Source organism: Cynocephalus volans, chromosome 12 (genome assembly GCF_027409185.1).
Source record: "Cynocephalus volans isolate mCynVol1 chromosome 12, mCynVol1.pri, whole genome shotgun sequence".
Classification (NCBI taxonomy): domain Eukaryota; kingdom Metazoa; phylum Chordata; class Mammalia; order Dermoptera; family Cynocephalidae; genus Cynocephalus; species Cynocephalus volans.
The window spans coordinates 27,588,006-27,732,184 of NC_084471.1; the positions used below are offsets into that span (position 1 = coordinate 27,588,006).

General features: G+C 36.4%; 1 protein-coding gene and 1 non-coding gene across 3 annotated transcripts; both read left to right on the forward strand.

Moving 5' to 3' along the window:
• The first annotated feature begins 6,218 nt into the window (after nt 1-6,218).
• LOC134361380 (U6 spliceosomal RNA) lies at nt 6,219-6,325 on the forward strand. Its single transcript, XR_010021410.1, has one exon. It is a non-coding gene; the product is annotated as a U6 spliceosomal RNA (small nuclear RNA).
• A 3,147-nt stretch (nt 6,326-9,472) lies between these two features.
• Nucleotides 9,473-104,071, forward strand: NTN4 (netrin 4). 2 transcript variants are annotated; one of them, XM_063075405.1, is made up of 10 exons: nt 9,473-9,724; nt 12,469-12,998; nt 42,505-42,783; nt 65,853-65,979; nt 68,101-68,289; nt 84,158-84,371; nt 84,736-84,851; nt 94,472-94,540; nt 97,581-97,751; nt 102,648-104,071. In XM_063075405.1, exons 1-10 carry the CDS (start codon nt 9,670-9,672, stop codon nt 102,782-102,784), a joined length of 1,887 nt encoding a protein of 628 aa, XP_062931475.1. In that variant the 5' UTR covers nt 9,473-9,669; the 3' UTR covers nt 102,785-104,071. The 2 variants fall into 2 exon arrangements, with proteins under 2 accessions (XP_062931475.1, XP_062931476.1); XM_063075406.1 differs by having other exon boundaries at nt 84,739-84,851.
• Nucleotides 104,072-144,179: the final 40,108 nt, after the last annotated feature.

The window sequence follows — 144,179 nt, forward strand, 5'->3', positions numbered from 1 at the left end:
CAGAGCAAAATTCCTATAGGGTTATAAGTAGACTGAGAAATTGCCTGTTGCAGGATACTTTTCAATATAAAATTTAATATTATTTAAAAAGTGTTAAATAGCTCTATATCATTTATTACCAAAAACAGTGTTCTGTCTATAATATGTATATCATGCATATTAACAATAATTAATCATTTTTAAAGAAGATTCCTTCTTCCCTGCTGGCAAAAAAACTTGTGTTCATTCCAACATTCCTGAGGGAGAGCAGAAATTAGACCTATAGGTAAAACCAAACTAGAAGCCTATCTAGATTAATTAGCCGCTTTAACACATCAGACTATATCATATATCTTGAAATCCCACGTATAGACAGAGGTTTTTTATCAAGTTTCTGCTTTAGGAGACTGTGGGCTTTTTAAACTTGGTTTTCTAATTTGGGGGCAATAGTACTTCTTTGGATTTAAGCTAAATAGCTAGAAAAATTTAGTAAAACCTTGTGCTCTCAATTGCTTAGATAAGAGTACTAGGCACATAGAAGGCTAAATATGTAATCCCAGCTCAGTTACTAATCCTAACTATCTGTATAAACTTGACTAGTCTGGGGCCTATGGAATAATAAGTTTTAAATGTATAATATCTATAGACCTCAGTTTTCTCATATCAAAAAGGAGGTTGGACTAAATAACTTCCAAGTTCTTTTCCTATGCTAGCACTTTTTATCATGATAATTTAATAATTATTAGATTAAATCATAATACTGATGGTAAATGTTCGTAAAATAGTCTCCTCTCTTGGAGATTTTATTTCTGCTTATTGTTTCAACTGACTTTATGTAAATGATTCCTATCCTGTATCTGGAGACTTGATGGTTCTGCTAAGTTCTAAAGCCAAGTTAATTATCTACTGGACGTGACTGGCCTACCATTCTGTGTAAATCCACCTGTTCAAAATGGAATCAGTCATCTCTTATAGTCCTACCTCCCAAACTAACTAAATTTCCTGATTTTTCTATTCCTGAAAAAAAAAAGACTATCATTTTGTTCAACTAACCAGGTTCAGAGTCACCAAGGTGTTTTTCATTTCTTCCTAGTCTTCTGCCAATCTCATGACCAGTTACAAAGTCCTATCAACTCCTTTGTGGTTTTTTGCTTTTTCTTCAATCCCCCTTTCCCTTTCCATTTTCCCAATCATCATCTTGGTTTAGACCCAGATGCCCTCAAAGAGTAGTCCTTAGTCCTTTTGCCAGGTCCTCTCTTTTCTAATCTACTCTATGCCATTTCTAGATGACAACTGTAATCATGTGACTTCCCAACGGAAAACAGCCTGACTTGCCTTTTACTGTTTGACCTTACTCTGCTTTTTCCTCCTCATTTCCACTGATCTCCATGAATCCTTCTCTCCTAATAGACTATACTCACGCTCCCTGAGGCACTTGGTATATTCACACCTGAGCACTTATGGGACCATCACCAGCAATGCTCACCCCCACCCACCACCATATCCATCCAAACCTATCCAATTGTTAGGACCCAGCTGAAGTCTACATTCTCCACATATCTCTTCTAATCTCCTGAGCCCACAATCTTCCACCTCCTGATAATAGCCTACTTTCTATGCCACTCATCAGGCACTGCTTTATCATATCTTGCCTTAGACTGTTATACTTTATAAAATAAAAATGTAATTATAACAATTATTTGTATTGTTGAAAGTATAGAAGCCAGAGAAAGTCATCTTTAATATTTTGATATATTTCTTCCCATATATTTTATATGTATGTTTCCCATAGTTATAATTAAAGCATATATACAGTTTTGCTTCCTGTCGTTTTTTGGGTTTTTTTTCCACTAAGTATAGAAGAAAAAAAGTTTGAGAACAATGAATTAATGCAGGGGGTGTCATGGGAGGATACAGGGGCAACAAATCCTGTTGGAAGAGGAGAGAGTAAGAAAGAAAAGTGTTGTAGCAGTTGTCATCGGAACTGAATTTCCACAGACCTCCCAGATTCAGCCAGAAGGAGGAGAGAAGAGAAGGGAAAGGACAGGGGTGTGCAGAAACGAGGCATGAAGCAGTGTTGTCCATCTTAGAGACTGCAGGTAGTGCACTGTGGGTAGAAGTTTGAAAACGATACCCTTGTGTATTGATCCAGTAGATAGATAGTTACAACATCCTACCAAGATAGAGAATACAGGAGAAGTAACATGTTAGGGGAGAAAGATGATGAGTTTAGTTTCGGACTTGAGGTAAATTTAGTTTAGTGTTGAATTTCGGTCTATAGGTAGAGCTGTCCACAGACTGCTCTGAAGCTCATGAGTGAGATTTGGGAATGAGCAAGGCAGGTAGTGGTTAAACTCATGGGAATTATGGATTAAACTGTGATTGTTAAGGTAGAAAACATTCTACAAGTATTTTTACCAGTGAGGAAATTGGCAGTCTAGTTGTGGAACCCTTCCTCTTGACAGACTAGCTATCCCACCTCTCTCGAAAGAAAATGGAAAGAATGCTCTGCTTAAAGTCAGACCATACGGGAGTTCAAATCCTAACTTGTCCATTTATTTTGCTGTGTGACCTCGGCTCAGGTATTCAACTTTTCTGAACTTCAGTTTCCTCATCACGAGGGTGACAGCCTAACCTTAGAGAATTGTTGTGAGACTTATATTTAACATTGTACCTGGCAAATTGTAGCCACTCATTCAATGCTAATTCCTTTCTTCCTCCAGCTAGAGAAGTTTTGTTGCTTCATACTTTCATTTCCTGTGGAGTGCCTTTCATTGATGTAAAGCAGCAGTTTAAATCAAGCCAGGGCAACTAGTTAGCATCTGCCTATTGAATATCCATATATGACTTTAAGATGGCATTCTAGGGCAGGTCAAAAAAGATTGTATGGGGCCGACCCCATGGCTCACTCGGGAGAGTGCGGCACTGGGAGCGCAGTAGCGCTCCCGCCGCGGGTTCGGATCCTATATAGGGATGGCCGGTTTGCTCACTGGCTGAGCGCTGTCACAAAAAAGGACAAAAAAAAAAAAAAAAAAGATAGTATGCACACGATACATTTACATTTTACTATTTTATGTATTTAACAAAATTAAATGCTTCCTGTGTGTCTTGCACTTTTTTAAGCATTTTATAAATATTAACTCATTTAATATTCAAAGTAACCTTATGAATTAGGCACTATTATTCCCATATGGTAGATATGGAAATGATGCATAGAGAGATTAAGTAACTTGCCCACAGTCACACAGCCAGTATACTGCAGAGCCAGGATTCAAACCTGGGTAGTCAGACTCCATAGTTCACACTCTTAACCACTACACTACTATATAAAAGATATAAGTAAAAGGAATCACCCCATACTGTTGACTGTTGTTTCATCCTCACAAGCCCTTTGGTAATTGTTTCTTTTATCTATTTCCCCACATTAGAAAAAGTAGTAATATGTCTCCGAACATCTTTTAATCAGTGTCAGAAATAACAATATGTATAGAAAGTGTTACCTAAGAGCCATTTGGAGGAAAAAAATGTTTAAAATGCATGTCAATATAGTGCTGTCAATAACAACAGAAATGTTCTTTTTTTTTTTTTTTTTTAAATTTCTAGGCTCCATATAATTAATTTAAACATGAGAGAGCATGTGTGCATTATTATTTTTTCTTTTTCTTTTTCTTTTTTTTTTTTTTTTTCTTTAAGAAAAGTGCTGGTTACCTTCCTGGAAGAGCACATGTATTTTCAAAGGCTCTCACTCCCTTCCTAGGAATGAGCAGCTGTAGCCAGGAAGCACATGAAATAAGAAACAGTGCCAGTGGCAGGAGGCTTAGATTAAAGCTTAAGGAAATTCCCAAAATGGTGTTTTTAAAGGGCATTTGAGGGGCATAGATCAGGTAGAAAACAAAATATAGGATTATTTCAATAGAAATAATTCTTTATTTTATCTTCTCCCAACAGTCTTCCAGTTCAAAGAGAGATAAGATAGTACAAGTAGTCACGGAAAATTGATAGATAAGCAATAATTTTTTTTTTTTTTTTTTTGATCTGGAAACCCAGATCCTATCTTCAGTGTGTATTTGTTGTATGATATAAGTTTGGCACTTATATCTTTCACATAACTTTCTCTTTGTGTAAATGAGCACAGCTATTCCTGTTCCCTCTCACACACTGATGCTGTGAGGATAAGTGAGATAAACGTTTATAGTTCAATGGAGGAAAGATACTAGATATACTAAAAACATTACTATTTTCAAAGTGCTTTCCTTCCCTTGGAAATGTATAGTAATGCCACAGGTATACAGTGTTGTTGAAGAGTTGAGTTTTTCCATAGAAGTGATTTTTTCAGAAAACATATTTATTACATTAAGAACTAAAAGTCTCTTTTAAAAATTTTAGCCATTTTTCAAATTTAGCAATTTGAATTCATTGATACATTCTTTAAATTAATATTTATTGAAGGCTTACTACGTGCAATGTATTTTAATGGAAATCTTCCTGGTTAAACAAAACATATTTTGCCTTTTACTATGACTCTGTAAGACATCAATATATGAAAATGAATTTTAGTTTACTTCAACCATATCAGCTGACCTCTCAAAGCTGCTACTGCATTTTTAGGCTCTAGAAATAGAAGTGTACCTCAAAAAGTTCGTGGAAAAAATAGAATCAAAAGATAATACAAACTTTCCATGAACTTTTTGAAGACCTGTTATATAAGCCCTAGACCTAAGTTAAGAGAACTATTAGTTCTGTTTTATTCTACATGGATCAAACAAACCTAGCGTCTAGTTCTAGGTGCGTAGTGTAAGACAAACTGGAGTATATTTGAAAAGGGGTGATTAAGATGGTGAAAGGTTTGTAAATCACATCACATAAGCGATTAAACAAACTTGGAGAAGAAGATAGTGTATAAGAGTGATAAAACTTGACTTCACATCTCCGAATACCTATCAGAAGAGAAATTGGAATTACTCTGTATGGTGGCAGACAAACTATGAAGATAGAATTTTAAGAAAAGATATGTCACTGTTAAATAAGACAGTGCCAAAATTGAAAGGGGCTGCTTTTGAGGCTTTTGTTTATTGAGTCCTTTAGAAACTAGATGACTATTGGATAGAGATTTTTATGGAGAGGGTTCCTAATGGGGTGAGAAGTTGGGCTCAAGGGTCCCTTCCGATTCTGAATATCATATGATCTATTAGGAACCTCACTTATTGTACTAAGTATTATAGGATGATGCCTTCATAGTCTTTTAGTGCTTTGCCTCTGCACTAAAAGGCTTCAGAATGCTGTGGGGTTTTGCGGGTTTTTTGTCTCTTTGGCTACTTTTTATAGTTTTTCCATCCTCCTTATTACCAGGTTGCCCCAACTTATTCCTCGTCTGTAACAGCATCCTGCTCCATTCTAATTTGTTACTTCTAATATGCTGTGGTCTAGAAAAAAAATCATAACCAAATGTATTAAAATTGCATGAATAATTTGTGAGGACCTGTTCTCCCATGAGTAAGGTCTTTTGTGCATAGATGTTTTGTCACCTACTTTCATTATAAAGGCCCTTTTAACTTCCTTCCATGTTCTCAGGAATATTTTGTCAGTTATGTGGCTTCTGGAAACTTGTTATTGAAAGTCTACAAGTTTGCTAAGCTTCCTACTAATTCATAAAATTAAAAAAATTTTTTTGAATCCATTACTGAAATTCTCAAAAACACAAATCATAGGCAATGGTATACTTATCACTGAGCAGGATTTTTCTTATATAGGTAAACTTTTTCTGGATAGCTTCTTCAAAATGAAAATGTAATTTGTAACTAAATTAGACTATATAAGCAAATGAAATTGATTAGAATGCTGATTACTTTTCTCTCTTGAGCTGCTCAATATATAAAGTATTGGTGTAGAATGTACAGATTCCTTTAGAATATGAGAAATATTCTGATTTAACTGGTTTTCTTCTTAGTCCCTGTTGTTAGTATATAACAATAGTTTTAACATAACTCAGTTGAAAAACAATGAACATTTACTATATGTCGAGCAGGTGTTCCCAGTTAACAATAATGAAGAATATAAGGAAAACATAATAATGTTTCATATAAACTAAGTATAAAAGACTGTTCTACCATTAAAGAGGTTACTGCCTTGTTAAAGGAAACAAGAACCAGTTATAGAGCAATCAGTGAAGTATATTATCAATGCAGGTTTGGTGCAGATAGTAAATGTTTTTGAAATTGTAATGAAAAATGGAGTAGTCTATGCTTCCTTCAGCAGCACATATACTAAACTTGGAATGATACAGAGAAGATTAGCATGGCCCCCGTGCAGGAATGGCATCCAAATTTGTAAAGCATTTCATATTTTTAACAATATATTGTATTCTTGAAAAATGCTAAGAGAGTGGAAGGGTCTTACCACAAAAATGACAACTATGTTTGATAATGCATATGTTAATTAGCTCGATTTAGTCATTCCATAATGTATACATACTTCTAAACATCATGTTATACATGATAAATACATACAATTTTATGTCAATTAAAAAAAAAAAGAAATGGAGTAGTTCTGCCTAAATATAGTAGACTCAGAAGTTCATAATAAATGTGCACTTTCTTTCTTTCTTTAATTTGTCTTGGCCATTAGGTAAATATTTGTGCTAAGAGCCTTTGGCTATTATAATTTCCTATTATTTATTTGGTAAAAAAAAAAATAATTGGAGAGGTGTTTCATTGACTCCATTAGGAGCATATCTATGAGATATGAAGAAAGACCCAACATTGCCAATGTTTGAAAACTGTTTGTTTTCTAAAGTGGATGTTACATGAATTTCTGTCCAATGCCTTTTGTCACTTCCCAGTGTTGGCCAGACAATTAATTCCAATGTCTCACAAGTGGATTTTGCTGAGTTCACCCCCACTTCCTCCCAGGAGATATAAACTTCTTATATGTTCCCGGCTAGGTCATTAGAAATAATATCTACATGTACTCCACTTCAGGAAATAGGACTGGACACAGACTTCATGAATACGACCCCAAAAGCACGGGCAACCAAAGGAAAAATAAACAAATGGGATTATATCAAACTAAAAAGCTTCTGCACAGCAAAAGAAACAATTAACAGAGTGAAAAGACAACCAACAGAGTGGGAGAAAATATTTGCAAAATATACATCTGACAAAGGATTAATATCCAGAATATATAAGGAATTCAAACAACTTTACAAGAAGAAAACAAGCAACCCAATTAAAAAATGGGCAAAAGAGCTAAGTAGGCATTTTTCTAAGGAAGATATACAAATGGCCAACAGACATATGAAAAAATGCTCAACATCACTCAGCATCCGGGAAATGCAAATCAAAACCACATTGAGATACCATCTAACCCCAGTTAGGATGGCTAAAATCCAAAAGACTCTGAACGATAAATGCTGGCGAGGTTGCGGAGAAAAAGGAACTCTCATACACTGTTGGTGGGACTGCAAAATGGTGCAGCCTCTATGGGAAAATGGTATGGAGGTTCCTCAAACAATTGCAGATAGATCTACCATACGACCCAGCTATCCCACTGTTGGGAATATACCCAGAGGAATGGAAATCATCAAGTTGAAGGTATACCTGTTCCCCAATGTTCATCGCAGCACTCTTTACAATAGCCAAGAGTTGGAACCAGCCCAAATGTCCATCATCAGATGAGTGGATACGGAAAATGTGGTACATCTACACAATGGAATACTACTCAGCTATAAAACCGAATGAAATACTGCCATTTGCATCAACATGGATGGACCTTGAGAGAATTATATTAAGTGAAACAAGCCAGGCACAGAAAGAGAAATACCACATGTTCTCACTTATTGGTGGGAGCTAAAACTTAATATATAAATTCACACACACATACACACACACACACAAAAACAAACCGGTCGGGGGGGGAGAAGGTATAACAACCACAATTACTTGAAGTTGATAGGACAAGCAAACAGAGGGGACATTGGTGGGGGGGAGGGGGAGAGGGAGGAGGGAGGGAGGTTTTGGTGATGGGGAGCAATAATCAGCCACAATGTAGATCGACAAAATAAAATTAAAAATAAAAATAAATAAAAAAAATAAAAAATACATGTACCCCAAAGTTTTGAATTGTCCTTGCCTGTAACACACAACTGAATAATATCTGTAAAGCGGTTAATTTTCTGGAAAATATTCAAAAGCACACAATGAACACAGAAATACAAAATTGCTTTCGACTTAACTTTTGCCAATTTCCCCGGATATGTCTGCAGCATTATATTTTCACAGAACTTGCAAAAGTCCCAGCCTCAACTGCTATTTAATCTCTTTCCATAAGCAGTAGCCCTGAGCAATACTATCTACAATTAGCTGCAAAGTGTGGTTGCTACAAAATTGTTCCCCATAAGTTATTTCATAACATATTGTTTCACAGCAACAACATATTCCATAGAGTGAGAGAGTGCTTGGAAGGACCAAAGAATTCTCTTTGTCATGCCCCTGCCTCTAGGACAAGGGTGTTCTTAAACTGCCCACTAATCCTGTGACCCTTTTCTTTTAGCAACTTGAGTTTGAATTAGGGAACACCTTTTACACCAAAATGGGAACACCCTCCTCGGTAGGCAGTGATTGTTCAACCGAGATTCCCCCCCCCCCCAAAGGCGGCAGAGAAGCAGCGAAAGCCGCTTAGCAGTCAGTGCGCTCTCGGGTGCCAGGACCCCAGGATGGGTTGGAGAGTTTGGTCCGCGGGTCGTGAGACTCCCGGGGAGAGGGTGGCAGGAGGAGGAAGAAGGGCTTGTTTTGCTGGGGGATATGGGAAGTAGGCGCTAGCTAGCCTGTTTCGCGGTTTTTTAAGCCCCTTGGCATGCCATGACCTGATCAAGAGGGAGTCAACTGCTCTCAGGAATGTTCCTGGAGAAGGTGGGAGATTGCTTCCCAGAGGAGGCCTGTGGGTGCTGAAGGACACCAGGGGGGTCAGCAGGGAGATGCAGGGCGCGCGCCGGGAGGGGCTCGAGGCCAGCTGGGGGCCGAGGTGACGGCGGGCGCCGGGCTCAGGCGGGCGGGACGAGCCGGCGGCAAGGCAGCGGGGGCGGCCGGTCTGGGCGCGGGGGACCCCTCCTCGGGCGGCAGCAGCGGCGGGGACCCGGCCGCGCGGACTGCACCGCCCGGGCTGTCAAGCGCGGGGGGCGGGCGGGAGGAAGGGGTGGAGGTGCGAGGGGAGGAGGGCTGGCACCGGAGCGCCGCGGTGTCGGTGTAATAAAAATGCATCCCATGGAACTGCCCATGGAGAAGGACGGGACCGAGACGCCGCGGCCAGAGGAGGTGGTAGAAGCGGAGGAGGACGCCCAGGAGGAGGCGGCGGCGGCCGGGAAGTGAAAGGTCTCGCAAAGTTCAGCGGGAGCTGCGGGCGCCGAGCCCCGGGCTAGCGGCGGAGGCGCCCGCAGGGCCGCTCGGCGGGGCAGCGCGGCCAGGCCGGCTATGGTCCCGGGGCTCCCGCCGCCCCCGAGGTGCCCGGGCCCCGCCAGGCCGGTGCGCTAGGGTCACCCCACCGCCCTGCGCGGCCCCGACTCGCGGCTCCCCGCCGACGGCGCCCCAGGAGGAGGAAGAAACAGAGCCCGGTTCCTCCGAGGACGGCCGGCGCTTCGTCCCACAGCCCAGAGGTCGAGGCTGCCTCCCGCACCCGCCCGGCCCGGCTCCTCCGGCCATGGGGAGCTGCGCGCGGCTGCTGCTGCTCTGGGGCTGCTCCGCGGTGGCCGCAGGTGGGTGGTGACGCGGCCCGGCCCCCACCCCCCTTCCGTCGCTCCTTCTATTCCCTATCTCGGGACTAGGGGCTGCAGAGAATCCCGGGCTGGGAGCGCAGAGCTCGGCTCCCGAGGATGAAATGAGTGGCCATGTTCTGCCTCCTTTCCTCGGGGCTCCGCGGTTTCAAATACTATTGATTTTTTTTTTTTTTTTTTTGCAACTAGACACACATGCCCTGGAATAACCCGATAAACTGGGTGCGCCCGGACGGAGATACTGCGACCAGGGCTTCTTTCTCGGCTTGGCTTGTAAAAATAACTGCCTTTCTACTTTGTGAGGGAACAAAGGACCCAGCTCGCCATCCCCCGGCACTTCATGGCCTGAGGAGTGATGAGGAGGGGTGGCCCTGCGACCCTGGGCGCGCGTGGGCCGGGGTCGGTCTCTCGTTTAGAGCGACCACCAGCGTTCCCGACCTCATGCTGGGTACTAGGGTACCAGGTAGAGACACCTGGGGCGGGGGCGAGTGCCCTCTCCCCAGGGCAGTGGCTGGAAGGCAGTGGGACTTCGGCTGGGACAGTAGATGGTGATCACCTGGGTTGGCACGGAGCGGGCCCGCCGCCCTTGGAGAATTGGTACCTTGGCCGAGGCTGGGCGGGAGGTCTGAGGCGGGTCTGCTCCTGGTCTCCGTAACTGGACAACTGGCAGCGGCGTCGGCAGATGCCCTCTCCTCCCACTCCCATCCTGGCTTTCTTGGGCTGCCCTAGGCCACCTGTTCCTAGTTCGTCGTTTCTAAATTCAGGAGCTCCTTCAGCTCCCTCCCTCCCTCTTGCGGGTCACCTGGTTTGCAGTTAGGTATAAGTGCAGCTCTGTGGGCGTGGGAGAAAGTTAGGGACTCTGCGGCCATCCAGTATCTCACGCGAACTTCGCTTGCTCCAGAAAAGGGAGTGTGGGCTAGAGGGAGGGACTGGTGGCTAGACAGCATTATCCTACACATCTTTCCCCCCAGAGCCGCTAGCACCCAATAAAATGCTAGCTTTAGAATCTGCATCCTAAACCAGTTGGAGTCATAGAAGCATCCTAGCTATACTTGGATATTCACTTCTTTTGGGATCTCCAAGTATTTTGCCCACTTATTATTTACCTGGCTCAAATCTTTTCTGGACTTCTTATTAGTTTAGGGGCACTTAAAATTATTCTTTTCCCAAGGAGCCATTAAAGGTCTAAGATTTTACTTTAATTCTTCCTGCATATGCACCCTTGCGTGCACTTATGTATGCTCCCCCAACCAAAAACTGAACTTTAATAGACCTTTCTCTTTTCAAACCATGTTATGGCCAAAACATGCATGCAATCAGAGGTTGTAAACAAATATTGCAAGTGTTTCAGGTCAAAAATACTTGTACAGGCAGTATATGATTTTCCCCAAAATGCTTTACAGGTGAGTCATAGCACACTGTGTGTGATTCTGGCCACAAGCAACTGTTTCCCCAGATAATCAGAGCAGTGGCAAACACAGTCCAAGAATAATGCACACTTTAATTTGACATTTAAGAAATACTACCTAAAGAAGCCCTAGATTTGGATTACAAGGCTATGTGGGACTGGCAATAGTCAGTGTTGTTTCAGCCCAAGCTGTCATTTGGCTCTCTACAACACTACTGTGGTAACAGTTTGGAGGTGCCTCTCTTAAGAAGCAGAAACGTTCAATTAGCCAGAATCTGGGATTTGATTTCTTTTTCCTTCTTTTCCTCTGTGTTTTAACTTTAAAAATAGGTGATAAGGTATTCATAGTTAAAATGACAAACCCAAATTAAAGTATTATAATATGTAATCAGAATGTTAATAAGTGGATAATGCTTATCATTTTAAGTAATTTTGAAACATTAAAGTCTGTCAGAGCTTTTGGAGGAAGAGTGTATTTCTTTAAGATGTTAGTTCACAGATAATTTTTAAAGGTGCTGTTAGTGGCTGCCAGACTGTAAACATTCTACTGTTAAACAAACAGGTGACTGTTGTATAACCTATACCAGGTAGAAGCACTCAAAAGGCAGAGAGCATGTAAAATAAGTTTTTCTGCCATTTTGCAGCTTAGAGGGTTTTTTTCCTTAGTTATATTTATTTAATATTAGATGGATATTGCACATTTGAGCTCCAGTGGCGTCTAGCTTTGTCTCCCCCTAAGTGAGGTCCCATTGTATATTTATTAAATATCTCACATGGCTTTTCCTAGGGAATTCATCCCATCACTGGCCTAAAAATATAAAGGAAATAGATTTCTCCATTTTCTTCTAAATGCATTCTCATATTAACATGTTAGATAATGCTAAGTACTCAAATTATATTTGAAAATTAGGTGATCTTAAAAGCATGTTTTTTTGGTATTATTTAAGTCATGACTTAAAAACCATTATATTTCAAATACAGAGGATGTTTATAAGGCAAAGTACTTGAAAAGTTTTAGGCCAATAATCTTCACCCTAATGTTACCATTTTTCTTCCTCCTGTTCTTTACCTGAAGTGATTTTTTTCTCTTATGTCAATTTTACATCTGAGCATAAAAACCAAACACACACACACACGTTTGCATACACAAATGCTCTATGAATGCAGAACAGTGTTCATGCTCAAATTTGATAGCATTTCCCTTTTACTGGAAGTCTCAGCCTTTTGCGGATAACTTGACTGTTGTGGATGGACTAGATAGGTGGAAGAGCTTTCCAGATGGGTTTGTCCTGAATAACATATGTTCTCCCTTCTTTAGGACTGGGTGGAGTAGCTGGAGCGAGCTCCCGCTGTGAAAAAGCCTGCAACCCTCGGATGGGAAACTTGGCTTTAGGGAGAAAACTCTGGGCAGACACCACCTGTGGACAGAACGCCACTGAACTGTACTGCTTCTACAGCGAGAATACTGACCTGACATGTCAGCAGCCCAAATGTGACAAATGCAATGCTGCCCATTCTCACCTAGCTCACCTGCCATCTGCCATGGCAGACTCGTCCTTCAGGTTTCCTCGCACATGGTGGCAGTCTGCAGAGGATGTGCATAGAGAAAAGATACAGTTAGACCTGGAAGCTGAATTCTACTTCACTCACCTAATTATGGTGTTCAGATCCCCCAGGCCGGCAGCCATGGTGCTGGACCGGTCCCAGGACTTTGGGAAAACATGGAAGCCTTACAAGTACTTTGCAACTAACTGCTCGGCTACATTTGGCCTGGAAGATGATGTTGTCAAGAAGGGAGCTATTTGCACTTCTAGATACTCCAATCCTTTCCCATGCACTGGAGGAGAGGTAAGGGCACCCGTTCACACTGTAGGTAAGCTAGAAAAATGTTACCAGCCCACATTTTTTTTAAAGCATGAAGCTATACTTGTAGCAACATGAATGAAATTAGAATTTTTCATGAGCTTTATTTGTCATAAATTATTTCTCACCCTTAGAATGGATGTGTAGTCATTTTTGAGCAGATCGTCCACTGGCTGGGTTTAAAATCAGAATTCTAAGATTCTATTTTTTTCATCTTAAGAAAGAGTAGACACACATCATCAGTCTACTTTAGAGGTTTAAAAGGCTAATGGTTTCTTCAGTTAATGGGACTACTTATTGTGCTTCTGAAGGGGGAAGAGTTACTGAGACAGCCTGTTCCTGGAGCCTGCACTGGTATCTTCCTTATACTGTTAACATAAATAGGAAGTAAATAGAAAACAAAGCCAAGGGAGAAAAAAAATCTGTTTGTCAGAAGGATACTTTTGTATGACAGTGGAGTTTTATTGTTAAGATTGCAAGAGTGCATAGCAAACAAATGAAGGTAGTTTCTTTTAAGACACAAGGGTTCCTTTTGGACTTGTAGACACATTAGTTCCAGCTTAGGGACTTGGGTCTATCCTGGGCCCAAGGCCATCTCAAGCTCATTCTGCAAAACAGCCTCCTTAGATACTGGTCCAACTTCTATATGGAATGTCTTTCTTTGTTTAATATTTCCCTTCCCTGAGGGAGAAACAGGTCTTTTTAACTGACATGGAGGTACCTCCCAGCCCCAGATTTATGAAGACATTCAGAGAAAACTGGATGAAAGCAGATTAAGAGAATATAATACATTCAATAAGTATATTGAGAAATAATTGATTCAGAAAAAAAGAAAAGAGAAAGTGTGCTCTTTTCTAATTCTTGTACGTATCATAAAAATACAGACTACATCAGTGATTCTTCTCCACTAGGGGTGATTTTGATGACCCACGCCATCCTTCCAGGGAACACTGGGACTTTGGCAATGTCTGGGTACATTTCTTCTGGGGGGAGAGGCTCCACTGGTATTAGTGGGTGGAGGCCAGGGATGCTGCTAAACCTTGGACAATGCACAAGACAGCATTCCCCATTCCAACCCAACAGAGAATTATCTAGCCCAAAATGTCAATAGTACCAAGGCTGAGAAAGCCTGGACTAGGTGTTAGGCATACATCCAATGCATGTGCAAGTATTACAATGTCTACAGAGACCAAGATAAGCACTCTTATAGTGGTCATGTATATAACTCTTCACAGACTTCCCCGACAGGTGTATTTAATAAACACATTGAGCCCCTGCTATGCGTCAGGTGCTGCACTCAGTGCTACTCATTTTGCCTTTAGGTTGGGGGGTGGAAAGGGCTGTAGTTACCAGGGATCTGATGAAAAGGTTGGTTTGGGAACTTCTCCTTCCCCCCACTCCCATAGACACATAGTGACTTTAGCCATATTATGCAGCTGCTACTTCTGTGTGCACCCTGAAAAGACCACCAAGAAAAGTGCTACTGGCACCAGAATGGAGTAGGATGTGGCACAAGCAGCACACTGACTATTTTCCATTCTTCATGGTCCCTTAATATTGTAAGACCATTTACACCCTCTCGTGATGGACATTTTTAAAGATACCAGGACAGGAAAGAGATTGATAAGTTAGACTCATTTTTTTCTTATGTGGAGAACACTTTGTGTTGAAAACAAATGAATGGCTCGAACTCTCAAATTGCTTTGGAATTGATCCATGGCTCATATCAGCTTCCTACACCGCAGTACTCCTGGGCATGTGTATCTATGAAGTAGCAAAAATACAGGTTTAGTATCCAGCTGGCAGTCATGCTGATTTAGCAAATATCACATTGAATTTATTTCAGTGGTTCAGCAATTTCTTAGGGTTGACCAAAGTAACATTTATCTAACCTACAGTAGAAGCAAAATCTTGTCTTCTTTTAATCTTGTCAGTACTTATCATTAATGCTTACATCAAATTCCAAGCAGATAAGGACTAAAATTTATATTAGTTATTTCAATGTACCTTTTATATCCAGTTTATAAACAATTTTAATTCTAGTTGTTATCTCAGCAGATTTCTGTTTTAGCAGCAAAAAAAAAAAAAAAAAACATCAAGTGTGACCTAGTTCCCTCTAGAGCATTATTTGCAAATGTATATTGAAGTCATTATAGAATTTCTTCCTTTCAGAGGGCAGGTTTGAGAACAATCTTTCCCTCCTAAGTTTGAGAGTAGAAGAGAATCTTACTTCAAGATAAGGACCACAGGAAGCCTCTCTGACATGATTATTACCTACCTTTTCTTTGTCACTTTGGATTATAAATTAGTGCTGAGCTACAAATTAATTTCATGAGTATAGTTCTACATCATCAAGCTCCATATTTGGAAACTGAGGGCTCAGAAAAATAAGTCAATTAATTTAGTTTCAAATAAGACATCTCAAATTTCATTTGTTGCTTATTTATAATGTTATAGAGCTGTATCCTCCCCCATTCTCTATGAGACTTCTTAAAACTTCTCTAGGTATCCTACTACTCACACTAACATAAATATATCCCAGGCTTAATTTGTTTTTGATGTTCACTCAAAAATACTGCTTTTAGAGCTTGTAGGTTCATGTTAAAGGAATCAGATACCTCCATTGACAGAGTTGAAGGGACCAGTCATCTGAAAGGACTTTAAAAATATAGGCCCCAAAATCCACCCAGAAGAACACTTTTTAAATCAAAATTAAACCTGCTACACAGAAACTTCCTACACTGGCCAGCAGTTTCAAAGAATGGGATATAGTTATCCTAAGATGTGTCTCTTTCCCAGGAGCTGATATTGAGGCTCAGAGGCAATTTGCCCAATGTCATACAGTTACTTATTTATGTCTTCTGACCTTAAGTGTAGCGTTTGTTCCGTAAAACTATGTTGTTCTTCTATTATTGGCCCCCAAGAACTGCTGGCAAAGAGAGATGTTTATATCATCCTCTTCCTTCATTCTCTCAAAGCCATTTGCTGCCACTTATTTGAATATGACGTGAAGGTAAAAAAAAATAAGAAAAATTGCCAAACAATTTTCTCCTGAACAGTAATGTCTTCTGAGATGTCAATGGAGTTCTGGGAACAAAAGGTTCCATTGTCAAATTGGGCTAGGAAACCCTGACTGGGTTTAAGAAAGTTAAGCATTTATAAATATATATTCTCATTACACACCCTGTATATAGATATAGATATAGGTTGTGACATTCCCAAACTTATTTGGCTATGGGACCCTCTTCTTGCATAACTTCAGTTACTATCTTCCAGGACTCTAGAGATCCACAGAGCACAATGTGGGAAATTCTGGGGTGGAGGTATTAACTGCTCCCAAAACTCTGCTGAAAGGCACAGACAGATCTGGGGCTCAGCATGGTCTGATATCAAGACTCACTGTCAGCTGGGGGCTTAGTCTCCAATTTAGCTGGAGCAGTAGATAATAGTAACCTTGAAGCTAAAGATGATGGGTTAATTAGGCTTTTTCAGGATGCAAAGAAGCACCATCAGATCACCACTGGGTACAGAAAACACAGGGAAGTGGGGAGATATAGCAAACCATTTTAGTTCCCACATAGTCAAGCCTCATGAAACTGGAATTTTGATTGTCACTGTTTAGTAAACACCATCTGCTCCAGTGACCCAAAAGCAACTCTAAAGTGATGTAGTTACTGTCTCTTTAGAAGTGAGCATCACTTGGTCCCTCCTCTACTAATGCACTGTTACAAGAACTCTACTCAACATTGGGTAAGTAACCAACCAAACCGCACAGATTTTTTTTCTCCAGGGTGCTGTGAATGTATAATATTCAAAGGGAGGTCTGTAAAGTCAGGGCAGCAGTACAGAGAAGCAAAGAAGAGCAGATATAGCTGGGTCTGAAAGCAATCCTTGAATAGACAAGGACTGTTAAAGAGGATAAGACTGTGTCAGTCTTATTTTCCTCTGTATTCCCAGCATTCAGCACATTGCTTAGATCACAGTAGGCAGTCAATAAGTCTGTAACCGAATGAATGAATGAATGATATGACATGCAGGGATCAGGTGGGAGAATAACCTTGAATGACAGAGAGGGAAAAATGAATAATCTGGGGCAGAGGATGAGATTCAGAAATCCTGGTTAATATGGAGAAGTTGAGTTGGTGGTAATATGAGACAATTCATGGTATGGGAAGGGCAGTTAATAGAGGAACTTAAACAATGTTTGTTCACCCATTTATTCAATAACTTTCTCACGGCTATGTGTCAGATTTGATTCCAGATGCCAGGGACATAGCAGTGAACCAAACCCATAAAAATCCCTGTCCCCATGAAACTTAAGATTCTTGTTGGGGGGACAGGAAGATGGAGAACAAATAAGTAAAATATACCTTATGTCAGAGTGTGATAAATACTAAGAAGAGAAGAAAACACAGCAGGGGATGGGGAATGGTGGCAGGTAGAGTTGGCTGTTTTTAAAACAGATTGAAGATTTTGTGTTTGAAGGAATGGACAGTGACAAGGACTTTGAGTTCCTGGCAAGTTTTCTTTCCGTTTTTTTTTTTTTTTTTTCTTTTATCATTACCCAATGTAAACATTTTTTGTGGCCCTTCTGGCAAGTTTTCATGAGTGAACAAAATCTGTAATTAAGAGTCACATTTCTTTCAACCTGTAGATATGGGGAAATGAAGATGGTATAAATATTACACACATTGATAAAATGCCTTTTGCTTGTGTTTCTTAGAATGAGAGATTTGAAAAGGACGCTAAATGTCACTGATGGAAAAGACTTATTACTCATGAATAATCTTAAGCTTAAATGACTTGTCAACAATTACTCAGCTGAAATCTGTATTTCCTGACTTCTAGCCCAGTGCTACTTCCACTATACTAAGTTGAAATTCCTTTGTGCCAAGTCAGGTAGTGTGAAAGATACAAAAACTATATAGATAACTATATAACTACATGAACAGTTGTGTGTGTGTGCATGCGTGTGTGTGTGGAAATAAATGGAAATAGGAAAGCATATGCAAAAAACAATCTCAATAATTTAAGGACCCAACTGTTGTTTAATTAAGCAACAGCATGAGCTGAATAACATTTAGTTACCACAGTCAGAATGGTGGATGCAAATTCTTAAAATGACAAGTGAGGGGAAAGCTGAGAACGGCAACTTTAGGTTTTCAAGAAGAACCAAAATGAGCAGGGAGAAGGGACTATTTCGATAACAAATGATGATAGAAAAGGGAGAGGGAGCAATAGTTAGGATGGTATATTGAAGGAGAAAGAAATCTTTGAAAATACCATGGTGAAAGAGAAATGTTGAGTTTAGGGACCTTCAGATTTTGAGGGCCTTATTATATTACATTTCATTTTGACTCAGCCAACTTTTTATACTTTTTTGGCTCTCAAAATCCCAGCTATAGGAGAAGTTTTTTGGAATGCCCCTGGACCATCACAGTATTGGAAACAAAGTTAAAATATAGCATTATATGCATTTTTCTGCTTAGTGTGTAATGAAATCTGATTTGCAGAATAGGATGGAGAGCATCTACCTAAGGCATGGGAACTAGACAATCTTATTTAATTAAAAGTGTTTACATTTTTACAATTTCAATTTGTGGGAAGAATTTTTTTTTAATCTCATTAATGTTTTAATTAATGTTGAATATATTAATGTTTAATTTTTCTGTTAAGGAGGAGAAGAGAAAACCAACATTTAGAGATTACCATAGAATGTGCCAGTTTCTGCGCTGGCCATTTTGCATATATCTCAGTTTATCTCTAAGAACCAAATTCTCTTCCTGGATGCTTTGTCTTGCTCATGAATAAACAAAAATAAAACAACGCCCTCCTTGCTATGTCACATTTCTCTTCTCTTCCTCACCTTCCTGCAACTGGCAGAGGGGCAGACGTTTTCCCAGGCCTCAGCTATGTTTGCTGATGTTACTTTACACTTCATAAACACAGTTCCTAAAACAAAAAATAATTATGAAAAATATTCAGATGCTTTCTACATGACATCATGTTCATTTGTGCTAACACTGTGTCTTTTGGCTGCTACTGAAAAAGAGTTCTCTGTTTTAAAATGAATTGAAGAGAGAAAGCATGATCACCCTCTTTTACTGTTAAGTCTACATGAAGAATTTTTGTTTTTTTTTATTTCTACCAATCTGACCATTCTGAGGTTTTTGAGGTTTTCTATCAATACCTTTTATAACTGATGCCTATCTTTCTCTCATGCCATATGTCTCAATAAATAACCCTCTAACCCCACTCCCACCTCCAAATGAAAAGTAAAGGTAAATGGGGACACATCAAACCAGTGGTGTATCAGAAGAATCAGGAACCCCACTCTCCAGGAACCCTCCTCCTTGTTGTTTCCCATCCCAACACATGCAAAGGGGTGCAAAACTCACTCTTTTGTAATGAGAGCTCTGTCTCTGATAATTATTAATGTTCAGAAGAAAGTGAGCCCACTGGGGGATCCTTTCTGAGGGAGGGTAGTGTAGTGAGAATGTATAGTTTGCAAAAACAAAAAAACAGGTGATTGTCATCTCCTGCTTCCCAACTCTCTTACTTCCCATGTGCTCTGTTACTTGTTTTTTTACTTCTGGCCATTTTTCTTTCTAATTTTCATTCTTTCCTCAAAGCATCTAGTTTTGTCACATTAGACCACTCATTTTATCTCTCCTCTGGCTCCTATTTGTCTGCAAAAATGGACATGATACTTAGTCTGCCCTCATGGTTTTCTCTCTGGAATCTTATATCAGTTGTCTCAACTCCATTGCCCCATTGTCTTTCCCATCACATCCCAACCTTAGATCAATTCTCCTATTCACCTTCTTGTTCCTTCAGCTAGACAGCTGAACTCTATTCGGGAAAATAATAACACAATTGTACTGAGAGATGCCTGTACAAATTTAAGTTTTCCAGTCTCAATTTGGCCCACAAACTTCCCTGGAAATCCTTTCTTCATCTCTTTTTCATTCCTGCAGAGACTCTTTCAAAGCTTTTCTCTTCTCCCTAGGACTCCTTCTCAAACCCTCTGCTTGCTCTCAAATAAAGAGCTTGCCTCCTACCTCACCCTACCTCACAGAAAATAGAAACTTGTATGAATGGCATCACTGTCTAAACCAGGAAGACCCATCAAGGTGAAAAGCTGAGTCGCTCTCAATTCCTTTCTCTCCTTCAACCCCCATCAGTCATTCACGAAGTCTGTCCCATTCTGCTGCTTCAGTCTCTCTTGAGAATGTAAGCTTCCCTCCACCCCTACAGCTACTATCCTAGTGCAAACCACTATTATTTTTCATCTCTATATGTTACTGCAATATTCTCCTGAATGTCCTCTCTAGTCTGTTTTGCTTACTTCCTAGTCTATTCTCTGTACTACTCTCTGAAGGATCTTTTTAAAATACAAATGTCACCTTCCTGCTTTAAACTCTTCAGTGACTCCCTAGTTCCCTCATAATATCTTCCCCACTCTTTAATGTGGCATGCTGGGCCCTTTCAGCATGCCCCCAGCCCTATCTCTCCTCACTGCCTCCTACACTATAGCCTCCAGCTGCAGCTATGGAACTATCGCATTACTCCAGGTGCCATGCTCTTTCTCACTCTCTGACTCACGCTTCTGTTGCCTGAGAGATTCTTCCCTTCTAATCCCCTCCCCCAAATTCTACCTCTCATTAACTTAACCAAGTTGTCACTCAAATGTTTTTGGATGGATGGTTGATCGATGGATTGGATGGGTTAATGACTAGATGTTTCCTATTCATCCTTAAGCACCTTGCTTAAATTCCTCCTCTTACCAAGATTCTGGGTTAGATGCACTTACATGTGTATCACACATGTGCACCCATAGTATCCTACATTCACATCTATCATAACATTTATCACATTCTTTTGTGAGTTCCTTAAGATAGTCCAGGTCACACTTTGAGAAACACTACCTTCGCATCTAACATGCTGCCTGACATATTAAGTAGATATTGATCAAATAAATGAATTCTTTAGGCATTATTATTGTTAATATGATAGAGGACAAGTTTTTATTGCTTTTTATGGTTTAAAGCACTTTTATGGCAGCGTATCAGGTATGCAACACACTAAACAGAATGTCTGAGAGATGACTTGCTAAGTGTCTCATAAGTTAGCCATGTAGGATGACAGATCCTCAGGCAGATAGTCAATCAGTATAATTTCTCAACAAGGACAATGTCATGGGTTCCATCCCTTTGCAAATCCAAACCACAGGTTCTGTTTCTAATCTGAGAAGGCCTGGCAGAAAGGGTTCCTATTCAGATGGAAAGATACAAATCTAACACTACCTCTTAGAAAACAGTGGAAGATTACGTAAATGTTCACTTGGGAATTTTGTTTAATTTTTCATCAATATCATTGGATATAATTGGAAAGGGTGCCTCATGCTTATACTTCTGCGGTGTTCCCAGCAGGGCAACTTGTCACAATGCCATGTTGGCTGCAAGGATAGTTGTTTTGTGATTCTGAAAAACAACTGCCTCGGGACACTGTCTCTGGACAAGCTCATGCAGCTATTTGGTTCACTTGGATAAACTGCCAACCTTCTTACTCAATTTCCCCAAGAACTGATATTTCACGTAAGCCAAATCCAACTCACCTGCATTTCTAGAGTTAGGAGGAGAAACTAGTTGGGGAAAAGCTTTCTTTGGAGAAAAAGGCTTAAATATTTTCCTTGTCAAAACAAAGAAACTTTTCTATGAAAAATTTCTAAGTTGTGTCTTTTCCCTATTACCTGTACTTCAGTGTAGTATATTCCTGTCTTCAGGGAGTTCACAGTCTGATTGGGACTTTTAAATTGCTATCTCTTAAATGATGAGTAATAACTGAAAGGTGGAGAAGGAAATTCCATGGAAAAGTGCACACGTGTACGGGAAGTCAACCCTCAGAATGGTTGGAGAGTGTGGTGTGGTGACAGTGGGAGGACAGAGGAATGGGGAGAGATAAGGCTGGCCCCAGAGGTTCAAGTCAGATTATACAGGGTCTAGTGTGTCAAGCACTTTGGATTTGATCCTGGGAGTAGTAGAGATCCATCAACATTTCTTCTGGGTAAGGATAACATAAAACTGTTTAAGAAAGAAAATTTGGGGAGTGTGAAAGATTCTTGAGCAAAATTTATGAGATCAAACTTCATAGTGATAAATATAAATTACTCTTTTCAAAAATCAGCTGTATTTCCAACCAGAGATGTATGACTTAGCCGTTCATGTGAAAAAGACCTGAGGGTTTTAGTCAACTGTGATCTCAATGTGAGTCAACAATATATCATGACTGCCAAAAAAGCGAATGCAATCTTAGGCTACATTAGAAGAATAATATTCCAAACAAAGGAGAAGAACAGTCCTCTGTCCTCTTCTCTAGTCCAGGCATAGTTAGAATATTATGCTCAGGCCAAGATACTCCTATTTAGAGAAAGCTGAGCAGAACTAGTGAGATCAATTAGAAACCCTGTTATATAATGATCAATTAACTTGGGATATTTAGCCTATGAGAGAGGATTTATGGATGTTCAGGAATTTCTAGCATTCTTCAGATGTTTGAAGAGGGATTAAATGGGCTCTGATGCTTTCAGAAGGCAAGATTATGACCAAAGAAAGACTTTTTAAAAAACTAGATGTATCCAAAGACAAACTGAACTCCCTTCAGTTTCTCATCCTATGAGATGTTTCATTAAAGGCTGAATGATTCACAGTGAGAAATGTCAGAGAGAGGATTCATATGCAGATTCAGAGGTTTGTCTCAGGACCCTTTAATGTCTCATCCAACTCTGAATATGTGGATTACAACTTAAGAAAATTCCTTACATCCAACTGCTCCAACAGCAGAAGACTTGTGTTAGGCACTGCTTGGCTAGATCAATTATTCTTCTTGCTAGCTAGGCAGGAATCCTCAATTTTGGTGTAACTTTTGTGGGGAGATCTCATTTCTTCGTACTGCAAGGGGAGCTATCCTTCTTAACCATTAAACATAAGGCAGTCACTTAACTGCCAAAGAAAGGGAAGGGGGGTGAGGAGGAAAATGAGTCCTTATTCTAAGTTCCTACTTTGTGTTTATGGATGATATTTTATCCATACTTTATATTACTAGATGCAATATAAGTAATGGAGATGGACTATGAGTGTCCCACATCTAGTCCATCCGCAGATTTTGATGGCTCCGGCTCTTCGGTTGCTTCTCCCCTCCCTCCACGGTTACCACTCTAGTTCCAGCTCCCTCATCTCACACTCAAACCTTGAAAGTAGCCTAAAGGGCTGTCTCTATTTTAGGGGCCTTAGATTCTTCATTTGTAAATTGGATCAGTGTGAGAAAGACTAAGATAAAGCATGTATAGATGTGTTTTATAAACGGCTATGTACTATATAAGTGCTAATTATTAATAATAATATAATTATATTATATTATTAGTGAAGTGGACTTTTGGGGCTAGTCATTCAGTCATTCAGCAAATCTTGGGGTATCCACTATGTGTCTAGCACTATTCCGAGCTCTAGGGATACAGTAGTAAACAAAGTAGACATAAAATAAATGCATGCTAAAGTCTAGGTAACCAACCTACAAATACATTTTTAGAACAAAAACCAAGCGTTCTAAACAAGTTAGGGACTTCTTGTACTAATTTTGGTCAACTGTCAATATTTCTAAGAGCATCAAGGGTCTACATTTTTGCTTAGTGCTTTCAGACAAACATTAAGTTAGAGAATAATATCAGCGTTGGTCATTTAGAAGTGTATAAAGTGAACATAAAGAATTGTGTACTTTTTATTAAAGTAGTAGCCCAATCATCTTCCTAGACAGGCAATAATGGACTCGGAGGAGTTAGACTTAGAGAAAAATGAGTAAATCAGTTGTACAAAGAACAATTCATGTATCTTCATTCCATATTTAGTTCTACATATCTATTGTGACTTTACAAAATCTTTTAAAACTGTATTATGAATCAAGTACAAGATAAGGAACTAAATTTTTAAAGATGTTTTTAGATTGCAATGTTATGGTAAGATACAAGTATGAGCTTAAAGTAAAATGTCTTATCAAAACTGAAAGAAATGTATACACCTACATCTTGCTGGTATTTCAGACTCATAAAGGAATTTCCAAGTGATTCTATTAAGAGATTGCTGTGTAGTGAACTTAGAGTGAGCGAGCAGAGTTAGGTTCCTGGCCTTCCTCTGGGTTCCCTATTTGGGCTTGCCTTTATTCTTTTATTAAGGATAGATACTCTTTGTGATTTTATATGACAGGTTTCTTGTTAAGATTAATGGACTTTTAAAATAAGGTGCTTTTAAAAATCTCTCTAAAGGTCCTGTTCAAGTTAATCAGGGAGTTATAGCATGTTTAAAAGATTATCAATTTGAAATACTATAAGCAGAACTCACACATACCTGTTTTCCAAGAACTTTATAAAACATGCACCAGGCACATGTAGAAATTCACAGCCAGAAGTTCAGTTATATATTATTTCTGCTTCTTTTTAGCTCTCCTTCTTTAAAAGCCCACTTGATAAAGCATTTAGATACATCTAGATGGCCTAGCAGGTGCTGTGAGTGTAGCCAGGAGGCTCTGTTATCTATGGAGCTGGTCCCTAGTGCTGTCATCCTCAAAAGCCATTTTAATCTTCTGGTCAGTTTCCAGCCAGTGACCTTCATCATTTCAACTGTTTAGAAGACAGGGGAAACTGATTCTGTTTCAAACTGAATATTTACACTGCTGTGGCCTCTCCACACGACCACCCCTTTGTTACCCCAAAAAGCCTGCCAGTCTGCCTGTCAGTTTAGTTAGCATGTAACCAGAAATATTACTTTTTCATGAACTAAATAATACAGTGACAGACGTTATGGAAAAATACAGATATCTTAACACTCTATTTAAGATGTTAGAAGTGACTCTTTTCTTCCTTTCTCCATCTCCCAAACTAATGACATTGGAACTTCAATCTTGCATCCCTGTTTTACCATGACTGGAGGTGAGTGCTCAAGAAGCTACATACACAATATGTCTAATAAAGAACACATTTTCCCCTCTAATGCCATTGCCTCCACTTGATCGACTCCATTTCCCTGAATATTGCTTAGATTTTGGAAAAACCTTTGAAATCTATTTGGATTCTTAAAAATTGGAAAAAGGAATGTTCAGAAATAGATGTTAACATTTGCTTGACATCATAGAAAAATGTCTAGAAAACATTGTCACCAGTAACATATGTATATAAATAAAACAGAGATCATTTGCTACTCAGCCAGAGTTGTAAATGGTCTAGAAACTGTGTGATATGGTATTTTACCTGGAGAATAAAAGTTAAGTTGATGGCTACCCTTAAATATTTGAAGGACTTCTATATTGAAGATAAAGTAGACTTATTTTGTATAGCTTAAGGCCATTATTAGAAGTTACAGGGGCAGATCCTAGCTTAACACAGAACTCTTTGATAATTAGAGCCATCCAAAAATGAAACATGCTGCCTGATAAGAGTGTAGGATCTAGTAGAGAACAGATAGGTATCAGCTATTATAGAAGAACTTCCTGCATTGAGAAATTTGGGTTAGGTGTACTTATGTTCCCTTCTGATTCTTAAAATTATTTGAGCTGTTTTCTAACATCTCTTTTGATAGAGCTATATTTTTAAAAATTAGGAGACGATTGAGATCTTACGCATTATTAATTTTCTTGATCATTTCTGTATCCAGAGTACCATTTTGTATCCACAGTGCCTGATACAAAGTATTTCCTCAATAAGTAATGGTTTAATTAATTAACAAATTATTTCTTTATTAAAAAGCTTAATGCCACATAGACCTAGGATTTTTATCTTATTTATTCATGGCTCTGCCATTATTTAGAAACAAAAAATGACACTGATGATAGGAGACACAATAAGAATTTATATTAGCCAAGCTTGCAATCTATCCAGGTTAGAAATGTCTTTTTGTTATCTAAATGTATAAGAAAGAAACATTTATTGAAGCTGAAATGACATTTAATTTGTTTGCCAATTTCTCCTTTGGGCCCAGAGTATCCACTGAGAGTTTTCTTGCTCTGTAAGCCCAGTGGCTTAAATATCCTGAAAAATTCTGTACTTCCAATTCTCCTATATAAATCTCTATTCTGTGAGCAGAAGGAAACAGACTAATCTTATAGTATTTACTGTTTTCTATATTTATGAATCATATGAATTAGACCTGTTTTTCAGTTGAACTGATTGTACTTCAGTACATATAGGGCAAAGCAGAGAAAATAATATCAGCTTTTTTACTTTTAAAACCAATTGCTGGTCTTTATTTCTGGGTCTTTCCTTCTCATTCAGGTTTCAGGTCTCTTCCTTAATTCAATTCTTGCAACTAATCCTCATACTTCAGACTGGAACTTAATGGGAAAAAGATAATGTCAGATTCATCTCTATTGGGAAAATTTTTCATGGTGGTAATTAATACTTCTCCTCAAGGTCTCCTACAAGTGAAGGAGAAAGTGGCCCTATCCTACCTAGTACTAAAGTAACAGCAAATATTTGTCTGTGGCTTAGGGCAAGTTGGGAGGTTCCTTTGAAGTCTATTTGTTTGGTAGCCAGGATCTCCCCAGCAGAGTAACAATGTTTAAAGCTTAATTTTACTTTAAACCTTAATCAGGACTTTTTGGTTGTTCCTGATAAAGTCTCTTGGGTGAAAAATTGAAAACATGTTCTAATGTAAGTTTGCATTATGGAAATCTTCCCCAAAAGGCACACATATGTTCAACAAGAAAGCTAGTTTTAACATCAAACTACTTGCCAACTGTGGTTTTCTGTGGCACCCAATCAGGAAAAGTTTTTATTTTAAATATATATATAAATGCATATGTACACACACACACACACATAAATGCATATATATATATATATGCATTTTTATAATAAAGAGTAATTGAGGGGATAAACAGAAGGGAATAAAACTATTTTAATGCCTTTAACATGAAAACATGGCTCAAAACTTTGGCAACAATGGATAAGTTCACTGGCATTTGGTCTTGTTGGGGTTTAAGACTTGTCTTACTCTCAAAGAGAGGGATAAAAGAACAGAACTATGTGTTTATAGAATGTAGATATAATTAGGTAGACTTTTATAGAGTTTTTCTGGATTTTAACAACTGAGCATTCATGGTTTATCTTTTTTCTAGCATGACTAGGTTTCAAAGGTAAATTGGAGAACCAAGGATAACTCTTTTAATGCACTTTATTTAAAAGAATATCTCTACTGTCCTGCCTTAAGAAAATTCACTATCATTACACACATAATTTTACATTCTGCATTGAAGTACCTCAACATTACAATTAAGTGACTGAAACATAGGAGACTATAAATAGTTTTATTCTGATCATGTCAAATGATGACAGGGCCATAGTGAAAGTGTAAGGACTTTTAGCTCAAGAAGTGAAATATCTACACAGAGCTATTATAATTGTCATCTACATCAGGGGTGGGGAGAAGGATGTCTGCAAAAGTATAGTTTTTGCTATTTAGATACTGCATATGCCTCCTAGTACAACAAATTATGTAGAAAGCAATCCCTGCAACTTTCATTTGCTCAAAGGAAAAATCTCAAGTAAAATTCTCTACCTTTTAGGGAGGAAGGAGAGGTGGAATAGGGAAGGAATAAGAAAGAAAGAATAATTACTTTTAAATATTCAAACTGATCTCCTTAAAATTAGATAGGTTTTTCTTTTTGTCTCATTCTTGACACTCCAAAAGTTGCAACACCTTAAAAATTATCAATTTGAAATGGGATTTCTGCTACAGGATTAACTGCTACAGGAATTGCCCTCCCACAGTTTGAAACTACAAAACCAGACAAACTATACAATGTTTTCAGACACTGGACAACAGGCAGCACAAGTCTGAGATCTGAAAAAGGAGAAACAAATATACCAAGCCCTACTTACATTGCCCCAGCTTACCGATGGGACATTTCCAAGCCACAGCATAAGAAGGCAAGCCCAGAGTCCAGTGGTCCCACTGAGTTAAAGAGACAGAGATGAGAGTTCAAGGAGGCCAAGGCAGCTAGAATTTGTGGAGCAGAACACCAAACAAGGAGGGAGCTGCATAAAGAGAAAATTCCAGAGATCTGTACAAAGTTCTCCTCATATCTTTGAATACTGAGCTGCATATGTGTGAGCTAAAACTCTATAAGAGTGGAGGAAGACCCCCCCAGAATGTAGTAGCTGAACAATTCCTAGTATTGCCACATGGCTGGGAACAATTCATTTTCCCACCGTTCAGACTTGAAAGATCTCATAATTCACAGGCATCAGGTAGAGTCGTCAGAAAGACATAGGAGTGTGGTGAAATTAGCCCTAGAATAAAGACTACAAAAATAAAAAAACAATCCTCAAAAAGATCAAACTCATCCCAAGTAAATCAACTGCATGCCAGAACAAAGTCTAACCCTTCTTAGAGAAATACATCAAAATCCAGCAAGCAACAACATAAATTCACAATGTCTAATGTCTAATCAAAAATAACCAGGCCTGGGCCGACCCCATGGCACACTCGGGAGAGTGCGGCGCTGGGAGCACAGCAGTGCTCCCGCCGCAGGTTCGGATCCTACATAAGGATGGCCGGTGCGCTCACTGGCTGAGCGCGGTACAGCCAGTCACAAAAAGACCAAAAAAAAAAAAAAAAAATTACCAGGCCTGAAAATATGACTCCTCACCAGAAGAAAAGTCAATTAATGGAAACATACCCAAAAAAGGCAAAGCCAGTAGAATTAGCAGGCAAGGGTAGGAGAGCAGCTATTATATATATACATATATTCCCTACGTTCAAGAAAACATGAATACGTTGGGCAGAGAAATGGAAGATATAAAAAAAGATCCAAATGGAACTTCTGAAGAGAAAAAATGCTTTATCTAAAATGAAAAATATAATACTAAGGATTCATAGCATATTAGACAGTGCAGAAGAAAAGTTTGGTGAATTCAAAGGGATAGCAATAGAAACTATAAATTAACAAATCACAGAGAGAAGAGGATGGGGAGAAAAGAGCATCGGTGAACTATGGGATGATATTAAATGGTCTAACAATCATGTAATTGGAGTCTAAAAGAAGAAGCAGAGGACCAAAAAATATTTGAAGGCATAATGGGAAAATTTTTTCCAAACTTAATGAAAACTATACATCCACAGATCTAAGAAGTTCAATAAAACTCAAGCAAAAGAAACATACAGGTCACCAAACAAAGTTGCCAAGTTGATTCAATGAAGAAAGGATAGTCTTTTTAGCAAATGGTGCTAGAATAATCAGACATTCAGTATTTGGGAAAAAAAGAGAACCTCAATACTTAGTTCACACAACGTACAAAAATTCACTAGAAATGGACTATAGACCTAAATGTAAGAGCTAAAAACTATAAAACTTCTAGAATGGAACATAGGAGAAAATATTTATGACCTCAAACTAGGCAGCATTTCTTAGATGAGACACAAAAAGTTCAAACCATGAAAGGAAAATATTGATAAATTGAACTTCATAAAAATTTAAAACTTTTGCTATTGAGACACTGTTAAGAAAATAAAAAGGCAAACCACAGACTGGGAGAAAATAATTGCAAACCATATATCTGAATATATATTTTTATGTCAATTCATGAAGAACTGTTATAATTTCATAAGAAGAAAAACAAGAATAAAAAAATGGGCAACAGATATGAATAGATACTTCACCAAAGTAGATGTATGCAAACATAAAAAGATGCTTAACACCATTAGTCAACAAGGAAATGCAAATTAAAACCATAATGAGATACTGCTCCCATTCACTAGGAAGGGTAAAATTAAGACTGATAGAGCTGGCCAGTTAGCTCAGCAGGCTGGTTGAGCACAGCCTTAAAAAAAGAAAAAGAAAAAGACTGATAATACTAGTGTTGGTTAGGGTCTATAGCAATTAAAACTTTCATTATACATTGCTAGAGGAAATGCAAAAAGAGTACAACCACTTCAGAAAACAGATTAGCAGTTGCTTATAAACATGCACTTACCATACCATCTAGCAGCTCCTCTCCTAAATTCCCATGAAAAATGATAACGAATGTTCTCATAATGACTTATATGTGAATGGTCACAGCACTTTTATTCAAGCTAGCCGAAAGCTAACAACCCAAATGTCTATCAACTAATGAATGAATAAACAAACTGCCAAAACACTTCAATCACTTCTTTCTTGCTTCCATTTTCTTGTCCCTTATTCTTTCCTGAAACCTTTACAAACTGTCCCTTATTCCATTCCATTTAACCTCTCAAAAGTCTTCTCTTATCCAGCCAAACCCACTAAGGTTTTCACAGTCTTGTTTCTTATCTTCTGAATTGCATTTACCATTGTTAATTACATTTTCTTAATTTGCATTCTCACTTCCTTGGGCTTCTATGATAATGAATTTTCATTATTTTCCTACATTGCTCACTGATCCTTTTTTATATTATTTCTGTCTCTTCTTTCTGACATCTAACCATGGGTGGCCCCCAAAGCTTAACCTTTAGTTCTTAGTTTTTTGTTCTGGCATTCCTATCTTTGCCTCTCACATGTGGCTGTTTTCTACCTATCCCTGCCCCGCCCACCTCTCCTACTCCCCCGACTGCCTCTGCTGTGATTCAGACTCTTCTCTTTTCCATGTTAATTCTCCCAAAGAAAAGCTCTGATCATTTCGCTCCCCTGATCACCTGCTCAATACCTTAAAGTATTCTATAACCAAACTAAGTCAGCTGTGATGTAATGGTAATAAGACTGAATTTAGACACCAACAAACTAGGTTCAGATACTAGCTCTGCCACTTATTAGGTAGGTGACCTTGGACAAGTTAATTTATATCTTCTCAGAGTTTCTGAATCTGAAAAATGGGACTGAATAATACCATACTTTTACTGTATGGTTTAATGTAAGGGTGAAATGAGATAATAAAAATGAAAGCAGCTTGTAAAATGTAAATCATTATTAAGCATGATTATGAGTTTTCAACAAATATGTGTTAACTCTTTTATGTTCCAAGCATTGGCCTTACACTGGTGGGCAAACACACCAGTTCCCTTGCACTCACAGAGCTCACAGTCTAGAGAGGAATACAAGCTATTAAATAAATTAAAAAACAGGCATGGTAAATTCTAAGTCTGGAAGAAATAACAGGTGCTTGAAGTAGCACATAGGACCTGCAGTGGAGAGGGATGGTGCAGAAAGCTTCCTGAATAGAGTGACATCTAAGATGACACCTAAAAGATAGGTATGAGTTGGTCAAGTCAGGGGGTGGGGCAATAGGTGGGATGGACAGAGGTGTGAACAGGGTTTCAGGCAGGGGGAATGGTGTGGGCAACAGCTGGGAAGGGAGTAAATGAATGCATGGAGTTTTGGGAATAAAAAGGGGTTCAGTATGGCTGGAGTGTAAAGTTGGGTACAAAGAGAGGGAACAAGAGTTGGGAGGGATGGGCAGGGAAAGCAGGAAGATTACACATGCAATTTCTAGCATAGGTCAGGCAAACAGAAGTTATCAATGCTCCAAGATGAAGTATCAGGGTATTCCTAACTGTGGGCCAAGACGGTGACAGGAAACAGAGATGATCAGTATTACATAGTTACCCAAGTAGACAGACGATCAGTATCCAAGAGGCCTGTCAATGAATCCTAGCCACTGAGCTTCATTCACTGATAGGGCTCAGTCTCAAAGAAGGGAGATTGGTAAAAACAAGGCAGGAAGTAAAAGGCTACAAACCAATCAATTTTATTTACAAAGAGCAGTGATTTTCCAAGGCATTTCTACATCTGGTACCTTCACTGCATCCCTGTAAGCCAAGCAGGAGCAGGTATCATTACTTTTATCAAGGGTACAGTTAGTCACATCCATTAATAGAATAAAAGTGGCACAGTTAGTCACATCTATTATTAGGATGACAAGTGAAGGTGGGATAGATCATATATACTGTTTTCTTTAATCCCCTATTTTAAATTTAACTTTAATCCAGGGATGGCTAATTGCAAAACAAGTATAAAGTGGGATGTAGTGGAAAAAACCATTAGTTTGGAAGTTAGGAAATTGGGCTGTAGTCTTAAATCCATTATCAACTTATTGGTTGACCTTTGGCAAATCATGGTAAGCACTCTGAGCCTGTTTCCTCTAGTTGGACTAGGCCATTGATTGCAAAAAAAACTTTTGAGACTCAAATCCTTTGACTCCAAGTACCAAGGGCAAAGGAAAAGCTAGGATTCCACAAGTACTGAAGAATTTTAAAAGTTTATTTGTAGCCCCAATCATTATTTTTATTTTGATCTCCTGTCTTGATCCTCGTTCTTCCTTGCAGTTCTGTCATTTCCCTTCCTCATGAAGATATTTAAGAAGTTGCCTTTTCATCACTTTAAAGCTGTAAATATGCCCTTGAAACATGCAAAGAGGCTTTTGTGTACTACAAATCGAGGTTATTATCGTACAAGTAAGTCACTTGAGTGCACTGCATTCCTCAGCTTGCTCCATTGAGAGCTTTATTAGGTTATATTGTCCTATCTCGGAAGATAAGACTCTCCCACTTTAAAAGGTGGGCTATCTGATGAAACAGGGTGCCTAATGCTCCAGAGTATAAGCAAAAGGATTTTGGTGCTGCCCAAAAGACAGACACACTTCTCTAAGACAAGTAGGTGCTTCAGTTAAAGTGGCACAGTCAAGGACAAATGTTCTAAAATTAAACCAACCAGTTGCTCCACTGCAGACACCCACATGTCAATTACGCTATCTTCTCCTTGTGCAGCCTTCTCTCTCCATGAAACCAGAACTCCCACTCATTGCAACCCTTTAAAAGCCTGAAACTTCTGATACTTTCCAAAAGGCTACCTATTCATGAGAGCAGCAAACCTAATTTAGAACATAGTAGGACACACGTACTTATCTCACAGAATGTATGCTCTCTGAGTTTTTCAACTCAGATACCTAAAACTTCAGCTTCAGTGGTGTCAGCAACTGGCTGAGTCAATTAAGTATAACCTCCCTTTGTTAAATGAGGTAACAATACAAAAACTAGAATGTGTGAATCATACATTTTAAGAACCTAAAAAGTATGAGAGGTTTAAGTTTTTAGGTAGATTGATAAACAGTAGAAATGGAGACAAATATATCAGTTTCTATGTTTAGTTTTTAGGTGTGTTGGTCAACCTAACAATAATCAGAATAGTTGTCAATGTGCAGTAAAAAGATTCATCTGAGTTAACCAGGTGCTATTTGTAACTAACTACTAAACAACCACATGAAACAAATAATACTTTTGGAAATGTTTATAATGTATTTATTTAAATGTTTTATAATATATTTACATTTGGACATGTTTCTCAATATAGATGCTATTCTAACCAGGCTCAAATAGAGAAAATGTGTGAGTGTTTTTCTTACATAGAAATAGTTTTTACTATGGAGATGATTTGTCTGTTTATTAAATCATATTAGGCAATAGTTCCAGGGATTCCTCTCTAAATGTTTTGTAGTCATTCTTGCAGTTGGTATAAACTTTTTACTGAAAATACGTTATTCAAATATGGCATTCAAAAAGTAGCGATTAATATTAAATCCATTTTTCTATCAAGTTTTACTAGCCATGTTGGAGGGGGTATAAGATTAGCAAACAATTAAGATATTTTGTAAAATGATAAAGCTAATTATGAGGTAGTATATACCTAGTATTTTCTCTTATGAATAAAATGTATATTATAAAAATAAAATTTATTTTATAAAATAGCATAAATATAATAAGTTATATTTATTAAAATTAAAAGAAACCTGTATGAACATAATTCTATATTGACTCATTTGATAAGTATTATTGAGAATTTATAAGACACTGTACTAGATGTTGGGGATATAAAGATGTATCAAAACAGCATAAAAAATGTGTAAAGCAGAAGATTATAATAGGTATTATAAATTATTTAAAAAGTTATAATGAGGGTTTGCTTGTCTATTAAGATACAAATTACTAAAACATAGAATTATTGAGTAAACTTACAAAATTTTTTTTACATTTCTTAGTTCAGTATGCCCAATAAGAAAACCCATTTGTTTTCATGCCTTTTTATCTACTAAGTATAACCACACTCCTAGCTTTAAGATAAAACTTTCAATATGTCATTTCTATATATTTGTGTATAAAAATAAGGTCTTAGTCCATGTTCAGTTTTATTAATTATGTTTTATAAAAGTTAAGCTACCTTGGGTTTTTAGACTTCACCTTTCTGCCAGGGTGAAGTAACAAAGCCCAGTTTTATTCTCCTGCCTGAAACAACTAAAAAACTGAACAAAATATATGAAACAACAGTTTTCAGGTATTGGACATTGGGCAATACAGGACAGTGACCCCTGAGAGAGGGCAAGCCAATGAGGTGTAACCTACAATTGCCCCAGCTTACTGCCTAGAGAGAGTGTCCAGGCTGCAGTGCAGGCAGGAGGAATGAAGATAGAGCCTGGTAGATTTCCTGAATTAAGGACCAGAGAGTCTGGGAAGGCCAAGGCAGCTAGAGTTTGCAGGGCAGAGTTCCAGAGAGGAGAGTGCTGTACTGGGAGAAACTTCCAGAGATCTGCAGGGCCTCCAGCTGAGTAGTGATCAGCACATGTGTGTAAGAAAACTACCTGAGGCCAGACAAGGAGCCACCCTAAAAAACAGAGGGAACAATCACCAGAGGTCACATGGGACCAAGAATGGTCAGCCAGCATGGAAAAACCTTGTAAATCATTATTAAAGGAATTAGAAGGGTATTGCCTCAGTAGAGGAGCAGAATTAGTATATTAAGGGAGGCATTGGTCCCACCTAAAAAACTTAAAAGCAAGCATCAAAAGGATCTAGCTATTTCCAAGTAACTTAACTGCATCCAAGGAAAAGCTCAAGAATACAACAAGGCAAACACCCATCAATAGGTAAATAAAATTCACAATGTCTGATAGCCAATCAAGGCTTGCAAAGAAACAGGAAAATAAAATCCATAATGAGGAGAAAAATAAATCAATAGAAACAGACCCAGAAATGACACAAATGGTAGAATTCATAGCTAAGGTCTTTAAAATGGTTATTATAACTGTATTCCTTATGTTCAAAAGGTAGAGAAAAGATTGACCATGTTAAGCAGAGGCATGCGAAAAACTGTTGTCCATTGTTGAAATATTTCTGTCTGAAATTTAAAAGTATACTGAACAGGATTAGTAGATTAGACACTGTAGAAGAAAAGATTAGTGAAGCTTAACACAGCAGTAGAAATGATCCAATATGAAACATGGAGAAAAAAGCCAGAAATAGAAATAAATACAGCATCAGTGAGTAGTGGGACAACTTCAAACAATATAATATATGTGGAGTTGGAGTCCTCAAAAGAGAGAAAAGAGAGGGGGACAGAAAAAATTTTAAGAAATAATGGCTAAAATTTTCTAAATTTGATTATACCTATAACCCCACAGGTCCCAGAAGTGCAACTAACTTTAAACACAAGAAATGAGAAGAAAATTACCCCAAGATATATCATAATCAAATTGTTTAAAAAACAATGGTAAAGAGAAAAGCTTAAAAGCAGCCAGAGAAAAAAATAACACATTATGTACAGAAGAATAAATATAAGAATGGAAAGGCTTCTTGTCAGAAACAATGCAAACCAGGAGACAGTGGGGGAAAAAACCTTAAAGTATTGAAAGAAAAAAAATTGTCATATGGAATTCTATACCCCAGCACAAATATCTTTTGAAAATGGAGATAAAATAATGCCTTTTCCAGACATAGAAAAACCAGGGGAAAAAGTTATCACCATTAGACCTACATTATAGAAATGTTAAAGGAAGTCCTTCAGACAGAAGAAAAATGATACCAGATGGATATCTGGATCTACAAAAAGGAAGGAAGATCATCAAAAAGGGAAAATGTGGACACATGTAAAATACTTTTTCCTTATTTTAAAAAATCTCTTTAAATATAATTGACTTTTTAAAGAAAAATTATTAACAATGTGTTATGGAGTTTATAATATACATAGAACTAAAATTCATGACAACAACAGCATAAGGGGCAAGGGGGGAAAATAGGAATATACTTTTGTAAGTTTTTTATACTATATGTGAACTGGTAAACGCTACCTAAAAGTAGATTGTGTTTAGTTTAAGATGAATACTATAAACCCTAAAGCAACCACTATAAAAAAAGAGTTTTAACAAAAAAGAAGACAAATGAGACCCTAAAATATTCTGTCCAAAAGAAGACAAAAAAAGAAAGGGAACATAATATAAAACAAATAACAAGATAGTAGATTTAAACACAACCATATCAACAATCACATTAAATATAAAGGATGTAAACACTTTAATCGAAGGCATACATTATCAGATTGGATAAAATTTTTTAAAAGATCAACTATGCTGCCTACAAGAAACTCACTTTAAATATAAAGACATAACTAAGTTAAAAGTAAAAGTATGGAAAAAGATATGCCATGCTCACACTTCAAAGGAAAGTGTGAGTGGCTATATTACTATCAAACAAAGTAGATTTCAGATCAAAGAATATTACAAGAGATAATGAGGAACATTTCACAGTGATAAAGGAGTCAATTCAGCAAGAGGATATAACAGTCCTAAATGTTTATACACCCAATAACAGGACTTTAAAATGCATTAAGCAAAAGCTGCAAGGAGAAATAGATAAGTTGATCTTCATAGTCAGAGATACCTACACCTTTTCAAGGGCACAGGAGCATTTATCAAGATAGATCATATACTGGGCCATAAAATAAGTATCAATAAATGAAAGAGGATTCATAGCATATAAGGTTTGTTTTCTGTCCACAATGAAATTAAATTAGAAATAAATAATGGGAAGGTATCTGGGAAATTCACAAATATTTGGAAATTAAATAACATACTTTTGAATTACCCGTAGGTCAAAGAAGAAAGCAAAAGGAAAACTGGGAAGTATATTGAACTGAATAAAAATGAAAACACAACATATCAAAATTTGTGGGTTGCAACTAAAGAAGTACTTAGGGAAAAAGAAAGCTCTCAAATCACTGACCTAAGTTTTCACTGTAAGAAACTAGTAAAAAAAACCCAAAAAAACCCCAGCAAGTTAAATCTAAAATAAGCAGAAGAAAGTAAATGATCAAAGCAAAGCAATTAAATAGAAAACAAAAACAATGGAGAAAATCACTGAAACCAAAGACTGCTTCTTTGAAAATATGAAGCTATCTAAGATTTCAAAAACCATTAGCAAAGAAATGCAGTTATCTTCTTGAAGCTTCCATTTTTGGTAAATAAGACAACTAGACCAGAAACCATGGAAAAGATCTAATATTTGTATTTCTTTGGGTGTTTGCTCATGCCTCCCTGATCCTTTTTCTTAAAATAGACCTTGTGTGTTACTGAAGAGAAGGAATTCATAAAGTCATTTTGTAATGTATTACATACTTTTACATAGGTGTTTATACATACTAGTATGTGGGTATGTTCACATACTTCTCTTCAAGAGTACAGAACTTATGGTAAGAGCATCTTGCTTTCTTTATCCTTCTAAACCCCATTCCCTCTTTGGCTTCTCCTTTTAAAATTATATCTGGTTCATTCATTTATTCATTCAGTGGTAATTATGAAATGTTTCAATGTGCCAGAGACTGTGGGACATGCTGGGGGACACAGCTGTTAACCAGACAAACAAGATCCCAGCCCTTTGACCACCGATTCTAATGTGAGATACAATCCAGTAAATAGGCAATAACAATAGACTAGTGTAAAAGTGCTATCACGGAAAGAACAAGTTCCAAGGGAGTCCACAGGATGTAACTGACTTGGACCTGAAATATTCCTCAACCTAGCAGCTAAAAAAACCCACGTTTTTTAAAAAATGTAATAACTAAGTTTCCTGAATTATTATAATTCGACATAGGCCATAAAATTTTAGGGCGGAGCAATATATAAGGTATGAGTTCAATTCTGAAACAGTTTCTTGACTATTGCATATATACCTAATACTTACTCTTTATAATGTACACACTGTGTTGATACTGTTTAAATTTTCATTTCAGTCAGCATAAATAAGTCACAAAGAATGCTATTTTTACTAATTCTTAGCATTATTGTGTGTGTGTGTGTGTGTGTGTGTGTGTGTGTGTGTGTGTGTATTCTAGAAAAGATGATATATGTGGTTCTAACATGTTCAGGACTTTCTGAGGATTTCTTTGTCACACTGGGACATAAGAAATGGCAGAACCTGAGCTAAGTATCCAGATCCTCAGGCAAAGCTTGAGGGATCCCAGGCTTAGAAAAGTCAGACAAGACCAGAAAAATATGAAAATTCGAAAGATTAGGTAGAAAAGCATCCACAATTCATTCAGAAGTTTAGATACTTTTAAAATTATTCATTTCCTTTGACCCATTGATTTTACATTTGGAAATGTATCTTTAGGAAATTATTATAAATATCTATGTTTTAACTACAACACAAAATTGTTTGTCATAGGTGGTTACACTGAAAAGTTGGAAACAACCTAGTTGCCTAACAACAGCAGCCTAGCTAAATAAATTACATCATTTCCATACAATGTAATTCTAAGCAGTTTTTAAATGATGTAGCAGTGTTTCTCAAACTTTTTGTGCATCAGCGGAGGGCTCGTTGAAACACAGATTGCTGGGCCCTGCCTGCAGAGTTTCTAATTTAATTGATCTAGGAAAGGGCCCAAGAATTTGCCTTTCTAAGAAGTTTCCTAGGGATCCCATTGATCTAGGGGCCACACTTTGAGAACAACTGATGTAGAGGTATATTTATTGACTTGGAAGAATATTGAGAAGGTATACAAAGCTGTTTACATTATATTTTATATGTAAAGAAGTTTAGATGAAAAGCTATCATGGTGGTATCACTGATTGTCTTTGGAGTGGATCGTATTGTAGGTACTAATTGTCTTCTTAATTTTGAGTGACAGATTTTTCTGTAAGGAGCATAATATTAACCACTAAATCATATTAAGATCTCTTAATTTTTAAAAAAAATGAGATCATGAAGTACTGGGAATAGCACTAACAAACCATAAACATCAAAGTATTCTTGATCCTAGTCAAAAAGCTTGATCCCTGGCTTTTTAAATATATCTTGTTGGGAGTGTATATTCAGAAGCAATCACAGACCAAGGAACAGTGATGGCCTCATAGATACATCCTGTTCTTGATAGAGACAAAAAGCAGAAAAGGCTGATAGTATATGGAGGGCCTCTACACTTTTTCTTACTTCATTTTAGTAGTGCCACACAGGCTTCTTCTGGGGAATTTTGAAGAAAAACTGGGTGGGACCCAAAGGGCAACCTGCCAGAAGTTTGAAGCATCTGGATTGGCGCACTCTTTGTTTCCTGATGCAGGGTAGATCCATTTCCCAGGGTATCAGATTAAGGCGTCTCCTTTCTGGAAAAAAGATTTCATGGTTTAAATTCCCGTTCACTTTTGTGTCTGTGGCACTCTGCTGTCTCCTTTCCAGCATGCAGCCTCAGGGGTCATGATGTCCCTTCCCTACTGATATCAGCCTGCCAACTGTGGTGTCATGCACACCAAGCACAGAGCTGCCATTCAGCTTCCACAGTCTGGGTTCAGGAAGCAAAAGAGCTTCAAAGTTCCTACAAACCTTGACAGATCTTCCTCTAGCTTTGCATGTGTTGAGCAATTCCCAGGATGAGGGGGGAATGGAGTGTGGAGGGAGGGAGAACTGGGGTAAATGTCAAGGGTAAATGCGTGATAGGAACAGAGAGAGCAAACAGTTGTCACCAATGTTCAGGAAAAGGAAGGGTGGACAGACAACATAGAGATGTGCACCATAGATTTTTCAGTGGAATACTTATTTGGTTATAACTGGGCTATCCTCTTCCATATGGTTGATAAAATAGGAGGTAGCCACATCATTTATATTATTTACAGCAAGAGTTCTTCATGAATAGCCAACAGAAATGTTTGTGTTTTAGATATCATAGTGAAAATAAGTCCCACACAAAGCCCACAATAGATTGAATGTGTGTGTGTGTGTGTATGTGTTTTAATGTCTCAAAATATAAAATAAATGTTCTGATTTAGGATGTTGTTTTAAAAAAAGACATTACTTCTATATTGACTCTCAGATATGTAGGATAGTATTTGTTTGAAATTTTTATTCCCTAATATGCTGCTTTCCACCACTTTACGTGTGGATAAATGGGACAGAATATAGTTTCAGTTTAAAATACAACTTTTCCTAAGCTTTGCAAGTTCAAAAATAGCTAGAAATAGAAATGCTGGTTAACTATTCAGTTGTTTATTACTATTGTTATAACACAAGTTCTTACCTCCTGCCTTCTGGTGCTATAACATGAAATTCAGTGTGTGAATCTGTTTGGTACCCTACATAAAGAAAGTTATTTGGAATTCACTTATAACAGGAATGCCAGGAACGATGTGATAATTCGTTCATTCATTTACCAAAAATTTTTGACTACCTACGATGTGCCATGCACTGTCCTAGAACACATCAGTGACTGCCCACATGAAGTTTACATTCTAATATGGGAAGACAGTAAATCAATAAACAACTACAAATATAATGTGTCAGGTGGTGATAAATTGTAAGAACAAAGATCAGGCAGGACCATTATAAGGACTTTGTATTTTATTCTGAGAGAAATGGGAGGTCTTTGAGTGGGCATGGGTTTAAGCAAGGGAGTCATGCGATCTAACTTCTGTTTATGTGGCTACTGGATAAAGAATAGGTATAGGAGGCCAAGTGTCTACTGAATTATCCCCTCACCACAGTCTTATTTCATTGAAGACAGTTCTATACCAGTAGCCCTGGAGATGTGATCCTACACAGTTGATTCTTGCCTTTTCATACTTTTGGTGTAAAATCAATTTCTAAAATGAAATTTTTATATCCAAAATATTCCTTAAAGACGTCTTTTTCTGGAAAGTTACATTTAGATACATTTCCCTAAATGGAAGTTTTACTAAAATGTATGTTTTGATAATTACTTTATTTTCATACTACATGATTATCAAAATATTTCTGGGTTTTTGTTGATAGAGTTTTAACATATTCTTAAAAGTGAAAATATACTTAAGAATTTTTCAGTGGAACACTGTGTCTCTTCCTTTATAAATTCATGAGATTGCTTGAGGTTTTGTCTTTTTAACACTAAAGATTTATGCGATCTGAAGAGAAACCAGAGCATTGGTTTTATCTTTTTAAAAACTTGCATAATAAAGTATAACTTAGTGTGAGCCCTCCTTGAAATACTGTTTCATGTTACAATACATTTTAGAATTTCTTTTTTACATTCCTTGGTTTCTACTGGCAGTGCTTTCTTCTTCTACCAACATTGCTCCCCCAAGGAATAGGTCCATTAGGGAACACCATCCCACCTCAGGGCCTCTCTTATTAACCCCTCATAATGTATGTACAGACTCACACAGATGCCCATAGGCCTCCCAGTAGCCAAAGTCCATCCCTTATGAACCTTCCCCTCTCTGGTTTCCTCCTCAGAACTAGAGTTTTAAGTTGCCTTTAGTCTACCCTATAACCTACACAATAAAAAGTCTCATTACTTAATTCCACCTTGCATTTAACCAAAAGTGCTGTTAACTAACTTGACCAGTACTTTACTCACTATGTTTGGTTTTAAGTGACTTTTGACTAATTTCAGAAATCAAATCCGACCCTCAAGGGGATGTATATTTACTACCAGTAAGGATATTCCGAAAATATGCCAAGTGTGAAAGACAGTTCCAGAACACGAGAACCAAAAAATTCTTGTAGCAATAGTGACCTCATTTGATAACTGATCAATCCTTGAAAGAGTCAAACCTCATTTAGAAATATAAGTTCCTGGATCTTGATTTTGCAATTGCTTCCTAACTGGTCTTCCCGTTCCTGTTCTTTACTCTTTATAACCCATTCTCCTCACAGATGTAAAGAGTTTTCTTTTTTAGGGATACACATCACATCATATCACTTCTCTGACTACAACTTCCCAGTGGCTTCCACTACAGTTAGAATAACTCTACTATGGCTTTTAAAGGGCTTTATTCATGTCTACCTTGCACCTGCTCTCTGCACCTCTCCAGCCACTCTCCCACTGTTCACTGGTCCCCAGTCACACTGACCTTGTTGTTCTTCCTTGAACAAGCCAAGCTTGACTCTGCTTCAAGGCCTTAAACTTGATGTTCCTTCTGCACAGAATGCTCTTCCCCCAAGATCTTTGCATGGCAGGCTTCATCTCAAGAGTCAGTTCTCTGCTGGTTACTCAGTGTGTACTTCTATATCCAAACAGGTAGCCAACCTGTTCCTTTGGATAACAGGGCAGCTCTTGCCAATGTGTGATCAAAGTCTAAAAACTTCTTGTTATCTTATCACTCACAGATGACAAAAGGGATAAATCAAACCAGGATTACATTAGGCAAACAATGCTGGGTTTGCACACAGACCTATATACACATGGTATTTTCTCTTTACAGGTTATTTTCAAAGCTTTGTCACCACCATACGATGCGGAGAACCCTTATAGTGCCAAAGTTCAGGAGCAGCTGAAAATCACTAACCTCCGTGTGCAGCTACTAAAACGACAGTCTTGTCCCTGTCAGAGAAATGACCTGAATGCAAAGCCTCAACATTTTACACACTATGCAATCTATGATTTTATCGTCAAAGGGAGCTGCTTCTGCAATGGCCATGCTGATCAATGCGTACCTGTTGATGGCTTCAGACCTGTCAAGGCCCCAGGAGCATTCCACATGGTAGGTAAAACAACTCCTCTCCTAAAAAACAAAAAAACAAATCATAAGTTAACCTTCAACTTTGGGCATTGTTAGTCTTAAGTTTCCTGAGATAATGCTGATGTAATGCTCTTGTTTCTTCCTCTGCTGAGCCACTCCTCCACTCCATACCTATTAACTTATTTTTTAATCTTCAATTTTAGAATTATAGTCAAGCATGATAGCCAGATTCCTTGGAAAACACCCATGCCAGTTTTTACTACTATGACCTTCAGATATAAAGTGTAAAGTGAGCAGTAGAGAGAGGTTGGCATAATCATATTAGTGGCATTATCACACAGAAGCCAGCTTTGACAGTAAATGGAGACCATTGTTTAGTAGTTTTTAAAGTGGGAAAAACAAGAACCTCAGTTTAATGCCTGGTATCTTTGCTGTCCACACAGTAGAATGAATAATAATCCTCTTTGAAGAGTGGCCTGACCCCCTCTTCACCCTAAGGTGGAGTTAAACTTTGTGTTCTCAAGGGTCACACATCAACTTGTGCTTTCCTCTAAACGTTTACATGTCTACATCCACCAGGAGACCTGAACTCCCTGAGGACAGGGAATGTATGATTTTTGTACCCTCAGGATGGAGTGGGTTACCTGATCTAGAAGTAGGTGCTCAGCACATATTTGATTGAATGATAGCAACATAGGAATAGGGAGGTGATGAAAAATTAGTGTCATTGTTCGCTTGTCCTCACCATCTTCCAAAAAAGATACAGAGTGGCTCAGACAGCAAGCACCTTGTTGGGATGCATCCAGAGCTATGGATGGGGATTAGGCAAGGAGAAGCTAAGTAGGAGAGCACTCCCATTCTTTAATTTTATATTTTGCTCTGATACTGCTGAGCAAAGCCAAGCAAGTAAATAAAATTTTAAAGGCCTCAGAGTATCCTTACTGCATAACCTAAAAGGAGACTGCCACATTCTTCTCTCTCCCAGCTCTGATATAGGAAAAGGCCCCCAGGGGCCATGAACCAGCAGGACAGTTTGTGCTGACTGGGCTGAGTCGCTGGGTGCAGGGCAGCATTGGGGTAACTAAAATGACAGTACAGCAGCCAGAGAGAAACAAGAATAGAAACAGTGCTGTTACTTCTAGAAGTAAATCTAGGGCTTCCAAAGTTGAAGAAAATGCAGAAAATGTGTACAAGTTTACAGATACTATGGGATCTTTGACATGATATTGTTTCAAATAAAGAGTAGAATAATTTGGTGTATTTCAATTAATTGGGTTCAGATATGATTCAAATAGAAAATAACCCAAATATTCTAGAGACATTTAAACCTACTAGACTGTAAACTAGAGAGTTTATGTGAGGTAGAGTGCTGATAAATTTCTGCCATTATATTTTAGTGAATTAGTGAAAGGAGTGCAAGTAGACCTTTTGTTTCCTCAACTGTCTCTTATAATCTAAGCCTTGTAGGACCACTTCAGAGTAGAGTCCTGAGCAAAAGGACAGACACAAGCCTAGAGACCCCCATAACATGGCACAGAGTAGGCCCTCAATCTGAATGGATTTGATCAACCAAAATAAACTGTCAGAGTTCTCAAGAGCCTTATAAAATATTCATGAGTAAGCATTGAGAAACAATAGTTGGTTTTTTTGTTTGTTTGTTAAGTAAGTCCTCTGAATGTAAACTTTCGAAGTTAGCAACACTTACTGAGGCTGAAGAGAAAAATTCTAAAAGTTTCTCTTCGTTCTGCTAAATTTAACAAGAGATGATTACTCAAAGGTAAAAAAAACTTTTTTGCAGAAGTCTTAAAATACAACTATTCTATACAATATACTACCAGCAACAAAATTATCAACCTATAAAGAGAATCTGGATAATCAAGTAAAGGGGATTATATAGTAAGTGTTTTTCCATTTCAAAAGGATGTTAAAATGAGAAGTCTCCATCCTAAACAACATATGGAATGGAAACCTCATTTCCTTACTGATCTTAGGCTGCTTTGAAATTGGAAGCAATTCTCTCCTAAAATAATAGTTTTCTGACATCCTTCTAGCCAGTTTTCATACTGATTTCAACTTGTGCAGCACTGGTGGAGCTCCCTAGGGCTGTAACAAGCATGTGCCTAACCCAGGCCCGGCCAAGCCAAACCTAGAGCTAGGGCTAGATAAGGGGTAAAAAACAGGCTAGGTGGCCAAGACTATTTTGGCTTCCAGGGCTCCAGTTCCATGAGAATCCTTGACGTCTCCACTCTCTTTAAAAAACAAACAAACAAACAAACAAAAAAACCATAAGCAATTGGACCAGCAGAGGCTATGGTTGGAAATGTGAATAGTTTTGGTTTCAGATTTTTTCCACACCTAAACTGAGGTGCATTTTATTTTTATCTGTATTTTTTTCTGGATTGTAAAGAGCTGGTATTAAATTCAGAAATGGGTGCCTTTTTCAAAAGTGATATTCTTATTCCTATCATTGCTTAGCTGAGCAAATTGCACTTTAAAAGCATAATCTTTTGCCACATTAAGAATATAGCCATAAGGTCAACTGTCCTCCCACATTTGCATGTCTGTGAACACCGTTCATTATGTGTATATGGCTATAAATAATTGTTTTCATAAATTGTGTTGGCAAAATGGAAGGTATCCTCTTGAGAAATGCTATTCTTTTACAGGTCAGCTTGTTGTAGGTACGTGCATACAAATCTGACTTTCTTTATAGCAGTGACTCTCATAGTGTGGTCCCTGAGCCAGTAGCATCAGCATTCATTACCTGGTAACTTGTGAGAAATGCAAATACTCAGACCCTTCCCCAAACCTACTGAATCAGAAACTCTGGAGGTGGAGCCCCTGATCTGTATTTAACAAGCCCATCAGGTGATTCCGATGCTTGTTAAAGTTTGAGACCCACTGCTTTATAGACTATGCGAATTCATCTGCAGCTAATATTGTTGCTAGAATGAGTAATTAATTACTGAAAGCTGATCTTATGGACTAGAATTCTTGGTAGCTGATGATAGCGAATTAGGAAAATTATGGAAATGATACTTAGTCTATTTCTTAAGCTATATAAGATTTTAGCATCATTTCTTTTCTTTGGGAGAAGGGAATAAGAAGAGGGATACAAATTGGCACCCCTCCTTTACCTTAAAACATACCTCCTGTGTCTTTAACACCACCTTCTCCTGCTTCCTCTTCTTCCCAGATCCATTCTATTTATCCACTAGTTGAATTTTTCTGCATCTGTTCATTTTGCTGGAAGGCAGAACAGTGCAGTGATTCAGACCCTAACTTTGGAGTCAAACAGACCTGAATTTGACTCACCACAGTATACAAAATTACTCACTCTCACAGAACCTCAGTTTCCTAATAAAATGAGAATAATATCTACCTTCTATAGTTATTGTGAGGATTAAAAAGTATGATGGCCAGTGCTTGGGATATGGTAGACACTACTTATATTACTGTTATTATTATATTGTATATATTATCTCAGCCACCTCTACTACTTCTCCCACATACACTTCTTATCTGATAATGACAAAAATAAATTACAGCTTTTGTACTGTTTGACATGTTTACAAGACTAGGGGTTTTGTGATAAGGAAAATTGTACTTTGATCCCAGAAATTATGTGAAGAGATCTAAAGCTTTTTTCTCTTTGCAGCTTTAAAAGACTGATTTAGTTCTCTTTTTCCTAGCAGCTGGTGATTTTACAGCTGTTGGATGATAGGTGGTAATAAGAAGGAACATGGAACATTTCATTGTTTTACTAAAATATCATCCACTGGAAAAAACACAGGCCTTAGAATACTGTGGAGAATTATTTAAATACCTTGAGCTACACTTGTTAAGGTGGATTTTTCTTTTGAAATCAGAAACTCATCATAAAAGAGTGTCAATATTTTGACTGATGTGTTCTAAATATGAGTAAACACTGAGAACTGTGGGACTACATAGTGTGGGGTTTGAAGAAAATGTTCCTAGTTGTCTAAAGTAGGTTTTAGAATCATTCATATAGTCCTATTCTGAAAGTTTTTCCCAGCTAATTCTGAATACATTTATTTATGTATTTATATTTGCGTATCTTCTGTCATGTTTTATATATTCAGAACAGATTTAAGACAATAGTTTTCGTCTTCTTTTTAAAATTTCCTTACTAGGGCTGGCTGATTAGCTCTGTTGGTTAGAGCACGGTGTTGATAATACCACAGTCCAGAGTTTGATCCCTGTACCAGCCAGCTGCCAAATATAAAAATAAATAAATAAAATTTCTTTACTGTACGGTGTACAAGCAAAAAGTATAATTAGAAAGCTCTTGAATCTTTAAAATATTAAGGAAAAGAACAGAAGGTTTTAAAACAGTAAAGTTATTAAATGAGACTATTAAATCAAGATTTTAAAATATTTTTATGTAGTAAAACATGCATTCATGTTTGGAAATGAACATCTGTAAATTAGTTTTAGGTCTAAGCATAGAAAAAGTAACTATCATGGATTGTAAACCCCAATAATAACAGTTATCACTTATTGAATACTGTGTGCCAGGTCTTGTGCTGTCATGCTACAAACATGACTGAATTTAATCTTCACAATAACTGTATGATGTATCATCATCATTTTCTTTCACAGATGAGGAACTGAGGCTTGGAAATGTTAACTGACTTCCTGAAAGCTAATAAAGGGTAGAGCCACACTTTGAATTCCCCCATCAGACACCAAAGCCCATTCTCTTTTTGTTGTTATTGTCCTGAAGAAAACTTGGATCTAACCAGGGTTGACATTATGCCAAGAACAGCGAAAAGAGAGGGGAAATGAGAGTGAGTTCAAGGGATTGCTTATCATGATGGACCCACGGAATCTAAACTGAGCAAGGAGGGACGTGAGGACACAAGAAAGCAAAGACATCTCTCACTTCCAAAGGTTATGCGTTATTTCTCTCACTCCTTACTACAACTCTGGAAGGTACATATTTTCATTTCTATTCTGCTGATAAAGGTACAGAGAGATTAGTTTACTCTCTTGAAGTCGCAGTAATAGAACAATTACCCCACACTCAGCTTACTACCTTCATTCCCAAAAGACTACCAAGAAAAAACTCTTCTTACAGGGATTGATAATCTATCCAACACATTTACATTTTAAAATGGAACCAAAATTTAGCATTGACTCTGTCTTCTCTTTAACTCAGCAACTATTGAAACAGCCCAAAGGGGAGAGAAAGAGAAAGAATAAAAGCAATAACTTTGAGTAATCTACAAAGTAAGTAATTTAGAAATGACTATCTTTTGCGGGGTATGGGTATCTGGTTTCATTAGCAAGAGGGATTTCTGGATCTACCATCCTTTACTTCTATCTCTAGCCCTAAATCATTTTTGCTGCTGCTGAAAGTCAGCAGCAACTCCAATCATTTCATTTGTCACATTTGGATCTGGAGGCACATTGTATTCCTCATATTAACAAAATACAAAGCCTGCCAATTTGATACAGTTAGTGTGGAACTATTCTCAATCTGTCTCAAGGTCTTAACCTTCTTATTTTAATTCTCCTATATTAGTATGGTATTGCTTTGTTGGTAGTCCCTTAGCAATGAGTAACTATATATGTTATAGAAGGTAGACAGAATGTTGATTAGACTTCATTTACTGTCTTGTGTAAACGAAGGCAATGCCCCTTCTATGAAGGCAATCCAGTAGAATATTTACAGTACTGGAAATTCATGTTTATGGCTAGAAGTTCTTAGTGTTTTGACTGTATTTTCTCTTTAGACAGCAAGGCACATTTTCTTTTAATGGCAGAAATTGCCCAAGATTGCTCTTTTTATGTGACGATTAGGAAACCAGAGACATCAGAACCAGAAACCTTATAAAGTAACCTTTGCACTCATGAAAGGACTATCTGTGGGTTTCCTTTCCAGGGCGACCTGCAGAACATTTAAATATTTATTGGCCTTTATTTCACAGACAGGTGAAAGGATAAAAATACCCGAAAGCTAAAATGGTGATGTCAGAACTGACATCTCTAAAAGTAAAATATAAGCCCATGGGAAAGTAAGGTTGATTCTCCAAAATATAATATTCATTTGATCTTTCAGGAACATGCTTTGCAGAAAGAGAAGCACATGTATATTCGGGTCAACATTGGGACATTGTCGGGGCGAGCCCGTGGCGCACTCGGGAGAGTGCGGCGCTGGGAGCGCAGCGACGCTCCCGCCGCGGGTTCGGATCCTATATAGGAATGGCCAGTGCACTCACTGGCTGAGTGCCGGTCACGAAAAAGACAAAAAAAAAAAAAAAAAAAATTGGGACATTGTAAAGGTACAAAAATGAATCTTTTCAACGTTTTTTAACTATTAGTTCTATAAATTTGGGGAGGGACAGCTTAATTTTTTTTCTTACTGTAAAGTGCCCTCAGATATTCAAGGCATATCTCACTTTGCAAATTTTCTCATGAATATTTCCTTTTTAGTATAACATTTTGGGGTCCATACTGTTGATAGTTGGGAGCCTGGAGTCAAATCTCTGTGACTGGAAGGCCTGGCTTCCCAATTTCACTGATCACATAATGGGGGTAGGGAGGGAGAAGTTACATGAAAAGAGAAAAGCTGAGATTACAGATAGATATCTGACTTATGGTTCACAGCCTGTATTTCTATGGTATTTCATTTCTGTCTCACCAATTTTGTAAGAGCTGGAAATGTTCTTAAATTTGTCCTAAAACAATTACATTCAGTAGAATATAAACTGTAATTTAAGTTCTTAATCCCTCTTACAAGGAGAATTTAGTGACTAGACACATAAGGTTAAAATGCACACACACACAAACACATACACGCTTTATAATCATTCCAGAAGATAGAGAAAATTCATAGACATTTCAAATAGTAAGGAAAACAAGGTCTGTTAATTTTGGCATTCAAAACCTTAAAAATATAATTGGGACTATAGTTGCATTATATCTTAGCAATGGAAATATTTTAATAGTACATATGAGGAGTATATGTGAGGAGATTTAGAAGCATTAACATTTGTTGCCTCATAATAGATGTTTTTAGTAATTTGGAATTAGCTCTTCTCTCTAGCTTTTTAGATAGAAAGAAAAAAGGGAAAATTATGGTTTCATAAAACAAAACCTAAATATGTTTTTAGCCTTCAGAGAGCTCATATATTAGAAATGGAAAAATGATTACATATGTTCCATTATTAAATATTTTTATATAATAAAAACAATTATGAAATTCATAAGAGTAAACACTGATCAAGTATTTTTTGCCTTTTATTTTTGCATCTCTAAGGGCACCACTACCAGGCATGTAACTTAGCTGGCTCGGACAGCTCCCAGAATTCCTGAAGGGCAGTGGTTTCATTGTTTCCCAGATAAGGCCTTAGTAGGCATTAAAATTAAAGAGAACGTGGGATCATAGTATTTCCATGTACTAAACAGAGGCAAAAAATCATAATTGTATTTATCTTTTAATTTTTGTTTGTAATTTAATTCAATTCCCATATGTAATAAAAAGAGAACTTAACTGGGGGATTACACAGGGGTGGAAGAAGTGGAGATGGCTGTGCTCCAAACTTTGCAACCTAATTTCACTGACATGCAAAGCAAGGAATTACAGCCTATTTTGTCAAATAATTAGGTAATTAGTGGCTTTTTCACAAAACCCCAATCATTCCTGAGGCCTCCCAGAGTCCCCTGTACTTCTCTTGATTAAAACATTTACCTCACTGTATTATAATTATTTGCTTACATGACCAACTTCCCCTATCTACTAAACTATCTGCTTCTTTAATGTGAAGTACTGGGACATTCAGAATGTTTAACATATAATAGGTTAAAAAATTCCTGAGTCAATACATATATGGATTAATCAATGATATTTTAAAAGTAAGAGATTTATTTCAGATAATGTTAATAATATTAATAATAATGACTATTCTTGATAGGTCACACATTTGCACACATTTTCTCTTTTAATCCTCAAACAAATACATGGAGCCAGTATTTTCATCTTAACTTTATAGATAGGAAACTATGTTTTGTTATTAAGGAAGTTGTCCAAGATTATTGAGAGCAGCGATTAGGAACCCCATATATCTAGTTCCAAAATTTTTTCTCTTTACGTCACATTCCCCTATTTAATACTAAGAAAAGAACCTCAGAACTCCTAAGTAGAGTTTCATGTAGATTAAGGTGGTTATCGTTTTCACTGTGACGATTTATTGTGGTCTTATGAAAACAGAAAGATGAAGACCAATAATATATTGTAATATCACCTAGAGGAAAGGATATCCTCTCAAGAATGCTTTGTGAATAACTGTAATCATACAAATATTAGGAATGTCAGGCTGATTATTCCACCTTTGATACAGAGTCACATTTCTTTAGAGAATAACTAGATTATTCTCAGTATTTCTTTTCAATTATCTTATTTCTGAAAAGTGATGCAAAAGAAGAATACACCGTGAGATCATTTTTAATGTTGCCATTGTTTTCCTTAAAGTATTTTTCAGGATATTTTTTGGGACATTTTTAATGTGATTGTCTAGGTTGAACAGAAAAAATCTATATTGAATTTTAATTTTAAAATGTCATTGTAGGGCCGAGCCCGTGGCGCACTCGGGAGAGTGCAGCGCTGGGAGCGCGGTAGTGACGCTCCCGCCGCGGGTTCGGATCCTGTATAGGAATGGTCGGTACACTCACTGGCTGAGTGCCGATCACGAAAAAGACAAAAAAAAAAAAAAAAAAAAGTCATTGTACCCTCAATTTACTTCTTTTTTCCATAATATAAAAAAACTTTATAATACAATCATAAAACATTTGGTTTACAGTTACAATAGCAAAGAAAACATTTATAAAGTGATTAATATATGCCACTAAGTTAATTTTGTGCTGCATGTTACATTTTGTTGCTAAAGGACATGATGTCACAAGAGATCTGTGAATCCGCGCCACATTATTTCCACAGGTTCATCAGATTACAGTGGGATTGAGCTGGCTTTGCCAGGGAATTAAACTGTTATCATGCAATGCATATCTAGAAAAGCAAGATTCTGCTCTTTGTGTTTTAGATATTAAATAATGGGTAATTACGAAGCTTAAAATATTCAATTTTTAGGAATAATTATTCTAATCAAACATGCTTGAATGGAATGCTCAGAAACCAAAGATCTACTATAGCACAAAGTGTCTTATAACAGTTTGTCATATTTCAAGTCTAGTACAGCCATTTTGCATAAATTGTAGTACTTGAAAAAACAGAATAATAAAATTTATGAATGTTAACAGATAAACTGCCTTAAATACATCAGCTATCCTTCAATATAATAGATTTTCAATAAGATTTTTTTTAAAAAACCTCCAACACCTTTACACTTTGAAATTTTAATTTTGCCTTTTTAGTAAAGATAAAACCTTAAAATATTTTTGTCTAGACATTGCTAACCCAGCCATGACTATTTTTTAAACTATTGGAAGGAGCAGTTATAGTGCCCTAATAAGGAAAGAGGAAAGTATTATATTCTTGGCTATAAAATTTTATTTCAGTAGAAATCTAGATGACTATATATTTTAAAATTCAAAGTTGGTTTGTCAGAAAATCAAACAATATAATACATCATAATAATAAAATAAAGGGCAAAAACCACATGATCATCTCAATAGATGCCAAAAAAGCATTTGACAAAATCCAACATCCTTTCATGAGTGGGAAAAAAAGCACTCAATAAACTAGGAATAGAAGGGAACTTCCTCAACATAATAAAGGTCATCTACAAAAAAAACACCTTTAACATCATGCTTAATGGTGAGTGACCAAATACTTTCCCCTTAAGATCAGATACAAGTGTGTCTGCTCTCACCACTTCTATTCAATTTTACCGAAAGTTCTAATCAAGGCAGTTAGGCAAGAAAAATAAATAAAAGGTATCCAGATTGGAAAGGAAGAAGTAAAACTATCTTTATTCACAGATGGCATGATCTTATATAGAGAAAGTCTTTAAGAAGCCACCAAAAAAAAAAACCCCAACTGTTGGAGCTGATAAGCCAGTTCAGCAAAGTTGCAGGATGCAAGATCAACATGCAAAAATCAGTTGTATTTCTATGTAGTAGCAATAAACAATCCAAAAATGAAATTAAGAAAACAATTGCTCTTACAATAGCATCAAAGAAGAATAAAATACACAGGAATAAATTTAACCAAGTGAAAGACCTATACACTGAAAACTCTGAAATATTGCTAAAAGAAATTAAAGAAGGGAAAATTTAATTTAAGGGAACACTATCCAGTGTTCATGCATTAGAAGGCTTAATACTGTTAAAATGGTAATACTCTCCAAATTGACCCACAGATTCAATGAGATCCCTATCAAACTTCTAACTACCTTCTTTTTGCAGAAGTGGACCAGCTGAGCCTAAAATTCACATGGAAAAGCAAGAGAAATCAAATAGCCAAAACAATCTTGAAGAACAACAAAGTTGTAGGACTCACTTCCCAATTTCAAAACAAGCCTATAGTAATCAAAACAGTGTGGTACTGGCTTAAGGACATACATATAGATCAATGGAATATAGAGTTCAAAAATAAGCCCATACATCTATGGTCAATTCATCTTCAACAAGGACATAAAGATTTATCAATGGAGAAAGAATAGTCTTTTCAAAAAATGGTGCTGGGACAATTAGATAGCCACAAACAAAAGAATTATTTGGACCTCTACCTCACACCATATACAGAAATTATCTCAAAATGGATTAAAGTCCTACCTATAGAGCTAAAATTATAAAACTCTTAGAAGAAATAAAGGTATAAATCTTAGTGACCTTGGATTAGGCATTGGTTTCTTAAATATGATAACCAAAGCACAAGCAACAAAAGAAAAAATAAATCTATTGAACTTCATCAAAATTAAAAACTTTTGTGCATCAAAGGACATTATCACAAAAGTGAAAAGACAATCCACAGAATGGGAGAAAATATTCCTAAATCATACATCTGATAAGGTTCTAGCATCCAGAACATATAAAGAACTCTTTAAAACTCAACCACAAAAAGACAAACCAATTTTAAAATGGGCAAAGGTTAGAATAGACATTCCTGCAGAGAACATATGCACATGGCCAATGAGCATATAGAAAGATGTTCAACATCATTAGTCATTAGGGAAATGAAAATCAAAACCACAATGAGATGGCACTTCACATTCACTAGGATGGCTATAATCAAAAAGACAGTAACAAATGTTGTTGAAAACGTGGAGAAGTTGAAACCCTCCTGCATCGCTGGTGGGAATGTAAAATGCTACTGCTGCAGGGAAAAGCAGTCTGGCACTTCCTCAAACAGTTTAATGTAGAGTTACCGTATGACTCAGCAATTCTACTCCTCAGTATATACCCTAGTGAATTGAAAACTTATTTCTACACAAAACCTTGAAAATTAATGTTCATAGCAGTATTATTCATAGTAGTCAAAAAGTAGAAACAACCCAAACGTCCTTTAGTTGATGAATGGATAAACAAAATATGGTATATACATACAGTGGAATATTATCCAACCATAATAAGGAATGTAGTACCTACCAATACATGCTACAATGTGGATAAACCTTGAAAATAGTATGCTAAGTGAAAGAAGCCAGACACAAAAGCCCACAAATATTATTCCTTTTATATGGAATTTTCAGAATAGGCAAATCCGTAAAGACAAAATAGGTTTGTGGTTGCCAGGTTCTGGTACTCAGGAGGAAATGGTGAGTGACTGTTAAATGGGCATGAGGTTTATTTTTCAAGTGATGAAAATGCTGTGGAATTAGACAGTGGTAATGATTGTACAACATTTTGAATATAATGAAAACCACTGAATCTCACAGTACATAGTTAAAATGATGAATTTTATGTTATGTGAATGTTATCTCAAGGAAAAAATCAATTGCTTAAAAAAAAGGCTGGTTATATAGGAATTTTACAGAATGAAAATATTTCTTTTCATGTTCCAGTTATTAAACTGTTTTAAAAAGCATTAGCTTTCTGATGGATGGCTATTGAAGAAAATCAATTCTTTAAATACTGTGGGTGTTGTTTCTGGCCATATACAGATGATCATAGATTTCTTGATGGCTCTGTATTATAGTAGAGTTGCCAAACAAGCATAACTTTTTAATAAATCAGTATTTCCACCTTAATCTTTCATATGAGCATACTCAGTAACGAATACTGTTTTACAAGATACTCAATACTATGTTTGACAAGATTCAGCTAGAAACAAGCAATTTTTTGATCTGAAAAGAAGCATCTGAATGAATTAATTCAATTACAAAATCTATGGAAGAAAACAAGCCCTAGCAATTGGCTTCTTGTACTACAACCAGGAGCTAATTTTTCTTAAACAAGTCAACTTTTGTAACACCCTATGCACTGTATAGAATACTAAGTGACAAACAGAGCTGTCAAGAAAGAAGGAAAACAGTGGGAAATGTGGACTAGAATGAATTTAAGAAAAAAAAAAAAACTTTGTAAGAGAATGCAAAGTAGTCTGACAAGGAATTTTTCTTTAAAATAAACAGAGGCTATGTGAACCCATTGAGTAAGTGAATGTCAGTGGGGTGAAAAGTACTTAATAATTGCCATAGCATTTCTAATAGAATTTACCTGGTCCCCAACTAATTATAAAAAAGACTGAACAAAACCCTACAAAACCTTCCTTCGTTCTCATGTCAAACACTGCTTGACAGATAAGTTGCTTACAAAATGAGTTCTTGTTTTTGCCTTCACTCAGTTTCCCAGGTTCTTGCCTAATAGTTGTCTCAAGAGTTTTAACAACATATTAGAAGTTATATATTGTTAATTCCACTTTTGCTTTTTCTTTCTAAAATTATTTAAATCAAATAAGTACTAGGAACTTGAAATTGGAATGATCCCCTTTTCCCTCATAGAGATTGTACTATAAGAAGTTATTTTAGGTGTTTGTGGGAGGGGAAAAAATCCTCCTAACGACATCACTGTTCTAAAATGGAGCTTCTAATATTTTAGGAGTCTCTTGGGAGGTCTGTTCCCTGTTCTGCCATTGATTTGCTTTGTGACCTTAGAAAAGTTTAAGAATAAAAAGACAAGTACAAAGTAAAATTATGAGAATAAGACTTAATTGAGATCAAATGAAAAGCAGAGATGGGGTGGGTCAAATGGCTGTGTAGCAATTGTCTTAGTGACTGAACATAGTGAACAGATAGCAATCTGGCTTAAAAGAAATTTCAAATTATTTAGCTGTGTACTGAGACAGTTTCATTACAGTGTTATAGGAAATTCTCAAAATCTACCTACGGACAAGAACTGCAGTAAAAATCCAGTGATATTTGTCGGTCCTCTTTTGCTCTGTATTTGCAGCTGAAGAAACTATGGCTGTTCTAGAAGAGAAAAGGAGCCAATTTGATATTCTAAAGCAATGAAGTCTTAGATATGCTGAAATAAATGTCTGAAAATCATAATGCCTTACTTTATTGTCATTACATACATGCAGATCTGAAACCAAATTATGCACATAAACACTAGCTCAATTCACTTATAGGATCTAGTCAAATAAATATATCTTTTGGACAGATCATTTTTAATAGCCCAGTAGTCAGAAATAATTTTTAAAACCCAATGGAAACAAAGAACAAATAAGAAATAGTTCTATGCAATGAAGTAATGGTAGGAAAAAAAATCTCGTAAGTTGGTAATAGTCTGATCTTATCTAAATGTAATCTTCATAAGCCTCCTGGGCATTACAATTTTTAGTCCAATGTTATTTGCATTTTAATGGCAGCAATATTTATTACAGTCCCCAGAGGGAAGATAAAGTGCCTGATGATACTGAAAAGAGGAAGCTAGTAGAATTAATCTTGTGAAAATATAAGACATTCAAAACCCACTTAAAACATGTTGATATTTCATTTTTAGAAATAAATCCTCAAATATACTTGATTAAAAAAAAAAAAACTTTATGTAATGTACAGGGGAAGAAATGGCAGTACTAAAGGAAAAATTTTTAAAAGGGAAAGTCCTGAACATATGTCGAAGATGTATTTAACTCATTAATTAATGAGGGACGAGTAGAACATTACAACCAATTCAAAGGAAAATTCAAAGAACCACACATGTATAAGCAAATAAAGAATGCTGAAATGTATTTACAAAGAGATGAAAAATAGGTTGATATGAAGGGCAATGATCAATTGAATTCTACCAGACACAACTTATTTGAATTTCTGTGGACAAGAATTATTTGCATTATTATTAATTTTCTACAACTTACAGAGTTGTAAAATAGCTTAATGATAATAAAAGGCAGAGATAACTTAGAAGGATGTGCTAGACAGGACTCTTAGTAATTTTTTGGGGGGGGGGGATTTCAGAGTCTTTTCACAATTTTTCCCAATAGCAGAAATATGATTTGTTAATTAGAGAAGTATTAAAAAAAAGGTAATTCTAGTAGTGAGGTTTCCGAAAAGATGCTACATTTGAACCTCTGAAGTTCATAGTTAATAAATAAAAGTAGTCCCTATCTCTGGCCTCATGAAAAGAGAGATTTGTTTTAAGAAATCATTATTCTGAAGAGTAAGAAAGAATCCTACCTAAAATTACTCAAGAATCCCAAATTTAAACTGCATTGCTCACTTGCAAAAAATACTATTGAGCCAATAGTACATTTTAAAACAATGGGAATACTTTAAAACCTTCTTTCACTTGGCTTTTTAAGTGTTATTTTATTAACAATATTTTTAAACTCAAAAATGTTTTGCAATTAATTAAAAGGCCCAAGTTATGCTATTCTCTACCCTGGAGCAGTTTCTGCCTTTCTTTCTGCAGATGGGTAAGTTTGAGGGGTTTGTTTTTGCTTTGTTTTCTTTTGTTTTGTTTTTGGCTAATCATCCAATTTTTACAAAAGGGATCTATGCTGTATGGTGAAAGATAAACCAGAAAACTTGATTTTAGTTCTTAGTTCTAGCTTTAATACTACAAAACGAAGTTCTGCTGAATCACAACTTTAAGCAATCTAGAATCAACACCTACAATTTGGAGTACACAAATGTGGTAGCATTTGGAAATTGCGTGTATGCACACTCATTTCTGAATACCGCTAAAGTTCCTGATTTCTTATGGTAAATAGTATGCACAGTGGCATAGATAAACTTTCACTTAAATTAAAGCTTTGGGGCATACAAAATTTTGTGCATGAAAAAATAGAAATAAGCCAGCAACCTCAACATAAAAATTTACCTGAATCTTTAGGTTATGCACAATGTTCCTACTTATTATTCTTTATAACCTAAACTAAAACTCACAAAAAGTCATCATACTACATGATATTACTATCCCTACCAGATAATATCTAATAGGGATAGTAAATAACATAAAGGAGGTGCTTTCCACTAAGAGCAAATCTTTAATTATAGAGTTCATTTACATTCCTGTTGTCATCTTTGTAAATTCATTCAAAGGAATTTCTGATAAGGACTTGTTAAGGTTTGCAGTGGCCTGGAAATTCCCCCAGGAGGCGTCAGAATTTTTAACATGCAGATACATTGAAACAATGAGGATCTAAAAGTATTCTCTACTCCTACTTGCTCTGAACTTATTCATGACAGGAGTGGGAAATTGGGGCCAATCTTTTTGTATTCACCTATTTTCAAAGCTGCTCAACTTCTCAAGAAGAATAGGAGTAATAATCCATTCAAGAACAGAGTACCCATGCAATGGCTCACTGCGAGTCCAAAGCAGCCTTTGCCCTGAAGAGCTCTTAAAGGACAAATTGGTTTGGGACACACCAATTTTATTTAGGTATCATCACCCCGAGGAGACTTGGCCAAAGTTGATCCCTCATAATCCTACTCCCCTGGGTTTTATAATAGCATAGTTAGGAATTAAGATGAGGACTCTGGAGTCAGACTGCTACAGTTCAAATAGATTTACCACTTATTGGCTTTGTGACCTTGGCAAGTTACTTAAACCTTCTGGGCCTTAGTTTCCTCATTTGTGAAACTGGGCAATAATAATTATCTTACAGGGTTTTTGTGTGAATCAAATGAGTTGATATTTATACAATGCCTAGAACAGTGCCTTATATACAGTAAGTGCTACTCAAAGTTAGTTACTATTACTAATGTTGTTCCTATTTATCATCATCTCCATGACTGACCCACATTCTTTGGGCTTACAGTAGATCTCCCAGAGATGATCACTACATGTTAGAACATAGTTACCAACATGCCTTGCCCAAGTATGAGACTATACTTCTCATGGGAAGCACTATAGACAAAGCTGAATGTGACAAACAATTGAAAGTATCTCCTTCCCACTTCAAATGCATAATCAGCACTCTGCTTTCCTGGCAGTTTTTAAAATGGGACTTAGCTCAATAACTTAAGTTCTTAATGTTCCATTTATATATAAAGGCTGAGTGGAAAAAAACACATATTTACTGAAAAACTATTATATGCCAGTTACTGGGGATTCAAAGAAGTTTAAGATACTGTTTCTTCCCTGCAAGGGCTTTCAGTATAGTGGAGAGAGGCAGATAAATATGATTCCCATACGGTGTGTTAAATACAGTTTTCTTATGAACTTTGCATTGGATCCATTCATGCCTTTTTTTTCCCCAGGTCTGGCAGTCAGAGCAGGGTCTTGGCTAATTAGTGAAATTGGCACAGTTTGTCTTTAGTTCCTTCCCTCTCCCCTTAAGACATCCCTTTCACTCCCCCAGGAAGTCCCTTTCTCCTCGAAGCAACTCTGAGTCCAGTTCTAGGATTAAGAACAGATGGTTTTAATCCCTGCTGATATATATTTTTGCTAATAATTTAAGGATTTGCCGCTCCTGAGGGTAAGTGCATTTTTGTAAAGAGCTCCTGAACCTAAAACACCATTCTAGAGCTAAAAGAAACGAATTTATACAGGAAGAATTTCAGACTATAGGCTAGCTGGGAGTACTGGCCAATTTTCATTCTTTAACATAATTGATTTTGTCCCGTACCTATACCTATCTTTATTGTATTGCCCATGCTTTCTTTTAAGAACTGTTTTCTCTAGTGTTCAAGTATAGAGCAAAGAAAAAATGGTAGAGCTTTTCATTTTTGCTTGCATTCTTGCTATATGTATTATTGGGAAAGGATTTGGAACACTCAGCCTTCAACCTATTTTGCCCCATTCTGATAGTATATTTCAAGCCCTCTTTTTCACCAGACTCAATCATTATGCTTCATGTTCACCATAGAACTCTTACTTCTTCTGTTAAATTAAAACATACAAACCTTTAATGGGAAAAAAAGGCATATTTTATTTGTTAATAAAAAGACATGTTTTCATCACAATGCTTTCTATTCAGAGATTGTGTTGTAGCACTATTGTGCATGTGTTTGTCCTGCATAAGAGGAGCAGGTCCTAATAGGCTAGGCTGTTATTAGAATTTATCTCTTTTAATGTATAAAAAGTTCATTCTTTTAGAAGTTAATCCTTTTCTCTAAAAGGGACACACTATCTCTTTAGAAATTAATTGCTCTTAAATTGCTGTACTTTCTAAATCATTTGTCATAGCTAAATAGAGGTCCATGAATTGCTACAGCTGCCTTTAAGTGGACATTTTTCTTTGGTTCATAGAATAAGACCTGCCTGTATCCTCTTTTTACAAACATTTTTTAACGTACCAACGACAATATGAAAGAATATTCATTTTCCATTGGAATTCAAAGTTGCATGGTAATGAATGAAAATAAAATCATGTATATATAAACAGTAATGGCACAACAGCACAAGGAAATTATTCAGTTCATAATTTTCAGGAATTTCTGAACACTTAGCTGTAAAACAACTCTTTTTTTCACTAATTCTCATTATAATTTTTAGTAGGACATGAACGAGAGAGTCAAGTTACAGCTGTTCCCTTCCTTGTTGGAGAGCAATTGGGAAGCAAATTTTATCAGACATTCCTAAAAGAATTGGTTAATGTGAGTCTTCCAAAGCATTATCCAGATTGATTTTCTGCTTTTGTAATTCCATTATGGTGAATGTCTGTGGTAAGCATCACTAGATGATAAAGTATACTTTTATTTGGGAGGAAATGCAGTAGAGAAGAAAGAAAACAGAAGGAGAGAAATGAAAAAGAATAAAATTTATTTTAGCTTAAGTGTAACCAATACAGACTAAGAGAACCCTAAAAGTTATCTAAGCCAATCTTGCACCTAATATTTAAGTATTCTACAACATCTTGAAAAGTGATTGTCCATCTTATATGCTTGACATTGTCAATGACCAAATTCCCACAACATCCTGCCATGTCCAATTTCCTGAACCACCTGATTGCTGACTACTGAAAGCCTTCTGCCCTAAAAGAAACAACAAAAAGCAACTTTTCTAGGCAAGACCTGTATATCCTCCAATGATTATTTACTTTAATTTAACATAAGATATCTTATATTAGATTCTTATATCTATAGCCTCACATATGAAAAAATGGCATTTTCCGTTGCATGTCTATTCAGCTTTAATATATAATATTTGTCACAAAAGTGCACAGCTCTTAATGAACATGATGTTCTACTAATTCCTTGAATTACTGGTTCAAAGTTTGTGTGAGTCCCTTCCTGTAAGATAAATATGTTAAAAATGACTGGCAAGTAGGTTAATATTAATAGCACATAAAATCAATTAGATATGAGTATGAAAACTTTCGACATCAACAGAGAAAAGTATTCTTTGCATAACAGGGGTTTATGAAACTGATAAAATATCCAAAACTCTATATACTTCTTGGGTAATTAGGAGTTGCAGTTTTGTTGTTAATGTAAATTTCTCATTTTCCAAGTAGGCAGTCAGACACCACTCTTCCTCAACTTAACTTTAAGTACGTAATCCCACTTTCCTGCTCTTTATCTAGTTCATGTTTGTGTACCAAACAAGAGCCATATTTAACTTGTTACTAAAGTTTCCTTTTTCTGTTTTTTTTTTTTTCAATGAAGACCTAGTTTTACTTGCACATTTTTCACAAGCATCAAATAGTGGGTGATCTTTCAAGCTTGAACAGAAACAGTTGTATCGCTGAGAAAGGATTTCTTGTTTCAAATTGTTTAGGTAATAATTTACAGATATTTTTGGTAATTCTCAAAAATGACAGCTCCTCGAATTTTTCTGTGTGCAGAAAAATTTGCTGGGATAGCATCTTTCAGACCCTGGGAGGTTCATCCCAAACGTTGGCATGTGGGAACAAGGGAATGCTCTGAAATCCTTACTCTAGAGGGAATTGACTTGTCTAACATTATCTTGTGATACATGTGAATGTTTGATGAGGTTACCCTAAATGTCTGTGGCCTCCTGAGGCCTGGAATTTGTGGGTCAGGACAAACCTATGAGTTGAGTGAAATTACATATAAACCTTGGGTATTCCAAAACCAAACCTGATAAACTGATGACAGTTGAGTTCCTCTAGAGAAAACTAAGAATACTTTGCAGCATCTATCTTTATGCAGTACTTAATAAATGGTTGCTAAAAAGTAGGAAGGATGCAAAAAGGCAGTGATAAAAATTAACAACCTTTTAAAATTCTGAATATTATCAGAAAATATATGTGAGTGCCACTGGCTATCAAAAGGCATAAGCTGGAACAACAACAACAAAAAAAAACATGGAAAAGAAACAGTGAAAGGGGAAGGGGAAGAAAGAACGTAACAGGCAAGATAGAAAGGTGGTAGAAAGAAAATTTAAAAGAAGGTATATATAATATACCTGTCAATCATTTTCTTACTCAGAAATCTTCAATGGATCTGCATTGCCTACAGGATAAATTTCAGGCTCCTTAACTGATGTTTAGGATCTGGATTGAACCTACCTGTCCAATAAATACCTCTGTATTCCAGATTGTTCCTTAAATATTCCTTTGAGGTTCTTATCTTCTTGTCTTTGCTCCTTAAGGAAAATCCTGTGTACCCTTTAAGACACAGCATCTAGGAGTACACTTAGAAGTTTTATACAGGGGCTGGGAAGTTAGCTCACTTGGGAGAGCATGGTGCTGGTGACACGAAGGCCAAGGGTTCAGATCCCCATACCGGCCAGCTGCTCCGCCCCCAAAAAAGTGTTATACAGACAGCACTTACTGATCTTGTTCTCTACCATATTTACTTTATACTTCTTAACATTTTCTGTAATGACCCCTCAGATAGTACTCCATATAATCTCCTTAACAACAGTGATAGAATAGGGATGGTTTATTCTAGAACTCTGACACTAATCCTATCTGATTATTTTTATGTGTTTTTATATGTATGTTTTGCTTGGGTTTTGTTTTTGGTATGTTGTGGGATTTAGACAATTACAAAACAGCTTTTCCTACTTATCCCCATTGTGCAACTTCTGTCAGCAACATAAGTATGCCTTCACTTTGGTAAACTTTTCAACCTTGAAAGATTTTTCCTTCACATTCATTTTTTCCAAAAACTCCATTTTGTTTGAAATTAGCATCTAGTACTGCAAATAAAACAAAGAATCATTAGCTTTTACTGAGAGACTTTATAGAAACTTACTACATATAAGTTGTTTGATTAAAAAGAGTTTCTATTTTTTCATGATGACAGGGAATGCTAAGTAAAATGGATTTAATAAAAGCAGTAGTACTGAAGCATTTCTACTTCATATGCTTTATATATAAGGATGCATAGGAAAAATCAGATATCCAGGAACTAGGATAAAAAGACCTCACTCTTGTACAGCAATAAGAAATTGCCTTCCTACACTTCTCTAAATTTAAGTACAGGTTTGTCTTTAGAGCTTGCCTGAATGTGTGAATAGGAGATATGTAGTGAACCTTTGGAACTTCATGGGACTTCTGTATATAACAGTTCAGTTCATATCAGAGGTAGTCATGAAGGGAAGCCCAAGATGACAGATTATTATAACTCAGCTAGTCTTGGGCATTCCAAGACCAAAACCAATAAATTGAATCTATAATATTAGTTGAGTTTCTATAAAGAAAATTAGCAAAAATTTTTGCAACATCATCTTTATTCCAAGGAGCCAATATCACCCTCATTTTAAAAATCTATATTCTCACTAATTCCTGAGAATTAAAACGACTGCTGTAATTTTCATTAAGCATGAAAACCTTACATTGCAATACACTGAAATGAAATTTAGCAAGATGGCCACCAAAATTGTTATTTATGAAATTTTCCAGATTATAACTCTCAGGCATCATGTGGTTCATTCACAAGCAGCCTACAGCCTTCTAAACTATGTATGTAATTCCCATACTTGAACATTATGTGAGCATAAGGCCCACAGCAATCATAAAACACACTTGGATAATGCTTATGGCATTTCCAGAGTGCCTCCACCAGAGGAACTAGAAATACATAAGCTAGGAAAGTATTAAAAGAAAGGAGGTCATGGGTGAGATGACACAACTCACCCGAGTGTTATCTTACATCAAACGCTAATATATCAGTGCATTGGTGTGGCTCTTTCCAGGCTTGTTGCACTTTACTTTAGGGACTCATTTTGATATGGCCACTCTAAGTACATGTCATCTTTAGTAGTTCCTTATTTGTTGCAATCAAAATATTTTAGATGCATTAAAATAAACTTTGCTCACAGATTCTTCTTACACCTTGGTTCACTGTTTCCTCTTTCTGGCATGTTTCTTCCCTTCTCTCTATTAAAATGCTACCTATCTGTCAAGAGTCAGTTCAAATCCCAGCCCCTCTCATAAAGCCCTCTGCAACTGCCAACCTATGGTGATGTCTGCATATTCTGAATTCCAACATCATTTTGCTTCTTAGGCATTTGTTTGTCTTGTTTATCTGGGGTTTTTTTTTCTATGTAAGTCTTTTTTCTCCAGCTACACTATGCCTTCCTTGAAGATAAAAATTATGTTTTGTAATGCTTTGTATACCAAACATGGCTTAGCATAGTGATTCTCCCTTGTAGAAATTCATTAAATATTTGTTGACTAGTTGGTATACTTTGTTACCTTTATGCTTTGTTACCTTTAACACTGTTTCTCAAGAAAAAAAAAACTCATAGATCCACATTTATGAACCCCATTGTGAGCTACTTTGCAAACCTTTCATTTGTACAATCACATCATGTATCAATAAATGCATCTTGGTACTGGAATTCATGGCAATTCTGTTATTAGGAGATAGTTCAGATGATTCAAAATATTAACTTTTGGAAGATATTAGTGAAATGATACAAAAAATATTAAAATTATCAGAACTCCAAGAATTCTACTGAAGTAGTCCTCTCTGAGAAATACTATTTTAATAAACCCTCAACTACTATGAACTGTGGAGTCAAAAGAAAATGAACAGTCATTATGACAAAATGTATTCAAAGCCTTAACAATATACATATTCTAGAAAACACTTCCAAAGGAAGTAAAGATATTCACAAATACTTACATACAAGGATATTTATTATAGCTTTGCCTATAATATTTAAAAATATTTAAAAGCCTAACTAACAATAAAATACAAGGGTACTTCAAAAAGTTCATGGAAAAGTAGAATTGAAAGATAATATGAATCTTTCCATGAACTTCTTTGAAGTACACTCATAAGTAATTGGTCAAATAAATTGTACATCATACAAGGGAGCCATTAAAATGTGCATTATACAAGAATATTCAATGAAATGGAGAGATGTTCTCAATGTATTGTGTGAAAAATAGTTTTAAATATAATTGTATTTTTAAAGTACTGGAAATATATGTTCCAAATATTGAAATTAATGTCTCTTTGTGATGAGATTACAGAATTCTAAATTTTCTACAATGAAGATGTATTGCTATTGTGTAAAGAATGAAAAAGTTTTAAACTATTAACATTTTACTTAAATGCTTAGCCAGTACCTCAGAATTACTCATTATGGTCATATATACTACAGTCAAGAAAATATATTACTCAATCTTTTTATCTGATTACAAGACCAACTAAAGAAAGGATCTCTCTTCTTGATTGCTAGCTTATTCAGAAAAGTGAATGAACATCTTATGGCTAAAGCCAACCAATGAGACAAGATTGCGGGAAGCATGTTCTTCCCTAGTACCATTTGTGCTCACAGCTTTTACTTGTTTGTAGGTCCACGGAAAGTGTATGTGTAAGCACAACACAGCCGGCCGCCACTGCCAGCACTGTGCACCATTATACAATGACCGGCCCTGGGAGGCAGCTGATGGCAGAACAGGGTCTCCTAAAGAGTGCAGAAGTAAGTAACAAACCCACAATACTCGAAAGCCTTCTTTGTAAACTTACCTGTGGACAGACTCCTTGTCTCTAGAAACAGAATATAAAGTAGTGGATGATAGACACTATAACCTATGCAAACGTAGTCCATGTCACCACCCACTATGACTTCCCACCATCGGAAACAGTTACTGTTTACAAAGTTGCCAATATGACTGTTTTGCCAATAATATGTTGCCTATTTTCTTGGACACTTTGTGGGACCTAAGCACCCTCCTTGAGAATTTAACACAATAAAAACATGAATAGACACAAGAGCAATTGAGGATTATGGTGTACGATTATTCTTACAGCTGAGATATTGACTTATAAACATGAAAATAGTATCTTGAATTCAGTTCTCAAAACAACCCAGTAAAAAAAAAGGTGGTGTTAATTCCATTTTAGAGATCAGGAAACTGAAGCTCAGTAAGATTACGTGACTGCCAAAGCCAGTAAATGATAGAGTCAGAGCTTGATTCCAAGTTTTCAGACTCCAAATTACATTTTTTCCTTAAGGCCAATTAATGCCCTTTTTTTTCACATATGCTACTTGAAATGATGAATCGGATTTGAAATTTAAGCCACTAAATCAAGAATAAGATTGCATTAGCAGGACTAACTTCGGGGTTGAGGTTGGAGATTAGATAGGAGGCTAATAAATAAGGGCACATGAACCATTTTTTCTTTCTAATTTAAATGTTTAGAGAAATGCACATGCCCATAACAATGTTTACGCTAACAAACCTCTATTTTACAGGGATTTAAAGGCAAGTACTGGGGGTAAAGTTGTGAGAAGTCTCTTCTCATACATAATTTGGAATCATAACTGATTTATTTTTGTTTCTAGGAAATGTAAAGGATTTCCTCTAAGCATAAATCTTAAATTATCTTATAATATACTTTTTAAAGATATAAATCTGGACAAAATATCATAACACATCAAGGAAACAACAAAAAACAATAGCACAAACATTTTCAAATACAGTTGACCTCCACAAAAAAGTCTGGATTCTTATTGTGAATCACTCAAGAGAATCTAAAGAATTTCTCCTAAATTCCTAGAGTGCCATTCTGGCCCTTACCACAGAAACCAACTGCATATCTAAATACATATAGAACAGATGTCACTTGATGCTACTGACTGATAATCTTAGAAATGCCCTTGAGAAATTGTTACATAAGAAACACTGCAGGCCTCTTCTATGAGAAAATTGAGACTTCTAAAGGAGACTGCTTTATACTCACCAGTATGACGACAGTTGAGTAATAGTACTTCATGAAAGATAAATAAATATACTTGCTAAGTTACTAAGCACTATGCACCAGAAGTTTCCTTACGGGCTCATTAGTGAGCATGAGTTCAGACCTGTATCTGCAACATGAATTGTCATTTTAAAATAATGCCTAACAATCTCAGCTTTTCTTAGCAAGGTCAGGAGACTCACAGTGATGACCCTTGGGAAGTAGCAGGAATGGAAATGATGAGGTGTTACCATCAAAGAGGAAAAAAAAAAAACTGGTGGTCCTTCCAATAGTCTTTCCAAAATAAAAGTCAACTCCAGCTGGTAAGATAACTATGATATCTCTGCCTACCTAGACCATTCTACACTTTGTTGACTTTCATGCATACCTTAAAACTTTTTTTTTTTTTGACTGGTATGGGGATCACAACCCTCGGCACAGTGTTGTCCGCACCACACTCACCCAGTGAGCACACTGGCCATCCCTATTTAGGATCTGAACCCGCAGCCTCGGCGCTACCAGTGCCTCACTCTCCCGAGGGAGCCATGGGGCTGGCTGAAAACTTATTTTTTTAAATTAACAGTCTATAACAAAAACTTGGAAGGGAACACAAGAAACTAAAAAAAAAAGGTAGTAACCTGTTTAAGGCAAAGGGAAACAGGGCAAATGGGGATGGAGAACCTAAAGTTCTCAACGTATACCTTTTTATATTGTTTTGATTCTTTAACTGTACACTATTTAAAAAACTAAAAATAAAATAAAAATTATTGGCTTATCCTATTTTTAAATACCTCAAAATTAGAGAACCTAACCCTTTATTTTCAATTATTTGAGTTCCTCTCATGATTATTTTTTCCAGCCTGCAAGTGCAATGGGCATGCTGAGACCTGCCACTTCGACTCTACTGTGTGGGAGGCATCAGGGAATCGTAGTGGTGGTGTCTGCAACGACTGTCAGCACAACACGGAAGGTCAGCATTGCCAGAGGTGTAAGCCAGGCTTCTACCGGGACCTCCGGAGACCCTTCTCAGCTCCAGATGCTTGCAAATGTAAGTGAACTCACAGTTCCTAGAAAAGAAGGATGACTTGTACAAAAGAGATGAATATTTCCATCTTCATTTTTTTTTTTTTTTTTTAACCAGTAAGGGGATTGCAACCCTTGGCCTGGTGTTGCCCGCACCACGCTCAGCCAGTGAGCGCACGGCCACCCCCATATAGGATCCAAACCCGCGGCCTCGGCGCCACCAGCGCCGCACTCTCCCAAGTGAGCCATGGGGCCGGCCCTCCATCTTCATTTTACTGGCTCAAGAGAGAAGTTATGAAATTCTTAGATAATACACTCACAGACATCAGTTAATTTCTTCATAAAAGTAATCTCCTTTCTTACACCCCATGAAGGAAAAATATTGTTTCCTGTAGCACCACGTTTTGGGAAACAAAGAGACTAATAAAGGAGAAAAAGAATGATGAAGTTGTCTTAAGACTGCATATATGAGTATACTGTAGACAATAAATGGATTCAAATTGATGAAAGAGAGTGGTTACCCACATCTGGGTCATTGTACCTTTCACCTCTACAGTAGACCTCAACACCTGAAAAACCACAGGTTTTGGTTTCATTATGAATGGACTTTGGTCAACACCATTCTAATGTATCCCCACTATCATAACTAATTTAGAACATAACAATAATTTCATGCTCTTCCCCAAAATACTAAACTCTTATAGAATGGGTTCTGCTGTTTGTTGACATAACTCCCACAAGAGGTTTATTTGAAAAAAGAATAAAATTTTAAAAGACACCCAATTCATGTGGTACTATCTGAATATGAAGGGTGCATGCAGAACTTAAGTAAACATCAAATACAGATAAATAGCTCATCCAACTATATCAGTATTTACATGTCTATCAGCTTGGCTTATCAGACTACAGAAACCACTCAAGACTATTAATCGAGATTGATGGTCATGCCCTTCCTTTTCCCACCAAGGACTCCATGTTCCAGCTCAAAAACAGTGACAGGAAGAAAACAATAAAATGGGAAATAATCATTTAAAACCTTGTGATTTTATGTGTTTTTTTAAAAGGAAAATCTATATTGCTTTTAAAAATGCATGTTTTTAACATCAGGAGAAGATATATACATGAAGTTTGAATGCACTTGCTTATTAACAAGATTTCTCTCTTAAATAGTGAAAGATAAGAGTATGACACAGCCACTTTCAGGATCAAGCCCAAAATTTGAATTTGCCTCACAATATTTCTCTGAGAATTCTATTTTACTCCTGCTCTTTGTTTGTCCTCAGGCTTTCATTTTAATAGATTTCAAACAGGTCTAGATTAGATGCCTTCATTGCCACTTAATGGCTGCATGACCCTGTGCCAGCTATTGAAGCTCTTTGGACTTCAGTTTCTTCACATGTAAAATTTCTCCCTGTGGTGTTGTAATGAGAACTATATAAGATAAAGTGTTTGGCATATTGCCTGTCAGACAGTAAGCCCTCAAGAAATAAAAATTAGTATTTTAATAACTGTTGTCTTTTAAGTCAGAAGGTGGGAAATAATACTATTGGGTTTCTACTCTTTATTAATTAAAAATACCTGTGTCAAAGGTATTTTTATTTATACTCTTTATTAATTAAAAATACCTGTGTCAAAATACCTGTGTCAAATTATTATAATTTCCTTTTACCTATAAAGTTGAGATTTATAGCTAATATCCAAATATCAGAAAACCAAAGGCACCAAAGCCAATTTGATGAAAACTCCATCAAGACCACATTAAGACATTATTTAAAAACAAACCAACCAACCAAAAAAAAAAAAAAAAAATCCCTGAAACATAATAAGGTAATTTGCCTGGATGAGTTCCTCAACCACTTAAGTTCTCATGGGATTCACCTACATCTGGGCACTGAAAGACTTGAAGCTAGAAACTACTACTACTAAGTCATATTGCCAATTACTCTTAGTTAACAAATACTTGCTCATTACTTAAAGCACCAAGTAAGGAAATTATGAAAATAACTGATACCAATTTAGCTCTTTTAGCATAATCTGTAGGTAGTGGATGGGTTAGTAGGGAAGATCTATATTTCCTTCTTTCCTTCTCTTGACAGCCCCTGATACACTGGGTAGGCAATCCAAGGAAGGCATATCTCCATTCACTTTATAACTATTCAAAGATACGTTTGTGGCAAAGATGCCTGTGTCCACTTCCCCAGGTTAGGTTACCTTATGGCACCTTCTTCAGAATATTACTCTGGTTCTTCTCTTTCCTTTTCTGAGCCTGCAGTATATCCCAGCACTTATCAGCACATCCAATTCTTCTATCTACCTAAATATTCTCCATAATATATTGATTGGCAATATATTTGACAACATTTTCACTATTATTTAGTAATGTTTTCATATCATTAACTCTGTCCTTAGCAGATTTATCCCTATGTCACCTCTTCAGTTATTAACTGTTAATAAAGCTATGACAATTAAGTTAATGTACTTAACATTTATTAAGTACCTATAATTTACCAGATTTCATGCTGACAGAATATTGCTATAGCTAGAAGTTTTCTCCCCATTATTTCCCACTTTACTTTTATGAGGAAGGCAGTATTAAGAAAACAAGTCGATATTTTTAAAAATTTAAGCTATCTCAGTGTGTGGTTCCATCAGCAACATGTACAGTGTTATTATATTTATTCTACTGTGCTTACCAAGGCAGAAAAGTAACCTGCTACTCAGTGTGTGGTCCACAGACCAGCCACATTGGCATCATTTGGTTGCTGATTAGAAATGCAGAACCTCTGGTCCCACCCCAGACTTACTGAATCAAATATATACTTTAACAAATTCCCAGGTGATTGAATCATATTAAATGTTGAGAGTGCTGTCTTTACAATAGCCAAGAGTTGGAACCAGCCCAAATGCCCATCATCAGATGAGTGGATACGGAAAATGTGGTACATCTACACAATGGAATACTACTCAGCTATAAAAACGAATGAAATACTGCCATTTGCAACAACATGGATGGACCTTGAGAGAATTATATTAAGTGAAACAAGTCAGGCACAGAAAGAGAAATACCACATGTTCTCACTTATTGGTGGGAGCTAAAAATTAATATATAAATTCACACACACACACACACACACAAACGGGGGGGGGAAGAAGATATAACAACCACAATTATTTGAAGTTGATACGACAAGCAAACAGAAAGGACATTGTTGGGGGGGAGGGGGGGAGGGAGAAGGGAGGGAGGTTTTGGTGATCAGCTACAATGTATATCGACAAAATAAAATTTACAAAAATAAAATAAAATAAAATAAAATAAAATAAAAAAATAAAAATAAAAAACAAAACAAAAAAATTGAAGATTTAAGTAGAAAACTAAAAAGAAAAGTCAAAAAATAAATCATGAATGTAAGTAACACACAAAAAAAAATAATAATAATCTTGCAAAACCAAAAAAAAAAAAAAAATGTTGAGAGTGCTGTAGAATGCTTTTCAACAAGGGTTAAAAGCATGCATGTTTTCACTTATATAGGGGAGCTGGAAAAAAAAGTTGAGTTTATAGAAGTAGAGAGTAGAATTACAGTTACTAGAGGTTGGAAAGGTGGGGGTGAGGGGAAAAAGAGACAGTAGTTAATGGATACAAAATTACAGCTAGATAGGAAAAATAAGTTCTAGTGGTCTACAGTAGTGCTAGGGATCTACAATTTAAAATAATGTATGTTCTAGATTGGCTAGAAGAGAGGAGCTCAAATGCTTTCATTGCAAAGAAATGATAAATTTTTGCAATGATGACTATGTTAATTACCCTTATTTGATCATCACACATTGTATTCATGTGTTGAAATATAACTCTGTACTCCATAAATACATACAATAAATGTGTGTCAAAAATACATAAATTTTTAAAATAAGCTACAAAAAAGGGTTCAAAGCATTTTGCACTTACTCCACAGTTAGATTTTTAAAATTAGCAGAGCATCTACTTAACCAAGCATCCAAATTAACAACGGTTTACATCTCTATTTGTATATGTATAAACTTAGAATCCTTTAAAATAAATTATGTAGAGATTATTGAGAAAAAATGGAAATCTGGATATATGTATGTGTTTCTGTGATACAGCATTTTCCACAGTTTGATCATAGAACACTAATTCCATGAAATGTTAATAGGAATTATGTGAGAGGAAAATTTTTCTATGGCCTTTGAATTTAGGAAATGATGAATTAATTAAAGGTTTCTTTACTTCAGGATTTCTCAGAGCCTAATATGCTAATATTTATTATAAACCTTCTGTAGAGTTTTGAAGCATCTCCAATTTAACCACAGAATGCTTTTCTTACAGAACATCTTTTGGGACAAATGTTCTATGAAACACACTGGAAAATGTTGCTATTGCAGAGTGGCCATATTTCACTTGGGAAGACATAACCTAGAAGATTCCTTTTGTATATTTGTTCCTGATTTTCAAGGGCTAGAGCTTACAACTGTATATCAAGGAAATAATAAACCTTACAGTTCTACCAGTGAAATTATCACAAACAACATTAACTAGGCCTGGACAATCTACAATCTGTTGAACCACCGGTGATGAATATATGACAGCCCTTCTCTCTCCTCTCCCTTCTTTCCTAGTTTTATCTTCTCAGGAGTTGGAACTATTGAAAATCTGAAAAAGCAACCCAGATAAATTTACCAGAAGTATATAAGTTATAGCTCAATTTAGTTCAGAAAACATTTGTCTCTTCTGTGCCAGGCACTGTGGTGAGCACTGGGTCTGTAAAGATAAAAGGTCTTCTGTAAAAGATCTTACATTCTAGATGGGGAGAAATTTACAGTAACAAGTCATTTCAATATATTGTGGTGGTGGTGATGATGATATGATAGTAATAGCTGACATTTATTGACTGTGTACTATTTTCTGTTCACTGTTCAAAGGACTGTATATGTGTTAACAGATTTAATTTTCACAAAAGTGCTTTGATGTCGGTACTATTGTTATCCCTCACTTTATAGGAGGAAAGTACAATGAAAAAGATACACCGAGTGCCTAAGGGAGAGTGTGGGGATGGGGTGAAGCCAATTTAAGGAAGATTTCCTTGAGGAGATCCCACCCATATTTCTTTGATGGCTGTTTTTATTTTTCCCTCTAAAAGTGCTGAAACACAAAGTTTGTCCTACTTTCTAATCCCAATGACTGCCTTGCTGAGTTGGTCTAGTAAACAAAAAGTATAGATGATATTTTTCCTCACAGCATCTACTATACATTTAATAGAATACTTGCCTGGGAACATTAATTCATTCAACAAATATTTATGACATTAATCTTGGAACTCTATTTGCAGTAAGGTACCTAGCTTCTTGCCAAATAAGCCATGGACTTAATGGTCCCATTAATGTTCCAGGCTATTTTTTTTCTCCCACTGTCCTGGTAAGCACCACTTTTAATTAATGGTCATAAATTCAACAAACCTGAATAAATAGGACCCTAAACCAAATCTATCAGCCAATAGATTTATTCCTGTGAGCAATCAAATCATCTCTGTTCTCACTTCCTCTTTATTCCGACCCTAACCAGAGTCACTGTGGGACTCAGACAATCGAATGCACAGTTACATGCCAAGAAATCACTTCTGAGGATTCCAAAGATGTTGTTTGTTTTTTTAAGACTAGTGGAGATCATTGAAACTGAATTTGTTTCTATAACTCAGGGGGAAAAAAGTTTTAAAAAGGACAGTGCATTTAAGGTCTGTAAACATAGGGGAAAATATGAATCTCTCCTGCTGAATCTAGGGCTGAGAACAGAAGTGGAGGGTCAAACTGGCTGGTTGCTAAGGAACAGAAGGAAAGGAAAATATAATTCTCACTGTGTACTGAGGTACTATGAGGAATACTATCTCTGTGTTCTAAAAGAGCATTTTCAGGGTAACTCTCTTGAAACCTCTAAAGTCACTCATGTGGCTTTGGTATCTTATAACCTAAGTAGATTTTTCTATGGAAGGCACATTAAAAATGTGAGAGTAACCTTACCAGACAACGTTGTACTGGCTTGGGGCGAGGGGGAGCACAGAGCTGGCTTGTAGCATTTGCCAATTTTGGTGGCTTAAATATTCTCACCATGGCCAATTTCAAGCTACCAGATCACTTTTCATCAGGAAGTCAGATAAACTCAGATAGACTCTAAGCCAAAAGTGGAATATTTTCTCTTCTTTGGATGAAGTCTTGCCTCCACCTTCACAGTCCTACTTCTTTGATCTCAGGCACTGCTCTCCCTAGTCATTGGTTCTCAAACCCAGATGTGGATCAGAATCACTTACAGAAAATAGGGAATCTCAGAGCCCTGCCCTAGATTTACTGATTCAGAATCTCCAGCAGGGCATGGGGACACATCTGGATTTCTTTAAAAAGCATCATTGGTGATTCTGATTCAGCCTTTTTGTCTCCTTGCCAGCATTTGAGAACCACTGCATATATCAGTTCTGTTTCAAGTGTGAGCTCTGTTCACTTTCCTCCTTGCATGAAAGATTATGAGCTAACAATCATCTATAACTTAATCTATTCACTGAATTAGCCATATCTCTGGCAGAAAATCCTAAAGGATTACTAAAACTCTGGCCTACACGTGTTTTTTTATGACACACTGACAGATACAAATGCTGTTAAGTATTCATGTCAATTATCTTCCTCCATTTAAAAAATGTCTAACATAGAACCTCTGCTTTTCCCCAAAAAAATTTCTGGCAGAAATTCTAAGATGTCTGTTTTCCATGTAACAATTTCAAAATAAATACCTGGTAATTCCAATCAAAGAACTCCCACTTATTCATAGTATATAGATTTATTTACCATAAATACCTCATACTTTAAAGTGAACTATTGTAATGAGACTAGAATTTATAATAAAATTACCTTACCATGATATTGACACTTACTTTCACTTTCATATTTTTATATTTCAGAACATAGCATTAGACTATTAGAAGTATGTTCCTGTGTTGATATTTAAATAATCATTGAATCCAGTTCTTTATGAAGCCCCCTATCCCTACCCCAGCCCCTTTTAACACCAAAGAACATGTTAAATATTAGACGGATGGGAAATTGATTGGGTATGGAATATTGATAGCTATTCCATGACAGCTTTCTATGGAAAATTTCCCTTACTTTAGTAGAACACATTGTTTGGAAATAAATGTTTGAAGAAATGACTTATAGAACAGAATTCTCTCTTTAGGAAACAGCCAGTTAGTCCCTTTATAATAAATGTATTGACTTTTATGTCGATACATATTTTTAGCTATTACATAGTCTCCATATTTAAAGAAAAATCAGCAAATAAAAAAGCAAGCAAAATTCAATCCCTGTCAAAGTAAACAATCTCTTGAAAAACTGATATGTTCTTCCTTCCTCCATGATTGGCCAAAATCAAAATATATGTAGTCAATTGCCTGTTAGCAGAGAGTGAATAAAAATAAACTTGGTCTCTCTACCCGAAAACCCAAACCAAATGCTTACCAAGCTACATTTTGGTTACTTGGATATTGTTACCCTAACTAGCCAGTTATCTTTGTAAAGAAAGGGTTCTATCATCCAGATCTATCTATTTTCTTCTTGCTTTTTTTCTTCTTCTTTTCTTCTTTCTGGCTTAGGTGAAAACTGTTCAACTGATGGAAATGCACGTGCCTTGGTGGAGGCTATGTTTGCTTCAGACTACCTTTCCATCCTTCACAGTCTACTCAAATAGCACCTTCTCTTGATGCCCTTGGGCAGAATCTCATCATTTCTCTGTTTGCTTGTATTTCTATTAAGCAGTTATTTCATTCTACCTCTGTTATAGTGATTCCTTCCTTTCAATTTGTCTTACAGGTAAGATGTTTAAATTAATTAAATCCAGAATACCTTATCACAGTGACACATTAAGTAACCCATCAGCACCTTCCATTTTTCATTCTTGTGCCTGTGTTCCAGTCCATTGTTTCCCAACGGTCATGGAGTTCTCTTCAAATAATAACTTAGTGAGCTTTTTCTTTCAAATTGTAGTTTTAGCAATGCCACATGACTTCATTTTATGTCACATAAACAACACAGCCATCTTTGTTTTATATTGAAAGAAACTGTGAATGATTCCAGCATAGAATCAATATGAATAACTGTTTTTGAAAGGCAACTTTTAGAGAGAACCAGTGATTTGGCAGTAGAGAAACAATAGATACATCATAATGTAATAATCGTACTAAGATAACCCTTTAAAAAGATTAAGTAACATATTAAAATTCACCAAAAAAATGAGAAGCTTTATGAAGTGATGAATAATAAAAGTTAGTCAAGTTTAGGAAGAGAAATGGGAGAGGTCATGAAATTCTCTAAAATGTCTCCCAAACAGTACTTGTAATTCACTGAATAAATAATTTGCATCCTTCATTACATGAATACAAACATTAAATAATCAAGCAAATAACTATAGAATATCAAAATCTTCAGAAAGCCTGGACAAAATTAGAAGGGGCATAAAGAAGAGAAATAGTAAATATTGAATGGCTACCATGGACCAGATACTGTGCTGGGCAATTTACCTAAGTTACCTCATTTAGCAATCTGTATGAGTTAGCTGGTATCCTTTCTATTTTACAAATAAGGACACTAAGGCTTAAATTGATTAAATAATTTATCCAAGTTCACACAACTGGTCAGTCGCAAGGGATTTGAACCCAGGTTTGTCTGACTCTAAAAGACCTTGATCCAATGACCTGCAAAGATCTAAAGATTTCTACCCTACAATGTGACCTAGGTGATGAGAACAAAATTAATAAACAAGGCAGAAATAATTAGACATATATTTTAGAGTCAAAAATAATTTTTCAAGAACCTAGATTCAAGAAAAAAATTATGGCATTTGGTTTTAAGTAAGGCCCTGTTTATTCATAAATAACCATGTAAAGTTTAAATATTAGCACAAGAAAGATGGAGGTGACTGGGGAGTGTTCCAGATATGCCACAAAAACAATGAGAAAAGAGAGACACTAATGAATAGATGTGGAAGAGGATATATATTCTCAGATTAACAGGAAACTTCTCAGGGAGAATACAACAACTTTCTACAGATACTCAAAAGATGTAAGGGGACTTAGAGTGGTGGCAAAAATTAATTTACTTCCCTAGAACAAAAGGGCATAATTAGATATAATTAGATGAAAGAGAGGAAAAGGAATTTCAGATTGATTAATGTGAAAAAAATTTTGCTGCCAGTAAGAGGCATTTATGGGTGGGGAATGTCTCCTAGAGGGTTGGAATAAAGAACTTTCATTATAAAAAATAAAAACTGGATGGAATGAAATATTAAATGCAGGAAATAGTCTTACCCAGGTAGGATTCAGAATAATCTGTTTTGTTTTTAACAATTTCAGTTTTCTATAGATTTGTTGGGGGTTTTTTTGTTTTGTTTTTCTGTTTCTAATATCTTAGTCTTGCCATGCTGTAGTGCTAAGATACTAGAAACCTATAAATGAAGTAGTATGAGCCTTTTAGGAGGTTCAACAAAACATAAAATTATTTCATGGTAGTTGCTTATTGAGAGGCACATTTATTCATTCACTTGACAAAGATTGAGTGAGTCACTAAAATGGGTCAGGCATGGTCCTAGATTTTGGGGATACAGAGGTGAAAAGATGGGGTTCCTACCTTTTAGGCCTTTGTAGTGAACTGTACAGGCAGCAATGAGGCAAAAAAATCATAAAAAGATTATTGGAGGCCAAAAGAACATCACTCATTAAGACATACTTGTTAAGTGATACAATTCATCCATTTAAATATTTCACTTGGTCCAAGGTTCAATTCCTGTACCAGCCAGCCACCAAAAATAAATAAATAAATAAATTTTAAAAGATAAAAACACTCAACCTAGGTTTACTCAGTGCCTACCATGTGGCAGGCCCATTCTAGTCACTGTATATACAACAAAAAAGAGTCCCTACAAAAAATGTTACCCAAGTAAATATGTAATTAAAAGCTGTAATAAATGTCATGAAGAAAAAGGGTACCATGACAGCTTATAGCAGGGTCTAATCACATCTGTTTGAAGGAGAGATCTAAGATAGATGCAGTCAACAGAGCTTTTTCTCCAAAAGAAAAAGGAGTTAGGGATGACCCAATTCTTGGCTATGTGCCTGGGTGGATGGTGCCTGAGTGGATTGGGAATACAAGAGGCTGAGCAGGTGGTGTTTCTTAAAAAAAAAAAAATGGTGTATGATATAACCAAATTCCTCACAGCAAAATACAGTGTCCAAAATTATATCCAAAAGTTTTCCCATAAAAAAATTTCTCTGTACACTCAAAAGTGCTTCCTTCAATTTTAACTGAAGTAGCAGATCAAGAATACAAAACTGCCTAAGATCTCTTATATATACCCAGGAATAAATAGTAACTGGCTCAGTTACAACTAGTAAACAGAAAGGAAATGATACAGAAATCAAATAGAAGGTCTGAGCAGTAAAGCATAGTAAAGCATTAAAAATAAAGGGTATGACTTTTGTATTTATTTGTATTATGCACTTAAAAGTTTATAAAAGACAGGTAGGAAACATAAATACCTTACATTTATTTTTTAATGCATTAAATAGAGGCAGATCTCATGCATAAATGGATCTTTCTCTTTTGTGTGGGATATGCCATAACTCTTTCAGGAGACACTGAATTTCAGTAAATGAAATGAAAATCTTAATTTAGATTATTCTCCTATTAGATTTATTCAAGCAATATTTTATTTGAAATTAAGTACACCTTGAATATTGTGGAACTAGTTATCATTGAATACAATGTATATAACATTTCAAGGATCAATAGAAAAATGTTGCCTAGGATAGTAAAGGAGTAACTATATTGCCATTCACAGAGTAAAGTTCATTTACAAATTTTTCTTTATTTTTATAGCTATTTATCCACTAGCAAAAATAGTTAATATTAGACGGAAATGAGATAACAGTACCAAAAAAAGGTAGAAGATTCATTTTATCTACTATTTAACTTCACACTTAATATAACAGTTCATATTGTCTCCTTTCTGCTTAGCGCTGCATCACAAAGTCATTTCTCTTAAGTCCCATTCCTTCTAAGAACCTCAACAGGCAGCTGGGCAACTTTTTAAATGACTTTGCTATTGAAAATTCCCCATCAGAAATTCTTGTACGGCTTTGGCCTTTGCAGGAGAAAACAATGTTGGGAGCCTGGGAGGCGCTGCTGAGGGAGTGGCCACCGGGTAGTGGTGAAAGGTCTTGACTAGCAGCTTCTTTCCCAGCTAAGGGCCTTGACCTTTGAGTTCTGTTTTTAGAAAAGCTAAATCAGGAGCAAATACTTGCAGGGTATTTTGCTCCCAGCGTAGCTTTTACTAACAGAAGAGCAAAAGTTGGATCCATCAGGTAATACTAAGGACTCCTTGTTTCTACAACAAGCTTGCATCATGGATCAGTCTCTGAGTGAATAACATTTGGACAGACTCCCAGAGTTCTAGTGAAGGTGGGGATAAAAATGAAAAGATAGCAATGGTTTCCTTTGACTCCACCACCTAGGCTTTAGCAATCCCATTAGAATAAAGGGAGCCATAGCGTGTCCATTATATTCCTGGCCATTTCGTCCTTGTATTTGCATACTTACTATGTTCATGTACGTTGACAGCTGTGACTCTTGTCTACATTACATTGCAGGGTACCCCCCTCTAAGCAGCAGGACCGTAGATCACACCCTACTTTTTCTCAACATATGCTGACCCACAAAATGAGAGAATATTGCAGCAGGTAATTTTTTTATACAAGGAAGGGAACATGTAACAGGAGAGTAACTTAATTCCATAGAACCTGAAATAGTCAAAAAGCTGTGCTCCTATTTGCCACCAAATTCCTCCAAGGTGCAAGGCAAGGAGGCTATTTTGAAAGCCAGTGGGATCATTAATTTCCTTAAAAAACAATCCATATCTGCAACGAGGCAGTTGTTGCTCTTCTGTGTTCTCATACAGACTGGACTATCTCAGTTATAACACTTACTGCCCTATAATTATTTACTTGTACATCTCTCTTTCCTAGAGATATGACTATTGTATTCATCCTTGTACCTTCAGCCCCTGGCTTAGTTCATCTTAACACTAAAGTTCAAGAACTCTTTGGGGAAGGTGTGAGTGAATGAATGGATGGTGGGTATTTTAAAACTAATGTTTCATCCAGATAATAGTTATTTTTTGAGCATTTGGTGCCACTAAATTTCTGATACATTGCCAAATATATGCACTATCTCATTTAATCCTCATACAAACAACCCTGTATTGTTGTTCTTACTTCATTAATGAGAAAATTGAGAGTGGAGGAGATTAATTTCTTAAAGTCTTATAAAGAGTAAGATTCAAAACCTGAATCTAGTTCTGGTTAGAATCTAGTCATCTAGTCTGACTCCTATGCTTATGCTCTTACCAACTTTCTTATATTGCCTCTATTTTATTTTCTGTCTTCCTAAGAGATCTTCTAGGCAATATCTAAACAGGTGTATTTATTGTCAGCTTTCGTGGTTGAAACAAATATTAGTTTTAGAACCTTATGGATGCACAAGGTTATTTGAAAATGTTTCCATCCATTGTTCTGTTAACAGTTGTGTTTCTTGGTAGAAGATCCTACAGAGCAGCTTTATGTCCTCTTTTCTGTAAATGCTCTATAGAGAGACAGTGCTTCACATAATAGATGTATTACTGCAAACATATATCTGTAGATAAAACTCATGTCACTTTAGCAATTATCAAAATTTGTCACTTGAAAGGAACCTGTTGTGAAATCTTTTGTAAAGTATTCATTTCCTCTATCTCATCTGTTTTGAAAGTTTTGTATTATTACTTCAGGTTTTCTTCCAATAGGATACCCTGGTAAAGAATGTACTATCCAAAGTAAGTCATGCACATTATTAAAGAACTCTTGTGACAACATCTGGGAATTAAGATTACATTTTAAATAATTTTAATAATTTTGCTTTGCCACTATGGTTGTGGGTGAGAGCAGCCTAGGGCAAATGTTTTGGGAGGGAAATGAAGACTCCAGTAATGAATGATTTACCACCTAGACAGACAACACAGCTTCTAAAGATATCTGGCTACCATTCAAAGCACCATTCATTTTGGCCCTTAAGGACAGTTCACCACAGCTATATACACTGAAAATTACAATGAAAAGAATAATTAAGTTCAGAATGATAGTATATAATGATAGTTCAACTACTGGGTCTTATGGCTAACATGAAGACAAAGCTGAAGTCAAGGACTTAGGTCATTTTGGATCATAACTTTGACATTCAATGTGAAGAAGTAAATGCTTTGGTTGAATTTTAGAATCAATCATCAGTAATAAATGTATGTTGGGGAATCAGAACTGAGCCAGAACCTAAGGAGATTCTTTTTTCCCCCAACCAAGAAGAAAATATATTTGCATTTTAGAAGAAAATTAAAAATGTATGCAAGCATTATGTTCGTCAGATATTGACTGCTATCAAACTTCAGGAGACAGGCATTCAAGGCAAGATTCAGTGTGCAGTCTGAAAAAATATGCCATGAAAGGTGTCAGGGTCTTCTGCCTGGAGCTAGTTCTGCATAGTTTCCAACTGGTATTTTTTATCTTATAATTATATAAAAAGTCACACTGAGAGAAATCCACTAGCACATGTGATAGAATCATGTTCTTCTCTGGCCATTCCTGAAATGTATGTAGGTTTTAAAATATATGGTAGTAGAGGGAGGTCAACTCCTAGAACTGCTCAAATTTTCTATTAGAGGAAAAGGTAATGGTGATGAAATACTATATACTATTATTTCCATTTTTACAAATAAGGAAACTGAGATGAGAGGCTAGATATCTTGCCAAAAGTCATACAGTTTAGTCAGTAGTGGAGATTAGTAGCCAAATTGAGATTTTAGTGACAAAATAATCAATTAATCAATAAAAGAAGTTTCCAAGGGGTAAGAGGAGACAGTGGGATCTGAATATTAGTTGAGAATATATGACAGGAAGAGTTGGCCTATTTGGTGTCAGGCACTGTGCTACAGACTTTGCTAAAGTAGTTTCATTTAAAATAACTTCAACCTCATGAAATCTCAATAAGATGGAGATACCACAGTAAGAAACCAAGGTTCAGGAAAGTTAAATTTCTCGCCCACAATCAGAGCTAATGAGAGGCATAGCCATAAATCAAGATCTCATTTCTCATTTGATTCTTAGAGAAAGGAGTGGAAAGATTAAGACAAAGAGATTTTGAAATGGAGAAAAGATTATCCAGAGGAACTTATCAGTGAATTAGAATCATCAGACTAAGTGGATAAGATGAATTGAAAAGCCTGAGAAAGTTCTAGAACAGCCACTGTGAGGAATTTTTTTCTAAATCCAGGTAACATTGAATAAATAGAGTTGGTGACCATCAGTTAGGGAACCCAACTTAGTTTAGGGTACATGAATTTGTGATGAACCCAATAAACCCTATACACACACACACACACACACACACACACACTCTCTCTCTCTCTCTCTCTCTCTCTCTCTCTCTTTCTCTCTCTCTCTCTCTCTCACATGCACTTTGTTCAGCTATTTTTGCTATCCTGGGAGCAAAGAAAGAGCTGTGGATTGTCATACTGTAAGCAGTAGGCAATGCTGGGAGTAGGGAGAGGACCAAGAAGAAGGAATTTTGATTAATATCAAAAATTTACAGAAATGGCTGATTATAAATTCTAGTCTGAGGAGCTGGACTATTTTATCTTGTAAAATATAAACTTATAACTATAAACTTATGATCACTAACCTCAAATGTGGCCTTAATGCTGCCTAGTGATTAATTATATTTCACTTTCTCTCATTCACTCTCCCACTCCTCAGACTTCCTTTATCTCTCTCCCCTGATGACCTTGCTTCCTATTTCATCCAGAAAATACAAGCAGTCAGAAGAAACATCACCAGCTCCCACTACCGCACTTATCCGCTTATCCACATCTGTGTCCATAGGCTCTGTCTTCCATCCTGTTACCTGATCATGCGTCTACCATAGGCCAACACCTCTTCTATATCAGACTCCATCCTTTCTTTCCTACTCTAGTATACTCAAGTATTCCTCCAGCAATTCTCCCATCTCTCTTTTGGTCATCGATTTTTCCCTTTCTACTGGATCATTTCCACCAACATTAAATGTGCTGTCATTTCTCCCATCTTAAAACAAAACAAACACAAACACAAACCTTCACTTCAGTTCTAACCCCCATCCAGTTTTAGCTACCAACATATTTCTGTGCCCTTATCGAACATCTCCTCAAAAGAGCCATCTCTTCTCATGCTCAAATTCCTCTACTCCCGTTCTCTCCTGAGTCCTCTTCAGTTAGATCCCCCACTCACTAACACATTGATACTGTTCCTATCAAGGACACCAATGGCCTTCATGTGCAATGATCCATTCCCATGTCTCATCTTTGACCTGTCAGCATTTGACACAGTTTTTGCCCTCCTCCTTGAAACTCTCTTTGTTTGGCATCCAGAACATCATACTCTCATGGTTTTTTTTCTCATCGAATGCTCCTTCTCTGTCTTCTTTGCTGGTTCGTCCTCATCACCATAGCCAAAAAGCATTCATATTTAATTTCTTTAATTTTATAATAAATTATGTGGGGGGTTTTTGGCAGCAGACATACCTTTCTGCTAATTATATCTTGCTTATCTGTAATTTAATTAGTTTTCATTTTCTGAACAACTGGTTAAAGTTTACACCAACTAGTTAAAGGAGGAGTCTCAGAAATATGCTGTGTAGTGAAGGGAAGCCATTTGGGGATTGCCAGGCCTAATCTCCACACAGATAATCCACAGTCACTCATCAGTACTTGCGTGTCCTCTCTGTTGTAGTGTGTTCCTGCCATCCAGTTGGATCAGCTGTCCTTCCTTTCAGCTCAGTGACCTTCTGTGACCCCAGTAATGGTGACTGCCCTTGCAAGCCTGGGGTGGCCGGGCCACATTGTGACAGGTGTATGGTGGGATACTGGGGTTTCGGAGACTACGGCTGCAGACCTTGCGATTGTGCGGGGAGCTGCGACCCTCTCACAGGAGACTGCATCAGCAGGTGAATGTGCATGGCTTTTGCTCTCATCTATGTGTATTTCAGATTCTTTTGAAGATCTGGCAATGATTTGGAAAATCTTACATGCCATTAGTGGAGCAAAAATACATTTGCACATCTCTTTAAAGAATTTTTGTCAAATCGCAGAATCAAGTAATTTGTTCTTGCAAGATTCTAGAGATTGTCTAGCTCATTTTGCAAAATAAATTATTCTTCTTCACAATAGTTCCTTAAAACACTATTTCTGGAAAGTGAAAATATGGGGAGGTAGATGATAAGGTTTAAATCTCTATAAGTAGATTTATTTCTATTCAAGTTCTAAAAAATTCCTTAATAATAAGTTCTTCAACATTTTCTATTTTATTAGCAGCACAGACAGAGACTGGTATCATGAAATTCCTGACTTTCATTCTATCCACAATAAGAGTGAACCAACCTGGGAGTGGGAAGATGAGCAAGGATTTTCTGCACTTCGACACTCAGGTGAGACATATAACTGGATATTGTATTTACAGGTCGGGTCTTGAGTAAAAGTGACATGTGACAAACCAGGGAACAGTTTTTGTATCCTGTGAGGGTAACTCTTTATTGCTGAGGTTTAATAGTGACCCCCATAAGTATGAAACTATGAAATATTACTAAGGGATATTTAACAAACTTTTGTTTATTTTTCGATAATTAAAGTAACATATGTAGTTGGTACAGAAAATCTGGAAAATGCAAAACATCACAGTAAAAAAAAAAGTCATCCAAAATCTCATTACCCCACTGTTAATATTTTAGTTTGTTTCTCTCTTTCTAAAACCTACTGGTTTACACATTTAAGAGCTAACTGAATATATCAGGTTTGGAAATGTACAGATCCATTTAAAGGAAAAATATTCTTACAGACCTAGGGTAACTTAATATGTAGAAAGCAAAAGCTAGATGTGAACTCCTTATGTTTAGTTTCTTTACAACGAGAAAACAAAAGCAGCTTTACAAATTAAATATAAGTCAAATAATAAAAGCAATAAAATTCAAATTAACAATATTAATTGAATATGAAAAATGATTTTTACTGAAGCCAAAACACTGTTCACTACATAAATATGGCCATCATAAACACTCTTTGAGTTTACCAGATCCATGCTACTATTTCCTCTGACTCAATTTTCCTGACATCTTTTGAAGAGCATGCTGTGATATTGGTGTAAATACTTAAATTCCGTGTTCATCCTGCTTCTATGCTTTTCTTGCAGAAAATCAAGTGGTTTTGTTGAGCACCAACTTACTCCTTAACACAAATTCAAATGTAGTCGTGAAATCTTATGTCAGTACTTGATTGTGAGGTCATCAAATGATCCAAATTAAACTTAAAATAGGTTAAATATATTTTTATTGTGAAACATTACAAAAAGCAAACATGTTATACAATGAATGCCTGTATACACACCTTCAAAGGGTTATCAAATCTCACTTTCCTGTAATTGTTTCATAATTTCATTTAAGTTATAAAATGTTACAGATATATTTGAAGTCCCTGATGTACCAAGCCACCAGCTCACTAGTCTCCCTGGCTCCACAGTATAACCAAGACTGTGAACTTGGTGTTTATCATCACTTTTGTATTTTTACTATTTTACTACCTATATGCATTTTGAGTATTTTTTAAATTCCATGCACATGACAACTTATTTACCCTTTTAAAATATTTTGACCTGAATATGTAGTTTTTTTGAGACTTATCTACTTTATTACATGAATATACCACTTTTTATTTACCTATTGTTTGTCCTTTAGAATATTTCCAATTTCTAATTTTCCACCATTATAAATAATGCTACCATGAATGTTCTCTTACATGTGACTTTGTGCACTTGAGAAGGAGTTTCTCTAGAGCAGGGGCTGGCAAACTATGGTCCTCAGGCCAAATCTGGCCTGCCACCTATTTTTCCAGTCTGTAGGCTACCTGCTGTAAGAATGGTTTTTACAGTTTTAAATGGTTATACTTTAAATGGTTATGAAAGTAGCAATCATTAATTCCTGGCCATTCGGGTTTCCTTTTCTGTGAATATCCTATTTGTAATTTTCTTACTAATTGTAGAAGTTCTTTATAAATTCATTTATTCATCCAGCAAATACTTATGGAGTACCTACATTATGTGGCAGTGCTGTAAATATAGTAAGTGAACAAAACAGACAAAACTCCCTGCCTCCATGTCCCCTACGTTCTAGTGAAGGAAGACAGCTAATAAACAAACAAGTAATAATATTTAATATAACAGATGTTTAGTATAACAGAAAAATAAAGCAGGGATGGGGGATAAGAAGTGCTTGGGAGGGGAATACTTTTAAATAGGGTGATCAGGGTAAACCCTATGAAAGGTAACATTTGAGGGAAAAAAAACTGAAAGAGATAAAGGAGTGAGCTATACAAGTGACAGAGGGGAAGAAAGTTTAGGCAGAAGATACACAAAGTACAATAGACCTGAGGTGAGAATAGGCCTGCTTATTCAGGAAACAGCCAGGGGGACAGTGTGGCTGGAGCAGAGTAAGCCAGGGGGAGAGTAATAGAGGAGGAGATACAATGGAGGCTGTGTAGGCCACTGTAAAGATGGCTTTTACCTAGAGTAGGATAGAAGCCATTGGAGGGTTTTGAGCAAAGGTGTGACATTTAAAGGAACACCAGTCAGCATGGTTGTATGTTCTCCATAGTCACATTCAGCATCGTGGATGTAGGCATAGGAAAGACGTGGATTTAAGCTGGGATGAGGTTTTTCCAAGCAAGAATGAAGCAAGAGAGGTCAATGGTTGTTTATGGAATTTAAACTGGGTGAGGAAGGATGTGAGAGTGAAGAGGTAGCATCAATAGATTATAGGGTTTGAAAGGATTGCTGGAGCTGGAAGCAAGCTAGAAGGATAGGATGTAGAGGTCAAAGAATGGGATGCTTGAAACTGAGATTGGAAGAGTAACATTTATTGATAATGACAATGTGTAAGATATAGTCATGAGAGTGAGTAGCTGAGGCCATTATTGGTAATGCTACTTTGTCATATACCAAGTTTCTGTATATGTATGGATCTGTACCTTATCTCTCTATCATGTTTCATGAGCCAGTACCATAATGGTTATTAGAGCTTTATAATGAGTCCTGACATCTCATATAGCAAGTCCCTCCATTTTCTTGAAATTATCTTAGTTATTGGTTCTTTGCTCTTTCAGGTGAATTTTAGATTAAGCTTATGTCCCACAAAAAGCTCTGTTGGAATTTTGATTGCATTTGCACTGACTTTATAGACTAATTTGAGAAAATGATAGCTTTATAATATTGAGTAGTCCCAAACATGAACATACTGTCCTATGTATTAAGGTCCTCTTTAAGGCCTTTTAATAATATTTGTTACTCTTCTCTGGGAAGGTTTTACGTGTCTTTTATTAATTCATTCCTAGATATATCATAGATTTTATTGCTATTGGGAAGGTGTCTTTACCAGAATTTTCTAAATGATTATTAAAGATATAAGGGAGTACAATTTATTTTCTATATTTTTATCTTTTATCCACAACCATGCTTAATTTGTTTACTAATTCCAGTTTTGTTTCTTCTTTTTTAGTTTTTATACCTCTTTTTCCCTTCCTCATTTCATTAGGTAGAGCCTCCAGTACAATGTTTTCCTAAATTTGATGGAAATATTTTGAAAATTTTACCAGTATGATATTTGATGTTGATGTTTGATAGGTAGACTGCATAAAGTAAAAGTTATTCTCTTCTATTACTAATTTTATTATTAAGGGGTTATATTTTTAGCTGAATGCTTTTCTTTCATCCTTTGAGAAAATCATATGTTTTTTTCCTATAATCTATTAATGTGTTTGAAAATAAGATTTTTCTGGTATCAAGCTATTCTTTTAGTCCTAGCTAAGCACTGTTGGTCATGATGTATTTTATTCATACATTGCTGAATTTGATCTGCCAGGGTTTTTATTTTTTATTTATTTGTTTGTTTACTCAGGATTTTTTTTATCTATGTTTGTAATTGATATTAGTCTATAATTTATTATACTGTCCATGTTTGAGTAAGTTAGGAGGTTCCCCTCCCCTACTATGTTTTTTGTTTTTTTCTATTCTCTGCAATAATTTATATAAAAATAGAATCATCTCCCACTTGAATGTTAGAACTTATCTATAAAGCAATCTGGATAGAGTATCTGCTAATAGAGGGAAATATCTAATTACTGATCCAATATCTTTAATGAGTTAATTATTTGTTTTATTCTTGAGTTGGTGTTGCTAATTAATGATTTCTAGAAAATTATCGATTTCATTCAATTTTTTAAAAATTTTATTGGCATAAAGTTATTCATAGTACTTACTTATAATTCATTAAATCTCTACTCGATCTATAGTTAGGTCTCCTTTTTGTTCCTTACCTTATTTGTGCCTTTTTTTCTTATAGTCTTAATCTTTCTGATTTTAATTTCCTTTTTCAAAGAATAACTTTTGGTTAAGGTAACCCAATATATTTCATTTTCCTTTATTTCACTAATTTCTAATTTTATCTTTATTATTTCTTTGCTTATATATTTTGTTTGCTTTTTATTCCTTTTCTAGCTTTGTGAGTCCAATGATTAACTCATTTATTTTCCGTTTTTCTTATTTTTAACAAGTACTTTTAAAGTTATAAATTTTTTTATAACATCTCTGCAGCTGGATCCTGTTGGCTTTTATATGCAATATTTTCATTATTATTCAAGTTCCAAATTTTTTGTAATTTTTATTAAGAATTCCTTTTTAGCGCATTGAGTTATCTAGGATACATATTTAACTGTTCAAACATATGGATTTTCAGGCCATCTTGTTATTATCTCTAATCTAATTTCATTGTATTATATCTATTCTTTGAAAACAAGGAGGGCAATTTTGATTAATTTCTAGGCCATTTACAGGACTAGCTACATACAGTAGTCCCCCCTTATCCCTGAGGAATATGTTCCAAGACCCCCCAGTGGATCCCTGAAGCCATAGATATTACCAAACTCTATATATACTATGTTTTTTTCTGTACATACATACCTATGATAGTTTAATTTATAAATCAGGCACAGTGAGAGATTAATAACAATAACTAATAATAAAATAGAACATTGTAACAATATACTGTAAAAAAAAGTTATGCGAATGTGGTATCTTTTTCTCTCTCAAAATATCTTAAATATTTTCAGATCAAGGTTGACCACGAGTAACTGAAACCACAGAAAGCGAAACTGCAGATAAGGGGGGACTACTGTAATTTGCAGGGCCCAGTGCTAGATGAACTTCAGAGCCCCTTGTTCAAAAATGATTGAGAATTTCAAGGTGGCAACACAAAGCATTAAATCAGTCACAAGGCCCTTCTCAGCACAGGGCCCTGTGTGACTGCACAGATCTCACACCTCTGAAGCCAGTCCTGCCCACTTACCTAGACATGCAGTTTGCTAAAAACTACAAACCCAGGCCATGAACAACAGTAGTTTCAGGTTTGGGGTTTTTTTTTCAGTCTCTTTTTATGAACAAGGAGAGCCTTACCCAATCTCTGTCTTTAAGCAGTGAGCCTGTGCAATAGAACACTAGAACTTATTCCTCAACTGAGGAAAAAGTACATGTTGGCCAACTTCTCATTTCCCCCACAGTTAACAATAATATACTGTACATTTCAAAAGAGCTAGAAGAGAGGATTTTGAATGTTCTCACCACAAAAAAAATGATAAACATCTGAAGTAATGGATATGCTAATTACCCTATTTGATTATTACACATTGTATACATGTATCGAAACATCACACACTGTACCCCACAAAGATGTGCAATTTGAGGTGTCAACTAAAGATAAATTTTAAAAATAAAATGAATAAAAAGCGAGTCTGACTGTGGTCCCTTTTTAGTGCCTTAATCCCCTAACATCTGAGCTTCTGACCACCACTGCCTGATTCTGAAACCAAGCCCAAAAGACCTATGATTTCATGTCCTTTCCCCTTTGCTTATTCATTCATTTCTAAACCACAGAGAAATTTATCTGGTTTTTGACATAGACTGTCTTTTTTTGTTTTCTCTTTTATCTAGCATTGCTATGTGTTTGGAGCTGAGGGTGCGTTAAAATATGAATTTACAAAGCTGTGTTGATTGAGATCTTCTAAGATAATTTTTCCAATATTTTATTATGAAAATTTTCAGACATACAGGAAGGTTTAAAGAGTTGCATACCCATATACCTACCACCTAAATTCTATTCATCCATCAATCCATATTTTAGATTAGAAATAAACCACAATTTTTAAAACATTCTCATAGAGAACTATGGACCCTTCAAGAATCAAGAACCCCAATTTCAAAAATACTGGTATTTGCAATTCTGTATCATGGGTTTTTTACTTAACATTTTCCTAATGGTTTCATTTTAATTCACAACAGGAAAGAAGGTAGGAAAGATAAGGTAATATGAAGTTGTCATATTTATCTTTTCAGCATTTGAAAAAGAAAACAATCTTCTCCATTAATTTTGCCTTAATGTACACACTCTGAATTTTATGATTTTAATTTTAGTAGCCACTTTTTTAAATGCTGTTCTATTTTTCTAACACAAGGACTTTTTATAATTCTCCAACTTTGTCAGCGAAACCAAATCTGTAATAATTCGTTTTTTAGGACTACAGGACATTCACTAAGCCAATCATGCATGTTATTGGGGAATTGGCAGCATACCAATCAAGCACATAAAGTGCTGGCACCAGAATGACTCCAAACTCTCATGTCCACAACAGCTGTTAAATCTGTGATGTCCCCAGAGAGTCTCTGAAATTCATCTGGATGAGCTCCAGATAGAGGAAGACTTTGTTCAGTTTCCTGCTACACAACGATATTCCCATTGGGTATAGAGTAGTGATCCTCGGCACCCTTTTTCAACAAAAAGTGATAGCCAGTTTCTTAAGCACTTAAAAAAAAGTTCATCCTCAAATCTAGGTGCCTACATACCTATTTGCGTACCATTAGTTTCCATAAAAACAGCATTCAATTAGGAATATAATGGACTACACCAACAAAACACCCTTAATTTCTACAACTTCTTGTGAGATAGAGCACACCAGATGTAAAATTGCCCTTCCTGAATAACAAAACTGGCTTTAAATAGTGCCAAAGAACTGTAAACAATGCTCTTTTTTTTTTAATATTCTAATAACCTACTGTAACTAAACAGTAGGTTTCCTCCCCTTCCAGATTTCTTTTAAGAGAATATATCTGGGCTGAAGCCTGACCAACAAATTTTAATATTTGAGCTCTAAGCATATGAAAAAGGAGTACTGAAAATCTGCCAAAGAAAGACCTTTAAATAATAGACCTATATATGTTCTTACGGGCTGATGGACTCAAGAGAAGAGCATTATGCTGAGGAATAGTATATTCCACTTGGATTTTCTTTAGGTTTTATAGCATAGTAGTTACCATACTCTCCAGCTTTAGTAGAATTATCAAAAGCCATGGGCTATTTCCTTAGGTTACTACAATTTCTGAATAAGTAGTCTTCTCTGCAATATTTAGATGATAAGCAATATTATTTAACAAATCACAACAGCTGATTTTAAGCACCTTTGATTTCTCTTTTCCACTGTTTAATTATACTGAGAATTTCCACTTGTAAATCTCATTCTCTGATTTCTGTAGCAGCTTTAGCTGGAGCCAGTATACCAATGTTTTCCACATCACTATCTCTACCTACCTGGTCTCACCAGAATTATACTCTTGTTTCTACCTGAATGTTCTGTCAGTATCTCTAATTCATTATGTCCTCCTCTTACTAGATCTCTTTTGTTTTTTGTCAACCAGATCCATTTCTCCTTGTTTCCTACTATTCGTGTGGTAGCTCAACCCAGTTTTTCTGTGGGAAACCACCTTTTCCCCATTTAATACAGTGTTGAAGAGGGAAATCAGATGTTCTCTCGCTGGACTTTAAATCTTGAGCTGAAGTTGACAGAGTCTAAAAATGATTAGAGTTCATGACTCCAATGGCAAAGCCATAAAAGAGACTACCCAATAGTTCCTGCTACCTAGATCTCTGTTTCTCTCCCGATTCTTGTTCTTTCTGAATTCTGATTCGTCAGCTTTTTCTCCTTTCTGTGAGCTAGTCCATACCCTTTCAATAGTTAAGTTAGAAAATTGATTGCTACCACAAAACCTTAAATTATACACCCCTGAAATGCTCTCCTTCTAACTTCCCTATCTGTTAGTGATACACAATCCTCTCTGTCACCTTGGCTGAAACTTCATTTTCATGAAGTTCATTTTTATGCTTCCTTTTCTCTTGCCCTCATCCAATCCATTGACAAGATCCGTACACCCAAATTCTGCAGCATCTCTTGATATTTCTTCCTTTCTAGACCCATAACCATCTCTCGTTCAGACCCACATTACATCTGACATAGAAAAACAGTTCAGGGGGAAGATCAGGGGCTTCAGATTCTCCCAGACCGACACTTGAAATCTGGCTTTTCTATTTGTTAGCTGTGCTGCTTTGGACAAGCTAATTAATTTTTCTGAGCCTTCATTTTTTTCATTTGTTAATAATGCCTACCTCATAACGTTATTATTAATATTAAACAAGACCATGTAGGTAAAGTTCCTTATATAGTTTATGGCTTACAGTTGGCACTCAGATTAGTTACGGCTATTGTTGTTAAAATCAATTTCATTGGCTTCTATTTTGTCCCTGCCTCTATATTCTCCCCATTCCAATACTGTTGATACAGTATTGCCAGATTTATTTTCATGTATTTTTTAATTCATTTAACTTCTCTAAGCTAATAGCTTTGAGAAACAACAAATTAAATTCAGGCCTTAACCGCATATTGGTCAAGGTCCTTCATCATATCTTCTCCTATTCTTCTCAACTCAATCAGTTGCCCAGATAAACAGGACCACTGACTCTCCCGTGAACACACTCTGCCCTTTCTCTCTTACTTGTCTTTGCTCACTCTTTTATCTTTATATTCCTGCCAAATTTCTAGCTGTTAGAATCTTAAATGAGTAAATAAATATAAAATGCTTTAAATAGTGCCTGGTATATAAGAAGTGCTTCTCAGTAAGTGTTAGCTGCTGTTATTACCACTCGATGCCTATGAAATGCAGTGCATGAGAGCAGGAGGGAAAGGGAGAGGGAAGGGGGAAAATTATATCTAATTACTAAGTCAGTAAGAATGAAAATTCTATCCATTCTAGGCTCTAGGAATACAAAGATGAAAAAGGGGTAACCATTGCCCTCAAGAGGCACAGTCTAGAGAGGAAACGGATACATAAATGAGTATGAGAATGCTGTATATAAACTATGTATAAAGGCATTTTGGAAGTCTTCCATGGGGCCTGGCAAATCTCTCACACATAATAATTGTAATACATAATTTCAACTGTTGGAAGAAGATATCCTACTTATTCTTCAAAGTCTTTTTCAAATCCTCTTCAGCCACACAGTCTTTTCCCATTTTCTGAAACATATGTGATCCTCCCACCCAAGTACACTGTATCTCTCTTAGACCACTTATCATTTTTTATACACTTGCTTTATTTACCTTACTGAATTGTAAGCCTTAAGGCAAGAACTGCTCATCTTTATATACTCTGAAGTATACAGCACCATGCCTTGCACATCATAGGTGCTCAATAAATACTTTTAAAATTAGATGACATTACCTTCAACAAAATGTCCAATCATTTTATTTTATTTGACTTCTGTTGTGATAAATCTTAATTGTAAAAAGAAAATTGTCTTTTCTACAGGTTATCATTCAGTTGTTCCTTTCATTATCATGAAATATTAATACTGGATTGTATTTACCACAATGTCAACTACAAGTATTAAAATATATCATTATTTCTATCTTGTATATTTCTTTTAGGTCAATACTTTATTGGATGATAACTAATTCAATTCAGAAGGTGATTCTACTTTTTTTGAGTGACTTTCATGTACTCATGGATTATGTTGTATGATTCACTCAATGCTTAAAAAGTGTGTTACCTGGATTTACTTGCTGGACTTTTTCTTTCTTTCTTTCTTAATTAATAACTAATGCCTTTTTTATATACTTTCTCTAGGTAAATGTGAATGTAAGGAACAGGTTTTAGGAAACTCCAAGGCATTCTGTGGAATGAAATATTCTTATGGTGAGTTTGAAGTCCTTGAATGTTTCTAAAAACCTACTCAAACTATTTTGAAATGGAAGGCCTGGCTGATGACATTCTAAACAAATCAAAGTATTCCTCTTATTTGATAATACCAAATACAGTATTCTGGTCTCGACCTAGATTTTCGTAATATAGATGGGGTTGAATGTTCTGGTGAGGACAAGATGTTTGTAGAGCAAAGCCTGGATTATAGTACTATAAGGAAAAGTGGCAAACAGCAAAAAGAAAAAGTCATGATAATCCTTTCTTATGGACGATTCTCTCCTTACTCATCTAAAAGAGAGGTCTCTACCCACTTAAATGATTCTTGTGCTAGTTTGCCATGTGGTAATACTAAGCAGAAATCAGTTTAAGGTAGAGTATTAGTCAAGGTTCTCCCGAGAGACAGAATTAATAGAATATGTTATAAATACATGAGAGGGAATTTATTAAGGGAATTAGTTCAGGCAATTGTGAAGAAAAATCCCACAATAAGCCGTAGGCAAACTGGATGCCGGTAGCGCGGTTCAGTCCAAATCTGAAGGCCTCAAAACCAGGGAAGCCAATGGTGTCTTTGGTGTAAGTCCTGGAACCCAAAAGTTGAAGAGTCTCGAGCTCTGATGTCTACGGACAGGAGAGAAGAGTGTATCGCAGCTACAGGGAAGAGAGTGGTTCATCTTTTTTCTCTGTCTTTTGTTCTCTTCAGGACCCCAGCTGATTGGATAGTTCCCGCCCACATTGAGGGTGGGTCTTTCCCACACAGTCCACTCAGACTGTCATACTAATCTCTTCTGGAAACACCCTCCTGGACACACCTAAAAAAATAGCTTTACCAGGTTTCTTGGCATTCCTTAATCTAATCAAGTTGACACCTAGAATTAAGCTTCACAAGTAGTATTCACAGTGGTTAAGAGCACAGGCTTTGGACTCAGACGTTCTTGGGTTTGATTTCTGGCCTATTGGATGGGCAACTTAACCTCTCCAAACCTGTTTCCTCATCTATAAAATAGTGATAATGCCACTTTCCTCATGAAATCAGATTTTTGAAAGGCATGCAGCACATTATCTAGCACATTCTAGATGCTTAGTAAATGGTAGGGAGGAGAAAGAGGATATATATTTACAAGGCACTGAGACTAGCTGTCCACCAGGGTCTCTTCCCTGCCTACTCTGTATACTCTAGACTCCTCTTTCAAATACTAGGAAAATAGGTTATAAGAAAAAGGAAAAATGGCACTGCCCTAAGTAGAGACTGTTACTATCTTCAAATTCTGAATGACTTAAATCCTAATACAGGATTAAATATATTAAGATACCCTGTCTTGCCAACATATTCTTGACTAGTGTCTGAGAATTTTTATTGTTCCATAATTTACATGGCTTGAAATGTGCATTACAATGAAGAGAAAATTTTAAGTCCTGATTTCTGAAGCCAAGTGTTTAGGTTCTTGATAACATTGTATTTAATCTCATAAAATATTTTTTAAAAATAAATGGTAAAGACCTCATAAATCTTATCTAAAATTACATGCACACTTCCCTCTCTTCACCTCCCAACTTAGCCAAATAATGGAAGAAAGTTTTGAAATGTATACTGCCCAATAAAGGAAAAGGAAAGGCAGTTTAGAGGAAATAGCATTTACTATCAAAAGCAAAAAACATGACAATTTAGTCCAAAGTTAGTTCAGTGAAAATATCAACTGGTTCTCATTATCACATAGATTTGGTAGCTCTCTGACTGAATTTACAAGTAAACAACTGGTCTTTTGATAGAACTGTATTAATTTTCTACTTAAGAGAACTTGAATGTTTTTAATGCTGTAATGAAATAGTTGGCCTTATTAAGTGGAATACACCTAGACTTGGAAAAAATTGGTTTCCCCCTCCCAATCCTCTGGCTTGATGGAAAAAACACTTGATTTGTTTATTCTCTTAACACATATGTATTGAGCGACAGTAGTGAACAGACAAGGTCCCTGGTGTTTCTGAGTTTATAGTCTAGTGGAATAATAATCGTTAACATTTATTGAGCATTAGCCATGTGCCAAGCTCTATACTATGCATCCTTCATTCATGTATTTAGGTAGTCCAAACCCTACCTCTAACCAACCAGTCATGTGAACTTGAGCAGTTCACTTAATTTCTTTAAACTTGCTTCTTCATACACAAAGCAAGACTAGATGAGCTTTTAAGACCCCTGAGAAGTCTAAAAATTAATGATTCTATAAAGGCAGCTGTCTGACAACTATACTCTCAAAGTATGAGACCAGCTAAGACAGGGTTCTCTCGTTGCACGTAATCTTCCACCAATATGTAGATGAGCCAGTAAGAACTTTCCTAATAGTACAGAACATTGCATCCTAGTGTTCCTTAGATCTACTTCCTTCCTCATCCCAACTTATTTCATTACTTAATCCTCAGCCACATACATTTCATACGTGGAAGAGCATAACAGATTCATGAGTTGTGTAGAATACTGGATCTTTGTCATCATGTAGAGGGACAGCTTCTCTAACCCCAGTCAGCCTGCATTCTACACCAGGGGAAAAATACTAAGTAATCAATAATATTCTTTAATCTCTTTAGAATATGTAAAATATATTCTGGCAATAACATTTTATTTTCTGTCATAGCATTATAAACAGGTCAGTCATAAAGTATAATATAATCAGAATCTAAATAAAAACCAGAATAGCAATTCTACTTCCTATATTTCTTCTTACTATTTAGATTTAATAGCTGAATGTATTTAAGATTATATTTGCATTAGGCAAGTGGCTGACATTCTCTTAGCATGGTGATATGGAAGGGAATAGCAGTTGAAATTGCCTAAGAAAGAAGATTATAGTTAATATAGATAAATGAGATGAAACCAGTAAAAAAGTCGAAGAGCTAATGATGTCTAAAGCAAATTTCCACGTTCTTCTCACTGATTCACCTTTCCATTATACTTGGAAATGCATATTTAAGTTGTTGTTCAAACTTGAAAAGATAATATGAAATTATATGCACTTTGACTTTTGGAATTTTGTTGTTACAGTGCTAAAAATAAAGATTTTATCAGCTCATGACAAAGGTTCTCATGCTGAGGTCAACGTGAAGATAAAAAAAGTCTTAAAATCTACCAAATTGAAGATTTTACGAGGAAAGCGAACATTATATCCAGAATCATGGACTAACAGAGGCTGCACTTGTCCAATCCTCAATCCTGGTGAGCATTAGACTTTTCTATCTTAATACCTACCTTGTCTCTGCTGATTTGCTACTTGTTTTACATTCTCTAAACCACAACCTAAATAAACTCAGCAGGAGCACCTCTCCTTGTCACCATCTGGATTCTGGGGAAAATCCAAATGGAATTCTTTGAACTAACATCAAAAAGTTATTTCCCTTCCATGTGCTCTATAAAAGTAAAATATTTTAAAATTCAGCAATATAATACTTTCTGTCCTAAAAGAGAAATCTCAGATTGGTTCCAGGTGCCAGCTGCATAGAGAGCACTTTCATGAATTTATCTGCCACTGTTTATCTGAAAGCTAGGTCCTATTACAGTAGAACCTGTTCCTAAAGGAAGTTCAAATGCAAAAGTCCATCTGTGCAAATATCAAATTCATTTTTACTATTGCATGAGAAGCATCTGTTTCTCCTGGATAGGAAGCAAGTTCTCATCATCTTGTTTTTCATTAAATGATCATTCTGGTTTTAAATTAGAAACAGCAGAAACAAACAAAAAAGTCAAATTTTAAAGAAACTTGGAATAGAGGAAAATTTGATTTGCACCTTAAAATGTCACAGCAGAGGTGGAGACAAGCAAGTGAGCACAGGGGTTCTTGCCTGTACGAGTCTGCAAGTACACTCTTCATATTGTGTCACAAATTGCTTAATTTTCTGTTTCCCTCATTAAATTTGAGGATCGGATTAGGATTTTGATCCTAGTATCTTTAGTACTTACCATTAGTACCCAGGTAATGGTAACATAGTAGGTTCTAATAAAACAAATAATAATTTAAAAAAACACCGTATTTCCCTGTTTATGTAGTCGTCATCTGTGTCTTAATGCCACTGATGAAACAGGTGCATAATTTGTGTTCTGGATCTAATTCCCTCCCCATGTAAGTCTAAGAAAACACAGTTATGTTAATGAGAAATCTTTTGTGGTATTTGATTAATAAATTTGAGAGAACAAACAGAGAGAAAGAGAGAAGCATCAATTAAAATATTCCCTCAATCTAAAAGTGATACAAAACTTGACTTTTTTCCTACTGTTGACGAATTTCTCATATGCTTTTTTACCCCTTCACTATTTTATTTAAATTAAATTTTAATAAGGAATAGAAGAAAAGACATTTTAAATCATAAAATATAAATAAATATAGTTTCAAAGAACAAATTGAAGTAATAAGAATCTTAGACTTTGAATACAGGAAACTAAGAATAATTAATTTAAGTTCTATTTCCCAATGATCTGTGCTCAGGGGCTCTTGTAATCACTTCTCTACTAGCTTGGCAAAAGAAAAAAAAAGTCTGCCCAGTTTTTTAGTAAGACATTAAAAACAAAGGCTTTGACCATCTGAGCCACCCTCCAGGAAGTGAACTATACTTCCTAATCAGGTTTGTGCCAAACAGTCAAAGAATCAACTGAATTCATCACAATTGAAAACATAAGCGCAATTATTCAAAGAATTCTTGAAAACATGTTTACTTGATTTGAAGAAAAGACTGGGAGCTGCCAAAGCAAAACCAGACACACTTTCATTTTACTTTGTTTTTCTGTTTTTACAAGTAAGTTCAATAGCTAAGGCCAAAGAAAGCTGATAAGAAAATTCTGAAACCTTACACACCAACTTGCTTCCTTTGCTACTTTTGAAAAGGAGTAATCTCTGCAAACTCATGCATTCATTTTTTCGTTTGTTTGTTTGTTTTCCTGTTTTTTTTTTGGTGGCTGGACGGTATGGGTATCCAAACCTTTGACCTTGGTGTTATAATATCGCTCTGTAACCAACAGAGTTAACCAGCCAGCCCCTAAATTCATTCATTCTTAATTCATGCATATGTTCACTCATTCATCAATCATATATTTTAAAATACCATGACTAGCACTAAAGTATCATGTTTTCTTTTTCTATGGATACAAAATAAACTTTGGGCCCTCACACATGTAGCAAAGTAGATGTGGAAAACACAGTGAAAGGAAAATATAATGTAAATGCTAATATGAGATGTAAAAGATAACATTGTTTTGCATGTTAATTTTTTGTATTATGCTGCTCCATAATTTATGGATTTATTTAGTATCATTTATATCAGTTTAATGTATATTTATACTCTGATATGTATTAATGGTAAAGTCCTGTAGTATTTGTTCTATTTATAGTTTAAAATAAATTCATTTAAAATGCTAGTCTTAATCCTGAAGTTTCTTAAAATTTGTTTATTTTTAAATGAGGAATTTATTATTTTAGACATTATACAATATTAAGACTATTATATCTTTAGTCTGTTAATTAAATATTGGGATTCTTTTTCATGCAGAAGCTAATATTATCTTTTAAAGAATATAAATACCTTATAGTTCATTTTACATTGTGGTCTCCAGTATTTGAAAACCATGTCAACATTTTCCTTTTTCTCTTTTTTTGAAAACACCATGATAGCTACTTTTAAGTTTAGGGTTGGTTTCTTTTAATAATATTTTAAATAATCCTTTTATTATTATTAAAGTAATACATGTACATTATGGAAATTTAGGGGAAATTTTTAAATTTCACATTTCTACCCCCAGAGATCATCTCTGTCAATATCTTAATGCAAATCCTTTTAGATCTTTCTTTATGGGTACATACATTGTATTTTTTTTAACCAAAATGCTTTATTCAGTTAGTAAGCTTGACTTTCAATTTTAGTTTATTTTCATATTTTCTAATAATTCAGAGAATATTCCTATATCCCCACTAATCCCAAAATGTCCTTTAGAGTGGTTTGTCCTTGCCAGTATTCAATCCAGGATCACACATTGTATCTAGTTTTTCAGTCCCTCAAGTCTCTTTTATTCTAGCACAGTTCATTTTTTATGACTTGTTGAAAGCAGGCCAAGCATCCTTTAGATTATCCGATCTTCTACATTTGTCTGGTTGGTTCCTTGTGGTGTTGTTTAGCTTGTTTCTCTATTACCTGTATCTTCTGTAACCTCTAAAGAAAAGTTTGATTGATCCAAGATAAACATTTTGTCTACAATCTGTTACAGATGTTGTATACTTTGTGCTGAATCACATCAGAAAGCACATAATACCTGGTTGACCTACCATCAGTGTTGCTAAACTTGACCCTTGGATTACAGTGAGGACAGTCTGATCTCTCCACAGTTTTCTTTTCCTTTTGAGACTAGAAAATAGTAAGTGTGGTGTTATTTAGCACTGTATAGACAACCAGTTTTCCATTAACCATTTATTTAATGATTTTATCACCAATTGATAATCCCCACCTGAATCAATAATTTCACTAGAGTTTGAGAAATGGATGCTTTTCTAATTCTGTTTAATTCCCTTCATTTATCAGCTGACATTCTTCTATAAGAGGACTTTCTCTCCCTAAGCTGAGCTGTTAGGTTGCCGTGAAATACAGTTCTTACTGTAAAGGCAGGATAAATGCTATGTTTTTCCCCCCTTTAATTTCCAATTTTCAAAGTAGGGAATGGTTTAACAGCTGCCTCAAAACATGAAAAATTCGTTTTTCTCTGGCTTTGTCTTTTTCAAGGATCATTTTGGAATTACGGATTTTTGTTGTTTCGGTGTGTTTTCATACACACAATTATTATGTTTCTTGGTGCTCAAATTATCACAACTTTGACAAGTTATAACCCCTTTTTGCTAGCTTCTGTGTGCTTTTTAAAAAGACTCACATTAATCTTTGAAAGCTTCTTTGTTTTTCAGTATAATAAGATGCCTCTTGCTCACCTTATATCTTCCTGTCCTGGACCTAGAATAAACCATTCTCCAGGAAGTCTTGTTTTGTTTCATTTTCAGTGAGACATGTTATCATGTTATTAGAGACCGTAGTATGTTTGTAATAGGTGTTCATTAGTACTGAGAGAACATTTTTTTCTAGGTCATTTCAGTGAATGAACAAGAAATATATACATATTTAAACTATGAGTTTAAATAAATATTTTCAGTTGAATTTTAACATCTAGTGTTTTCACTTAATTTGGTTTTTAAAGTATATGTTTCTTTATCTTATATCGGAAAGTTTTATTTTATGAACATAATTATTTGCTCTATTCTATAATATTTTTTTTTTAAAAATTGTTTCTAAATGCTAAAATTGATAATATTACATTTACTGAGAGAGATTATCATATTTCTTTTTGTCAATGTATAGGTAACGAGACTATCCTTTCATTTTTTTGTGTGCTTGTTAGCCAAAATTTGTTATTTGAGGCCTGAAAAGAATTTTGAATTACCAGGTCAGCAATAGATCTGGTCAAGACTCATAATTTGTTGGGTTTTTTTTTTTTTTTAATGTATGACAAACATCGTATATTCCAAAAATACATCAACTTTATATAGAGAATATGTGTTATTTTACATAATCCTTATCTCTCTTCCAATATGTTTTCCCAAATTGTTGTTTTGTTTTATAAAATCCTCCTTAGTATATACTACCATACATAGTGAGTCTCCAAGAAAGACTGATTTATAGCAGTATGTAAAGTGCCCATAGAATCCTCACTTCTTTATCATAGAGGGTGGTATAGTCCAAAGTGAAAGTTCTAGAATCAGACAGACCAGAGTTTGAGTCAGGGTGCTGCTACTTACTGGGAGTCACCAAACAGGTTTCTTAACCTTGCTGAGCCTCAGTTTCCTTATTTGTAAAACAAGAAGAAAAATAATACCTACTTCACAGGGTTCTGTTCAAGATTAAATGAGATAATACAGTAAAGCACTTAGCACATAGTAAATGCTTATTAAATGTCAGCTGTTGCTGTGTATTACTTCGTTTAACCATGAATACATAAAACCATGAACCATGAGTTTCTGAAACTGCTAAAGTCATATCGCCCCCTTAAAATAGTATAATAAAAGTAGCACCTAATTTTATTCTCTTTTAGGTTTGGAGTACCTTGTAGCAGGACATGAGGATGTAAGAACAGGCAAACTAGTCGTGAATATGAAAAGTTTTGTCCAGCACTGGAAACCATCTCTTGGAAGAAAAGTCATGGATATTTTAAAAAGAGAGTGCAAGTAGCAATAAAGGTATATAGCACATAATGGCACTTCTCTATGTACAAAACACAGACTTAATGGAAAGGAGCCCTCAAAAATGAAACTGGAATTTTAAGTGCCAAAATGTATAGAAATGTTCCAATGTGTGGGCCTTGCCTAACCTATCACTCTAAGCCCGTGTTTAAATACAGTTTTGTTTCATAAAGACAAATGAAAAACCCTGTGCTGTTATTTGTTTTCTATAGGACTGATTCTGCAATTTATAACTATTAAGAATATTTTAATAGCAGCATGATATTTAGCAGTAATCCATTAAGGGCAGGACCTCTAACAAGGACTCCTCCCAGTTTTGGATATGTTATTTACATTTGATGCTACTTTAAGTAATTAATGAAATTTTTAAGGAATCCCCAACCCTACTATCAGGAAAGGTATTTCTTAAAAAGAGCCTTCTCTTGTGTGTTGTGTATGAACTTTGTTCTGTGGGATGTGTTAAATAGAACGTCTCCACATGTATATAGCATTTTCTTGTATAAAGCACTTTACTACCTACCATTTGTATTGTGAAAATTCAGAGACTGCTGTTGACAGAAAAAAAAAGAAAAACGCATGTAATAAAACCTACTGAACCAGAAGCACTACCACTACACGTGGACAAAAGTGACAATATAAAGGAAGTTGTACTATTTAACTCTGAACACTTGGAAAAACTATGTGAAGATGAAACCTAAAAGGAGAATATGCTTGTATGAAGTCTCAGCTTTGGGCTAGAGATTAAATTCCAAGATACTGGCCATAATGAAACTCTTTAAAACACTAAAGAAAAGACTTTAAAATAACAAAAGAAACCATAAGTATAGAAATATGCTTGGATAAAGGGGAAATGGACCTTAAATTTTAAAAAAACTCATTTATTTGCAATGCACTTGTATACACTTCAAAAATTATTGTAGACACAGAATTTGTTATATTTTTGTGTTTAGTATTTAAACCTGAGCAGTTTTCCTCCTTGTCTTTATTAACAGTATATGGTCATTATATTTACCCCTTTTTTAACACCATGTATGTGATACTTCACCAAATTACAGTTTTTCATTATTATTCATCTTCTGTACCCATGCATAACTACTATACATAGAGTTTCTTCTGTACTTGAATATAGAAAATATGAACACAGTGCCATAGATTAACTTCACATACGAACATATTGTTTTCCTGAGGTCCTGTGGACTGGCAAAAAATATATATATACTGCTTTGTTCATTTGTTTTTTATTTCATATATGTAATAAAGAAATATAACCTCCTGATTTTTGTCTCCTGATCACCTCTTTCAATGGTGCTAAAGATTACCTTCTCATAATGAGGGAACTTAAATCCAATTTCTTAAATTAAGAAAATCAAACAAGGGCCTTGTATTTCTATTCTGCTACTCTGGGGTTTTGGAATGGAGTGGAAGCTAATTAAGATGGGTTCAGTTTTGGTAGACTTTGGATATGAACTTTTTTCATCAAGTGAATTGCAATTTTTATATTACATTTAACTTTTAACTAATTTTAAAAGTAATAAAGTTTTATTGTTGAAAATAATGGGAAAAAACATTTATACTCTGACCATCCTGCAGTATTAGCCATTAGCATTTTAGTGTCTATGCTGTAGACCATTTTCTATGTATGTACATACCTTTTTTATAATTGAAATTATATTATACATACTCTTATGAAATCTGCCTTTTCACCTGTAGCATGTCTCTCTACTTCCCTATTCCTAGGAGGAATGCTATCTATTAGGGTTATCATTTACCAGCAACTTATAAAACATGTTGATAAGTATATCATACCAAGAAAAATATTTTAAATACATCAGATATAGAATTTTCCATTTCACTTTATTTAAAATAACTATTACCCATTAAAAAGAAGAGTAGAAATAATGGCTATTTTTTTTGAAGAGTATAAAGATGTCTGTAAAACATTAAGTGGAAAAAAAATGTGAAACACTACATAATTAGCCCACTCCCCGAAAACACATTTATTGTATATATAGTGTTTTAACAGTTCTGAAAGACAGACAGATTATAGCAGTATTTGCCCATGTAGGGGAAAGAAAGAGGGAGATTTTCCCCTTTTATTTTACATACATCTATACTGCTTGACTTTCCCTGATGATGTACCACTTTTGTAATTTATTTTTTAAAACAATTAAAATTTAATCAATTGTTTTTAAAGTAAGTTCAAGTAAAATCATAACTAAAAGTTTAATTTCACCTACTTTACCAAATTGTTGGGCCTCAATACGTATTCCCAGTCCTCTCTAACTATAATCTTCTTCTTTCAAGCACCTTTTCTGGTAACATTAAAAAAAAAAAAAATAGGTCACTGTTACAATCACTTCTTAATGTCTTGATTCTCAAATCACTTGCATACCTTCCACTGCAGTTTTTAAATTTCCTATGAGCATCATTTGGTTTCCAAAGTGAAAAAAAAAAGAAAAACCCTATGTTCCCAATTTGTAAAAGTAAACAGCAAAACGGAGTGTAAGATGGCCTGCTCATGACCCCATTCCTGTTCCATCATTCCACCATACTTCCACACTTCTATCTGCACTTTCTCCTCCTTAGCATTTTCAAAATAACTGTCTCAGTACTAAGGCAACGGTCAAATAAAACTTCCATCTATGGCTTCATATGAACATGAACACTTCCTTCAAGAGCCACTGGGAAAGTCTCTGCCCCTAGAGCTTTACTCCATATACCTTTGGGCTTTTTTAGTCAGATTAGTTGCATAAGCTCCGCATACCCTATCTGTGTGATTTGCCTGAGGTCAACACAGCGCATGCCTTATTATGACATCATTTTCCCTGTAGAAGAATGCTACTAATATTTAGTATGTGATGCAATGGAAATTCTCAATAATAGGATAATCTTTTAATAGTGTCGCTAAATGAGGTCAAATCTGTGGGGATATGACCACGAGTCAAACAGCAGTGTCCATCTGGCTATATTAAACAGAGAGCAAAGACTATTATGAGTAAACATAATTCTTTGGGACACTTTGGGTTCTTGCAAAACAAATCCTTTTCTAAATAATCAGACATGTATCAACTTTGAAGGGTGGGAAAAAGAAGTTGAAAATGTCTTGTGCTGGCCATCCCTTTGGAATGCCTGGGAACAAGAAGAATGAGCCTCACCTGGGTGCTTAGTTTGGTCAGAGGCGCAAGGACTGAATTGCTTTTGTGCTCATTGTTTCAATGATAAGCAGTCCCCTAACTTTATCTAAGAGCCAAAGTTACTAACGACTTATTTCCCACAGTTTGGAAGGAAAATATTTATGAACAACCTCGGTTTTGCAAGGGAGATTGGTGGTATGATAAAAATGGAATCGAAGCAAAGGGGTGTGCCTTGCATGACTTTTTTTTTTTTTTTTTTAATCTCTCAGAGAATAAGTTCTCTGAAAATACTTTTTAAAAAATGATGCCCTGGTCCCTACCTTCCTACACTTTCACCAAAGGAATCTAAACACTTCTCTACTTTTTTGAGCATTACTGACTGTGTTTGAAACCTGTAATTTTTTAAATGACAGATTCTCAGATTCCTTATTAGTTCATATAAGCTGAATAACTAAAAAGAGCAGAATGTTAGTCGTGAGAAAGAAAGAAATATGCACTGGGCCCAAACAGATATTTCCAAAATGTGAGATACTTGTTCCATTAGGAGAGGGTTTTAGTAAATGCTGAATACATCTCCAGTTTCTTAATATGTAGTCAGAGATGGGTGAACATGTTCAAAAGTGTGACATTAATAATAAATTGATGTATAAATCCCAGAATATCCAAGGTTTATTAGGCATAGTCAAATTATACTGTGCTCACCTGAATAAGAGGGAACAGCAGCCAGACAAGGAACCTTGCTTCCCAGAAAGAAAAACAAACACTATATACAAATTTTCACAGTATCAATTAAAAGGTCTGCCCAGAAACTCCCTGGAATCCTCCTTCTCAGCCAGGACACTACCAAGGATTTCAAATTTGGTGAATAAAAATTAAGAAAGATAAAAACGATAAAAAAACAACAATCAAGGGTTTACTATAAGCAAGGCAATTTTCTAAGTGTTTTATATATGTTATTCTCATTTCATCCTCCTAAGCACCCCTAAGGTCTATGCTATTATTATTTCCATTTCCCAGATGAAGAAACTGAGGCACAGAGAGTGTGAACTCACTGAGTTCATATTTCAACCATTAAAAGGGAATTCTGGCATTCAGAAAGGAGTCCATGTGAGAGAATGCCAACTGCACCATTTTCCTCATTGGCTGTTTCTTTTAGATCCTAGTTGAGGGAAGAGCACTGAGGCTCAGTATTTCTCCCAGTTCTCCTTTTCCACACTTCAAATTATAATGTATTCCATTATTTCACTCTGTGATGATTTTCTACTCTCTTTCTTATTGTTATATTGCAATTAGAATAATGCTGCTTACCATAATTCATATTAAGATAAAACAGTAATAGTCTCTTTTTTACCTTTGCTCTTATCCTCTTGGTCTGGTTTTCTGAGGTCCTTTTGGGCAGAAGGTCTGTTTTTGCATTGATCAATAATGTTTCTGAATGAGCTACTGTTAAATTTAACAACATTTCAAATCCTCTCAGCTTTGACTTTTGCTGTGTACAGAAATTCTGCAAGATGAATCAGAAGGAATTATACCAGAGAGAGACAAAGAAATAGGAAAAAATAGAGAATGTAGGCACTTTGTCAACCAAGGAGACGGAGAAAAAAGGAAACAGAGGATAAAGATATAAGAGAAAGAAGGAGAGCAACAGCTGGAAAAGGTACCATGTGGTTTGTTCTAGTGAGAATATGCAACTATTTCAAAGTAAAATATGCTCAGTCAAACAATCACTCCATTGCTAGACACCATGATTTATGTAAGAGATTTCTGAGTATTTATTACAAAATTTTCCCATCTAATTCTCTTGCTGTTAGTCATGACCGAAGAGCCAGAAAAGCAATAGAAAATAAAATAATACAGAAACTTTAGGTAATGGTAATTAGGAAATTAGGAAGTCAATTAGTTCTACCATATATTGAAATAGAATTTTTATTTTATTGTTTACAGAGTAGTCAACAAAACATTGAATATCAGTAAGTATTGCCTAAAAGTCTTTTTAAATATGGCATACTCATCATAATAATGGTTATCACTTTCACCCTTATTATGTGCCAGGTGCTATGCTAAACTTTACATGGATTATCTCCTCAAACCTCACATAACAGCCTTGTAAAGTCGGTAATATTATTAGCTGAGGGCCAGAGTGGTCAAGTAACTTATCCAAGGTCACTGCAGTGGATTGATGTCCCCCCAAAACTTAGTCCCCACGGTGACAGGGTAAAGAGGGTGGGAAATCCTATTATGATAATTGAAGGTGGGGCCTTGAAGAGGTGATAAGATTGCAGGACCATGTTGTAGTGAATGGGTCAATAATGGTGGTAAGGGGTGTGTTGGGCTTTAACAGGAGAGCATGACAGTCTCTCTCTCTGCTCTGCCATTTTCTGCCATGTGAGACCCCAGCAGTGCTGTAAAGCACCACCAAAGAATACCCTCACCAGATGTGTTCCCTGGACTTTGGATTTCCCAGCCTCCAAAACTGTAAGCAATAAATTTTGTTTTCTTGCGATTACCCACTTCCAAGTATTCTGTTATAAGAGAAAGAAACAGACTAATGCAGTCACAAAGCAAGTATTGGCGAAGCTAGCATCTGAACCCCAATTTACCTGCCCTTAGAACCCATATTTCTAACCTCTATGTTCTACTGAAGACTTTAAATCAATGATTCTCAAATAGTAAGCATAAAAATCAGCAAACATGGTTTTTTTTTTTTTTTGTCGTTTTTTCGTGACCGGCCCTCAGCCAGTGAGTGCACCGGTCAGTCCTATATAGGATCCGAACCCGCGGCGGGAGCGTCGCCGCGCTCCCAGCGCAGCACTCTACCAAGTGCGCCACGGGCTCGGCCCACAAACATGGTTTTTAATGCAGAGTCCCAGGTCCCTACCTCAGAGTGTCTGTATCCCAAGGCCTGGGTGGGGACCAGGGAGGGACATTTTAATAAGCACCAGAGGCATCTCAGATATAGGTGGTCTATAGTCAAGACTTTGAGAAACACTGCTCTAGATACTCTTATAGAATAGTCTCAACAAAGCTATAGAATTATTCATTAGTTCTGTTTCTACAAATGTTTCTCCCTCTGGTCACAAATCTACATGGCCTTCTTCACAAATGTTATTTTATGAATAACAGAATCTTTAGTCCTGTTATGGTTACCCAAGAACTAAGACAGTGGGAAAGGGGTATAGAAAAGATATCCCTCCAACAATTATGTACCCTTACTTCCTAACCTGACCTTAAACTGAATTGTGAAACACCTAAATTTGTCTTTGACATTTTAACTCCTCTGTCCACTTTGGGGAAATCTTCTCCCAGGTGCCCATCAGCTTCATACTGCTCAGAGTTCATACTAAGATGCTGGACACAACTCTAAACTCCCTTCCTTCCGCTTAAGCAGTGTACTTACTTGTCAAGATGCTACTCTTGACCAAGAGATTGATCAATGGATAAGATAAAATAAATCATTCTAATGAGATACTTTCCTGTTTTTCCACTTCCCAATTTCCCCCTAACACAATGCTTTATTGACCCAAAGAAACCATGCATGTCTGCAGAAAATTTTTAATGGGCGATTCTAATCATGGGAATTTCAGGCACTGGTGGCAAGCCAGTGGAGGAGATATTTTTGGTCAGATGTGCCTTTCAATGCCTCATAAATCAGGCTGCCTAGGCAGCTTCCTAATTCCCTTTAGGCAGTGCCAGTCCTGCTCACGCACTCAATTGTACCCCCTCAGAGTCTTAAGAAGAAAAGAGAAAGGTGAACAAGAAGTGACAGAGGAAACAAAAGCATGGGGGATGGCCTGACTTTCCCTCTCTCGGAAATGAGGATTCAAGCCACAAATAAAATAATCTAAATCTACACAGACTCCACACTTTCTTTCCCATTCCTGTAAATGAAAAATAAAATCCAGGATAACATTTTCTTTGATGGGTATAAGGAGAAAAATCAAGGAAATGTACACAATTTGCATCACAGAAAATAGAATTTCTTAACATCAGAAATGCTCCTGTTACACGCATGAACATTCTTCAACCTCTTGCACAGAGACTTGCCTGGCAGTAACCTTCAGTGATCTAGTGAGCTTTTGATAACAACTGAGGATACACAACTGGAAATTTTTATCAGCATGTTCTCTGCCTCTTATAAATGTTACACTAAACAGTTTGAAGCAAAAATACAGTGAACACATTTTTAAAACAACACTTACAAGTACACTTAATTTGCATCCCCCCAAATTGTACAGGTTTCACAAAATTCCTCCGAGAAGAAGACTAAGTTTAGGAAAGACCCCCCCACAAGTTTTCACTTGTTTGCAGATATTATCCTACTATGATTTAGTAAACACTATTTGAGAATTAGTATTTAAAGCCATGTATTGGTCACAGTTGGTTTTTCAGGATTTAATCTCTTTATGAAATGTATTCCTTTTTAAACAGAAAATCACACACATGTAAAAACCAAACAATAAATACCCTACAGCATGAAAAGTGATTAATAATCTATTTTTGTGGCAATAAATAGATGTCTGCCCTTTCTAAGTCTCTCATTGAATAGATCGTCCATTATGTAAATTCTTTACTGAATATATGAGGTTTAGGGAAGAATAGGAGTAAGACCAGCATTTTCAGACTGCCAAATACTTGTAATCATTATCTCAATTAAACTTCAGACCAAATCTTCTACTACTTTTGTAATCTTCTACTACTTTTGAAGTAGGTATTGTTACCTCATTTTATAGATGAGGATCATGAGATTAAGAGTAGTAAAATTACTTGTTCAAGACCAGACAGCTAGTAACTAGCAGGGCCGTGTATTCAAAATTGGGGCCCATCTGATTCCAAATCCTATGCTCCTTCAAGTACCTAATGCTGCTATAAAGCAGTGAGCTCCCTTCTCAGCATCATTTGTTGGATTGTAGATCTTTGTTCATTAATTTAACACATATTTCTTACAACCCTTCTATGTGGTAGGCACAGTTTTAGGTTCTGGGGATACAGCAATGAAGGGAAGGACCTTCAGAAGACAGCTATAATGATCCCTGCTCTTTCTCCACATTGTTTATCGAGGGATTATTTATTGAGTACTAGATACCATAAATTTTTCCATCACTAAGGGAAAATTCAATACAATTGACCCCATCATCTTGATTGTATTGAACACGATTTCCCCCCAGATGATTTGAAGACAATAAATGGCTAAATTCTCCAGAGTAAAAAGCTGTTATAATTGGATAATGGCCATAAAGCAGGAGTTTTTGAGATACACTTAATGCCTAGAGGGAAGCAGAATTCTTCCTCCCACCACCCATTACAGAGCTGACAAAGTTCTGCTCTGGGATGTGCTCACTAATTTTCCTGTTGGCTTTAAAGATGTACAACAGCCCTGTCTGACACCCATGCGTGAGAAAGTCAGATTTCCCCACCTGCCCTGGTGGTCATGGAGCACTGGCTGGCCTTGCCCCTAATAAGCCTGCTGGGGGTTCCTCAGCTCCCATCATGGTAGCTCGGGAAGATTCATTTGTCTCTGTGAGAAATAACAGTGACCATAACAGAAAAATTCTAGGCATTCTTTCAAGCTGTTGGGAAGTTCCAGCACATTCCAGCTGTGAAAGAATTTAAGTCCCTCCACTCATGTCAAAGCTCCAGTGCCATCCATATGTGCTTCGTACATTTAATAGACAAAAGCCCAGTAATTTACTCTATAAATTCTCTTCCTGCCTTATTTATCATGAACTGCAAGCTGATTCTACGGGGAAGTCAACCTGGGATTTACTGAATTATCCTCAGACTTTGGGTAATGACAGATTACAGAGGTTTGAAGATTCTCACATTAAACATTGCTATACCAGAGCACTGAGCCAATCATTTGTGACATGAAGATTTCTGCAGAATGTTTTATTACTTAAGCTTCAGAAATCCACATCCACAACTACTTATGGCTGACGTAAAGAGAAGTCTTTACTCCTTTCAGAGTCGAGAAAGCCAAATGTTCTTTTGGCTTTTTCTAGGCCCAACCGCATCCTCCAAATCACCCCTGTGTGCATCTCCCCACCCAGCAAATTTCAAACTCATCTATGATTCTATTTAAGAAGACTCACTTCCTGCTTACCACCTAGCTCTTCTTTGCCTACTTCTTTCTCTATAAAGGAAGGGAGAAGAATAAAAAGAAAAACAAAAGAGGTTGCTCCAATTTTTCCTAAGGCAAAGAAAAAAATTTCCATCATTAAGAAGTGTCCCTGAGCAGCTTCAACTGGTACAAATTTAGGCTACTGTTACTAGGCATCAAAAACAGGGACCTTGATCACATGGCAAGGATAGTTATTACACTCTACAAAGAGAAACTATTCTTCACTGTGCCACAGATTCAGCATTTATTTCCCTTCATATAGAATGCATGTGTCCTCATTCCAATAATTTAGAATGGAGAATTAAGGGGTAGAAGAGGAGGGGACACTAATACTCTAGCAAACAGAGGTCTGATTGGGGAGATAATACATACAAGCAGTAATACAAGGGTACTTCAAAAAGTTCATAGAAAAATGGAATTAAAAGATAATATGAATCTTTTCATGAACTTTTTGAACTTTTCCATGAACTTTTGAAGTCCCCTTTGTATGTCACATTAGAAGAAGTGCTATTAATGAACTATAAATAAGTGCTCAGGAAGCCCTGAACAAAAAACTGTAGAAGACATTATAGAGAAAGTGATTTGAATTGCGTGTATCATCAAATTTTCAGCTTCCTAATTTCACTAGGCAAAAGGGATAGAACTCCATACCAAGGTTCATAACTACTGAGATAACCCAGATGCCCAGACTCCCCTGAAATCCAAATACTGTTGTCACTGAGATCCGCCTTATACGTGCTACCTTCACAACAATTTGATGCTAACCTCTGAGGCAGGTGCTATTACCATTTCCATCTTCACATGAAGAGAAGAAAGCTCAAGTAAGTAACTAGGCCATTGTATGACAGATAGTGACAGAAGGAATGTACAGCCCAGGTCTGAGTCCCAGAGTCTGTGCTCTTAGTCATCCTACTAGAGCATTTCTTCCTTAACACATTTCTTCCTTAACACATGCTCTTGCAGTCTGCAGAAGCAGTCAACTCTTCTGGTCCCCCTGAATCTCTCTCTTTTTTCTGATCCTCTGGATCATTTGCTGGAATGACTCAGGAAATAAAGCCTGAGACAATGAACTAGGCAACTCGCCCTACAACTAGCCACCACCATCAAGAGAAGATTCATCATCTCCATTCTCCTCCCTACTAAGAAATTATGAGTGTCCTTCAATCTTTAAAAACAACAATCTCTGAATGGAAGTAATGCTGTCAACATGGCCCTGTTATCTGGTAATATACCCTACAAAACAAGCATGAGTGATATTCTGATTGCCTGAAAAGGAAACAAACATTTTGGATAGCAATAATAGTAGGTAACAGTTTATAATAAAATATTTGTTTTCATATATAGTCCGTTCTCTTTCATTAGATTATACAAGCTCTTTGAGCCCATTTGCATTGTTCACTTAGTATCCCACATGCACATAATAGTGTCTGGCATATCACAGGTGCTTAAAAAATATTTGTCCAATGAATAAATAGGTGATATCTTCAGATTAGAAAAGCATACGCAACTCCCTTTTCTTTATCTATTCAATCATTCAACAAACATTTACTGAACATCTCCTGCAAAAAACAGCATAGTGTAATGGTTGAGTATACAGAATCTAGACCCAGACTGGGTTCAAACACTGGTTCTGTCACTTACCAGTTGTGCGACCATGAACTAGCCAACTAACCTTTCTGTATTTTAGTTTCTTAGATGGTAATGTGGGGAAAATAATAGTACTTACCTCACACGATTGTTTTGAGGATGAAGTGGATTATAGGCAAAATATTTAGAACAGTGCCTGGCATAATAATAAATACTAGGTATCTGCAATGAAGATGATGAAGACAATGATGATGATGATAACGACATGCCAGGCTATCAAGGCGCTAGGGATACAAGAGTGAAGAAGGCAGACAGGTCCTTACATGCATGTAACTTACATTCTAGTAGGAGAAACAAACAATAAGCCTACAAACAAATCAGTAAAATAATTTCAAATGATTTTAAACACTGCGACGGAAAAACTCTTCATTGCCATTGAGAAACTGACACTGAGACAGAGTGTTGCATGTGAAATATTTATTAAGGAGTGTCTTTGTGATTGACGTCAGTGGAGAGGAGAAGGAACTGGAAGTGGATAAAGAGAGAAGTTGAGCTGCAAAGCAGGCCCAACAGTAGCCGCAGCCAACCCCACAAGTAGTGCAGAAGTGGAGTGACCCTTCATGATCATCCCAAGTTGGACTGAAGTGGACAGGCCTTTCTATACCCCATTGGATGTGGGCCACTCTAGGAAGGGGCATGGCCTTGGGTACGTCAGCTCTCTACAGCTGAAGCAATCACTAAGCGGGTTGACAGCCGAAGACTGCCAATAGCACTCCCAGCAGCTGGGGCAATCAGGCCTCCATTGAAGGGGTATCAGGAAACCCAACACAATATGCATTCTACCCAGCAAATATGAGAGGAGGTAATATTTAAGCTGATATCTATACGGTGAGAAGGCAGCAGCCACGTAAGTAGGTGAGAGAAACATTCAAGGGAATAGCAAGTGCAATGTCCCCTAGGTCAGAACAAGTTGGGAATGTTTGAAGTGCATACAGCAAGAAGATCAGTGAGGCCAGAGGGTGGCATAAAATGAGGTCTGAAGAAGCCAGCAGGGGCCAGAATGTAAAAACCTTGCAGGAACTTGGATTTTATTCTAGGTAACAACAAGTACCAATTCGAGGGAAGTGGCATGATCTGACTTACTCTTTAAAAAAAATAATGTTTATTTGTACATATTTGTGGGTACAATGTGTTGTTTTAATACATGCATTGATACTGTACCTTGATTCACTTTGGGTAGATAGCATAGTTTTGTACCCATCAATCCACCACTTTCCCTCCTCCCAAACCAAACCCTGTCTTCTCCCAACCTCTGGTATCCATTTTTGTACTCCCTACTTCTATAAGAACCCCCCCCCCATTTTTTTTTTTTAGATTCCACGTATGAGTGAGATCATGCAGTATTTGTCTTTCTGTGCCTGGCTTACTTCACTTAACATCATGTTCTCCAGTTCCATCCATGTTGCTGCAAGTGACAGTGTTTCATTTTTTTGTAGCTGAATAGTATTCCATTGCATATATGTACCACAGTTTTTTTTTTTTTTTTTAAGTTTTATTTTGTCGATATACATTGTGGCTGATTATTGCTCCCCATCACCAAAACCTCCCTCCCTTCTCCCTCCCCCCTCCCCCACAACATTGTCCTTTCTGTTTGCTTTGTACCACAGTTTTTTAAATCCATTTATCTGTTGATGGAAATTTAGTTTGATTCCATTTCTTGGCTATTGTGAATAGAGTTACAATGAATATGGGAGTGCAGGTGTCTCTTCAAAATATTGATTTCATTTTTTTTGCATATATACCTAGTAGGGAGATTGCTGGTCATAAGATAGTTCAATTTTTAGTTCTCTGAGAACCCTCCATACTGTTTCCCACAATGGCTGTACCAGTTTACATTCCCACCCACAATGTAGGAGAGTTGTCTTGTCTCTGCATCCTCATAAGCATTTATTATTTTCTTTCTTTTTGATAATAGCCATTCTCACCAGAGTGAGATGATATCTCATTGCAATTTTAATTTGTATTTCCCTGATGAGTAGTGATGTTGAGCATTTTTCCTGTGTCTATAGGCCATTTGTATGTCTTCTTTTGAGAAAAGTCTGTTCAGGTCCTCTGCCCATTTTTTAATTGGGCTGTTTTTGTTTGTTTTGTTTTGTTTTGTTTTTTGCTGTTGAGTTGTTTGAGTTCCTTATATATTCTGGATATTAGCCTCTTGTCTGACATGTAGTTTACAAACATTTTCTCCGATTCTGTAGGTTGTCTCTTCACTTTGTCGATTGAGTTCTTCACTGTTTTTAGTTTCATGTACTCCCATTTGTCTATTTTTGCTTTAGTTGCCAGCACCTTTGTAATTTCGTTCAAAAAAGCACTGCCCACTCCCATTTGTATAGCATTTCTCCTATATTTTCTTCTAGTAGTTTCATAGTTTCGGTTTTTAAATTTAGGTCTTTGATCCATTTTGAGTTGATTTTTTGTGTGTGGTGAGAGATAGGTGTCTAGTTTCACTCTTCTGCATGTGGATCTGCCTTACTCTTTTAAAAGATCCCTCTAGCTGATATTTGGCGAATGGATTGAAGAAAGGACAAAAGTGAAAACAGAAAGACCAATTAAAAGGTTACTGAAGTTTTCCAAACAGGAGAGGGTATGTCAGCACGTCGATGAAGACAGAGCAAAGTGGCTGCATTTATATGCAGTGCTCTATAGGAAAAACCGCAGGGCTTGCTAATAGATTAAATGTCAAAGGTGAAGGAAAGGAGAATCAAGAATGACTTCTAGTGTTCTGGTTTGAACAACTGTAAGGATGATGGTATAATTCACTTAGATAAGAAAAAGTAGATTTAGGGTTGAAAATAAAAATTTTTTTGGTTTGACATGCCTGTTAGACATTGAGTGGAGATGCCAGGTAGTCTGCTGGATATACAAGTCTGGAGCACAAAAAAAGCAAAGTCAAAGGTTAAAGATCTATATTTGGGAGTCATAAGTAAATAGGTGATATGTTTATTTGCTATTGCCATGTAACTATTCCCAACACTCAGTGGCATAAAACAACAGCAATTTTATTTTTGCTCAAATCTGCAGATTGGCTGAGGTTCAGGCTAGGCATTTCTGCTTCTATCTTCAAGTCTATGGGTCACATGGGCAGCCCTATTCTATATGCCTCTCATCTCCCTGGGACCAACAGGCCAGCTAGGCAATGGCAATGGCAAAGGCTCATGAGGAAAGAGGAAGTATGCAAGGCTTTAAGAAAGATCTAGGCTCATGATACAACATTACTTCTGTCAATCTATCATTACCCAAAGCAAGTTACATTGTCCAAGTTCCAAGTCAAGGGCAGAAGAAGTATACTTTGCCTATGATGATACCCTGGATATAGGAAGTGGGAGAGGGGATGAAATTAAGATCAATAATGTAGTCTACCACAGATGAGATCACCCAGAATACGAATGTAGGTAGAAAAAGTAATTGGGCCTTGGACAAATCCCCAAGGTACTTTACCATTTGCCAATCAACTAGAAGAGGAAAACTAGCAAAGATTTAGAAAGAGCTGCAAGTGCAGTTGGAGAATGATCAAGAGAACATGAACAAAATAAGAGAGAGCAATATTTCAAGAAAGAGACTGTCAAATGTGACTGAAAAGTTAAATAAAATGTGAACAGACAAATGACTACTTGGTCCACCAATCACGGTTTTCGTTTTTTTGTTGTTTTTTTTTGACCGGTAAGGGGATCGCAACCCTCATCACACTCACCCGAGTGAGCCACAGGGCTGGCCCCAATCAAGGTTTTCTATGAAAGGACAATAGGACAGGTGAGAGGGTAAGACCCTGCCCTCTCATCTTGGGTTCTCAGACAGCAAGAAAGCAAATGATATGAAATGAAAAATAAAAAGACCATTCTGTCCAGAATAGTAGGATTAGGATGGTGAGCAACTGACTATAAGGTTGGAAAGTTGTTCAAGGCCAGATCGTTTAGGCTCTTAAATACCTAGCTAAGGAGTTGAAACTTGTTCCTGTAGCCAACAGGGAGTCATCTAAACCTATTTGTGCAGGAAGTGATATATACCAAGTTTTGTTTTAGGAAGAAAAATCTAACTGCAGTATAAGATGGATTTGAGAGAGAAAAGATTGGTGGCAAAAAGGCCAGTTATCCTGGTTGTTAGACCTCTTGCCCAGATCTTAACCTCTCAAGAGAAGCTTGGGTTTTCTTAGAATAAGTTCCTGATGCTTGAAGTTGTTGACATCTTTCTTGCTTGCTTCCTCCTTGCCTGGCTGCCCTCAGTTGATTTATGATAACTTTCTAATCAAAATCTGATTCTTGATCCTCTTTCTCCACCTTCCATCTCACTACTCATTCATTTAGGAGAAATATCACCTTGCCTTTTGTGCCCATGTAGATAATGCCTCCACCAATAGGTTACAGATATGGGAACCACAACTTGGACTGTTAGATCAGGTTCACAATTCCAGGCCGCTGCTCAGACTTGTCTCCCAAGCCCTGCTGTTCTCCATCCCCCAGCCCCATCCTTGTCCATTCTCCCAGACTACTCATAGCACACTAAACGTTCAAGGAGTTCAGAACTTGGTAATCACTTCTGACATGCTGATGTAGGCTCTTTTCTTCCTCCTCTAGTCCTCCTCACCTTAGGCATGACATGTGAGGGAAATCTTGTGCAATCATTGGTCCTATGTAAAGTCTCACTTGGACCCTTCAGTGACTATTAGCAGGAGGTTGAGGCAGGCAAGGAGTATGAACAAGCAATGATCCTGAAAAGCAGTCACTGTGTCCACTATGTGGCTCAAGCTGCACCATTTTCCAAGAAACCTAAAAGGAAAATACACCAACAAATGTCTCACATAATCACTATTAGTATTACATAGTAATTTGGCTTGGAAAATTTTTCCTACATTCTCATGCCTGGGCTTTCAACAGATCTATGGGAAGATGAACAGGTGTTTCCAGCACACAAGGATTACTTGAAATGAGCTATAGTTAAAATTGAGAAGTTATTATTGGATGGATCTGTGATAGGATTTTCCTTATTGATTTTATAGGGACATGATGTTTTTCCATAACAGATATATCTTCAGGTGTTATGCACGGTATTCTCCTGTTGTCTGCTAGCCAAATATTCTTTAGTTTGCTGGTCCTTAGAGGGAAATGGACTCATAAAACTCATGACATCAGTGTTCAAATCACAAAAGACAATGTGGAAACAAATATTCTGCTTTAACAATGGTTTACGCTGTTAACAAATACTTGGCTTTGGCAAAATTGGAATCTGCTAACTCTTCTGTGTCCCTAGTCTCTAGTGAAAAATTTGTTTCCCTTAACTCAAAGGTACCTCATTTGCCAAGGTACTCACTGGGAAGTCTTTTTCTATGTAAAGGGACACATGAACCTTGTCAGATTCCACCACTCCTGGATCCTAGTTGCATCCCTAACCACAGAATCCTTTTGTGATTTCAGCCTCTAAGTAACTATGCTACCCACCTGATGACAGAGCCACTTGGAGCTGCCTTGTTCTCACATTACATTGGGCATCTTCGGAAGCAGTTTCGCTCTGGTCTCTGTTCTCAGATTATTTCATTATTTTATTTACTTCACAGTTTGTGATAACCAGACTGTGTTACTGTTGCCGGACAGGGACCAGAGTCTCTTTAGTCTGATGTTCCGTGTTGCTCCTTCAGCCATGGCTCCCCTTAGTGGCAAAGCTCTTACACACTATGATATCCCCTGCTGCCTGGGGGTTAGTTAACACTTCCTAGAGTTACTCTGCAATACCATTGTCAAAGGGTAGCTCCTAGCAGTTTCTCCACTGACTCTTCATACTGCTAGCATAGAAAATATCTCATAGCTCTTTACAAGAAACATTTTAAAATTAAAATTACATAAGGCCTTAAAACATAATAGTCACACTCAAAGCTGCCCCTTCAACTCTGTTCCTTGGGTCTCTGAGGTAGGATGAGAGGCCACTGACTCTCTTTTAGCTTCATGTCATTGAGTGTGTTCTTGGCTTTTCCTCCATGACTCCTATCTCTACTATCACCTCCAGATGAAACAAGGACACAGGAGCAAAATTAGCCCTGAGTATCAGTTCACCCAGCACAGATATAGAATAGCCTGGGTTATATGGGGAGAGGAATGGAGACCATGACTACAGCCTGTGTAAGAGTCAAGTCACATCAAATATCTACTGGGCACCTTCTTCATGCCCAATACCACGGAGTTCCTGGCATTCAGCTATTATCACTAGTCCCAACAGGTATCCCTGAAAGGGTGATTACATCACATGCTTTTCACAGCTCTCCATGCCCTCCAGTATCTATGGTGCAATACTGGGTAGCTGTGAACTTTGGAGCAAGCCTGAGCCACAGATAAACCCAAGATAGATACAGTACAGCTGACTGCTCCATCCCTCCTCTATTCTCCAAAAAGCTCAGAGCAAACAGTGCCTTTATGTTATGGTCATTATTTTGTACTTCCCTTCTTTGCCTCATTACCTCATGTCTGTTGCTTTAACTGTAAACACAGACAAAATGCCAACATAGAGAGTAAAGTCACCAGGAAATGTAACTCCATATGCCAGATTCACCTTTGTGCTTTTGAACTGTTCCTATGCTTGTTTAAAGATGGCAGGGAAAAGGTGCACACATGGCCCAGTGCTCACTGGCTTCCTGCTCTGTAAGGTAACCCTGCAACCAGGGCAAGTCTCCCTTCCTATAGGCAACTAACTAGAATGCTAAGCTCCAGCTTAATGCCCGATGAGTCCTTGCCTTCTCTCTTCTTCTTCCTTTTCTCTTCCCAAGATTCTGTGATCTAAACACCATGATGTAAAAAGCAAGATGTGTATGTTGCAGAGATTTCTCTTCTTTATGGTTCTATGCATAGAAAAAAAAATTTTTTTTTATTACCTTAACACACATATCACTTGTAGGATAAAAAGATTCCTGTCAAATAATCCTCCCTTAATAAATTCCCTTTGCCATTGTAAACTAAGACATGATCTTCAAGCATTAATACCCAGACAATAGAACATTTGTGTGTTATTTAATTAGCTTACTGCTTTTGTTAATGTACATTCCTGTGGTTACACCACTTTCCACTCAAACCTGAAAAAAATACTACATGAGATTTAAAAAACTTTATTTACCAATGTGTCCATATTTTTGCTCCACTAAAAAAATTTTTTTTTAATCTCCTAGCCAGGCACTCTTAATGTTTTGAGGTTATCTCATAACAATATCTAATTTATTAAGTCTGAGAAAATTGTAACAATAAGTCTTTGTGCAAACTTTTGGCAGACTAGAGATTTTTGGTTAAAAAAAAAGAGAATGTGACAAATCCAGCAGAGACCACTGTCATTTTTGTCATCTAATCCCCATTATGAAGTGATTTTTATGCAATTGGGAAGTGATCATCTTCCCAATCTTCTGCAGAAAGAACACTGGAAAAACTAATTCAATAAATCAGAGAGGTTATTCCATGTCATCTACATGCTCAAACAAGAGAGAAAGAGGAGAGAGAGAACATTGTCTTTAACAAATCCTTAGTTTCCAGCCAAAGGCCTTTCAGAGCTCTTGGCTGCCTGATCAGATATCTGGAGTTGTGAAAGCAAAGAAAGTTTATGGAGCTGAGGGGGTACTTCTGATTTACCATAAAAAGGAGATTTGAACTAGACAACTTGCCCAGTAATGTACATAATTATCATAATTATCATGTAATTATCTAATAATTTTATCTCCATTTTACATATGATGAAATGAAGACTAAAAAGAGTTAGGAAACTTGCTCACAGTCAGGCAGCTAGGAAAAGATGGATCCAGAATGCAAACCTTTCCACAATGCCCATATCATAAACAGGACATTGGAGGGTACTGCTGACTTTTATCAGTGATTCCACTTTTGTCCCATAGGTTGCCTAGTCTGGGCATGATACATATAACCAGGTGACTCAGATCACTGTGCTGATGAGGTCAAGAGTCATTCAGTGATTCCAACAAATGTTATTGAGCAACTACTATGTCCCAGGCACTGTTCTAGGTTCTATGGATACAGCAGTGAATAAATGGACAAATCTCTGACCTCAGTTTACATTCTACTGAGGGGAAATAGATAAACAAATAAATACATAATAATGTTGGGTAGTCATAAGTGCTATGAAGAAAAATAAAGAAGCGTAAAGAGTTAAAAAGAAAACTTTGGTGGGAGGGCTATTTTATGTAGATGGTCAGGGAAGTCCTCTCTGATAAGAAGGCATTTGATCAAAGATTGAAGGAGATGAGGGGAGGCAGAAGAAAGTGAACCATGTGATATCTGGGGAAAGAGCATTTCAGGCAGAAGGAACGCCACACCATATGATGGGCATAGACAGGATGATCTGTATGTTTAAGGAAAAGCACTTAAGATTCCAGCACCGCTCCAGCAGAGTAAGCAAAGGGGGAAGTTGAACCAGAGGAGGTGGAAACGGGTGCCAGGGAGGGAAGTGATCATGAAGGGCCTGTAGATTCTGTAAACATTTTGGATTTTACTCTTCGTGAGATGGGAAGTCTTTGGAAGGTTTTCAGCAGTGGAGTGACATACTCTGATTTGCATTTTAAGAGAATCACTATTAATTAGTCAGTTGACTTGGCTGTCACTAGTTACCAAAGTCCCAAACTACAAATAGAATGAGAGGTAGGATGGCAGTGCAAAGAGCTTGGGTTTTGGAATTAGAGCTGTGTTCAAATCTCAGACTTCATTACCTGCTAGCTCTATTAACCTTGCACTAGTTATTTTAACCTCTCAGAACCTCAGTTTCCTCAACTGCAAAAGGAGGATAATATAACCTGCCCTACAGAGTTGTTAAGTATTTGTAAAGCACCTGAAATACAGTAGTTAACACTAAAAAACAAATAAATAAAAATACCCAGCCATTGTAGTTATTAAATTTAGTGATTAACCATTGAATTACTTCATCATTACTAAAAATAATATAGGGAAGACCTGTATTAAATAATATTTTTTCTCTGCTACTAGAAAAATAAAAATAACTAATTACTAGTGAAAAAAAAAAGGATGTGCTCTTTCTCTCTCTTAAAAAAAAATTAAACTTTTGGGACATTTTCAAGCATATACAAAATTAAAACAAATAATCTAATGAATCTCATTAGAGATTTATTGCACACAGTATCAATAATTAGCATTTATCCAATCTTATTTTATCTTAATTTTCTGGAATGTTTTAAAGCAAATACCAAATATGTTGTCATTTCAACTGTAAACACTTCAGTTTCAAACTCAAAGAAAAGAACATTTTATTAACAAAATGATCATGTCTAACAAAACTAATAATCATTTACTAATATTATCTAGTGCGCAGTCCAAGTTCAAATTTCCCAATTGTCTCAGAAATATCTTTTAAAAATTGTTTTGCTCAAATCAAGATCTAAACCAGGCCCATAAATTTCAGTTAGCTGATATGGCTCTCAAATCTCCTTTCAGCTGTAATAGTTTCTCCTTTTTCTTCCCCATCCCTATACCCATGCTTTTGTTTCTGAAGAAACTGTCATTTGAAGGATGTGCTCTATTAATAGCAGGTCAGTAATGTCCCCTCTACATGTAAAGGACATCAAATGTACATACTGTACAGTAGACACTCCCCAAGCACTTCCAGAGAGGAGTGAGAGAAATGTCTTTTGCTTCCAAAAGAGGAGATTAACACTATCAGCTCCTGTAGAGAAAAAACTACTTAATATGGTAAGGAGATAGCCAAGAGCAGACTTAGACTATTTAACATGGGTATAAGGGGTTGTCATGGAAAGAGTCCATAAGACCCAAACTATTTTTTCCAGTCCTAGAATTCCCTGGCACCTATCATTAGATATGTACCACCATGGGATAATGACCCACATAATTTCCTGTTTTCTTTTAAAGAGCCATCAGAAATTTTTCCTTGTTGCTGAGAAATGACAAGAGTATTTCCTGTCCTAGTGAAAAGGTCAGTTATTACTATGGATGGCCTATTTTGCCCTTAGCACTGATGGCCTAATTGGGTAGGTTTCGCTAAATTCAACTCTGGAATCTTAGATAGAGTTAGTTGGCTTTCATTAATTCTTTTAGGTAATTCTTAGAACAAGACCCAAAAGAATTACAGAGATACTGATAAATTCTGAATGAGCAGAAGTGACTTTTTTTGAGATGAGAGAAAAGAAAGCCAGGTAAATGTAGCTCCTTTTGATTCTATACCACGGTATGAGTAGATTTTACCAAAGGATCACTTGTGAAAATAACTGCTCAGGATCTAGTCTTTCAAGATCTTGACCAAGAAGGAAGCAAGTCAAAAAGTCAAATTTAGATATTGGTTCCCATACACTTTATTAAACTATCAAGTACAAAATTCCTTTGCAGACCTTAATAAAAGACCAAAATTAGAAATGAAGTATTTGTATTCATTGCAAATTATTTTAGACTTGGGGATCCTTTTGAAGTGCCCATGTGAGTCAACATGGAGTGGGAGTTGGAAAAAGACAGCATTGTCTCCCACTCCTAGCTAATTCTGGCTCTGGTAATCAGGGGGACATAAGAGGGAGCCAAGTATGGACTGGCAGCTCCAACTATCTTGTTTTGTTATTTTGTCTTTCACTCAGTAGTCAACCTTCCTTTGGCATTCATTAGAATGTGATCTAGCACTAGGCCCACTGTGTTCTGAGTATAATAATTCTTCATCAAAAATGTAGAGCCAGATGTCTGGTTTAACACTGACATTCACTTTTAATTAAGATGGATAATTCAGAGAGACAGTATTGTTGGCAAACAAATCATAGAAGGAAATTGGTGGTCTCTAGGACACAAAGTAGCATGATGGAGAGAAAACAGAGTGACAGGAGAAGAAAATAGACAGGAGAAAGAATAGTTTTGTTTTGTTTTTTAATATTCCAAATATCTGATGAAAAAGAGAAGAGAAGAAAAAAAAAGCAAGTGAAGGAAAAGAAATTACAGTTACAGCTTTGAGTTCAAAACGTGTTTTTAAAGTTGGCTAAAGCACACGTTGGGTTATGGGGGAGAACATCAAGTCTCCCCCGTGCTGGGCTGATTGTGGGGAAGAGCAGAGAGATCAAGGGTGGCCCAGTATGGGCTTCATCAGTACTGACTAACCAGAGACAAGTGAGGCACTCCTTTGGGTTAGGCCTCTCCTGTGAAAGCAAAAGCCTGGACTGTCTCCTTGGGGCCTGGTTTTTGTATGTGGAGAAGTCTTGCCCAGCCTATTCAACGACTGAATTCTTCCATGGAAGAACACCCTAGAGAAGAGAGAGGGCCTATCACATGGATGAAGTTGTAAAGAAGATACAAATCTAACCTAGGTAGGAAGGAAGCAAGAAGTGTCTGCAGATAGAGGGCATGGGAGTGGATCACGGCTTCCCATTTAAGAACACATCTGTCTCCTATATTTTTCCTACCTCTGGTAATTAAGTTTCTGACAATGAAGCACATGCTAAAGGCATTACACACTGTACAATGTTTCACACTTTGGGATCAGTGCCCTGAATTATTCTACTTTTTTTTTTTTTGGAAGTGTCCATATCTTTTAAGGCCCAGAATTGACACTTCGATTTTAAATTTCAATAGGAGGAATCTTGGTTAGATTTGACCAAGACTCTAGTTTTTTATAAGTTGAAAAAATGAAAAGGTGGCAACTGATAAGGGCTGTTCCTTGGAAGAAGGCATAATATACTGATTCTATTTCTTCAAACTAAAACCAATAAGCCCAATAGGAAAATTCAGGGAGACAGGTTTCAAATCATTACAAGGAAGAACTTTTTAACACTTTCATCTGCCTAACCATGAAACATAATACTGCCTAAAGATGGAAATAGTCAAGATTGGATGGCCTCCTGTCAGGAAAATTGAATATGAGTGATTTTCAGCCTTTGTAGACATAAGGATCCTTAGCATAAAAATTTTGAGTGTCCCCCCTCCCCACAGGGTAGTATTTGTGCTCTTAGAATCTATTAAGAACCATGATGTCTAATGCCCCATAACTGTACACTTAAAAATGATTAAAATGGTAAAATTTATGTTATGTATATTTTACTACAATAAAAAAATCATGATAACAAAATATGAATTTAATAATGCTTTTTAAATAAATTTGTATTTTGACAGGCTGGCCAGTTAGTTCAGTTGGTTAGAGTGTAGTGTTATAACACCAAAGTCAAGGGCTCAGATCCTCATACCAGCCAGCTGTCAAAAAAAACAAATAAATAAATTTGTATTTTATTACAACAGTACCTGCATATATATACTAGAAAAATCACGTCTGGTATTTCCTTATTAGTTTATTTACTTGAGGAATGCCTAATATGCACCAGGCTCTGAGGTAGGCACTGAATATTCAAAGGTGAGTAAAAACCAGTATGGTTCCTGATCTCATAGAGCACATATATATATATGCAAGACTTACTTATTGAGTCTATGGACAAGGCTCACATGCAAATTGCAGAACCCTGTCTCTAATTACCCAGTTTTGCAGGAGTCTTCAGCCCACAGATTAAGAACTACTGGTCTAAAGCAATCTCTTCCTTCTCCTTCAACCATCTACTGTATGCATTATAAACAAAAACACAGGTCAGGAATAATATTTGGTTACAGGTAATGTGATAAAGTGTGAAAAGTTTGTCCCATGCTGACTTGGACATAGAAGATAGATTTAGTATCTTTCTTGGTAATCCAATATTCCCTTGGCAAGAATATGAAGGTGATTGATACATGTTGATTTGTCATTCTAGGTGTGGACGTTTGCTCCCATTGTACAAAAGGAAAGAAGAAAAGCATGCCTTTATAAATTCCTAGGAAGGAGTATTTAGAGGCATCTAAAATAGAACCATGAACCACTTGTTTAAAATAAAGAGGTTCTGCTTTAATATCACACTCAGTTTTGGAATTGTAAAAGAACGGTCAGATAGTTAACAATTTACCTGATATGCTGGGTGCCTGCCAAGGTGCTTGCTGATTTCATTCTAAAATTTGTCCTGCCAGGGGGTGCACATGAGAGGGATTCCTCTATTTTGCATCTACATTTGATACATGTTCTTTTAGGAGAGGAGGGGGGTGGAGGGTTGGTGGGGGAGAAGTAGGGTCTTTTATATTCAGATATACTGTTTGACAACAGAGAGCCTCTGAATGACTGGATTTTTTTTTCCACTCGGCCCCCAACTGAGCAAGTTGCAATCCTTTCCTACCTGGAACGCTGCAGGGGGTGTGACAAGTGGAGACATTACTTGACATTTGCATTTAAAGAATTAATAAAAATTCCTCATTTGCCTGAAAGCCCCATGAAGTTTATAACCTTGACGCTTTATGACCCCCTACACTGGTTTCTCTCCTGCTATGGCCAAACAAACCAACATAAATCTGTATTTTAAAGTATGCAATCAGTAATGTGCTGCTGGACTGCACACTGGAACTATGCAGTTCCCTTGGCCACAGAATTTCACAAAAGGGAAACAAACAATACAAAACAATGAAAAGCATTCCTGGACTATATTAACCTTTAGGTCACCCATATTAATGACAGCTATTCCATGTGAACACTTCTTACTTCAAGCAAACAATCTGTTAAGGACAAAAAGGTCAAACCTGCCTTTCTTTAGGTGGACATTAAAGAACTTCTTTTCACTAATTCTTGCCTAGAAATTGACATTATTGGTGTTTCCTGGGGGTGATTTTCAAGGTTTGGTTTGCAAATCAATCTTAGGGTGCTCTGGGATCCATCCCCACAGCAGTACCCGAGCCCAGTCAACCTCTAGGGTCCTATATATAGCCTACTTGGGGCAACATAGAAAGAGGCAATTAGAGCTGTACCAAGACCACTAGACTCCTGCGAATGGGTGCTGCCAGGTGAAAGTGATGGGCTCTACCATCAATACCCTGCAGGTGCCAGGGGAGCACCAGGAAGGGAGTACCTGTAGAAAATTCAAGAGTATTTCCTGAGCCAAGACTGAGAGAAGGAAACTGGCCCTGAGTCTGGCACTGAAGAAGACAGGGCACAGGACACTGATTAGGACTTCACAGGCCTGCCTCTCTGTGTAACCTTAAAAAAGAAATTTCTTGGAAGGTTAAGTGGAATCCCAAACCAGCGAGGCCACTCAGGGATTTAGTAGAGACTCAAGCGCCCTCTAGAGGCAATGCTGAGGTTTCCAGTCACAGTGCTGCTTGAGGATGTTCGAGCAGGGCTGGGGTGGGGGTAGTTACCAAACATACAAACAGGAGGAAGTCCCCAAGACCACCAGTACTACCACTGGATGCTGCCAGGGAAGCCCTAGTTGATAAGAATGGTTCCAAGGAGCAGCAGTACTTCTCTTCCTGTTTGTCACCTTTGAGAGAAACTGAAGTCAGTCTTTACTAGCTACTTAACATCTGGAGACAGTGGGGAGAAAGAAAGGGCAGTTTTTCCTACTTTTGGAAATCACTATGCTCTTAAGCTCTTTTATTCTAAATTATCTGGACCCTTGACTCCAAAATCATTTCTTCTTATTTCTTCCCCTGAAAAACCTTTGCAGACTTCAACCTTGCCACCTCCCTAAGAACCTGACTCAAGCTGCTGCCTCTCCTGATGTCCCTAATGAGACAGCTACTCTTGTAAGCATAGTTTCCTCAGCTTGATCACCACTGCTCCCACTGCTCTGGCCTTGAGGGTGAGGCATAGCCCTTCCTTTTGCCACACCTTTTTAAACACGCAGCAGGCCCTTCTAGTAATTCATCATAGCAGACAACTACCTATAACAAAGCCTCAAAGGTAACCAACTGGGAGACAATATGAGACTTTCTCCAAAAATGTGAACTAAATACGTTAGAATTATCTGGGTGTTTGTTATAAGCAAGATTAAGGGCCCCACTTCAGACTTAATTAGGATGTCTGGAAGTGGGTCTCAGACATCTGCATATATATAAAGCTCCCCAGATGATATTTATGCACAATAATATTTGAATCACTGGCACAGGGAGTAATTTACAACTGCTATAGAATGAGACTCCTCTCAGAACCTACAGAACCAGGAGCTAACACTAGGGGTATTCCATACCTAAATTTCAACCTGTATTCACGTGGCAAACGTTGTCTCACCCCCACCACTGGTAGTGTACTGGCATGTTCATGCAGCAAAGCCAAACCAGGCAAAATGCCAAAAGATCCAATGAAAGAAGAGTTCTTCCCTCCTCCTCAGTCTAAGGCTCATTGCAAGTCCTTATTTCCAGCCCCAAGAACTGCTTCTTCCGAGATATTCACTTTAGGGATATCACAAGATATTCACTCAAGGATATTCACTTTAATATATTTCCAAAAGCCCCCTTTCCTAAATAACACCACAGGTCAGGCATTAACAGTCCAAGCTGAGCTTCCCCAAGTCCAATCCAGTTCTTATAGTCTCTCCTCTATTTTAAGATAAAGATCATGTCTAGATCCCTTCCCTGGAGTTCTCTTGATCCTGGCTTAGACTAGAATACAACAGAACTCCCTAAGAAAAAACAAGCGGTAACACAGAAGAGTCTTGATTCACACCTAGAAAAGAGGAATTTTGAATTCTTTGATTCTAGAATGCAATCAGCCACTGCACAGAACATCAGTATAATGCAAGGGGTTTTTTTTCCCAAAAAAGAACAATATATTAAATGTGCACAAAAATGTTTTACTAATCAACAACAGCATATATTTATCCATACAATTGTATTCCACTTTATTATGCAGTGTTACAATCAATATTTGTACCTCCTCCTCTTCATCAACTTCCGAATCACCTCTTACAGACAGCATGATGCATGTTATCAAGTGGTAATTCTTGATGCATTGATTGCATTGCCAGGCCCATGACACATAATCCCTTGGAATATGTCACAGTAACAAATGAAAGAAAGTATTGTGGGAGACTCCCCTTCTTGGGACCTGTAAAACATGTGGTTTTGCTAATCAAGAAAATATGGACAGGAAGCCAGTCTTCCAGTGACAAACTTTTGTTCTCTTATAAGAAATTTATATTCCATAGCTCTATATCCATGCTCTTCTGAACACACAGTAACTTTTCTTCTCAATACTACATTAAAGTGTAATCTTCTTGAAATTAATTTTAAATGACACTAAGGGACCCAAATTTAAATTTAAGTAATCATGGTCCTATGCAAATAACTAAAGTGACAGATGACAAAAATTTCTACACAGGGCTAAGTTTCCATGTACACAGAAAATGGTAACTATGTCAAAATTTCTTCTGATGCACAGCTCTGATAGGTCACTTGCAATTTCAGAATCATTAAAATGTAAAGGGGGAAAACCTGGAAAGATAGAATTCTGCCTGTAGTATAAAGGACCTATTTTTTAAACACACAGAAAATGTACCTTCTTGAAGCCATTTCCCCAAATATATCCACTTTACATTTGCATAATTAAAGGGATCCATCTTAATGTTCTCCCAAAACCTCAAAAAGTCTGTCCCAAGCATATATGTAAGTCTTATCTTATGAGACAGAATACCACAGCATTGAAATGACATTTTTTTCAGCTACTGCCTGGCAAAATCTCAAAAATCTTACAGGCACCCCAATACTCTCAGACTCTCATTCTGAAAATTTTATTTCATCTTCACACTTCATTTCCAATGTCATTTATCTCCTGGCCTTCTAAACTTGCTTTGCTATTAAAAACTCCTGGCCTTTGGTCTTTTGAATTTTGTCCATTTTTTACTTTCTCTTCTGTGCAAAACTCCTAAAACTAAGTTTTTAGTTTTATTCCTTCAAGTATTTATCAAACACCTACTATTTGTCATAGCTAAGAAGGACAAGTTAGGCTTTTGACCTGTAATTGCTAAACTACTGTACACTCGGAACAAAATAATAACAGTCTATTTCACATTTCACACTTAACCTCTCTTAGTTTCAATTTCTTTATCTATAAAATGAGGGTAATAATATTTACCCTGCAGGAGTTGTTGTAAGGATTAAATTAGTTAATGCATATGAAATGCCTACCATATAGTAAGTGCTCAACAATGATTCTCTGGGCTATTATTTGTTCTGATTCAGGGAACCAGTTCCTAGTTTTTCCTTAAGCATCAGGTTTTTTTTAAAAAGAAATATTTTACTCCTTCCCTGTACCACTCAATATTTGGTGATTCAGATAACTTTATAAATGTTAATCTGTAAGCCTCTCTGATTCAAGTTCTGCCATAGGTCTTTTGTAGGGTACAGAATCCTGTGAGGCACTTGATATTGGGATTCTATAGTTTCTAAGCAATAAGAAGAATATGTCAAAATTGTCTAGTGGAGAAATGTGTTGATAAAGATTTGGAAGAAAAGCACAACAGAATTATTTAATGATGCAAGATTATATATCTTCCTATTACTTCTAGTTTTAAAAATGGGTTAGGTTCATTTATGGAAATTTGATAGCTGTCAGAGATAGCACTATAAATTAGTAAATAAAGGATGCATTATTCTATAAATGGTGTTAGGATAAGCAGTTATACACCTAGAAAAAAGTAACTCAGACCATACACAGAGACAAAAATCAACTCCAGCATGTTTAAAGATTTAAATATGAAAAGCAAAGCTTTAAAAGTCTTAGAAAAAAATGTAAGACTTAGAACGATCAATAAACATCTAAGGCGATATTCAACTTTAGTAGTAATCAGAGAAATATAAATTTAAGCAATAATGAGATGCCATCAGACTGGCAAAAACTAAGAAGTCTGATCATACCTGGTGATACTAAAGGTAGAAAAATAGTAACTCATACACTATAATTTGTATAACAGAGCAATTTAGCAATATCTAACAAAGTTTAAGGTGTGTTCCATTTCTTATTTTATACCATAGAAAAGCTCTCACACATGTAAAAAGAAATATATCCAGTATAAAACCTAAATAACCACCAGTAGAAAAATAAATTATGATTTATTTATTTATTTATTTATTTATTTAAACATAATTGAGTTTAATTGAACAAAGACCTATTCATGAATCTGGCAGCCCCCAAAACCAGAATACGTTCAGAGCAACTCTAGGGCTGCAACGTGATCGGACAACATTTATGGGCAATAAAATGAAAGTGACCTTCAGAAAACAGAAGTGAAGTAGAGAAACCGTTGGATTGGTTACACCTATTTGCCTTATTTGAACCTGGTCTGAAGAGTTGCTGCTCATGATTGTCTGAGATTTGGGCTACTTGTCACAAAAGTAGGTTACAGTCTGTTTGCACATCAAATTAGGTTACAGTTCACTAATTTATGGTATATTTAAACAATGGTACACTATATAGCAATTTAAATAAATGTACTAGAGCTATAACTATCAACATGAATTCATTTTTTAATTTTTTTTAAAGATGACCGGTAAGGGGATCTTAACCCTTGACTTGGTGTTGTCAGCACCACATTCTCCCAAGTGAGCTAACGGGCCATCCCTATATAGGGATCTGAACCCTTGGCTTTGGTGTTATCAGCACCACACTCTCCCAAGTGAGCCATGGGCCAGCCCCTGAATAAATCTTTTAAAAGCATAAATCTTTTAAGAAAAAAGAAAAGTCACTTGCAGACTATAAGTACAATATACCATTTATATCAAGTTTAAAACTGTGCAAACAATTCTATGTATTATTTATGGATGCATAACTCATATAGTAAAAGAGTATAAAACAGGCAAAAACAAAACAAAACAAAAAAAACCCCAAAACAAAACAAAACAAAAACCAAGCATGGTAATGATGAACACCAAATCAGGAACAATGGTTATCATAGGATAAAGATTGAGGAGGGGGTACACAGAGTATTTCAGCAGTATCTTATTTTTTGGTACTCTTATTCCAAAAAAAAAGAGACAAAAAGATCTGAAAAAATATGGCAAGATGCTAAGATTTGTTAAAGCTGGGTTGTAGGTATTTATAATTTGTCATATTATTTTCTATACTTTTTCTATATGCTTAAAATATTTTATAATTTTAAAAGGAGGAAGAGTATATTATGGACTAGTAACAGAAGAAAACAACACTAACAGTATAATTGATACCATCTTAGCTTTGTCTTTCACTTTAGATGAGAGATACTCTAAGTAGATTAATGTTAATGAGTCAAAAGTTTTCTGTGACATAGAACTTTTAAGCATTAGGATAATTCAGTAGAATATTTTAAGCATATTGATCACTTCAACTGGGTTGAGAGATAATGAGAAGTAATTTTCCATTATTTTCGTTCAACAATGAAGCTCAAAATTGAGGACAATTAATAAAAGAAAGCTTCATATTAGCTTTTCTTTAAAAATTGTCTTCTCATTTTGAAAACACTAGTCCTTTCATACCTCCAAAGATTAGGAGAGATCATTCTCTAAATGAAGATTTTAGGGACTTGAAAAAATAGAGTTCCAAGAGGTGAACACACTGCCTTTTTTCACTGCCAAATAAAGTCATTAAATTATTGGAGGCATCATGTTGTATTCGGAAGAGCACAAACCCAGAAATCAAGAAACTGAATTTTAATCATGGTTTTGTTACTAACTAGTCATAGGGAAAAGTGTTTTGTTACTAACTAGTCATAGGGAAACTCTTAATCAGTAAAATCTGGGCATTGGGATTAGTTACTCTAAATTCCCTTCCAGTTCTCAATATGATTATGTTCATTTATCTTCAACAGTAAAGTATGTAGTAAGATGGTGGTAAGCAACAACAAAAAAGCAAAATGTAACCTCTGAATGACAGAAAAGCATTTTAAAACTACCAACCAGTGGCCTAATAGTCTAAAATAAATATAAAACCTACCTAGGCACGAAGCCCTAGCCAGGTCGTCAATCGGATCACTATCCAAATGAGCTTCTTGAGGCTTGGGAAAAATTGAAGTAACTGAGAACTAAAAGTATTAAGAGGAGGACACTATAATTAGCGGTTCTCATCTATGTTATGTATCAGGATCAACCTTATGTCTCATGGAAAACATATCTGCCTGGGCTCTACCCTAAAAATTCTGATTTAGGAGATCTGAAGTGGCACTCATCGTGTTCTTAAGAAGCCCCACAGATGATTTTAGTGTACGCAAAAGTTTAAGAATGATGCTATCAGGGAACCATACCAGCAGATTTCCTGGTTATTTTACTTGGTTACTAATTACAGAATTGTAACCACATGTCTATAGTATTTAATCATCATTTACCTCATCACATTAAAAACAAAAACTGGTGCAATAATGATAATAATGATGGCGGTGATAATGATAATGATGATTATAGCAGCTAATATTTCTTAAGCATACTTCAAAAAGTTTGTGGAAAAATAGAATTAAAAGATAATACAAATCTTTCCACGAACTTTTTGAAGTACCCTCATATTACAAGCCAGATATCATACTACATGCTCTTAATATATTATCTCTTTAAAATTTCACAAAAATCCCAGAAGATAGGTAGTAGTATTATTATTACCATCAGCTGACCCAATTCAATATAGTTAATGAGGGGCATGCCAGGATTCCAACTCAAGCAAATCTATTTTATAGCCAATACTATCAACCACTACTTTATACTGACTCTGTATTAACCAATACCTTACACTGGTGCTATAAATGGATGTTAATAGCAACAGCTATTGTTTTTTTAGTGCACCTATTATATGCTGAACTCTATTAAATACATATATTATCTCATTTAATCCTCAAAGCATTCCTACAACTTAAGTATTTCTATCCCTACTTTACAGATGAGAAAACTGGGACTGAGAGATTGAGGTAACACAGCTATGAAATGACAGAACTCAAAGTTTAGGTCAGATCTGCTGACTCCTGAGCCTATTCTCTTTTGGTTACATCAAGCTGCCACTCTAGCTGTCAATAGTTAGTGCCGCAATTCCTGTCCAGGAATTTTACCCTTGTCCTGTTTGGATTGGTCATTTTCTAAGATACCAGTGACTCTAGAAGTACAAGGGGACTTCAAAAAATTCATGAAAGATGGAATTAAAAGATAAATAGAAAACAAACTTTATTTCTCAACATAAGCTCCATACGGTTCGATACACTTTTGTAAGTGATGATACCAGCCATCTAGTCCATACCTAAAGAACTGAGGGTCCTGCAAACTTAACCATTAATGCTATCTTTTTTACATTATTAACTGAAGAAAAATGGGTGCCCTTTAAAGATTTTTTATGATTAGGAAACAAAAAAAAAAAAGTCAGAAGGAGCCAAATCAGGACTTTAAGGTAGATACCTAATGATTTCCCATTGAAACTCACAAAATTGCCCTTGTTTGATGAGAGGAATGAGCAGGAGCATTGTTGTGGAGAAGAGCTCTCTGGTGAAGCTTTCCCAGAGGGTTGTCTGCTAAAGCTTTGGCTACCTTTCTCCAAACACTCTCATAAAAAGCAGATGTTATCGTTCATTGGCCCTCCAGAAAGCCAACAAGCAAAATGCCTTGAAAAACTGCTGCCATAAACTGTGCTTTTGACCAGTCCTCTTTTGCTTTGACTAGACAACTTCCACCTCTTGGTAGCCATAGTTTCGAATGTACTTTATCTTCAGAATCGTACTGATAAAGCCATGTGTTATCTCCTGTTACAATTCTTTAAAGAAATGCTTTAGGATCTTGATTCCACTTGTTTAAAATTTTCTTTGAAAGGCAGCTGATCTGGGTGCAACAGTTTTGACATTCATTGAGGGGAAAGTTTGCTCAACTTTAACTTTTCAGTCAGAATTTTGTAAGCTGAACCAGTTGAAATGTCTATGGTGTTGGCTATTGTTTCTGCTGTTAATCATTGGTCCTCTTCACTTAGGGCACAAACAAGATTAATTTGTTCCTTGCAAATTGATGTTCTGCTGTAGGCTTCATCTTCTACATCAGCTTGTCCTTTCTTAAAACAGGTTATCTATTTGTAGACCGCTGATTTCTCTGGGGCATTGTTCCCATAAACTTTTCAGAAAGCATCAGTGATTTCACCATTCTTTCACCCAAGCTTCATCATAAATTTCATGTTCGTTCTTGCTTCAATTTTAGCAGAATTCATGTTGCCCTGATAGGGGCTCTTTTCAAACTTATGTCTTATCCTTCTTAGTGCCTCAAACTAGATCCTATTCGGACATGTTATAACAAGTTAGCATGAGTTTATTTTGGTGCAAAAAATTTTTGAAATCCATGCATAGTTTTTTCATAATACGCATTTGAAGACCCCTCATATATTGTCTATTATATCTGGTTCTTAAGGCCAGACATTCTTTTTGGATACCTGCCTCTTAAGGATAAGTTTTAATTTTCCCAGCCTCTAAGGCAGTGATTTCCAAACTTTAATTTTTGACTGTTCAAATCTATCAATAAAACATTTTGAACACAAATCTCACTATATATAAGAGTATATTTGTTTATAAAGTATTTAATAGGTACTCATATATTATGAATTCATAAAACATGAAAAAAGTACATTTTAAAAGATGAGGTTTTTTTATTTATAAATATTTCTTATTCTTCCAACATCCACTCTTTGGAGACTGTTGCTTTAAGAAACCCTCACTAAACCAAATGGACAGAGTCAGCAATATCACAATTTAAAAACTATAAAGCTCCAAGACAGAAGCTCCTAACTTGGCTGAGTTCAAAAGGTTTTTAAAAAGATAGAATCTCAAGCCCTGTTCCCAAAGATTCTGACTTAGATGTTCACGCCCCAGCTGTGGCTGATACTCAGATGTGGAAACCACTGCTTCAAAAGATCCAACACTTGCCAAAGGACCAGAGACAGTGACAATAGCGATTACATCTGTTTGGGTCCTAATATCATTGCCTCTCCCTGCCTGGGCTCATCCCTGATCATCTCATCCTTCTGATAAACTCTGACTCACAAGATTTTAACTATCCTTCTTGATTTCTGCTTCAATTTGGGGGGAGAGATTTATTCCTACTGTACAGTTTTAGATGGAAGAAAATAATTTCCAAGGAATTTTTTACCACTAGTAAGACTGTCCTAGGTAACAACATACAACTTTCTCGGTGGGCTGGTCCTTTATCCCTCTTAAAGAAAGGTCCCCCTTCTCCCACAATAGCAGCACAAGCACAGAATAGCTTTTAGAGCTTCTGGCTGGGCTCAATGCAGGAAAGCCTTTAATTATTTCTTGTCTACTATCTGTGGGCTACATTGGCACTCAAAACAATACCATTTCTAAAATAAGTATTTTTAATAATTAATTGTATTCACACTGCTACATTTATGGATGTGTGTATATGTTGTAAATGATAGAGGGGGAATACAACCATGCAATCTGTTCTGAGGGTCATGTCTTAATGACTAAGCTGTATCCACACCCAAGAATGGTTTATAAAATGTTCGTATTAGCCATCGTGTTTTGGCACATCAAGAGGAGGTTTTAGTGATTAGCATTGATTAAAACAGATTAAAGTATCTACTCTGCTTCTCAGATCCACTCTGACCAGGCTCAGTTCTCACCATTTACTTAATTCACTCTTGCCTGATTTATATTAATTCCTAATGTATCCCTGGTCACCCTATTACTTTTCTAAGGTCTTCATGTCTACCTCCACCCTCCAGAAATCTGTCCAAATGACAGGAGTGATAATATCAAGCCAATAGCCATAGGAGGATTGCTATGAGTGGAGCATTAGGGCATTCATGGCAGGAGAGGGAATTCAAGCCATTTTGTTCCCCAAATACATTTGTAATACCTACAAAATTACATACATACAGCCACTGATAAAGTTTTATTTACTAAACAAGCTAAAACTATCTTTCTCATCTTAAAAAAATATTATTTTGTTAGAGAATTCATTTCTCATATATAGAAACTGAAAGAAACTACAGACTTGAAAATAAAAAGGTTTTAAATTTTTTCATCCATTAAAATTGAGGTGACTATAATTCTGGACCCAGTGATCTTAGATTTAGGGATTTATCCTAAGGAAATAATCTATATGCATGCAAAGATTTATGTTCAATGATATTCTGCTGAATGTTGCTATAAAAAATTGAACCAAATCTAAATGTCCAACAATAGAAATTTTAAGTAAACTGTGGTATGTTCATTTGATTAAACTTTAAAATCATGTTACCAAATAATATTTAAAGAAACAGTAAAAGCTGTAACACCGAGGTCAAGGACTCGGATTCCCATACTGGCTAGCTACAAAAAAAAAAAAAAAAAAATTAAAATGTATAAAATACCAACATATGGTATGGTGGGAGGAAGAACAGATAGCAAAACATTGCTGGATTTATAAAGATTTTGATGTCAAAATGTTATAATTATCAAAGATAATTATCTCTGATAAAATTTCAGGTGAAATTTTTCCAAATTTCCACAATAAGCATTATTTTACTTAAATAAATACATATGCACATGTATATTTTGATTTTAAAAGTAAAGAAAAGGGCAAAAAATGTTAGGTATACTTGTTGAAACACTGAAAAATGATTTTATTATGAAAATATGCTTGGATCCCTGAGTCACATTAATTTGAAATTAGCATAAACATAACTTTTAACATTTTATTACTGAGACTACTCCATGTACACCTATTGTTATTCATATTACTAACTTAATTATCATAAAATTATTTAAGCCATGTTCATTTGCTTAAAAACGCACATAACATTCCTACATTATTTTTATCTCATCTGCTTTTCTTATTGTCTTAGGTACATGAGAATAATAAAAAGAAAACTATTGTCTGAATCTAGTACCAAATAATAATAACAATAAGCATTCTAAGAGGCATGTTAATAACATTACTTCTTTTGTTACAAAAGATAAATTTTAAGACAATTATTCATAAACAATAGAGGACCTTTGCTATGTACTGAAACAACTCATTTTTCCCATGATCCTGTATTATTTGCCTTTATATTAAACAGTATCATTTTATATAATTCTTTGCGCTATAAATTATTAACTCTAAAAATGATCAAAAGGGGAGTTACAGCTTTTTGTACTTAATTCCTCAAGGTGCTTACCCTTTTACAAGCTGCAAAGAAGGAGTAGAAATTTTCAAACAGACAGTTTAAAGGGTTGACTGTGGGAATTCTTAATAACCCATCTCTTCATGGAAGTTAGGTCATTGAAAACACAGATAAATCACAGAAGAAAAGCACCAGCCATTTAATTATTCCAATGAGGATGAGGCAGAGGAACGGAGTGAAGAGCTTGCACACGGCTGCTCAGCTTTAAGCCTTCATGTGTTTGGGGTTTTTTTTGGGGGGGGGGGGGGTTGTGGGGTTTTTTTCTTCATGTGTTTTATGTCTAAAAAGGATTCCACTGTTGTTGGGACATAGCAGCATGACTAGTTTTAACACACCCACAAAACAGTTTTCCTCTGACAAGTTATTTAAAAGACTACTTCCAGATATTGGAAGGTAGGTGTGAGTGTGAAGGCTGAGTTTAGCTGGTTTAGTGCAGATCTTTAAAATGAACCATCAAATAATAACATTTTTCTCCATTCAACTATGCAACATAGGACAAAAAGAGCAGGGAAGCTTAGAAGAGCTATTCACGAGAACAAAATTAGACCTCTGAGTCAACTATTTACACATTGCAAATGTATCTCATCGACATTAACACATTACACCTGGTGGTGATGCCTGCCAACCTCAAGCCTGTCATAGGCAGTGTTCAAGGACCTTGTCATAAGCAGTAGTTTAAGGACCCAAAGAAGTTGACTATGTGCTTTAAAATGTCCCAAAATGCACTGTTCTCTCAGGTAAAGAGAAAGCACCTGAATTTTGAACTAGCCCTTCTCATAAACCTGCTACTGTATAAACTCCTAACTTGGAATCTCTTCCTTCTTATTGTACCAAATAGTATCTCAACTGGAAAAGGTTTCCCAGATAAAAAGCAAACATAGTTCAAGGTTGAGACCTTATTAGCATTTCCAAAGAGCTGTGAAAGCTATTCTCCCTCCCCTGCCAAGTAAATTTTGTTTTGCTGAGCTTTGGCACTATTCCTCTGTTGTCATGGTGGGGCATTATTGTCACAGCTGTCTCAAGGGGTGCTGCCTTGAGTATGTTTAGAAAATAACACACAAATAAGGGACATGACATTTGGTATACCAAAAGAGCTTTTATAAGGCAAACACACCTACTACTGCAAAACTCCAAACTGGTAATACAAACATCACTTCGTAGTTTTAAAACCATGGAGCCAAAAGATGAAATTATGTAAATGAATAAATAATTAGGTAAATAAATGTTCTTATCGCTCTTGTATTTACTAAAGAGATAAGAACACTAAACAGAGTACACACAGATGCCTTCACTAAAAAGAGAAAGTAAAACAGAGCAAAGAATACTTTGAAGACCTATTTTTAATATGTACAATTAATGTAGACTTTCTCAAAAACAATTATAACCCATTCTCTCTAACTGCTTCATTTAGTAAATTTCTTTTTCAAAATGATTGTTTTAATTATCTTGCTCTTCAGAAAACAGTGGGTTGTCATCAATGTGAAAAGAATTCCACTATTCTCAATTTCATATTAATTATAAATAAAAAGGTAGTTAGGAAAGTTGATAATATTGTATGCAATGCCTTGAATGATGAGTGAAATGTGAATATATTATGCAACATATTGGAATTTGCTTTACAAGTATGCTGCCTTTAGGATGTTTATATTTAACCAGAACTGCAGGTAGGAACCTGCAACTAACCTGCATTTAATGAAATGTTATCCATTACGTCCTCAGTAGTAAATAAGTGGCTCATAGGTCATTTGACATCTCCTAACCTCTTTCACAATGATTTCAGGTTAAAAGCAAAAGCAGAGAAACTTTATCTTTAGTTGCTATTTCCAACTGGCATCTTCAGAATCATGTCAATACTATGAAACTTGCCACTGGATTTTGAAAAAGTTACTTTCTCAATCACCGCTCCTTTTCCTAGAAATAAATTAGAGACTAAAAGAAAGCAATAATACAGGTTGACCATCACTAATCCAAAAATCTGAAATCTGAAATGCTCCAAAATCTGAAATTTTTAAGCACTACATGACACCACAAGTGAAAAATTCCACACCTGACCTTATAACAGGTGATGCATACAGCTCATGCACTTCATGCACAAAATTATTTAAAATATTGTATTAAATTACCTTCAGGCTATATGTATAAGGTATATATGAAACATAAATGAATTTTGTGTTTAGAAACAGGTCCCTATATGTGTATGCAAATATTCCAAAATCAAAAAACATCCAAAATCCAAAAGGTCCCAAGCATTTCCGATAAGAGATACTCAACATGTACTTTCAGTGGATCATAATCATAAATATTTAGGTATTTCTCACAGGGAAATATAGTTGCATTAAGACGTTGGTTTGAACATCTTAATAGAATACAATATAACAGTGACTTAAATAAGATTGAAGAATTATTTCTCCTTCACATAAAAGTCTGAGCAGTAGGTGATCTGGAGTGTAAGATAGCTTTCTTCCACGAATTCATCCAGGGAACTAGAGTTCATCTATGTTGTTTTTCCACTAGAACAGGGATAAACAAACTATAGTCAGCAGGCTGATTGCCTGTTTTGGTGAATAAAGCTTTATTGTAACACAGCCATGCCCATTTGTGTAAGTCTTGTCTATGGCAGCTTTTGAGCTACAAGGGCAGAATTGAATAGTTGTGACAGAGATCTTCTGGCCTGCATGGCAAAGTATTTCCTATCAGGCCCTTTAAGAAAAAGTTTGCTGACCCCTGCAAAGGAAATTTATTAAATGAAGCTCTCAATTGCACTGTCAAAACTGGTTTACCAAAAGGTCGCAGCCTGTGTGAAAAGGTAAAAGGGAATTGAAGATATTCTCCTCATTTGCACTAATCATCTCCTTTCACATCCCATTGGGCAGAACTTAGTTATATGGCCCACGTACCTACAAGGGAAGCTGAAAAATATAGCTTCTAGCTTGGTAGCCATGTGCCCAACTGAAAATTGGAGGTTCTACTACTAAAAGGAAGATTGAGAAAATAGATATCAGAGGCCAAAGAGCAGGCTGTTCTACAGACCACCTCTCTGGCCACCCAAGTTTCAATGCACACCCTTGTGAGGTATAAGAACACATTCACCTTCCCAAAGGAACCAATCCAAAGTCCCACCCAGTTACCACATCCATCTCAAAGTCCAAGATATCTGCATGGGACACAGTCCTCTCAATCAAGTTTGGATGTGGCTCCTTTTGGAGCAGTGACTCATAAACTAAGACATTCAATATGCAATCATGTGACAAAGACAGGTTAACCACAGTTAAAACTCCAAGTCAGAAAAGGGAAGAATGGGAAATATACCATAGTTACTAATCTCAGCAACTGTCAAATCCTAAGCAGCAGGAACTGCAAAGATTCCCTGCTCTGGCAGAAAGTAAGTTCCTTGATTGACCCACCTCACCACCTCTGATTCTGCTATCTGGGAAGTATTTTGTATTCATTATCCTCTGTAGCTACATCTGATATCAGTATTGGAAACTATGTCTTCCTCGGAAATTCCAAATTTTCTCAGCCTATTTTCTGCTGGTGTGGGCTGGGAGTCCCCAGGGGGTTGTATTAGGGGTTGAAAAATCATGGGTTTATGATTTCTTGCAGACATTTAGCATAGCTTTCTTTGAGCTGTATAGTGCACAACCTGAGAATTTGAACAAGATGGCCCTAATCCCAATTGAAGTCAGGTTACAGGAAAGAGCAAAGAGACCCCTCAGAAGACACTCACTGTGAAGGTAGAAGAAATCTAGACTAGTGAGCCAAGCTTCCCAAGAAGGGCTAAAACCCAGGGCTAGCTCCAAGTACTTTTTGCAGTTAATATTAGAATCCATCCTGACCCAGCCACAAAAGGGCTATGCGAGTGAGTGCCTGTGGGGGGAAATGTCTGGGGACCTGTAGATTGAGTACAGCTCTGTCTTTGGGGATCCAGAGAGTTTATGCCAAAGGTACACTCCTGAATGAGGATTACACAGGGAGAACGAATGCTTTCTCCTCTCTATCTACCACTTTCAACACAATGACATACCAGTTATATTTTTCCTTTCCTTCCAAGCAATGTAAAAATGCTCCTTCTCTATCAGGTTTTCTTATTATTTCTAGGTCAAAATTAATCACTTCCTCCTCAAGGTTCCAATAGCAATTACAAGGGTACATCAAAAAGTTCATGGAATAATGAAATTAAAAGATAATTCGAATCTTTCCATGAATTTTTTAAAGACCCCTTGTACAAATTGTGATCATTTACTGGCTGGTTATTAGTTACTTAACTTCCTTATGCCTTAGTTTCCTTACAAAAATAATAGTAAATCTCTCATAGAATTGTCATGACAATTAGATCTACTAACACAAGGGAAGCATTCAGAACAATTTATATTACAGGAGAAGCACTTGATAAAATTTGGCTATGATTATTATTATAAGGCAGTGAATTTCATTTTTGCATAAACCGTCTGGATTAGGTTTCTGTAATTTCCAATTTAAGGTGGCCTAATGGCCTAACTCAATTTTACTTTTGTAAGAAATAGCTAAGAGACAAGAACTAATCTCTCAACATAAATTTATTTCTCACTTATAATTTCACTGAACTATGAAGAAATTGGTTCTGAGGACATGTAAGAAGGAAGAAAACTAAAATTTTAAATTGCACACTGAACCAGTTATGCCTCTGTGTTCAACAAGCATAGTGGACATTGCTGGCTACCTAACCATATCTATTACTTTCCTGACAAAATCTTGGTTGGTTCATTATATATCTCCTCCCCACTACATACAGCCCCTTTCCTTTACACAAAGCTGACCCACCCTCACTTCCTGGAATAATTCTAAATTACCTAAAGCAGCGGTTTTCAATCAGGCTGATTTTGCCTCCCAGGGAACATCTGGCAATGTCTGGAGACTTAATGGTTGTCACAACTGGGGAGAGGAGGTGATGCTACTGGCATCTAGTGAGTAAAGGCCAGGGATGCTGCTAACATCCTACAATGCACAAGGCAGCTCCCCACAACAGAGTATCATCTAGCCCCAAATGCCAATTGTGCCGCCACTGAGAAACCTTCATCTAAAGGGAATCCCATCCCTCTTATTAGTGGGAATGGTTTGTGGCCCAATTCTAACCAATGAGATATGACAAGAGGTTTTCTAGATGCTTCTGGGAAAGCTTTTTATCTCTTCTAAGAAAGAAGCTCAGGTGCCTGCTTTTCTCTCTCTCTTCTCTCACACACCAAGTTAGCATGCAGCCTAATCGCTCCTGCAGCCATCCTTCAACCACAAGAGGAATCAACCTGAAGACTGAAACAGAACAGAGCAATACAAAGAACCTCTGTCTTTGATGACATTATTAAAACCACTGGATTCACCAACACTGGAGCCCACTCTGCCACTAGAGTTCCTCTTCTGTGAGCTAATAACATATGTCCTCATTTTTTAAGTCTATTTGAATTGCATATTCCGTGAATTGCATCAACATCAAGCTTTTATTAAATACCTACTGTGCAGGGACGGCGCTAGACACTGAGAATATAAAAAACGAAGAAGACAGCCAATTGGCCCAATGTAGAGTTTTTATTTTAAAAGAAGACATGGATCCCTAA

Coding starts and splice junctions, on each gene's coding strand:
- NTN4 (XM_063075405.1), top strand. CDS start 9,670: ATGGGGAGCTGCGCGCGGCTGCTGCTGCTCTGGGGCTGCTCCGCGGTG. Junction 42,784..65,852: donor CCCCAGGAGCATTCCACATG/GTAGGTAAAACA, acceptor ACTTGTTTGTAG/GTCCACGGAAAGTGTATGTG. Junction 97,752..102,647: donor TTGTCCAATCCTCAATCCTG/GTGAGCATTAGA, acceptor ATTCTCTTTTAG/GTTTGGAGTACCTTGTAGCA.